We start from the raw sequence: 128,996 nt of genomic DNA, 5'->3' as shown, positions 1-128,996 counted from the left end.
CGTTACCTATACCAAAATTAATAGTCTTCATATAATTTAGTTAAAACACCGAAGAAAATGGTTATGATCCTAGGTATAATAGTCCAGGAAAATTCTGACCAGTTTCTGTTCATTTAAATGACAACTTAAACTAAATGAGAGGATCACTGATTAAACTGTTTTCTGGCCTATCCAGTCTTTGTAAATTAATTGTATCAAGTAAATATATTCCATGATATTGACACATCTGCGCAAACATAAAATTATTAAAATATTATATTTAAAATTTATACAATGATATATTTTATTTTGTAAGTAATCCATTTTTGGCTTGCTTGCATGTTTGGTGCATGTAATCTTGACATCAACAAATCACTTCTTATGTAAGATCAGTGTCTTACTTTCTTTAATTTAGAGATGATTATTAATTGTATTTTTATTGTTATATTCATGAAGATGGAATCTTTTTTTGACCTTGCTCTAGCGTTGATACAAAGTGGGAGTGAACTGCACAGCATTTTTCATGTCAGTGATCGATGATGAACTTCATGCATATTCATAAATGCCACAGGAAGCAGCACTGAAAACAGCATTGCCTGATAAAACCACAACAGTTCACAGCCACTTTTCAAAAGTTCGGATATGTGTAAATTTATCAAAAGAGAAAAATCTATTTCTACCTGCATTTTTCACTTCTGTGCTGCGTTACCAAGGTTTGACATTTGCACAATAGCACAGATTGCATAACTATTGGTCTTTTGATCAAACTAAATGCTTCTTGCACATAACAGTAATTTGCACTGTATGTCAAATTGAAAGCGGTAACAATTGGTTAAAACACATCCTGTGGAAGTTTAATGAAGTTTATAAATTTAACAAGCAAATACAAATTTAACAAGTCTACAACTGCTGATTTTTTTATTTGTTGTGTTAAACTTTTTAATGGTTTAAAAATAAAAGTGATCTTACATATTTCAAAGATCATACTAAGCTTGAACCCAAACTAAATCCTAAGTATTTCACTAACAACATGAAAATTAGATACAAGAAAATCCCATGTGGATCTTTTGAGCTTTCAGCAAGATTGTGGGTGATCTGATCTTGGCCTCAATTTCAATTTCCCCCAATTAATGCTGAATCTTCATTCTCTGAATTCAAGGAACAGCAAAGAATATGCCCACAGGTAAAAGAAGATTTTCAATGCCAAAGCTGTACACAGCAAACAAACAAGCAGACAAATGTCCAAACACGGGAAAATCTGCAGATGCAGATGCAGAAATTCAACCAATACACCCAAAATGCTGGTGGAACGCAGCAGACCAGGCAGCATCTATAGGAAGAAGTACAGTTGATGTACAGTCCTGACGAAGGGTTTCGGCCCAAAATGTTGACTCTACTTCTTCCTGTAGATGCTGCCTGGCCTGCTGTGTTCCACCAGCATCTTGTGTGTGTAAGCAGACAAAATTGCTTACTTTCAGAACAAAATTAATTATTGTACAAAAGCTATGCCAGCATTGAATACATTTGATAATTCACTCAACAATGCTTTCCAGGGCAAGGCATTCTAAAGACTAATGGAAATTATTCCACCTGGATTGGTGATCCTTATTCTGAAATTATAACACAAGCGTTCCTATTCTTCGCAAATGGGAAACGTCCCCTTGGCATTTATCTTGTCAAGCCCTTTCATAACACTAAATGTGTCAGTATGATTTCCTCTTAGTCTTCTAAACTGCAGTGTGTACAGACTATATCTGTATAATCTCTTCTTAACAGACAGTTCCTTAACTCCAGCAATTCTGTAATGAAATAGAGCTTTTGAGGATTGGCATGGAAGAAGTAGATAGATTTTTGAGAGAAAGGTTACTGCTGGTAGCTGGAATGTGGAGTTGAGGTTACAGTCAGATCTGTGAAAATCTTATATGAGATAGCAAGGTGGGAGCAAGATATGACCGAGGCTGATGTTCCCCGGACTTCATCTCCTCTTATTGTGCAAGTCCCCTGAAGTTTAAAATTCCTTCATTTTTCAAAGACCTGTCTTCTTTCTCTTCAAATACTTCCAATGAACTACCCTCCATAACCCACTAGGGTAGGGAATTGAAGAGATATCTGCAAGAAAGTTCCAGGCACCTTAATAGTAAATGAACACCTTCAAAGCACATGTATAAGATACCTCCACTCATGAAAACATCTCAGCTTCTCCCCCGTCAAGTCTCTTAAGGATTTTATATATTTCAATAGGAGCACTCTTATTCTTCTCATCTCTAAAGAGGTTTAGAAGAATGGTGGGAGAGAGGGGTGTCTCTCATTGAAACCTAACAAATATTGAAAGGCCCAAATAGAGTGAAGATGGAGTTGACATTTCCAATAGTAGGAGAGTCTAGGACCAAAGGACACAGCCTCAGAATATAAGGATGTTCCTTTAGGACAGAGATGAGGATGAATTTCTTTAGCCAGAGGATGATGAATCTGTGGAATTCATTGCCATAGATAGCTGTGGAGCCCAAGTCATAGGGTATATTTAATGGAGAGGTAGATAGGTTCTTGATTAGCATGGGTATCAAAAGTTACATAGAAAGGGCAAGAGGCTGGGGTTGAGAGGCAAATAAATCAGCCATGATTGAGTGGTGGAGCAGACTTGATGGGCCAAACAGTCTTATTCAGTTCCTATGTCTTATTGTCTAATTTTCATCCAATTTCTTCAGCTGCTTGTGTTAGCACAGTCCTCTCATCTAAGAAAATCCTAATGAATCTCTTGGAAGGGGATCAAAACTGCACTGTATTTCAGGTGTTGTCTCATCAGCACTTATTCAATTATTATAATATTTACTTATTCCAACTCGCTTGCAACATGGCTCATATCTCCCTTGACTTTCCTCACCATTTGCCTGCTTACTTTCTCCAATTTGTGCACCTCGATCCCTCAGTACATTTTCTCAATTTAGATACCAAAAGACAGAGCGTTTCTCATTTGTGCATTCACACAAACCAACCTCAGGGACCTGTGCTGAATTACAAGTGTATCCATTCTTAAATAAGACCAAAATCATCTGTGAGAATTGAGGTCACATTGATGCCCTCCGTGGTTTTAGCAAGGTTTCCCTGCTTCTCTACTCTTGCTCTTTTGACATGAACTTCCCTTTTTCCTTCCTGATGATTTGGTGCATCTGTGTGCTAACTTTTTGTGTTACAGATATAATAAAATAATTAATACTACTTTCCACACATTTTATCAAGAAAAACACACTTCAGAAGGTATCTATCCCAGTTGTTGAGTCTCTTTCAGCTCTTTGAAATAAATAGCCAGCCAGCCCCTTTCCACTTTATCCTTCACCCTGCACAGTTAGTCTTCAAATGTCCTCCAATTTTCCTCTGAATGTTACAATTAAATATGGTCCCTTCAAACTTTGAGGCATGGCAGTTCAAAATGGAACACATTCCCTGTGGGAAGGAATAGATTTATGAGTACAAAGCTGATTTATTTTATTCCCATTACAACTCGCTCAACTTCAGTGTGTTCCAAAGTGTTTTATAGGCAATGAAATAATTTGGAAGTGCTGTCATTCATGAGCTTTAAGAAGGATTGCAGCCAGTTTTCTCCCACTAGCAAACAATGCCATGGTGCTCTGATAATAAATTAGCAGATGTTGGTTGAGAGAAAAATGTTTCTAATGCTCTCACCATTGATGGGAGAGATAACGTGTGAAGAGCTGCCCTGGTCTGCTTGGAATAGTTACATGTGACTCAAAGCCAGGACCATGGACTAGATTTGAATCTAGAAGATGCTCAAGGCATTTCTGTTGTTTGAATCATCTGTTGTGAGTAACGACAAAATGAAACTTCTGCATCTATTTCCTGAATGATAGCTGCCAGCATGGACTATGATGGATTTTTTTTGTATGTTCTGATTTTATCTGTACGTGTTTAACAACAGAAATATCAGTTTTCGATGTCAATGTTCATTAGGTAGTGATGAAAGATGGTTCTATGTTTGGAAGCAGAAGAAACATAAACAACTGAGTCAAAAGGGATAGTAAAACAATTGCTGTTTATGTTGGCTACACCATTCATAAAATGACTCCTAATAGCCTTGCAGTGCATTCTGTGAAATACATTGCAGCTCAGTGAATCGCAACATCCATTTATGTGTGCCAATCTAGCTGAAAGATTTATTAAATTTGCTTCCAAAAGCAAAGGTAGTAAATGCATCCCTCTTCATAGTTTAATCCAGATATGTACACAGACTTCCTGCCATGACAAATGCTCTTTCGGAGTGCCTTGAAAGGATCTGAGAGCATTTCAGCTTTATGCTGTAATGCTGATTATTTTTACAGAAAATCTGGTGATATTCCAGATTTTCGCAGCTGTTCAATTTATCACAAGTAGTACAAGCCTACAAGCTCAGAGTATCCAAAAGCATATTATGCATTATTGATGTGAAGTCCCGGTTGTGAAGTAGGAAACTGAACAATAATCTATACAGAACAAGATTCATTCATAGCTTGTCACACCAGACAGCTAGCCACTCTAATGTTGTTTGGTTGATGTTGAGCAGGTCAGTGTCCCCTATTATATTTAATTTCTGTTTTCAACCCTCTGTTACGGATCAAGCCTTTTTGGTATGGAAAACGAAGGGTATAACATGTTCTTGTGACTTATTCTCAGATAACTGTTTCATGTCTCTTGAACATTTGTCTAATAAATATAATCTGCCCAGGTCCAATTTTTTTAGGTACTTACAAATTAGAAACTTTTTGAATAATAATATAATAATATTATTCAATAACAATATGGAATAATACTTTTCCGAATTCATATCCAACTGATATCACGGGGAAAATATGATGTTTAAACCCTTAACAGAAGGGTTTAATAGCAACTATTTATGACATGATTATGAAAATACAGCCAGGTATATCAGATAGAATCAAGAATGAATGGGAAAAGGAACTTCAACTTTCCTTACCCACAGAGAAATGGGAGAAAATTTTTCAATTAGTTAACTCCTCCTCTATATATGCTTAACATGCATTGATACAATTTAAGGTGGTGCATAGGGCCCACATGTCTAAAGACAAGTTAGCGCATTTTTACTCCCATATAAATCCTGTCTGTGATAGATGTCATTCAGAGGTAGCCTCTTTGACTCATATGGTCTGGTCTCGTCCTCTTTTGGAGAAATATTTGAAAGACATTTTTGATATTATTTCAACAGTTTTGAGTATTGATTTACATCCTCATCCTATTACTGCAATTTCTGGCTTACGAATGGAGGAATATAGTTATTTATCCTCTTCAGCTCATTGGATGATTGCATTTGTTACATTAACGCCCAGAAGATCTATTTTATTGAATTGGAAAAAGATTAATCCTCCTACTACATTCCAATGGTTTTCCCAAACTGTGTCTTGTTTAAATTTTTAAAAAAATCAGAAGTGTCGCTTTTGACCCTTCGGTTAAATTTGAAGAAACTTGGAGACCATTTATTCAACACTTTCATATGATGTAATTTGACCTTTTCTGAATCCTTTTTATTATCCTTAAATATTTGGACAGAGGAGCGGAGTCATTGACATTATTGATTGTATCCGATGTAATATAATAGCCCAGCTTTATTTAGTTTAATTTTTTTTATTTCTAATTTGGGTTTTTTTAATATGTTTTTTTCTATCACGTTTAATTACATCAAGAGTTTGGAAGGCTTAGTACATTTGTGTCAGCTATAGCTTGTACTCGTATATACTGTTTACCAACAATGTATTACTATTGTTATTATGCCTATGTATTTGAAAATTAATAAAAAGTTTTAAAAAGAAAGAAAGAGCAGGTCAGTGTTAGCTAAATCAGGTGAGAGTGGGCAGTTGTGCAGAACGTGTTCTATGTTCTGCACCCTTTTGCCACACTCACAGGATTTGCTGGTCTTTAAACTGTTTGTTGTGAGAGGTCGATCCTGGATGTTTGGGGGGATGTTCTGTGTGGTAGTTCCTCCACTGTAGCAAAGCTTTTCCTCAATTTTAGGCAGTTGGAAACTGGCATATGATAATGTAGTGGGCACCATGGATCCGAGTTCTATTTAACTTTTACAACTTTTGTTGTAGTGTATCTTTGGATCTCTGGGGAAGCAATGCCTGCAAGTCTGTAAATGATATTAGTGGGTGTGGGGCACAGTGTGCCTTTGATTATTTGGCAGGCTTCATTAAGCAACAGGTCTATTTTCTTCGCATGGGCTGATCTGCCCACACAGATGCGCAGTATTCTGCAGGTGCATAGCAGAGTGCTAGGGCATTTGATCTAAGTGTGTGAGCATTAGCTCTCCATTTCGTGTCTGCTAATTTTTTCAAGATGGAATTGCAAGAGCCAACTTTCCCTTGGAGTTTTTGGATGTGGGTGGCAAATGAGAGCGTCCTATCCAGTGTCACACCCAGGTAAATTGGAGTCGGATGGTGTTTGAACTCCTTCCCACACCAGAAGATCTTGAGTTTCTGAGCTGCTTCTCGATTCCTCAGGTGGAATGCACACACTTGAATTTTTGATGGATTTGGGTTCAGAGACTATTTTTCATTGCTTCGAGGACTGCTGTAAGTCGTACTTCAACTCACTGGCGGTGCCAGAGGGTTTTTCGTGCTGGTGTTACAGTGGGGCTGAATTATTCAGTGATGGTGCTGAGGGATTTACTGTATGGTAATACGTATTCGCAAGGCCAGACACGTGGCGTTCAAAAGTCAGTTTCAAGCATTATGTGCCTACTATAAACGCCTCTGTTGATTCACAAGCAACAGCAATTGATAGATTTAATATAAAAGTGAACTGTGACAGTGTCAACAACATTGGAGGCAACCCAGACTACACAGAGCATAAACAAACAAACCAACGGAGCATCTGACCCACAGCGCACAACATGAATTATGCACCAGTCCTACAAACAGTGTCAAATGCGTGCTTTTCAAATGAAAACACAACACTAAGTGTCCACTGCTATTCGCATTACATAGACAGACAACGCCAGAAGATACACCGTTATTAAAGTCAAATAAGGCAAACAACAGCTGCAAGGCTTTATCAGGAGTTGGACAAATAGTACTCCGAGCATGCAATACCTCGATTAATTCGGCTACTGAATTTAAAACAAAATCAACAGAATCACCGCTTAGAAGTCTATTTTGCAGGAAACATAAGTATTTGCAGGAAACATAAGGACTATGGGGTATCCACCACAAAATAATAATTATAATCAGCATTAGTCTAGACCCAAATTTTAAAGAAATCAACTGTACTCACCATTGATGTGTTCAGAGAAGCACAATCCGTCTGTTGTGATTGGTGGCGAAAGCATCAATGATTTTCTGGATGTCAAGTGCCTTGGTCCTCCAACTGTTTATGGCCAACAGGGCCAAGTTGCTGTTCCGAGCATCACTGCCACTATTCCTTAGGTAGTTTTTGAGGCATCTGAGGCAAGAGAAACTCTGTTCGCATGAGGCAGATGTCACAGGCAGAGTCAGTGATATGCAGATTAGTTTGTATAAATCTATAAATACATCACGGGAGGGTCTCATTAGAGCTAGAAATTCCACTGTGTCATTCACTGTCTGTCCTTGCTTTTGTTTTGTTTCCAGCAGACGCCAAAGCTGATGTAGATCTGCAGTCAGGTTCACTTCTGTCACTCCATAGTATTGGGCAAAGACCATTCTTGTCTAGGACGAGCTTGTGTTTGGGACTCAATGCTGAGACTCCTGTCAGAACACCCCCAGTCTCAAGTGAGAACTGTGCTTTCATTTCAGTCAGAAGTTTGTCTATAACCCGATAGAAACAGTGCTTGTGAAGGTCATCAGAGGATGTGACAGGTGTGAGTTCAGTTTGGGCCTCAACAACAAAATCATGTGGGCGGCAGGGTGGCTGGGCCTGTCTGTTTTCATGTGGTCTGTTTCCCAACCTTGACGCACAACTCCCTAGTTCTTGACTGAATTTCACTCCGTGATTTCTCTCTCCGTTTTGCTGAGAGTGCATCGATAACAGACTGAGCCAAGTCCACAGCAGATGAAAGCTCCAAACCGGGAGATGGTAGCTGGTCTGACATGAACTTGGTGACTCGGAATAAATCCTCAAACAGAGCGAAAAGTAAAGCAAACTGCTCGTCATTCAGTCCATTTACAGCTCTGGCCTCCGTTTTCCTCTGTGCATTTGGTTGACCCATAATATCCTGTAGTGTAGCTAGAATGGCAGGGAGTGATTTCCTGATAGCCCACAAATCTGTATACTGCTACGCCCAGTGTGTACCTGCCAATCTCTTCAACTCCACAGGCTGTGCAGTTGATTCCAGTTCTTTCTGTTTCTTCATGAAAAGATCATGGGCAACAGAGTTTGAAAAGAAGGCTGAGACACCACTGATTCCTCTGGATGAGGTCGTTTTCTCACTAAAAATCGATCCATTATTCACGCTGGCCAAAATAATGCATGTGCCAGGCTCACGCTAGCTTGTAAAAGCACAATGTGTGTGTGTGTGGCATCCGTTAGTCACATGAGACCATGGCTCTGCGCCTGGATCCTGCACAACGTATGTATACTATCAACCTCTCGTGTGAGTGACATCACCACCTCAAGTGATCTTAGGTCAGCTTAACTGATCCGAGTGAGGACAGCAATGACAAGACACTGACAACGAACGAATAAGCAGAAGTGTAGAGTGGATCTGACCTCAGGCCTGCACAGAGTTTATAACTTTATTGCAGCGTGGGTACTATGGTAATTGGGGGCGCTGCTTCACTAGATCAACTGGAGAAACAAGCTGTATTCAAAACTATACAGAGAAAGCAGCTGCAATTTGTATGTCAAATTTCAGTTAATTTCTTGGTGGCGCTATTGTAATTTCTGCTGCTGCTATAGCACCAGCAAGCACCACCTCAGCACCGCCATTGGTTCAGCTTCTTGGAAGGAGTTAGCTTGTGTTGCTATGCATGGGTCGTCTACATAGATAAACCTGCGTGTGTTAGGAAAGGTTAGTTGGTCATTTGTGTAAACATTAAATTAATAGCGGTGCCAAGACTGATCCTTGTGGTAGTCCGTTCTTTTGTGGATGCCACCTTCTCTTAATTCCATTAATTTCTACGTAAAATCTGCAAATTTCTAGGAGACCTCTTATTACTTTGACTGTGGTTTCGTTCTTTAACATTTTAGATAATTACAGTAGAAGGCCTCTGTGATTCACAGTGTCGTATGCTGCTGTTAAGTCAATGAATACTGCCCCTGTAATTTGTCGCATTTCAAAACCATCCTCAGTATACTGGGTCAAGTTCAGGACTTGACGGCAGAGAGAGTGGCCTGGCCTGAACCCGGCTTGGTCTGGTGTTAGAAAATCTTCGACTAAGGGGGATATTCTTTTCTGTATGAATCTCTCATAGAATTTATAGAAGGTGCAGAGCAAGGAAATCGCTCTGTAATTGTTAGGAACGTTGGGGTCTTTATTGGGTTTTAGGAGAGCAACAACTCTGGCTCTTCTCCACTTTTTAGGTATTTTTAATGATCTCAGGCAACAGTTAAAGAGGGACAGAAGCCAATGGAGTGCTTTAGGTCCAAGATGTTTAAGGAATTCATTAATAGTTCCATCCAAGCCAGCAGCTTTATTGGATTTTAGTTGTGATGCTTCATCCTTTAATTCTTCTAGGGTGAGAGGTGGGAAGTTGTTATTCCCATTTGAGAGAGCTGACTCCATCTCCTGATGTTGCTTTTTCTTTTGCCTCCATTCCTTGTTATTTGGTTGACCATTTAGTATTAGTTGGTGGGCAGCCTGATTGGGTGTTATGGCAGCAATTCTCTGAGGTGGTCTATTGTCTGAGTTGAGTTTCCAAACAGTTGCCCGTGCCTTCTTACTGTTCTTGATCATGTCTGTGTCTTCTATCAGTTCCTGCCAATTCTGTTGTCTCTCTTGGCTCAGTAGGGACAGAACTGACTCTCCCATTTCAATTGTGTCTTGACCAAACGGGTCTTGGTCATATAAGTTGACATACTCATCATAACTTTGCTTAATATCACTAGTCAATCCCTCAATCCCTGAATATATTTACTTCTGCAGCCTCTAGGTATGTTCTGCTGTGCTACTTTCCAGATTAGTTGAGCAAATTCATCATAATGATCAGGTTCTGGTGGTATGGTATCGATGAGTTGATCAAGGGATTCTGCGCCACAGAACAAGGTGTCACATGTATTTGTGATCAGATAATTTTGATGGTAAATTTAAAGGGATACATATTGAATAGGAAATCATCTTAAAATGCTTCTAAGAAGAGAGAAACAATGCCATTATTGAAGAGAAAGGGAGGGAAATGATTTGTCATGCCGTGACTAATATTTATCTCTTGTTCAATTTCTCAAAGCACAGTTGGTAATGATCACAAGACTTAATATCAAAATAATTTGACAGTGAGTAAGACACAAAAGGAAATGTTGAGGTCAGATAGTCAAATGTTACTCCCCTGCTTCTCTTAGAAAATGTGTCATGAATTTTCTCCACTCACTTGATGGGACAGGCAAGGTTTTCAAAGATGGATGGTAGAATGAAGCAAAGGACTTTGAGGAACAATTTGTAGATCAACTTTTACTTTATCATAACCATACCAAAGGATCTGCAAAAAATATCATTGCTCCCCCAAAGCTTAGACACGCCACAGACTCTCCCTCTCTCTCTAACTAACATGGGCTAGAGAGGTACCTTTCCACAAGAGAAGGCAGACCAACAAACAACTCACTGTTTTGATTTTACAAACTGCAGATCACCTTTTATTCCAAGTTTCTCTGACTTAAGAATCAGCAGCAAATTCCCCCACACCACTGAAAGAGAGGGAGGGAGAGAGGGAGAGAGAGAGAGAGAGAGAGCAATCATTCGAGTACAGAGGCCTCCAACAGTTGCACCAGCTGACTTGATGTCTCAGTCTCCCATGATGCCTGTGATGAACTACATACACCTGTCTGGACACGCCCCTGCTGACTGCTCCTGTGGCTCCTCCCACAGACCCCTGTATAAAGGCGATTGAGGCCTAAGCCCGGCCCTCAGTCTCCAGGATGTAGTATGGTGGTCAACCACCGCTTGTTCCTCTTCCAGTCAATAAAAGCCGATATCTCGCCTTTACGTCACAGAGCGAGTTACTGACGGTGCATCAATGCCTCAGTTGCTGACTCTAGCGAGGAATTGAGTCCACAGGGCCGCACTAGGCCACCCGCCGAGGTGCCTGTCTATCAAGCCGCTCCTGGAGATATTGAAAATAGTTGGTCAGCGAGCTCTGGGAATGGAAACCCTCAGCTGTAAGAACCACAGGTTGAATGCAGCTGCAGATCTCTTTTTAAACTTCTGTCTGAGCCACAGCAAGAATCTTCACTCATGTAGCTCTTCAGGGAAAATGATGGTATATTTGGATTTAATTTATTAGCCAAATATATACATTTATCTGCTTATTATTAATCCTCATTCCTGATTCCAAATTCTTCTGTAACCTCTCCTTTATATCTATTCCACAAAAGCCTCTGATATCACTATATTTTTCCAACTCTGCCTTCAGCCAATGCCCCCTGACCACCCTACACTCAATATTTGCCTTTGAATGCTTCGGCTCAGAGCTAGGAATTCCTTCTCTAAGCCAAACTATCTCTTTAACTTCCACTTCTTCTCCTTTAAGACTCCTTTGTCTTCTTTGACAAGCTTTTGATCACGTGACCCCTATTTTATGTGAGTCACTCTGTCAAATGACTGAAGGATGAATATTTGTCAAGGTATTCTTTTAGTTTTAGGGGATTCTATAGTCAGGGGGGCAGATAGGAGATTGTGTGGGGCAGATCGGGAGTCTCGGATGGTATGTTGCCTCCCTGGTGCCAGGGTCCGGGACATCTCAGATCGGGTGCAGGCTATTCTTGAGAACGAGGGCATGAACCCAGATGTAGTGGTCCATGTAGGGACCAACGATGTAGGTAAGGTGAGTGAGGGGGTCCTGCTTAGAGAGTGATGCACCATCAATAACTCACACTGAGACGTAAGGCGAGATATCGGCTTTTATTGACTGGAAGAAGGAACCAGGAGTGAGTGTCTATCATACAATGTCTTGGAGACTGAGGCCGAGCGTCAGGCCGCAGATCTCCTTTATACAGGGGCCTGTGGGAGGAACCACAGGAGCAGTCAGCAGGGGCGTGTCCCGACAGGCACATAGTTCACCACAGAGAGTTCAGGGAGTTAGGAGTGAAGCTGAAAGGCAGGACCTCCAGGGTGACAATCTCAGGATTGCTACCTGTGCCATGTGCGAGTGAGGCGAAGAATAGAATGATTATGCACATTAATACGAGGCTGAGAGCATGGTGCAGGAAGGAAGGGTTCAGGTTTTTGGATAATTGGTCTTTGTTCCAGGGACATTGGGATCTGTTTCGAAGGGACGGTCTACATCTGAACTGGAGGGGTACTAACATTCTTGCAGGAATGTTTGCCAGTGCTGCTCGGGGGGGGTTAAACTAGATGTGCAGGGGGCAGGGATCCAGAATACAAGAGAAGATGATATGATGAAGGATAAGGGACAGGTGGGGAATACAAGTTTCCCAAATATTAATTGTGTAAAGGAGAAAGGTGAGACAGAACATGTGTTGGAAAAGTTACATGTACAGAGGGTTGGTCAGAAGGAGCATGGGGTTAAATGTGTAGAAGGTTTGGGTGATCTTGAGAAGGTCTTCAAAATTCAAGGTGCAATTAGCCCGATGGAAGTTCAAGGAGCTGGGTTAGGTACAATAGACAGTGTTTTAAGCAAAGAGAGAAAGAATGGGCTAAGAATTCTATACTTGAATGGCGTAGTGTCAGAAATAAGACAGATGAGCTTGAAGCTCAGATGAAAATGGGGAACTACGATATTGTTGGGATAACGGAGACATGGCTGCAAGGGGATCAGGCCTGGGAATTGAGTGTACCAGGGTATAAGTGCTATCGTAGAGACAGGAATATGGGAAGAGGGGGTGGGGTGGCCCTGTTGGTGAGGAATGAGATTCAGTCCTTAGCAAGGGGTGACTTAGGAACAGGGGAAGTAGAGTCTGTGTGGATTGAGCTGAGGAACAGTAAGGGTAAAAAGACCCTAATGGGTGTTGTGTACAGGCCCCCAAACAGTAGCGTGGATATTGGGTACAAGTTGATTAGGGAGTTAACATTGGCATGTGCTAAAGGTAATGCAGTCGTTATGGGAGATTTCAACATGCAGGTGAACTGGGAGAATCAGGTAGGTGCTGGACCCCAGGATAGGGAGTTTGTGGAGTGTCTAAGGGATGTATTTTTGGAACAGCTTGTGCTTGAGCCAACCAGGAACGGGGCTATTTTGGGCTTGGTGATGTGTAATGCACAGGAATTGATAAGTGATCTTGAAGTAAAGGAGCCATTAGGAAGTAGTGATCATAACATGATAAGTTTTTATCTACAATTTGAGAGGGATAAGGGCAGATCAGAGGTGTCAGTGTTGCAATTAAATAAAGGAGACTACAGAGCCATGAGGGAAGAGCTGGCCAAAGTTAAATGGGCGGATGCCCTGGCAGGAAGGACAGTGGATCAGCAGTGGCAGATATTCTTGGGGATAATACAAAAGATGCAAAAGCAGTTCATTCCAATGAGAAGGAAGGATTCAAAGAGGGGGAAGGGGCCACAGTGGTTGACAAAGGAAGTCAGAGATTGTATAGCATTAAAGAAAAAGAAGTATGACAGGGCTAAGATGAGTGGGAATACAGATGATTGGGAAAGTTTTAAGGAACAGCAGATCTTAACTAAAAAAAGCAATACGGAGAGAAAAAAATCAGGTATAAGCTCAGTCTAGCCAGGAATATAAAAGGGGATAGCAAAAGTTTTTTTAGCTATGTGAAGAGAAAGAAGATAGTTAAGAACAATGTTGGCCCCTTGAAGAATGAATTGGGAGAAATTGTTATGGGAAACAGGGAAATGGCAACAGAATTTAATGCGTACTTTAGATCTGTCATCACCAGGGAGGACACAAGCAATCTCCCAGATGTATGGATGGGCCAGCGTCATAAGATATCAGAGGAATTGAAACAGATTGACATTAGGAAAGAAACTGTGATGAGTAGACTGATAGGACTGAAGGCTAATAAATCCCTGGGTCCAGATGGTCTGCATCCGAGGGTTCTAAAAGAGGTGGCTCAGGAAATTGTGGATGCATTGGTAATCATTTTCCAATGTTCCTTAGATTCAGGATCAGTTCCTGAAGATTGGAGAGTGGCTAATGTTATCCCACTTTTCAAGAAGGGAGGGAAGGAGAAAATGGAGAACTATCGCCCTGTTAGCCTAACGTCAGTCGTGGGGAAGATGCTTGAGTCCATTATTAAGGACGAAATAGTGGCATATCTTGATGGCAGTAATAGGATTAGGCCGAGCCAGCATGGATTTACCAAGGGCAAATCATGCTTGACTAATCTGTTGGAGTTTTTTGAGGGTGTAACAAGGATGTTAGAAGAGGGTAAGCTAGTGGATGTAGTGTACCTAGATTTTCAGAAGGCATTCGATAAGGTGCCACATAGGAGATTGGTGAGTAAAATCAGAGCTCATGGCATTGGGGGCAGGGTTTCAACATGGATAGAAAACTGGTTGGCAGATAGAAAGCAAAGGGTAGCAGTGAATGGGTGTTTCTCGGACTGGCTGGAGGTGACTAGTGGGGTACCACAGGGCTCTGTATTGGGACCACAGCTCTTTACGATTTATGTCAACGATTTAGATGAGGGCATTGAAAACTATATCAGCAAGTTTGCTGACAATACTAAACTGGGTGGCAGTGTGACATGCGAAGAGGATGTTAGGAGAATACAGGGAGACTTGGATAGGCTGGGTGAGTGGGCAGATACTTGGCAGATGTCATTCAATGTGAATAAATGTGAAGTTACCCACTTTGGAAGCAGGAACAAGAGGGCAGAGTATTGTCTGAACTGTGTAGAGTTAGGTAAGGGAGAAATGCAAAAAGACCTAGGAGTCCTAGTTCATCAGTCAATGAAGGTAAATGAGCAAGTGCAACAGGCAGTGAAGAGGGCAAATGGAATGTTGGCCTTTATTACAGGGGGAATTGAGTACAAGAGCAAGGATGTCCTTTTGCATTTGTACTGGGCCCTGGTGAGACCACACCTGGAATATTGTGTACAGTTTTGGTCTCCAGGTTTAAGGAAGGACATTCTGGCAATTGAGGAAGTGCAGCGTAGATTCACTAGGTTGATTCCTGGGATGGCAGGGCTGTCTTACGCAGAGAGATTGGAGAGATTGGGCTTGTACACACTGGAATTGAGGAGATTGAGAGGGGATCTGATTGAAACGTTTAAGATAATTAAAGGATTTGATAGGATTGAGGCAGGAAATATGTTCCAGATGTTGGGAGAGTCCAGCACCAGAGGGCATGGATTGAGAATAAGAGGTCAGTTATTTAAAACAGAGTTGAGGAAAAACTTCTTCTCCCAGAGAGTTGTGGAGGTGTGGAATGCACTGCCTCGGAAGACGGTGGAGGCCAATTCTCTGGATGCTTTCAAGAAGGAGCTAGATAGATATCTGATGGATAGGGGAATCAAGGGATATGGGGACGGCAGGGACTGGGTATTGATAGTGAATGATCAGCAATGATCTCAGAATGGCGGTGCAGACTCGAAGGGCCGAATGGTCTACTTCTGCACCTATTGTCTATTGTTTATTGTATTAGGGTTGAAACCCCTCCCTCCCTTTTCTGGCAAGTAGTAATTTAGTTCTTATCTATCTTAAAGCATCTTAAGATCATTTACTGCATTAAGGTTATAGAAACAGGAGTAGGGGTAGGCTACTTGTCACCTCAAATCTGCTCACCCATTCATGAAACCACTGCTGATCTTCTGTTTCAAAGCCATTTTCAAGCCTTATCCCTTGGTTCCTTGGTGTCCACAATTAGCTGGTTTATTGTTAGAATGAAATTAATGATTGGGCTCCACTCCCCTCTAGGGTAGGTACTTCCAAAGACACTCCTCATTTCAGTTTGAAATGGCCAATCTCTAACCTGCAACTATGGCCTCTAGTTATTCACTCCTCAACCAAGGGAAACATCTACCTCACATCAAGACCTCTTAAGAATTTTGCACCAGATCATTTTTTTTTTGTTTTGGTTAGTGCTGATGAACCTTTTAAAGTCAGAGTAGCATTAAGTTCTTTTCATTTCTCTTTCATGTGACACACTTCCTGTGCAGTTGATGGCTTGGTCATCTATTTTAAGATCTGTTTTTAACAGAAAGTGAGTGAATTGTTATTTCCTTACAGTATCAAACAGATATTTTCTCAAAGCTGCTGCAAACTTAAAAGGATATAGGATTGGAGGGATATACTGTTTCACTAATTCTCCAATACTGAACACCCAACGTGTCCCAGGCAGTGCCACAGTGGAGGGATCTTTATTTTCAGATTTGAAGGGACGTTCCCCTCACAAATATTGTAGCATTTGCCTAAACATCATATTTTAAGCACTTTTGTGCCCTAAACGGGTTTTGGGTGTATAATGGTTTACACCTCCATAAAAGTGTAAAAACACATTGCATTTGTTACACAGCTTGGCAGCTAACTGAGAAGCAGAGTGCTGCTACTTTATTCTCAAGTGGGTCACCACTTTTAAAATAATCTCAGCACTGCATCTGCAGATATGGGTGAGACTAATGGGGATTGTGGGTGTGTGTGATGTTGTGGTAGAAGTAAACAGGAGAAGTGAGGAAATGGGCAGAGATAAAAATATAAGAGGGGTTGAGAAAACATGGATGGACATCCGGCAGAGGCAATCACTGACCATGGAGCAAGTGCAATGGCTCGCCATAACCAAAGGTTGTATGAAGCTCCTGCAATCAGCCGAAGTCACAAGGTCACATGAAAATACAAATTAAGCTTTTAGATCATGAGATATAGGAGCAGAATTAGCCCATTTGGCCTTTCGAGTCTTCTGCGTCATTTCATCATGGCTGATTCAATGTTCCTCTCAGCCCCAATGTCCTGCCTTCTCTTCGTATCCTTTCATGTCCTGACCAATCAAGAATCTATCAACCTCTCCCTTAAATATACATAAAGACTTGGCCTCCACAGCTGGCTAAAGAAATTCCTCTTCATCTCCATTCTAAAAGGGTGCCCATGTATTCTGAGGCTGTGTCCCCTGGTCTTAGACTCACCCACCTTAGGAAACATCCTCTCCACATCCATTCTATCAAGGGCTTTCACCAACTGATAGGTGTCAGTAAGGTCACCCCTCATTATTCTGAATTCCAGTGAATAGTCCAGTAAATCTTCTCTGAACTGCTTCTAACACATTAATATCCCTCCTTGTTTAAGGAAACCACTGCTGTCCACAGCACTCCATACATGTCTTATAATTAAAACATAACCTTCCTGCCTTTATATTCAATTTTTCTACAAATAAGTGCTAATATTTTGTTTGATTTCCTAGCTACTTTCTGCAAACTGCCTTTAGGGAATTGTGCATTAGATCACTCATATTCCTTTGCATCCCAGAATCCTTCACCATTTAGATGATAATGCTTTTAAATCTCACTTTTTATCTGCCAAAATGGACAATTTCACATTTCCCTTCTTAGTATCCCATTTGCCAGATCGTTGTCCACTCACTTATCCCATCTATATTTCTTCGTAGCATTCTTATTTCCTCTTCACAATTTACTTTCCAACTATCTTATTTTATTTTATGTTGAGACATAGCAGTTACATTTATGTCTTTGCAATGTGGAGAGAAACCAGAATACCCGGAGGAAACCCATGCAGTCAAGGGGAGAACACAAAAGCTCCTTAAAGACAGCGACAGGAATCGAACCCTGGCCGTTGGTTCTGTAATAGCGTTATGCTCACCACTATGCTACTATGTTGCCTGTCATCAGCAAATTTAGAAACGATGCATTTGATCCATTCATCTAAGTTATTTGTCAAAATTGTGAAAAGTGGAGCACTCCACTCAGCACAAACATGGGTCTTAATTTTGTGGAGTAGATATAGGCATGTATTGATGTTGATATGCTCACAGAATATTAATGTATAGTTATAGTGGGAAGATACTTATATCCTTGCTTGCTTCCCCATACAAACAACTTGGTCTGGATTTAGTACACAACTGCCAACTTAAGACATGTAATAACAATAAATTCCATTTTCTTGGCACCTCTCAAGCACCAAACTATGCTGAGATGCTTCACAGAATCTTAATCAAGTAATAATTGTCACTAAACTAATTCAGAAAATTTTGGGGTAGCTGACCACAGAGTTTGTCAAAGAGTTGGGGCTCTACAAGAAAGACAAGCAGAAGGACTCCTTTCAACCAGGACAAGTACCTCAGCAATTCTAGAAAGGTGGCATGTACTTTCTGGGGATGGCACGGGCAGCGTAAAAATATTATACGGCCAGTGAGCAGAGTTCAATTCCCTCCGTTGTCTGTAAGGAGTTCGTCTGTTCTCCCCATGCCCATGTGGGTTTCCTCTGGGAGCTCCAGTTTCCTCCCACATTCCAAAGACACGTGGTTGTAATCAGGCAGCGTGGGCTCCTTGGGCCATTAGGGCCTGTTACCATGTTGAAGCTCTAAATAAATAAATTGAAAAAACATTTGTTACTATCATGCATGCTCAACTATCATATATTCTTCCACACAGACTTTAAAACAAAGTTTGTAATTGCAGTGATCGATTAAGTGTTCCAGTGAAACTTCGTGTTAAATGCACTTGTTAAAACTCTCCAGGTGCTGTCACTCTAAACAAGCACCTGTTCTACATCATCTGGCTGGTATGGAATTTTTCATTGCTCTAATTGATGACCACTTCAAGGTTAAATCAACAAGTAGTTTCTTCCCCTAATTTTACAATTAAGAAGTCTGTCTAATCATCCGATATCTCTCCATTCCTAAAGCTTTGCTCAAGCCAAATGCCAAATTTACGAATCAACAAAACACACTTTCTGATAAGTATTTCACAAATCCCTGTTTTCTCATTTGAATTGCTAAAATGAGAGTACCTGCTCCATATTTTTATTTTAATATTCTTTTAGTATGTGGAAGTCATTGACAAGAACAGTATTTACAGTACTAATTTCCTTTGAATTAAATGGCTAGTTCAGAGTGCCACCATATTTGCATTTAACAATAATAATGTATAACAGTACACTTAAGGAGCAAGGTATGGTGTTAGTTGTTTTTCAAGGGCAGGAGGTAAAGTGATGAAGATTGTGTCCCAGCACTAGTTTTCCCATCTGTTGCCATCCTTAGGTTGTGAGAGAGTGTGGGAAGGATGTTCTTGCAAGAGATAGCTCAGGGTCCTGTCAGGGATGCTGTATGTACAGTACATGGTAGCAGTGGAATGGAAAAAGCATTCCCCAAGCCTCATTTCCTTTTCATTATTCAAGAATGCTGGCCAATGAGTTTTTCTACTGGTGCTAGAGAAGGAAAATGTAAATTAGGATTACCTATCTCTTATTTCGGAAGAAAAAAAAGAGAAATCCTGTCTCTGGTTTCATTGCATCACAGATACACTTGGTAGCCTTCTAGATGGTCAGTTCATTGAACGTTACAGCTCTAACATACTGGCCCGCAGAGAAGAAAGTAAAAGAAGATAAATGCAACTTAAGTCACTATACTACATGAGTACAGATGCCAGGGAAGTGTTATCAAGAACTGCTATAAATAAAAGACCCTCTTTAAACTTCCAATAGCAGAAGGTTATGAAATACACAAAAAGCTGGAAGAGCTCAGCATCTATGGAGAAGAATTATGAGTTGAGGTTTTGGGCGGGGAACCTTCATCAGAACTCAAAGGGAAGGAGGAAGAAGCCAGAATGAGAAAGTGGGGGGGGGGGGGGGAGGGAAGGAGTACAAGTTGGAAGTTGGAAGGTGGAGCCAGGTGAGGGGAGGGTAGATAGGTGGGAGAGAACTACTCAGAATGAATGGAGGGTCACATTGACCGTTAAAGCCACCTTGAGCCAGCTGCTAAAGGGGTTATTTTTGGACTGGGCATTCTAAATAATTCAATGCAGACCTCCACTATAGTTCCAATAATGTATTATTATTACAATCACAAGTAAGTCAAAGCAACCACAACAAGACTAGGCATGTGCCAATTCTGTGAGCTGCTGTTAGATTTTTTTGTGCTATGTGGTTTAACATCAGTAAAGTCCAGCTCCAGAACGAGTCACTTGTAAAGTCAGGCTTTAGCTTTCTCGAAATAGCATCAGCATTGCAAAAAAGCTTCAGACTGTCCTAACAAGCAGTAAGTTAATCAACATGTTATCTTTAAATGTGACACTTAAGTATAAAGATAAATTTAGAATTATAAGTTGTCATGCTTGCCAAACTGCAAAGGAAAAGATTATTTATAGAAAATTGCATATTGCAGAAACTTAATTAGCATATTCAAGGATGAGAATTCTGGTATACATGACTTGACAATTTTCTCATCAGACACTTCATCAATGTGCTCAAGCTCTGTAACATTGCTCCACAGAAAAGACTAGTAATACATATAATAATCAGACAAAAAGTATCACCACTTCCTGGGGTTCAGCTCACTCTCATGCAATTCTGGATTATCAATATTGTGGCAGATAAAATCCAGTGAACAAAGTTAGCACAATTCTGTAACAGTAATACAGGAAAAAGTCTTACGATATTAGCAAGAAGATAAATGCATTCACTTATCCAGAAATGAAATGAGTGAAATGTGGCTTATCATTGATTCGAAATCAGATCTCACCCATAAATTATACTGTAAATGAGTGGTGCTCATTTACCAAAGTTATCGAAACTTATTCAGTATTTTCCCTGTAATTTTGGTGGTCAACACTAAGAGCCATGTTACTCTCAATGCCCATATAGATTGCTCCCTGTCACATTTTCAGGTTGAATTGGTAGTAGGGAAGGCAAATTATAATGTTTGCATTCATTTCAAGTGAAATTTCTAGAATATAAAAGCAAGAATGTAATGCTGAGGCTTTATAAGGCATTAATCAGATTACACTTAAAGTATTGTGAGCAATTTTGGGCCCCATCAGAGAGGGTCCAAAGGAAGTTTATGAGAATTATCTCAGGAATAAAAGGATTAATGTATGAGGAACATTCGATGGTTCTGGGCCCTGAACTCACTAGAGTTTAGAAGAATGAGGGAGATCTCATTGAAACCTATCGAATATTCAAAGACCTTGATAGAGTGGACATGAAGAGGATGTTTCTAATAGTAGAGAAGTCTAGAACCAGAGGGCCCAGCATCAGAACTCAGGGAGATCCCTTTAGAACAGAGATGAGGAGGAATCCCATTAGCTAGAAGTGCTTGGAGCACAAGTCATTGGGTATAATTAAAGCAGTGGTTGATAGGTTTTGTTTAGTAAAGGTTTCAAAGGTTACAGGAAGATGCAGGTGAATGGGGTTGGGGGGAATTAAATCAACTATGATCGAATGGTGGAGCAGACTCAATAGGCTAGTTAAGCTAATTCTATTCCTGCATCTTATGGTCATATTATTGTCACTAAGGATCATAGGAAGTGGTTAACACCTTGAAGTACTCATCACCAGGTAGCAGCAATAAATATGCAAAAAGCAGCATGGAGCAGAAGGAAACTATGGAGGGGGTGAGGGAGACCCCGCCTTCCCTGTGTACAGACACAATCCCTATTCACACCCACACATCCATGCCCATGCACAGGGGGCTCCCATGTCAATGTGAAGCATTCAATCACAATGCAGGCAGAGATCAGAACAGTGATTATTGCAGGCACTCGAGCACATCTGTTGTACCTGCAGGGTTAAATTAGTGAACAGAAACTCCATGTCCCAGTAGCCTCATCTTAATTTATATGTAATTGTTGACTTGGTGCAGGATTTGTTCCTCATCTGGAAATAAGCAAAGAAGAATGGATATGAGGAAATCTGCAGATGCTGGAAATTCAAACAACACACACAAAATGCTGGTAGAACACAGCAGGCCAGGCAGCATTTATAGGGAGAAGCACTGTCGACGTTTCGGGCCGAGACCCTTCATCAGGACTAACTGAAAGGAGAGATACTAAGGGATTTGAAAGTAGCGGGGGGAGGGGGAAATGCAAAATGATAGGAGAAGACTGGAGGGGGTGGGATGAAGCTAAGAGCTGGAAAGGTGATTGGCGAAAGTGATACAGAGCTGGGGAAGAGGAAGGATCATGGGACGGGAGGCCTCGGGAGAAAGAAAGGGGGAGGGGGGAGCACCAGAGGGAGATGGAGAACAGGCAGAGTGATGGGCAGTGAGAGAGAAAAAAAACAAACAACTAAATATGTCAAGGTTGGGGTAAGAAGGGGGGAGGGGCATTAACGGAAGTTAGAGAAGTCAATGTTCATGCCATCAGGTTGGAGGCTACCTAGCTGGTGTATAAGGTGTTGTTCCTCCAACCTGAGTGTGGCTTCATCTTGACAGTAGAGGAGGCCATGGATAGACATATCAGGATGGGAATGGAATGTGGAATTAAAATGTGTGGCCACTGGGAGATCCTGCTTTCTCTGGTGTACCGAGCGTAGGTGTTCAATGAAACGGTCTCCTGGTCTGCGTCGGGTCTCACCAATATATAAAAGGCCACACCGGCAGCACCGGACACAGTATATCACACCAGCCGACTCACAGGTGAAGTGTCGCCTCACCTGGAAGGACTGTCTGGGGCCCTGAATGGTGGTGAGGGAGGAAGTGTAAAGGCAGGTGTAGCACTTGTTCTGTTTACAAAGTTAAGTGCCAGGAGGGAGATCGGTGGGAAGGGGTGGGGGGTATGAGTGGACAAGGGAGTTCCAACTCTATACGGGTATGGGACCCCCTCTTTTCCTTTGCTACATCGACAACTGCATTGGCGCTGCCTCCTGCACACATGCTGAGCTCGTTGACTTCATTAACTTTGCCTCCAACTTTCACCCTGCCCTCAAACTTACCTGGTCCATTTCTGACACCTCCCTCCCCTTTCTTGATCTTTCTGTCTCCAGCTCTGGAGACGGCTTATCTACTGATATCTACTATAAGCCTACAGACTCTCACAGCTACCTTGACTATTCCTCTTCCCACCCTGTCTCTTGCAAAAATGCTATCCCCTTCTCACAATTCCTCCGTCTCCACCGCATCTGCTCTCAGGATGAGGCTTTTCATTCCAGGACAAAGGAGATGTCTTCCTTTTTGAAACAAAGGGGCTTCCCTTCTTCCACCATCAACTCTGCTTTCAAACGTATCTCTCCCATTTCCCACACATCTGCCCTCACCCCATCCACCCGCCACCCCACTCGGGATAGTGTTCCTCTTGTCCCCACCTACCACCCCACCAGCCTACAGGTCCAACGTATAATTCTCCGTATCTTCCGCCACCTCCAACAGGATCCCACTACCAAGCACATCTTTCACTCCCCCCCTCTTTCTGCTTTCCACAGGGATTGCTCCCTACGCGACTCCCTTGTCCACTCATCCCCCCCCCCCCATCCCTTCCCACCGATCTCCCTCCTGGCACTTATCCTTGCAAGCGGAACAAATGCTACACCTGCCCTTACACTTCCTCCCTCACCACCATTCAGGGCCCCAGACAGTCTTTCCAGGTGAGGCAACACTTCACCTGTGAGTCGGCTGGTGTGGTATACTGTGTCCGGTGCTCCCGGTGTGGCCTTTTATATATTGGTGAGACCCGACACAGACCGGGGGACTGTTTCATTGAACACTTACGCTCGGTACAACAGAGAAAGCAGGATCTCCCAGTGGCCACACATTTTAATTCCACGTCCCATTCCCATTCTGATATGTCTATCCATGGCCTCCTCTATTATCAAGATGAATTCACACTCAGGTTAGAGGAACAACACCTTATATACCGGCTGGGTAGCCTCCAACCTGATGGCATGAACATTGACTTCTCTAACTTCCGTTAATGCCCCTCCTCCCCTTCTTACCCCAACCCCTGACATATTTAGTTGTTTGTTTCTCTCTCTCTCTCTCTCTCTCTCTCTCTCTCTCTCTCTCTCTCTCTCTCTGCCCATCACCCTGCCTGTTCTCCATCTCCCTCTGGTGCTCCCCCCATCCCCCTTTCTTTCTCCCAAGGCCTCCCGTCCCATGATCCTTTCCCTTCTCCAGCTCTGTATCACTTTCACCAATCACCTTTCCGGCTCTTAGCTTCATCCCACCCACCCCGGTCTTCTCCTATCATTTCACATTTCCCCCTCCCTCCACTACTTTCAAATCTCTTACTATCTTTCCTTTCAGTTACTCCTGATGAAGAGTCTCGGCCTGAAATGTCGACAGCGCTTCTCCTTATAGATGCTGCCTGGCCTGCTGTGTTCCACCAGCAAAGAAGGCCAGATGTAGGTTTCAGTCGTCAACGAAGAAATGAAATATTGCATGCATTAATGATATAATGACGTGTAAATGACACTCATGCCAAGCTGAAATAAGCTCACAGTTTACTAATAAACAGGATGTCAAATGGAAAAGAGTGCAATCATGAGCAAATGGGTCTAAGTTTGAAATATTATCTTCTTTCTTTGCTTGAGATGCAGAGTTGTCAACCCTGCAGAAATCTGCTAAAATACAAGAACTTGGGAGAAATCTAAAGGAAGCTAGCACATAATGAATGAGATGAATGGCCTCTTTCTGAGTTACCTTGGCTTCATGAGATAGCAAGAAATCGAGGGGAAACAAAACATTGTGCTGCTTCTTAATCTTCTTCACTTTGTTATTAGTCACAGATACATTGCATGAGGGAATACAGGCCATTTCACTGACAATGCAGGACCAGTTTGCAGCATACTGATGAGGCCCGGGAATTAAAATCACCCAGGTCTAATGATGCGAAGGTTGGGCAATGCAGCATGTGACCTTTGCTCCTCCTCTACAACCTGTTTTGTTAGCAAAAATAATGAATCTCTTAATTCCTGTTATTGAGGGCAACCATTTTAAGACAGAGTAGACGAGTAATGTTTTCAGTGCGAAAGCTGTAAATATATTAGATGCTGCCAAATCTGTCGTTAGTTACATGCAAGATAAAGTTGAATTGATCTTCAGTGAAATCAGGACATTTAGAAAAGTACAGAAGTGGACTTAATGCAGATCTGCCATGATCAAAATGAATAACAGGGCAGTTATATGTTCTCTCATATTCCTTATCTTCTTAAATAAGGAAAATAGGCAGCGAGTTTCAGCGCCAGAATTCCAGACCTTGTATCTCAGAAATTGAAGGCATAGCCAGCAATAATGATAGAGTAAAAATCATATATGCAAGAATTAAAATTGGCAAAGTGAAAGTGACCCATGATATATCCAGATACTATACAAACCTATGTTGAATAGACTGGGATTTCAGGATCTTCATATTAAAAAAACTTGATATATAAGTGAAATCAAAACAGGAAACAAGGATGAACACACATACAAGATGCTGAAGGATATCAGCAATTCAGGCAGCGTTGATGTTTTAGGTCAAGGCACTTCAGCAGGACTGGAAAGAAAGGGGGAAGAAGCCAGAATAAGAAGCTGGGCAAAGGGGAGGAGTACAAGGCTAATGGGGGAAGATAATTGGGAAGGTCCTGATGAAGGGCTTATGCCATGAAATTTGTTGATTTGCGGCCACAGTACATTGCTAAATAACATTAAAAAGACTGTTAGTTACAATAAGTATATATAAGAAATTAAATTCAATCAGTAGTGCAAAATGAGTGGAAAAAGTGAGATAGTACTTGTGGATTCATTGTCAATTGAATGGAAAAAGCTGTTGCTGAAATGTTGAGTGTGTGTCTTCAGGTCCCCGTACTTCCTCCTTGAAGGTAGAAATGAGAAGAGGCTGAAGGGAGTCCTTATGTTGGATGCCGCTTTTTGATGCATCACCTTTTGAAGGTGAATGTGGTGATATCATGTGCAGTAATGTGCCAGTACTTGACTGGACAGAGCACTGAGCATGTGCAGGATTGCTAGAATGTTCCAGCATGTGGCCGGGTTAAGACATGTTTGATTATTACTGTAAATAAAAGTTCTCTAATTCTTCCAGTGTATGATTCTTCACTGTTAACCCATGGTATGTTTAAATAATATGGGAATAATATGGGAGAATCGAGAATCGAAGATAATCGAAAAAAAGAAGAAACTGTAAACGGTAAAATGGAAGGGTTACAACGCCCATCAAAACTACAGCTGACTGGCAATGTAGCTGAGAATTGGAGGATATTCAAGCAACAGCTTGAACTGTACTTATCAGCAATCGATTATGAAGAAAAATCAGAAAAAACCAAAGCTGCGCTTCTGCTCCATGTAATTGGGAATGATGCAGTAGAGGTATATAATAACTTTATCTTTGAAAATGGAGAAACTTTCAATTTAAAGTCAACAATGGACAGATTTGAAGTATTTTGTAAATTAATATATGAGCGAAATAAATTCTTAACATTTGCGCAAGAGTTGCTGAAACAATTGATCAGTATGTTACTGAAAGTGTAGTAAACATGCAAGTTTGGATTGCTCACTGACTCCCTCATTAAAGATAGAATTGTTTGTGGCATTCAAGATAATGCTCTGAGAGAAAGGCTATTGAGAGAGCAAGATTTAAATTTTGAAAAAGCTTTGGCACTTTGCAAAGCTTCTGAGACCATGATGTTGCAGGCTGAAGAGCTTTTTGTCAAAAACTGCAATGTAAATGCTGCAATAAAGCACGAATATAACAGAAAATATAATAATACATCAACAAAACCAACAGAGACTAAGACAGCAATTGAAAGAAAAATGTCATGTGATCACTGTGCGCAGAAACATCGTCCGAATCAGTGTCCCGCATATGGCAAAATTTGCTATGGCTGGGGTAAAATTAATCATTCTTCACGCTGTTGTAAAAGTAGAAAAAAGGAAAATAAAATGAAACAAGTAAATGCTGTGCTTGAAGATGAACGTGAGGAATTTTATATAGATGTGCTTTGTGAAAATAAACAAAGTAAGAATGACTGGACTCTTCCGTTGCAAGTGAATCAAAACAATATTCTGTATAAACGTGATACTGAAGCACAAGTAAATGTTCTTGCAGAATCTGAGTTTAATGCTTTAAAGCCAAGGCCAAAGTTACATCAGACAAATATAAAAGTGACTGGGTATTCTGGTGCAGACATTCCAGTTAAAGAAACATGCTTGGCAAAGGTATCACACAAAAATATTGTGCACCTGCTTTCATTTGTGGTCATGCCAAAAAATGTACAGTCAATTCTGGGTTTATTTGCCTGTGAAAGACTTAATTTGGTGAAAAGAGTTTTAGTCTTGGATAGTGACACAGAGCTGAGGTGACAGAATGTTGCATTACAGTCAGCAGAAGGTGATGTAACTCGACTGCAGGTCCAGCTCATAGAGGAAAATGCTGACACAGAGAATATAAAAGCTGTAGCTGCAGTGACTGAGACAACCAAACAGGAGGCAAGTGATGATGTGAAAAAGCAATGGCAGGAGGATGCAAGCAATAATGAAAGAGATACTGAGAGAATATGAGATTCAGTTTCATCACCGTCTAGAGCAAGAACGCTCACAGTGGGCGCAGTATAAGGAAGAAATGAAAGCACGAGTGAAGGAATTGAGAAGTTTTATTGAAATGATGAAATCTCAGCATAAAAAAGAGATTACACAGTTAATGAATGAAATAGATAAAGAAAAGAAGATTCGTATTTCATTGCAAGTGGAAGTAGAACGTGAATTGACTGATCTAAGGAGATGTTTGTCTGAAGGACAAGGAGATAAAGTGAGGATACAAGATAAAATGAACACATGGACATGGTCCAAACAGAGGAGGGAGCAGTGTTAAGAAGAAATCGCTAAGAACCAACCACAAGAATTTCAGTTATCTGATATAGATGTTTTTTGATTAACGTTGTTAATTGTATTTTCTTTTTAAGGGAAGAAAGATGTGGTGATATCATGTGCATTGATGTGCAGTTCATGATTGGACAGAGCACTGATCATGCGCAGGATTGCTAGAATGTTCCAGCATGTGGCTGGGTTAAGACATGTTTGTTTATTACTGTAAATAAAAGTTCTCTAATTCTTCCAGAATATGATTTTTCACTATTAACCTACAGTGTGGTTAAACTGAAGTAACATAACAACGTCCTCAATGCAGGGGGAACTAGTGCCCATAGTGGAGCTGGCTGAGGCTACAACATTCTTGGGCTTTTTCAACCCTGTGCTATGGCCCCTCCATACCAGATGGTGATGCTACCAGTTAGAGTGATCTCCACGGTATATATATATAATTGTATATATAATTATCTGGATAGACAGAGTCTGATTAGGAACAGTCAGCATGGATCTGTGCGTGGAAGGTCATGTTTGACAAATCTTATTGAATTTTTTGAAGTGGTTACGAAGAAAGTTGATGAGGGTAAAGCAGTGGATGTTGTCTATATGGACTTCAGTAAGGCCTTTGATAAGGTTCCGCACGGAAGGTTAGTTAGGAAGGTTCAATCGTTAGGTATTAATAATGAAGTAGTAAAGTGGATTCAACAGTGGCTGGATGGGAGATGCCAGAGAGTAGTGGTGGATAACTCTTTGTCAGGTGGGAGGCCGGTGACTAGTGGTGTGCCTCAGGGATCTGTACTGGGTCCAATGTTGTTTGTCATATACATTAATGATCTGGATGATGGGGTGGTAAATTGGATTAGTAAGTATGCAGATGATACTATGATAGGTGGATAATGAAGTTGGTTTTCAAAGCTTGCAGAGAGATTTAGCCAGTTAGAAGAGTGGCCTGAACGATAGCAGATGGAGTTTAATGCTGATAAGTGTGAGGTGCTACATTTTGGTAGGAATAATCCAAATAGGACATACATGGTAAATGGTAGGGCATTGAGGAATGCAGTAGAGCAGAGTGATCTAGGAATAATGGTGCATAGTTCCCTGAAGGTGGAATCTCATGTGAATAGGGTGGTGAAGAAAGCTTTTGGTATGCTGGCCTTTATAAATCAGAGCATTGAGTATAGGAGTTGGGATGTAATGTTAAAACTGTACAAGGCATTGGTAAGGCCGAATTTGGAGTATTGTGTACAGTTCTGGTCACTGAATTATAGGAAAGATGTCACCAAAATAGAGAGAGTACAGAGAAGATTTACTAGAACGTTACCTGGTTTTCAGCACCTAAGTTACAGGGAAAGATTGAACAAGTTAGGTCTTTATTCTTTGGAATGTAGAAGGTTGAGGGGGGACTTGATAGAGGTATTTAAAATTATGAGGGGGGATAGATAGAGTTGACGTGGATAGGCTTTTTCCATTGAGAGTAGGGGAGATTCAAACAAGAGGACGTGAGTTGAGAGTTGGGGGCAAAAGTTTAAGGGTAACACGGGGGAGATTTTTTTTACTCAGAGAGTAGTAGCTGTGTGGAACGAGCTTCCAGTAGAAGTGGTAGAGGCAGGTTTGGTATTTTCATTTAAAGTAAAATTGGATAGGTATATGGACAAGAAAGGAATGGAAGGTTATGGGCTGAGTGCAGGCTAGTGGGACTAGGTGAGAGTAAGTGTTCAGCATGGAGTAGAAGGGCTGAGATGGCTTGTTTCTATGCTGAAATTGTTATATGGTTATATGGTACACCTGCTGAAATTTGTGAGAGTCTTTGGTGGAGTACCAAGTCTTCTCAAACCCGTAATGAAATTTCAAAGGCGCTCTTGTTCCTTCTTTGTAATTGCATCAATATGCTGGGCCCAGGATAGATCTTCAGAGATATTGACACCCAGGAACTTGAAACTGCTCACTCTTTCCACAGCTGATCCCGCAATAAGGATTTGTGTGTATATTGTCTCAACTTCCCTTTCCTGAAATCCACAATCAATTCTTTAGTCTTATTGACGTTGACTGCATGTGTGTTGTTGCTGTGACAACTCTTAGCACTCAGCTGATATATTTCGCTCCTGTACGCCTCCTCATCACCATCTAACATTTTGCCAACAATAATTGTGTCATCAGCAAAATTATAGCTGATGTTTGAGCTGTGCCATTATACACAGTCATGTGTGTAGAGAGGAGAGCAGTGGACGAAGTACATCTTCTTGAGTGTGCCAGTCTTGATTGTCAACGAAGAGATGTTATTTCCGATCTGCTCTGTCTGTGGTCTCCTGGTCAAGGATACAGTTGCAGAGGGAGGTACAGAGACTCAGATTTTTTAGTTTGCTGATTATAACTGAGGATATGATGGTGTCAAATGTTGAGTTGTAACCAATAAATATCAGCCTGATATACATATCGCTATTGTCCAGATGATCCAAGGCTGAGTGGAAAACAAACGAGATTGCTTCAGCTGTAAGCATATTGTGGCGAGAGGCAAATTGCAGTGGGTGCAGGTCCTTACTTAGGCAGGAGTTGATTCTGGCCATGACCACATTCAGTTGGGCGATGGTGGTTGGGACACCACACCCTGCTTTTCTTGGGCACTAGTATGAATAAGGAACTGAAAGCCTGTGAAATGAGGATTGAGGATTTCCAAAGAAGAGTTGAGAGGCTTGCCTAATCTCAGGCCCTCTTTGAAAGAGGAGATACATCCACTCTCAGTGTCATTCATATAGAAGGTGAATGTCCCTAAAAATGAATGGATTTAGAAACATAGGAACATTGAAAATCTACAGCACAATACAGGCCCTTCGGCCCACAAAGCTGTACCAAACATGTCCTTACTTGGGCTTACCTATAGCTCTTTATTTTTCTAAGCTCCATGTACCTATCCAGGAGTCTCTTAAAAGACCCTATCGTTTCTGCCTCCACCACCGCCATCGGCAGCCCATTCCACGCACTCACCACTCTCTGCGTAAAAAACTTATTCTTGACATCTCCTCTGTACCTACTTCCAAGCACCTTAAAACTATGCCCTCTCGTGATAGCCTTCAGCCTTTGGAAAAAGTCTCTGACTATCCACACGATCAATGCCTCTCATTATCTTGTACACTTCTATCAGGTCACCTCTCATTCTCTGTCGGTCCAAGGAGAAAAGGCCAAGTTTACTCAAACTACTCTCATAAGGCATGCTCCCCAATCCAGGCAACATTCTTTTAAATCTCTTTCTATGGTTTCCATGTCCTTCCTGTAATGAGGCGACCAGAATTGAGCACAGTACTCCAAGTGGGGTCTGACCAGGGTCCTATATAGCTGCAACATTACCTCTTGGCTCTTAAACTCAATCCCACAATTGATGAAGGCCAATGCACCGTATGCCTTCTTAACCACAGAGTCAAACCTATGTAGCAGCTTTGAGTATCCTATGGTCTTGGACCCCAAGATCCTGTGGATCCTTTACACTGCCAAGAGTCTTACCATTAATACTATATTCTGCCATCATATTTGACCTACCAAAATGAACCACCTCACACTTATCTGGGTTGAACTCCATCTGGCACTTCTCAGCCCAGTTTTGCATCCTATCATTGTCCCGCTGTAACCTCTGACAGCCCTCCACACTATCCACAACACCCCCATTCTTTGTGTCATCAGCAAATTTACTAACTCATCCCTCCACTTCCTCAACCAGGTCATTTATAAAAATCACAAGCGTAGGGGTCCCAGAAAAGATCCCTGAGGCACACCACTGGTCACTGGCCTCCATGTAGAATATGACACATCTTCAACCACTCTTTGCCTTCTGTGGGCAAGCCAGTTCTGGATCCACAAAGCAATGTCCCCTTGGATCCCATGTCTCCTTACTTTCTCAATAAGCCTTGCATGGGGTACCTTATCAAATGCTTTGTCAAAATCTATATACACTACATCTATGGTTCTGCCTTCATCAATATGTTTAGTCACATCCTCAAAAAATCCAATCAAGCTCATAAGGCACAACCTGCCTTTGACAAAGCTATACTGACTATTCCTAATCATATTATGTCTCTCCAAATGTTCATAGATCCTGCCTCTCAGGATCTTCTCCATCAACTTACCAACCATGAAGTAAGACTCACTGATCTATAATTTCCTAGGCTATCCCTTCTCCCTTTCTTGAATAAGGGAACAACATCTGCAACCCTCCAATCTTCCGACACCTCCCCCATCCTCATTGATGAAGCAAAGATCATCGCCAGGGGTTCAGCAATCTCCTCCTTCGCTTCCCACAGTAGCCTGGGGTACATCCCATCTGGTTCCAGTGACTTAACCAACTTGTTGCTTTCCAAAAGCTCCAGCATATCCTCTTCCTTAATATTTACATGCTCAAGCTTTTCAGTCCGTTGCAAGTCATCCCTACAATTGCTAAGATCCTTCTCCATAGTGAATACTGAAGCAAAGTATTAAGTACCTCTGTCATCTCCTCTGGTTCCATACATACTTTTCCACTGTCACACTTGATTGGTCCTATTCTCTCATGTCTTATCCTCTTGCTCTTCACATACTTGTAGAATGTTTTGGGGTTTTCCTTAATCCAGTCCACCAAAGCCTTCTCATGGCCCTTTCTGTCTCTCCTAATTTAATTCTTAAGCTCCTTCCTGCTAGCCTTATAATCTTCTAGATCTCTATCATTACCTAGTTTTTGAACCTTTCACAAGCTCTTCTGTCCTCCTTGACTAGATTTACAACAGCCTTTGTACACCATAGTTCCTGTTCCCTACCATCTTTTTCCTGTCTCATTGGAATATATTTACGCAGAACCCCATACAAATATCCCCTGAACATTTGCCACATTTCCTCCGTACGTTTCCCTGAGAGCATCTGTTTCCAACTTATGCTTCCAAGTTCCTGCCTGATAGCCTCATATTTTCCCTTACTCCAATTAAACGTTTCCCTAACTTGTCCATTCCTATTCCTCTCCAATGCCATGGTAAAGGAGATAGAATTGTGATCAGTATCTGCAAAATGCCCTCCCACTGAGATACCTGACAGCTGACCAGATGCATTTCCCAATACCAGATCAAGTACAGCCTCACCTCTTGTAGGCTTATTGTGTCAAGAAACCTTCATGAAAACACCTAACAAACTCCATCCCATCTAAACCCTCACTCTAGGGAAATGCCAATCAATAGTTGGGAAATTAAAATCTCCCACAACAACCCTATTATTATTACTCCGTTTCAGAATCTGTCTCCCTATCTACTCCTTGATGTTCCTCTTACCATGGGGTGGTATATAAAAAACACCCAGTAGAGTTATTGACCCCTTCCTATTCCTAACTTCCATCCACAGAGACTTCATAGACAACTCCTCCATGACTTCTTCCTTTTCTGCAGCCGTGACACTATCTCTGATCAACAGTGTTATGCCTCCACCTCTTTTGCCTTCCTCCCTGTCCTTAATGAAACATCTAAAACCCGGCACTTGAAGTAGCCATTCCTGCCCCTGAGCCATCCAAGTCTCTGTAATGGCTGCAACATCATAGCTCCAAGTGCTGATCCACACTCTAAGCTCTATTCATAATACTCCTCGCATTAAAAAAGACACATCTTAAACCATCCGTCTGAGTACATCCATTCTCTATCACCTGCCTATCCTCCCTTTCGCACTGTCTCCAAGCTTTCTCTATTTGTGAGCCAACCTCCCTTTCCTCCATCACTTCAGTTCACTTCCCACCCCTCCCCCCCCAGCAATTCTAGTTTAAACTCTCTCCAGTAGCCTTTGCAAACCTCCCCGCAAGGATATTGGTCCCCCTCAGATTCAAGTCATCATTTTTGTACAGTTCACACCTGCCCTAAGAGGTCCCAATGATCCAGAAATCTGAATTCCTGTCCCCTGCTCCAATCCTTCAGCCACGCATTTATCCTCCGCCTCATTCTATTCCTATACTCACTGTCATGAATTATTTATCCTAAGATTACTACCTTTGAGGTCCTGCTTCTCAACTTCCTTCTCAACTCCCTGTAGTCTGCTTTCAGGACCTCCTCCCTTTTTCTACCTATGTCGTTGGTACCGATATGTACCACGACCTCCTTCCCACTTCAAGATATCATGGACACAATCAGAAACATCCTGGACACTGGCACCTGGGAGGCAAACTACCATCTGCATTTCCTTCCTGCATCCAAAGAATTGCCTGTCTGACCCCCTACCTATAGAGTCCCCTATCACTGCTGCCACCCTCTTCCTTTCCCTACCCTTCTGAGCCACAGGACCAGACTCTGTGCCAAAGGCACGACCACTGTTGCTTCCCCCAGGAAGTCTGTCTCCCACAACAGTATTCAAACAGAAGTATTTATTGTTAAGGGGGACTGCCACTGGGGTACTTTCTAACACCTGCTCCTTGCCCTTCCCTCTCCTGACTGTTACCCACCTATCTGTCTCCCCAGGCCCCAGAGTGACCATCTGTCTGTAACTCCTCTCTATCACCTCCTCAGTCTCCCTGACCAGATGAAGGTCAACACGCTGCATCTCCAGTTCTCTAACCTGGTCCTTAAGGAGTGGTAGCTCAATGCACCTGGTGCCGATGTGGCCATCCGGGAGGCTAGGAGTCTCCAGGACCTCTCACATCTGACACCGAGCACAGAAAGCTGGCCTCATACACATTCTTTCTGTCTGTATGCTAAACAGATAACTTACCCTGACTCAGCCTGTTATCGCCGAAGCCCCATTGAGCCAAAGCCTTCTTACTCTGTCTCCCTCTACGCTGGTGCTCGCTCTGTAAGGTGGTCTTTTTAGACTCTTCCCACGATTCTCACTGGCTGACCTCCATGCGCTTGCACAGTCGTGCCCCGTTCAAACTGCTGAAGAGAGAGTAAAAACCCAGAAGGAGTGCTCCAAATGTATCTGGAATTCTGGCAATTGGAGAAAGTATTCACAGCCTGAGATGCTGAATCCTAGCCAAAAAAAATGGTCATGGAAGTGGAAAAGAAGAGCTCAATGGAATTCATTAAAATGGAAATGTAAGAGATGAAGCTGAGCCCTCTGCTGACAAGTCATCATTTGGAGTCAGAATGGGGAAAATCAGAGAGAAAGGCAAAAGCATAGCATTGTGCAGAGAACTTAGGTTAGAAGGAAGTGAATGGGGAGAATGTTTGGGGTGTATATTGGAATTCAAGAGTTGTTTATGAGCTTCACCATCTGAAACGTAAGAGGAAAGTCTCCTGTTGCTGCACCGAATGTGGCAAAAGAGAAAGTAGAGTTGGTCAGTGTTTGCTGCAAGCAGTGATGAAGAGTATGCATGGCCCAACTTGTGGCCTGCAGGGTCATGTAATGAGCCTAGCACCTCGTGAAAAATTGGATGGTTGGAGCCAGACACACAGCTAAGGAAGTTTGTGCCAGAAATTTTGGTTAATACCTTATTGAAGACCAGAAGGGAAACAAAAAAAAAAATCCTTAAGGTGGCAAGTCAGTAGATCTAGTAATAATCAAAGAACAGAAACATATAGACTATGTCCATATAATTTGAAGTGGAATTTTTAAGCAAATTAGCATATGCCTGCTATAGTTGTCCTTCTGGCAACAGAAGATAACATTACTGTGATTCCCAGAAATGCAATTGCCATTACCACCAGAATTCCTGTTGAAGATAACCATGACCCGACTCATCACAGTTTCCTGGTGTCAAGGGAAAGTAAAATTTTGAAAGCTGGATAAACAAAAGGGGAGTTATGGAACAGAATGATATGCAGATGGGACTAAATAAAGTGGTGTCAAACACCCAGCATATATGGGATTCATCTTCGATTTGCCAGAGACTCTTATGTCCTACAATGGAAAGAAACAAAATTCCTCAGAGAGGTTATTAGGTCTTAATCATGCCACTTCTATCTCAGCCTCTCTGCCTTTGACCTCAAACAGTGGCATCTCTTTTCAGCCAAAATATGCTGTTTAGCATTAAGCATGATATTTTCCTGAAATAAGTTTCTCTAATCTGTGAGTACAGTATTACCAAATTATTGTCCAGGTCATGCATTTTACATGACTTTATAAAGCGCTGATGGGTATTGGGTTGAAAAAAAGATAAGAAATACACATTTGAAGAATTTCAGTAAACAAGTTATCATCGTCTGCAAGGAAGAACCATCTTACTGGGATGTGCATTAGAGAGCATCAGAGCTTGCAGCACACAACAGAATTGTGGCAGGTAGCCAAAGCAACACATGCCCCAACACCTGCGGCTTGAATGTCAAATTTTGTTTAATAGAGTTTCTCTCTGAGGCTGTACATAAATGCAAGAATGCAGGATGCTGTGGTGAAATAAAACAAGAGGGGGAAATCGTAATTAACACAATAAACAAGTGAAAAACTTTCTTTATTCCAACCTTACCCACGAGCCACAAATTTACAATCCATCAGATGTTAGTTTGTTGACAGTATTTACAAAGCACACTTTCAAATATCATAAGCAAAATCTGATGAGTGAATAATACCAGTCATGCTATTTAATTAGATCATTGCAAAAGTTTATGTCTGCAACATCAATAGCATATCAATTTGTTGCTGATCCCATGAATAAAGGGTTGAATACTTTAAAGTTGAGGTTAATACTGCATATTTGAATTGCCCTTGCATATTAGTGATACAATATTGTTTTAACTGTGCCTTTATTTTCCACTAGTGGCTACTTTTTTAATGACTTTAATCCATTCTGTGAGTTCTTCCCGTGTGGCAGCCTGCATCAGATAATGCACTTCACTGGCCGTGATGATTTCAAAGAGATTTCCTCTAACATCAGATTTCTTTCCTGAAAAGAAAGTTATTTGTGAGAACTTGGGTGATCAATTTTCAATGTTAAAATACAATAAGGACAAATTCAATGATAATTCATACACTAGTGGAATTCCTATCTAAGACACTTCTCAGGAAATGGTTAGGGATTTGTTGAGCCTAACATTTAAATAAATGTTTATGATTAGCAATGATTGCAAATCTACATATACCTATTTATGCCATGCTTTCCTGTCATGAAATGATCTGGGAAAAACAATGATCTCTGCTGATGCAGTGTCTAAGCAAGCACTGCAAATTCTATATATCTGAATTGCAGAAAGCAAACACATTCATGTAACAGTCTTAAAAATGGTTACATCTTTGTTCACATACTTACAGAAGATTGAAATCCTATCAGATTACAGTAAGAATTCACTGACAAAACCAGTCAGGTGGAGGACAGTGGTAAGTAACTGGGTTAATTTTTCAATTATAATTTAGGAGCAAATCCAGAGCAATATACCGGTTTATGAAATTGCATCTATTGGTCTCCACTTTCCAGACATTCCACAATCAAAAAACTACCTCTTGTCACTGGGCCCAAATCCTCTTTCTGCTATCCCCCTACCTGTTCCTCCTTCCTTCTCCCCATCTATCCCACTCTAATCTATCATTCCCCCCGCCCCATCCTCCCCTGCTTGCTTTCCCAGCCTTTCCAAGATTCGATCTTCTTTGACTTGGCTCACTTTTCCACCTCCCCAATCAAATTTTGTTCACTCAGTGGTATTCTCCAACATCTTTGGTCCCTCCTCTCAATGGTTGGTACTTCGTCCCAAACCCTTGATCTCATGAAACATTAACTCTTACTCTCTCGCACAGATGGTGTCCGAATGGTCAAGTTTCCACTGCATATTCTGTTTTTATTTCAGGTTTCTTGTGTTTTTTTTTAAGTTTCTGGCTCAAAACAGTTGATCTCACAGAACCTCTTCAAGCAATAAATCAGATAGAAAAGCAGTTTAGAACTTTAATAGCAGTACGTGCAATCGTCATTTGAGGAACAATAAAACATGACATGAAAAAGGCCAAAAATGAAGATATCTCTGAGAGTTGTAAATAGGGAAAATGTTACAAAAAAAGTGGTGAGATCTGAAGTTATTTGAAAAGATGAAGTTCTGAATTTGAGAATTTTAGATTTGAGACATTGAACTTTATGTTGAAGTTATTGACTGGAAATAACCTTAAGAAATTTTCTTTGATGAATATGTAACTTTATATGGTAAGTTCATTTCTCCAGGAACAGATCGAGAGGCATGCTTACCATCTGCAAGGTCGTCTGCTGCAGTCACCACACAGCTGCGGAGATGGATGGAACCAAGGGGATCATCCTGATCACCCTGTAGAGGGAAAGCACAAATACGTTACAGCACAAGTACCTCTTCAACTAGTCCACACTTTAAAGGTTTAGAGTCAGTGAATGAGAAGAAACTACCTCCCAAGGACAAAGGATTAGTATCCTGAAGGGAAGGATATCATAATATTGCTTAACAAAAAATTACTTTGTGTTTCTTGTTGTGATAAGTAATTCATTGTATGAAAAGGGGGCAGCATAAGTAGAAACATAGCGGTTTTCAAAAGGGCACTGTGGTGAACTACATACACCTGTCTGGACACGCCCCCCCCCCCCCCCCGCTGACTGCTCCTGTGGCTCCTCCCACAGACCCCTGTATAAAGGCGATTGGAGGCACTGCTCCTCCCTCAGTCTCCAGGATGCTGTGTGGTGGTCTCTTGCTGCTAATCGTGGTCTCTTGCAGCTAATAAGAGCCTATCATTCACCTCCCATCTCCGAGAGTTATTGATGGTGCATCAGGCATTGGATAAACATTTGAAAGACAAACCTTTCTAATATAAAGGGCAAGAGAGTGGGACTGGGGGGGATTCTCTTGCAATGAGCAATAATATTTAGGCTGAATGGTTCTATGAAGTTTTCGTAAGAGCTTCTTCCATATCTTTTTTATTTTCAATCTTATCTTTCTCTGATGACCTGGACAGTCAGAGTGAAGATATTGGATTCACCAACAATATCAAATTTAAGTGAATGGCAATAGAATTCATTTTACATTAACTAAGATAAAGGTAACACCACTGTTGCTATTTTTGCCAGTGGTATGTTGAGTATAATTCAGAAATAAACATTTTGATTTCTTAAACTGTATCTTGACAAAGGCCGGCTGGTGGTGTAGTGGCATCAGTGCCGGACTTCAGGGTGAAGGCTCCTGAGTTCGAATCCAGCCAGCTCCCAAAACCCTGGAGAGGGATGGGCTCCGCCAGGTTTCAGGTGTCCAAGACACGCCGTATGACAAGCAATTACCAAAAAGATCAGTGCAAAAAGCTTGTCATGACGGTGCCCCGACCACACACACACACACACACACACACACAAAAATTAAGCACTAGCTTTGGATGCATCTCAAGAGCTCGGACCATCAGTGTCAGATGCTAACGGCTATTTAAGGGATACTGGCACCCTTCAGGTGCCACATTCTTTTCTTGAATTTAATGCTCAAAAGCACAAATATGACAAGTAAGTTTCAGGGGAGGAATGTAACGCAAGATCTTCTGTGGAGGGTAGCTTCAGAGGTAAAGCTACTTTAAAATATTTTGGCTGAAAAGGAAGGGTTGCAGATCAGGTGCTGAAGCTACACTATGGAAGTTCTCCCAAGTTCAAGGGTAAACTTTAAGCACTGCCATACACGAGGTATATCCTGTCCCAGCTTTCAATGCACTGGCAGTATCAACCTTCAGTTGCTAAATAATAATAGTTGGGAAGAGGCTGAAAATAAAACCTTTCTTCATGTAGAAGTTTACTAGGAAAGTTGACAAGGGTAAAGCAGTCGATGTTGTCTATACGGACTTCAGTAAGGCTTCTGACAAGGTTCCACATGGAAGGTTAGTTAGGAAGGTTCAATCATTAGGTATTAATAATGAAGTAGTAAAGTGGATTCAACAGTGGCTGGATGGGAGATGCCAGAGAGTAGTGGTGGATAACTCTTTGTCAGGTGGGAGGCCGGTGACTAGTGGTGTGCCTCAGGGATCTGTACTGGGTCCAATGTTGTTTGTCATATACATTAATGATCTGGATGATGGGGTGGTAAATTGGATTAGTAAGTATGTGGATGATATGAAAATAGGTGGTGTTGTGGATAATGAAGTAGGTTTTCAAAGCTTGCAGGGAGATTTAGGCCAGTTAGAAGAGTGGGCTGAAAGATGGCAGATGGAGTTTAATGCTGATAAGTGTGAGGTGCTACATTTTGGTAAGAATAATCAAAATAGGACATATATGGTAAATGGTAGGGCATTGAAGAATGCAGTAGAACAGAGTGATCTAGGGATAATGGTGCATAGTTCCCTGAAGGTGGAATCTTATGTGGATAGGGTGGTGAAGAAAGCTTTTGGTATGCTGGCCTTTATAAATCAAAGCATTGAGTATAGGAGTTGGGATGTAATGTTAAAATTGTACAAGGCATTGGTGAGGCCAAATTTGGAGTACTGTGTACAGTTCTGGTCACTGAATTATAGGAAAGATGTCAACAAAATAGAGAGAGTACAGAGCAGATTTACTAGGATGTTACCTGGGTTTCAGCACCTAAGTTACAGAGAAAGGTTGAACAAGTTAGGTCTTTATTCTTTGGAGCGTAGAAGGTTGAGGGGGGACTTGAGGGGGATAGGTAGAGTTGACATGGATAGGCTTTTTCCATTGAGAGTAGGGGAGATTCAAACAAGAGGATATGAGTTGAGAGTTAGGGGGCAAAAGTTTAGGGGTAACATGAGGGGGAACTTCTTTACTCAGAGAGTGGTAGCTGTGTGGAACGAGCTTCCAGTAGAAGTGGTAAAGGCAGGTTCGGTATTGTCATTTAAAGGAAAATTGGATAGGTATATGGACAGGAAAGGAATGGAGGGTTATGGGCTGAGTGCAGGTTGGTGGGATGAGGTGAGAGTAAGTGTTCGGCACGGACTAGAAGGGCTGAGATGGCCTGTTTCCATGCTGTAATTGTTATATGGTTATAAGGTTATAAAATCTAAAACTTGGCTTTGGGGTAAGTGGTTGCATGTATTTCATGAGATTTGAATTAACAATCTCCTTTGCAGAAAACTAGTAATTCCATACCATGGAATAGATATTAATCCTCTGTTTTAAGCTTTATGTACGCAATAATATTTGCACATTCAGCCCCTCTACTGAAGTTTGATTCATTTACAGCACCACCTGTACACTAAGATGTCTTAAAATTCTATTCCTCAGTAACTAGATTTGTTTTTCTCTTTAGATAGTAGATTTTTTTGAGTATTGATATCTTTTCTACCGAAGTAGCAGAATTGTATTTTGATGGGATGTTAACTAATTTTTACGAGGATGGATGGAGGGAAGAGCAATGCGTGTTTTAACCCCGAAGAGAAAGAAGCATTGGTGAGTCAATAGTGTTCTTAAACCATACCGCAGCTGGGTCGTAATAGTGCAGGTAGGCAGGGTCATCACGAAGCACAAACTTCCGTACTTTCCAATTTTTTCTCCTGTGGCCCTGTTTAAAAATAAGATAATGGTGTTAACCTTTCAGATTGCAGATGTGTTTAGTGATATCTTTCCCATTGGATATGTCCCATACCTCCCACAGCACATCCAAGGTCTGACTATTCCGTATCTCAGCTGTGTCCAGTAGAACTCTCTAGTGTATATGCAGCTGTCCGGAACCTTATATTATCTATCTGTGTCTAATGGAGTTTTCCACAACACAACTAAGCAGGGCAACAATCGGCTGAAGGAACCCAGTGGCTTGAGCACCATCTGTAGGAGGAAAAGGATTTGTTGACATTTTGGATCGAAACAAGATTACTGCTCAAAACAGATGCTGCCAGATTCACTGACGCCCTGCAGCAAATTGTTTGTTGCTACAGATTCCCGCATCTGCAGTCTCTTGTGTCATCGCAGCTATAAGGAAGTCTAACCTTCTGGTGTAGTTGCAAAGCAAACACAGCCCGTCAGCTGACATCTGTGCCCAACAGTGTATTTTGTATCACAACTGTGCATAGTGAAAGATTATGAAGTAGGAAGTAGTGTCAAACATCATCAATTCAATATATTTTGGTTCAGTTACTTTGCAAGAGTTACTGATATTGGTCAAGGAAGATGAACCCTGTCCCCTGATTACAACTTCTACCCTGGTGTGGCTGTAAGATACAATTCTGGGATGAACAGAAGACATCATGGAACCCTTGGGTAATGAGTAGAAGTACTGAAGGGAACTTCACTAATTAGCATACTCAACCACGAGGACGAGCAGATTACCCCCTCAGGCCCATTAGCATACACGCAGGCAAGGGCAGGGAAAGTTTAGCAGCTCAAATGAGAAACAAGAGTCATTCTGGGCTTGTAGTGTAAGATGAATATCAGCATAAACCTTATCGGGAGCAGATAAAAGAGTCAGTTTAACTGGAGAATTAGATTATCAATTGTATAATTGAGGGACCTATTTTGTGGATTATTTGGACGGGGTTGCAATGGGATAACATCAGACAGTATTTCCAGCCATCCCTCTGTCCCTGCAGAGGTAGAGTTCTCTCCTCGCACTCAGATCCCATACTAATGAGGGAGATATACATCTGTCTGGTTGCGTGACAATACACTGAACTTGAGCTGATGTAATACAGGTGCAGAAATGATGTACATACCTGCTTCAGCAGACAACCCTGCTTTATAATAACCCCTCGAAATTCCTCCTTTAAAACATCTTCATCATCACTTGAGTTTCCTTCGCTGAAAAACCCACTGTCAGCCTGCAATTTGTTGGAAATGCACTGGAGTCAGATACTATTTATCATTTCAATTCACAGAAAATGTAAATACTCTCAACTTTCCTTGAGAAGTGTATGGTGGAAGAGGTATGAATCTATATGAAAGAAACCTGCAAGAACATCAGAATATTAGCCTATATTCTTGTACTCAGAAGATGCAGCATCTGTCCGTCATAAAGTAAACTTCTCAGAGACACTAAAGAACCAGGAGTCTACAGTGAATAGGGTTATCAGACTCAGAAAAATACAGCACTGAAACAGGCCCTTTGGCCCACCAAAACCACACTGATCATCAACCACCCACTTATACAAATCCCACATTAAAAATTCTCCCCACAATCACATCAACTCTCTCCAGATCCTACCATTCACCGATAGTTTAGGGGCGATTTTACAGCAGCTGATTAATCTAGCCATCAGCTCGTCTTTGGGATGTGGGAGGAAAATAGAGCAGCTGGAGGAAGCCCATGTGGGAAGACATGCCAACTCCACAATGAGGTACCCAGGGTCAGTATTGAACCTGGATCTCTGGCACAGAGTGACACAGCTCTGTCAGCTGCACCATTATGCCTCTCTAACTGAGAAAGAAAAATAAATTAATAGTATTTGTTAGAACTCTCTGGTCCAGCTTTCATTGGCCTGGTATGTGAACTGTAGTACAGATCTCTATTAATTAACTAATTCTAACTATGATCTAAATTCAGCAAAGATCTGTACAATCTGTTGACAATTAAACCACCACTACAACTTTACAATCTCACCAACATCAGCAATGATTTACAGCAATTTTGGATTACAGGTGGTTCTGTGTCCTAATGAAACCTGATGAGAATCTGCAATTGAAAAGGATAGTTACCCACCCCAGAGCAGAATGATCGAGGACAATCTCCGTGGTATGGTGCCAGAGAGGTCCCAAGAGTGCTGAACTAGAAAGTAACACACACAAAATGCTGGAGGAACTTGTCAGGTCGGGCAGCATCTATGGAGGGGAATAAAGAATCAATGTTCAGGCTGAGACCCTTCATCAGGTCTCATCACCAGGGTCTCAGCTCAAAACATCAGCTCTTTATTCCTCTCCTTTGACTCTTCATGTCTGAGCTGCTGAGTTCTTAAAGCATGTTTGTGTGTTGCTCTGAATTTCCAGCATCTGCAGAGTTTCAACAATATTGAAGAAGTACTTCAAGAAAAATGAACGAACCTAAAAACTGTTAAATCTCAAGGACCCGATGACTTATGACCCGGAGTTTTCAAACTGGTGACTACTGTGATAATAAATGCTTGGGTTATAATACAAAATTCTCTAGATTCTGAATCGGCTCCTGCAGATTGGAGGACAACGTACGATGCGATCCAGTAATTCAACAAAATATGGAGGGAGACAGTGGGGAACTTATCAGTGGTGGTTTGGAAAATGTAGAATCAATAGTAAATAATAACATCAAGATCATCAGAAAATAATATAACTAAGCAGAGAGTTATTTAAGCTTTTATCCAGTAGAAATAATAGGGAGAAACTAATGAATATTCATATTTTCAGATGTCTTTTGGTAGGTTCCCACACCAGAAGTTGCCAAACAAAGTTGAAGCCCATGTAATTATAAATGTGTTACTAGCATATTTGACAATTGTTTAACAGATGAAAAACTAAGTTCAAAAAATAAATGGGCAGATGTATCTAGTGGGATGCTTCAGGGATCTGTACCTGACCCCCAAGTATTCACAATTTATATCCATAATTACACTGAGGAAATCAAATATGAAAATGTGAAACTGTGAGTATGCAAATATCCACTTTGGTAGAGAGAGAAAAAAAACAGAAATTTGGGTTCTTTTTAAGATGGTGAGATTTTAGAAAATATTAATGTTCAAAAGCACCTGGTTCCCCTTGTGAACCCTAACATTCAGGTGCTGCAATCAAGAAGATAAATGGCATGTCGAGTTTTATTACAAGATTTGAGTTGAAGAATAAAAACTTGCTCCTACAATTATATGAATTGTGTGTAAAGCCAGAGTAAAGTGTTCAAATTTGGCGTCTTTTCCTGGGATCATTCTCGTGAACTTCCTCTGAACTCTCGACAATGCCAGTACATACTTCCCTAGCAAAGGGGACAAAACTGCTCATAATATTGAGTGTGGTCTGTCCAAGGCCTTATAAAGCCTCAGAATTATATCCTTGCATTTGTATTCCAGTCCTCTAGTAATCAATGCTAAACTTACATTTGCCTCCCAAGTCTCTCCGCACCTCTGATTTTGAATTTTCTTCCCACTTACAAAATAGTCCATGCCTTTATTCCTTCTGTCAAAGTACACGACCACGCACTTCCCTACATTATATTCCATCTGCCCATCTGCCACTTCTTTTCCATCCCCCCAATCTGTTTAAGTCATTGTGCCAACACTCTGCTTCCTCAACACTATCTGCCTTTCCATATACCTTTGTATGATCCGCAAACTTAGCCATAAAGCCATCAATTCCGTTATCCAAATCATTGACATACAGCATGAAAAAAAGGCAGTCCCAACACCAGCCTCTGCAACACTCCACTAGTCAGTGACAGCCAACCAGAAAAGGCCCACATTGTTCCCATTTGTTTCCTCCTACCAGTCAGCCAATCCTCTATCTATTCTGGTACCTTTCCCTTAATATCATGGGCTCTTACTTTATTAAACAGTCTCATGTGAGGTTCCTTGTCAAAGGACTTCTGAAAATCCAAATAAACAACATCCATTGACTCTCCGTTATATATCCTGCCCGTCCAACAGATTTGTCAGGCAATCATTTCTCCTTTAGAAAACCATGTTGCAGTTAGCCGATTTTATCATTAAGCTCCTCCCTGAAATCTCATCCTTAGACTCCAACAATTTTCTGATCACTAAAGTCAGGCTAACTAGCCTCTACTTTCTTTTCTTCTGCCTTCCTCCCTTCTTAAAGAGCAGAGTGGTATTTCCAGTTTTCAACACCTCAGGAAACATTCCATAATCTCATGATTCTTGAACCAATCCTATATCCATGCTAATACATCACCCTCAACTCTATACATCCTTATCTTCTGGAAGTTCAAGTAAATAATATCCATCTGTTCCCTTCTATCCACTGCGCTCGTAATATCCTCAAAGAACTCCAGTAAGTTTGTCAAACAGGACCTACCATTGCTGAATCCATGCTGTGTATGCACGATAGATCCATTTCTTTCCAGATGCCTCACTATTTCTTCTTTAATGTTAGCTTTAAGCATTTTCCCAGCTACTGGTGTTTAACTCACTGGCCTATAGTTACCTGCCTTTTGAACAGTGGCATGCCATTTGACTTCTTCCAATCTGCCAGGACCTGCCCAGAGTCTAGAGAATTTTGGCAAATTATCACCAAAGCCTCAACTATAACTTCTTCTATTTCTTTCAGTACCCTGGGACGCATTCCATCAGGACCAGGGGACTTGTCGTCTTCAGGCCCACGAGTTTGCTCAGCTCCGCCTCTTTAGTGATAGCTATTGTATCAAGGTCCTCACCTCCCATCGCATCCATATCATCTCTCTTCAGCACATTAGTTGTGTCCTCCACCATGAAGCCCGAAACAAAATAGTCATTCAAAGCCTCAGCCATTTCCTCATAACCTAATATTAATTCCCCCTTCTCATCTTCTAAGGGAACTACATTAACTTTAGCTACCCTTTTCCGCTTTATATAATTATAAAAACTTTCACTGTCCGTTTAGCACTATATTTCGTGCTAGTTTATTTTGATCATCTATCTTCACTTTCTTTATTGCTTGCTTTCTGTTTCACTGTTGCTTTTTAAAATTTCCCTAATCTTCCAATTTCCCTAATCTTCCAGTTTCCCACTACTCTTGCTGACTTTGTATGCCTTCTTTTATTTCCTTAGTTATCTGAGGCTGGCTCTCTCCACCCTTACTGTTCTTGCTTTTAACTGGATTGTACTTCTGTTGAGCACAGTAAAAAATCTCTTGAAAGTCTTTCACTGTTTCTCAGCCAAATCCCACCATATAGCCTGCGTTCCCAGTCTACCCTATTGAGCTCCTCCCTCATCCCATTGTAGTCTCACTTGTTTAAGCATAATACGCTGGTTTTAGATCGAACAATTGCACCCTCCATTTGTATGAGGAATTCAATCACATTGTGATCGCTCTTTCCAAGAGGATCCCTAACTACAAGATTGCTAATTTTACCTGTCTCATTGAACAGATCCAGATGCAAGATAGTGAGTTCCCTTGTAGGTTCAGTAACATGATGTTCAAGAAAGCTACCATGTGTGCATTCTATGAAGCCCTCCTCAAGACTGCCTCAACCAACTTGATTCACCCAATGTACGTGCAAGTTAAAGTCCCTCATGATAACTGCTGTTCCATTCTTACATGTCCCAGATATTTCTCAGTTTATTGCTGGTGCCCTAATATTATTATCCGGTGGCCCACCAGTGACTTTTTTCCTTTTACTCTTCCTAATCTTTACCCATCCCTCCTCCCTTTCTTAATCAAAGGAAAAAATCATCCTCAGACATTCTTCATAACTGAAACACTCCATCCCAGGCAACATCCTGTTGCCTTTTCTCTGAACCCTATCCGATGCTCATACATCCTTCCTATAGTGTGGTGACCAGAACTACATGTAGTCGCTCTGCTGAGGGAACTGCATGTGGCATGTTTAGGACTTACAGAAGCTCCCTGCCTGTGTGAAGAAGGCAGAGTAAAGAGATGCTGACTAGCTGTCATTAAATTATTTGATAATTAACTTCCAGTAATTGAGGGAGTGAGTGAGAGAAATGGAGCCATCTTCTGTATCCTTGTGTAATAAGGATTTTGTTGGGCCCTTTACTCAACATGTAAAACTTTTAAAGGAAAATTAAACAAATGCAGTGCCACAGGGCAGATTTTTAAGTACTTACAAAATAATAATAAGCATCAGAGTCATCCACAAAGCAGTTTTCCGCGATTCGTTCAGCTGCCTCCTTGGTCCTGTCCTCTGCTGGCTGTATGTACCCATCACAGACGAGGGCAGCTGCCAGCAGGATGCCCTCACGCCGGTTCCTTACAAAGTTAGTTGACAGCAACCAGTCAATCACAGAGCCACCTGCAATAATAATTCAAAAGCAATGAAAATAAGTCCTTGTTTTATGTACTGTATTGCCAGTTGTCTCAACATTTAAACTATACAACAAAATGTCATTTTATTGCCCTGAGATTGTGCTGGGATCAACTTTAGAATATTTATTTAATTTACAAATAACCACATAATTACCAGATTTCTTCAGTGAAGGGCTATTATAAATTGTTTAAATTAACATTTATTGAAAAATAACCTTAGGCAAGAAAATTAAACCAATAGTGCACAACCTTCTTTGTGGAGAAGACATTTCTCCAGCATTTAGTGTGCGTGTTGCTTGGATTTCCAGCATCTGCAGATATTCTCGTTTGCAAATCAATTCTGGTTGTGCATTTTTTTTACATAACCAAACGGTACCATCTTCAGTGCTTTACGCAAATGCCACTGCTTTAAGTTATTATCTGCCTTGTTTTGATTCAAATGATAACCAAACAACAAAAAGCCATTAATCATTTCCTTATTTCAATTTAATAAATTAAGTCTGTTACTTAGATGTATTTGGCATCAGGATTTGCTCCGAATAACTCCTGGAGAATCAGTAACAACCTGGATTGTTGATTCAGTCAGAATCTCATGATTGATTTAAAAAATATTCTCTGCATTTAAAAACTAAATTAAACTTTATATATTGTAACTATACAAAGTTAACAATTTCAATGATCAAATTCCAAATTACAATGCAACTTGATTTACAATCTATATTGCTCACTCCTGGGGTCCTTTGGCATCTGTGTAGTCATTATTAATATAACTAAGAAGCTCTGTTGCAATATAAGCTCCAGGCATGACTCTGGTTGGCTGATTAAAGCCCTACCCACCCCCCCCCCCCACCTCCATTCTCCTCACCTACTCCATCACCCTACTTGGTTCAACAACACTATGGCCAAACTCCAAACAATCTTTTACCAGTGTGACTAAGGAGTCAGAGCATGGGACATTGATAGATCACTTTGCCGAGAATGAACAATGCAGTTCTCCTGTTAAATTTACCTTCTAAACTCTCTTGTCTGTATGTGCTAGTGTTTAGAAAATAAATTTAACACGGTATCTGCTTTCAGCTTTTCCATCATAGAAACTCTGAGGAATCGACATGCAGTTTGTTCATCATTTTAAGCCAGCTTTTTGTTGTTGGCTCATTGACCTATCAACATCCCAGGCCTTAGTCCTTAGTCAGACCTTGGCCTCACTTGAATGGCAATTCCCTCATGGTGCCCTGCCATAACTGAAGGACTTTGCCTTTGACTATTTACCCACTGCTTTTAATTGTTATTTCAACCAGAATGAGTCTCTCCATTTCAAAGTCCACGCATGGATCAACCAAGCCTGACACGTCAGAAAGAAAAACCACTCATTTGACAACGAAGCAACTATTGATGGTGTTACAAGATGTTCATGACACTTTTTTTCCTGCCTGACATCTACCTGGTTCTTGCAGCCACATCTGAGATGTCAGGAAAAAAAAAATTGCAGCCATGCCAGATACGTCAGGAGGAACGTGCAACTGTTTCCTAGCCCTCTCGGCTGTGCTGGAAATTCCCAGGAGCATCAGGAGAACAACAACCAGAGAGCTACGTGCAGTTTCAACGTCACCAGGAGCCACATTTGCATCCTCTGTTTGTAATCATGCTTGCCTCATAGGCTGGAGTAACATTCAGATTCAGTTTATTGTCATTTAGAAACCACAAATGCAAAGCAGTTAAAAAATGAGACAACGTTCCTCCAGAATGATATCACAAAAGCATATGACAAAACAGACTACACCAGAAAATCCACATAACGTTTGGCAATCCCCAATCCAGAGTCCAGAGAGGCTGCTGTGTATTAATATCGCGCTACCGTCTTAGTGTGTTCCCCAAAAAGGAGCTCCAAATCCACCAGACAAAAAGACCAAAAACTAAAGCTACAAGACCTGCACAAAACCACATAATTACAACATATAGTTACAACAGTGCAAACGATAGCATAATTGATAAAAAAAAACAGACTATGGGCACAGTAAAAATAGTCCAAAATGTTAAAGGACTGTAAGTTCAAAAGAAATCACCACAGTTTCCACAAGTCCCCAGGGTCCCAACAGACTCGCCATCCCACACCGGCGGCAGAAGGAATACCCCCGCTATGGAATTCCAAGGTGCCACCTGACTCAGCCTCGCAGATGCAGCACACAATGGAAGCTCCGTCAAAACCAGCCTCACAGATGCAGCACACACCGAAAACAACCTGAGACCGTAGAACCTCCGAGCCGACGACCATCCCCTCCAACACAGCTTCTCCGAGCACCATCCTCTACCGAGCGTATTAAGACGGCCCCGCCAATGGCCATCCGCAACGCGACCCCGAGAACTGAGAGCCTGTTCTTCCGAGCAGAGTCCCGGACCTCACAGCAGCAGCAACGAAGAAGGTCTTCCTGGAATTTCCCCATGTTTCTCCATGCTTCCACATCCATTTTCAATCAATTATGATTGCGCGCGGCACCCCACTTCACAAATAACAGATAATCATATCCGGAGTGGCCGCTGGAAGCTGCATTGCGCCACCATCTTGGATCTTGGAACATACAATCTTAATGACATTAATATACTTATTTTTTTATTTTTGATTAATATCTCCAAAACAAATAAATCTCAAACTCTTTAACATCTCTCCATTGGCCAGATGTCTTCGCCAGACACTATTGTGACTGATTTGCCTAGCCTTGCCTCCTATAGGATATTCCTTCCATGGTTTCAGGATCAAATGGAAGTACATGTCACCTGTCAACCCTTCAAAACTTCATCTTAAAACCCATTGACTTTCTTACCATTACAATAAAATGCTCTAATGATTTCAGTAAGCTCACTTCCTTTTGTTGTGGCCTAGACCATCGCCATCTATTTCTCTTGTCCAATTTCAGTATAAATACTACTTGCTATCCATCAGCATCTTGTTATTTATACAATTCTATTTCTTTTAAGTATCTGATGACCACTCCTAATCACCCATGAACCATGTGGCTGAGGAGCCTTTTTTTTTAAAAAAAAGAGGACATTTAAGATTTAACTATGGTGTTCTTGAACATGCTTAGGTACAGAAAGCAGCTTAGTTCCTCCTAAAAACATTTCTTTCCCTAAAATACATTAATATACAAGCTTGGTCTTCATGCCAATCTATGGCCTCTACTACTGGCTTACTTCTTTGTTCAAAATTTATTCAACTCACTGCATTTAAATTGCGATGATGGGATGTAAGCTCTTATCTCAGAGCCATCAGACCAACCTATGTACCAAAACAAAGACAAGAGTGGTAAGGGCTGAATTTTAGAGTGAGCTAGATAGACTGGTGATAATGTAAATGCTGAATGCATCTGGATGCCCGAAGATATCATTTAACTTCTTCACATTAGTTTCACGAATATAGTATACTGAAAAAAAAACTACTCTACCAGAGTTCTTGGAATAAAAATCCATGAGGCAGGGGTAGTTAGTTGCATAAAAGAGAATACCCAAACTCCATATTCAAGAATATGAAATTTCAACTTCTATTTCAGACCACAAGAGTCGACACTGGTTAGAAGAATTTATCTGCATTGTGTACCACTTCCCCATGCTCCCATAAGTGCAGGCATTCAGAAACCACCTACGCATCCGTACACAACTTGTCAGAAGCTCTTATCTGTATGACTGGAAGGTCTACAGTGCTATAGGTAAGTACTTCTCAGAAGAAGTTGCCAGGGAGCACCTCCTTCAACTTCATTAGCCTTTCAGGTGCAGGTATGGTCTTTTTCCACTTCTCTGCCTTGGTAACTTCCTGGACTTCTCTGGGGATCCAAGATGAAGTGAGTCTGATGGGTCCCCAAAGAATAGGGGCAAAGTGTACTCAACATTGATGAAAAGTGTGCCCAACCCTGATGACTAAATTTGTGTGTTTCTATGTCAGGTGAACCCAATGTATATGAACACCAGGTACCATCATATACTGAGTTTCTACCTGTCCATGTGGTGTTGCGAGGATTTTTTTCGGTCCTGGTACTGTGCAATGTTTCTATCAGCTGTACATGCTGCACTGGCTGTTATTTATGGAAGAGACGAGAGCATTCCTAACAATCAGAACTTTCCTATACAGATATCATATCATTCCCAAGGCACACTGAACTGAGTGGGGAAGAGTCAGCCAACTACATCTTTGCAGACTGTGGATTTGCGAAGAGTGTGTTGAGAAGGATGCAATGGATACTCCTTGTACAATTGGAGTCTGTGTTCCAATTCATCCCCAGCAGCTGAGTAACAGAAGATTCTGATCTATGTACCATGAGATCCAAAATCTACTGAGGGTCAAATCAGAGGCATTCAAGTCTGGTGACCAAGAAGGTTACACGATGTCCAGGTACGACTCGTCTTGGGCCCAACACTTAAGTGCAATTACCTCTTCTTCCTTAGGAGTTTGTGAAGACTCAACATGACATCTAAAACTTCGGCAAGCTTCTATAGATTTGTAGTGGGGAGTATATTGACTGGCTGCAGCACAGCCTGTAATGGAAACATCAGTGCTCTTGAATAGAAAATTCTACAAAAAGCAGTGGATATGGCCCAGTCCATCACACTTAAAGCCCTCCCAGCCACTGAGCACATCTACATGAAAGAGTGTTGCAGGAAAGCAGCATCCATCATCAGGGACCTTAAACATCCAGGAATGCTCTGCTGCTATCAGGAAGAAGGTACAGGAGCCTCAGGACTTACATCACCAGTTCAGGAACAGGTGTTAACTCTCAGCCATCAGGCTCTTGAACCAAAGGGGATAATTTCACTCAAATTGGCCCATCATTAGAATGTTCCCACAACCAATGGATTCACTTTCAAAGACTCTTCATCTCATATTTGCAATATTTATTGCTTATGTATTTATTATCATTATTTCCTCTTTTTGAAATTGTAGTTTGTTTTCTTCTGCACTCTGGTTGAACGCCCTAGTTGGGCAGTTTTTCATTGATTCTGTTACGGTTATTATTTTATAGATTTATTGTGTATGCTCACAAGAAAAAGAATCTCAGGTTTGTATATGTACTTTGAACTTTATTCCCAGAGTCATACACCAAGTGCTGCTGGAAGGTCATCAACTGAGTGAAAGACTGCCTGAGGACTGCTCTGCCTGAAACAAGTTGACCTCCAGAACAGTGAGTTGTTTGTTAGAGAATGGGGCTGACTGGACATTCCAGGCTGTAGGAGTACCTGCTGTGAAATGCACTGAAGATCGGTGCAGCCAAAGCAAAGGCTCTTTGCGGAAGGGACACAGTCATTACTGCACATTGAGGGACTGAGCCTGGCAAGGAAGCCCCTCAAACAATGAAAGGGTGAAACACCCCAGCGGGCCACATGATTATGGTGCTATGTTTTTTTTAAAAAAACTTTTTTATTACTGAATAAATGGAAAAGTTTTTCACTATATGTTTTAACATGAATAAAATCTATTTTCATAATTTAAAAAAAAATCAGCCTCTCCATGTTTCCCTGTACCCCTTCAGTAAAGATTATCTTTAAATCTTTAATATTCTTTTAGTAATGTGCTGCAGTAATGGCTGCTTGCACTGTGGCTTGTTTCTTAGCAGGTGACAATGATCACAGCTACTGTTCTACACATTGAGAACTGCAAGAACCTGTGGGGAGTGCTACACGGATGCCACAATGTTAGTTTCAGTAGAGCTTTACATAAGGAAATATGGCAATACAGTCCTTTGTAACTTTGTATTAAAATTCTCTCTTTCTCAAGCAGCAGTAGAATGAATCATACTATTTCAACACAATAAAAACCCTTATGAGGCAATTTCTAGCACACATATTCACCTGCAAAACAGTGATTGAAGGTTTTCTTCTCCTTTTGTAATTTAAGTTCTTTCACTCCAGTTTCAGGGTCTTTCATAGAGAGGTATAAAGCACTAAATGGAGGGGAAACAAAGTTTCTAGAATTATAGCCTGCTTTTTTGTTGCAGCAAAATTAGAACACAAATTAGAAAACATTTTTAGAAAGATAATCGATACATTTAAAATTGCACTTGACAACTAAGCACTTGTGCTCCTTGATCCCTCTGTTCCATCACATTCCTCAGAGCTCTACCATTCACTGTATAAACCCTAAATTGTTTTGATTTCCATATATGCAATACCTCACATTTATCTAGATTGAAATCCTTTTGCCAAAGATCAGCTCACAAACCTCGTTAATCAAGATCTCCTGTAGTTTTTCCATAATCTTCTACACTATCTACACTGCCAATTATTTCCGTTCATTGTCAAGCTTCCTCATCATTGTATGCTCACATCCAAATTGTTTATATAAATTACAAATTACAAGGTTTCCAGCACTGGCATTATAACAGAGGTCCAGTGTGTTGTATGCCATCTAACGTTCCTGAGAACATTTGGAATGATGACTCCATATACCAATTTTAAACAGCCTCAACAATTGATAACTCAAAGCTAGAAACATAAGCAGATTGGCTGTAACAAGTTGGTGTTTATTTTGAAACTTTTTCAGGCTTGTTCATTCTCTCTCAATGTGTTTTACAGACTGCTTTAATACTACATCTTGCTGAATGGCCTGAGTAATTAATTTGCAGATTTAATTCTTACTTTCCTAAATTATTGTGTGGTATACGTATGTTAAGTGTAATACTGTGCTTTACACCCTGGCCCGAATAAACATTGTTTTGTTTGATGGTATGCCTGCATATAGTTAAATGACAATAAACTTGATTTGACTTAAAACCATATAACAATTACAGCACGGAAACAGGCCATCTCAGCTCTTATAATCCGTGCAGAATGCTTACTCTCACCTAGTCCCACCGACCTGCACTCAGCCCATAACCTTCCTTGATTGGACCTGACTAAACTCACTGATTGTTATTAGGAAATTTTCATTCACAAGCTACATCTAACATTGACAATGAAGGTTCCATTAAATTAACTTGGAACTTTCATCCTCAATATCAGATAAATCATGTAGTAATCTGGATGGTGCATCACATTTGAACAAAAAACAATTAAGTAATGTCAAATTCATTATATTGTTATCACTAGCTGCCCAGTGTTGTCTGTCACACAGCACCTCAGAGACTCATAGTGGCATTAGAGTTGTGCAGCGCAGAAACAGGCTCTTCGTCCTACCATACCTTGTCTATTCAAGTACCTGTCCAAATTTCCCTTCATTATAGTCATTCTACCTGGTTCTACCACCTCCTCTGGCAATGTGTTCTGGATATTGAACATTCTCAATGTAAAAATAACTTATCCCTTAAATCACATTTAAAACTAATGAGTCTCACAAACCTCTTACTTTTAAAACCCCTATCACAGGGAAAAAGATTCTGCCTTATCAATACCTCTATTAATTTTAAATACCTCTAACCAGTCACCTCCCAACCTCCTTTACTTTGGAAAAACAAGCCCAGCCTATCCAGTTTCTCCCATAATTGAAGTACTCTAATCTATAAAACATCTTGGTGAATCTCCTCTGATCTTTTTCCAGCACAACCACATCCTTCCTATACTATGGCAACCAAAAACTGCAAACAATGCTCCAAGAGAAGTCTAAACATTGTTACATTTAGTCTGCAACACAGTGTCCCAACATTTATATTGTAGATCCCAAGTGATAAAGCAAGCATGAATCTTCACCACCCAATTTTAATAAAAAAAACATTAAAATGGGGAATTAGTGTTGATGATCAAGATAGACACAGTAGGCTGAGGAGTCTATTTTCATGATGATTACCGGTAAGCCTTGATGCACCATCAGTAACTCACACTGAGACGTAGGCGAGATATCGGCTTTTATTGACTGGAAGAAGGAACCAGGAGTGAGTGTCTATCATACAATGTCTTGGAGACTGAGGCCGAGCGTCAGGCCTCAGATCTCCTTTATACAGGGGCCTGTGGGAGGAGCCACAGGAGCAGTCAGCAGGGGGCGTGTCCAGACAGGCACATAGTTCACCACAAGCCTATCTGATTATGACTTATGCATCCAGCAAGTCCACGCTGATTGTGTTTGAGATGGCATTTGCCAAAATAGTGTGCTTCCTGTATGTTTGCCCTTCAACTTGTTATTTGGTACAGAATTGCACTGTCTGCCTTGCTATAATGCTTCTTTGAAAACCAGTCCATGCAGCTTTATAAAACAGTGGACATAGTTGATGGAATTCTTCATGCTCCATAACTTTGTCAAGTAGAACTGACATAAAAAGGATTTACACAACCTCCTTTTGGAAGACTAAATGTTATACTGCTGTTTTTTTTTGCACTGATTGAACGAGGGAAGAACAATGTTCTCATTGTATATTACTGATGTTTTCCTGAACTTCTTTGTTTAACTTTTACGAAGCCTTGCGACTAATAGTAATATTGATCCCTGGACCCTGAATATTGTTGGTACTTTGGCAATTCTACTTATAATTACAGTCACAAGATGTGGGAGTTTCAAACAAGGGGTTGTTTTAACAACAAGGACCTCAGAATACAATCTGTAAATACCTGTGATGACCGCACTACATCCTTTACCCATAAGACCTATTTACATTGTCATATACAAATATAATTCAGTAACATGTCTCATGATGTACTTTCGTAGATTGAATAGCGAGTTAAAGATATTTTTCTTGGGTTATAGTAGCTGGACTTTTGAGGTCAAGAGAGTGGAACTTCCCCAGTGCAATGGCTTTTCCACTTCAAAATCCCTCCTGCACAGGCTTCCTGTCATCATTGGACATGATGACAACCACCGCCATTGGGGCAGTGATATTTTCTGTTGGACATTTACTGAGAGGATAGTGTTGAAATATGGAATGAATATCATCAATTCCACAGCAAAGTTTAAAGGAGAAGCTGGTAAGATTAAAATAAAGAAATAATGTAAGATGTCAGGAATTGAGTAGATAATTGTGTTCTTGAGAGTGGTATTAATATATCCCTAATCAATGCTTAATTCCATTTTTCTGCACAGATATGATTGTTATACTGAGTCAAATAGAATTGAAGTCATGGAAATTTTTGACAAATAGTATGATGGGGTAGCATAACACAGAAGAAGGCCATTTAACAGCTATATCGAAACTTTCAAACAGCAATCTAGTTAGTCCAAATCAGAATTAACATTTCAGGTCAAATGCTCTCTATCATAACTGGGTCTGATAAAGTCTGTCAATGAGTCATCAACCTGAGACATTCCTATGAAACTGGATTCTAGGGAAACTGCAGTTAGTGAAGAACAGTAATAACATTTCACAGACAATGACTTCAACAATGTCTGCTTAGCCCACAGTCTATATTCATGACTGTGTGGCTAAACAAAGCTCAAACATCATCTATAAAGTCACTGATGATATCGTTGCTGTTTGTAGAATCTCAGATGGTAACGATAAGGTGTACAGGAGTGAGATTGTTTGGCTGATTGTATGGTGTCAAAGCCACAACCTCCCACGTAATGTCAATGAGACCAAGAAACTGATTATGGACTTGAGGAATGAGAAATTGGGAGAACATACAATAGTCTTCTTTCAGGGGTTACTGGTGGAAAGGGTGAGCAGCTTTAAGTCCTGGAAATCAACATCTCAGAGAACAAATAGGCTCTGGCCATCTGCCTTATTCATACCCCTAATGAGTGTGTAAACTACTGTGCAGTAGCCTTCATTCTCCAGCACCCCAGAGAAGAAAGATCCAGTGTGACTAATCTTTCCCTATGCAGTACTCCTTTCACCGCCCCCCCCCCATTCCCGAAGTTAATTAAAACTCCCTTTTTTTGCTGACATTGAGAGAAAGATTGTTGTCATGGCACCCTGTAACTGGGCTCTCTATCTCCTTCCTGTACTCTGACTCAACATTATTTGAATATGGCTTATATGGTGCTATCATCTGTGAACTTCTACATGGAGTTAGAACATAATTAGGCTGTGCAATGATGAGGGTACCATGATTCAAGTTTAATGTCATTCCCAGTACACAAGTGTAAAGCAGAACAAAGCAGTTCTACTCTGGATCAGATGCAGCACAAAAAGTCACAATAAGATCAAGAACACAATAAAAAAAACACAATAAACATACATAAAACACAATAAGGAGTAGAGTAAGGGGCCGACCTTCATTGATTCAACCTCTGTCTGGTTCAGAAATTGCAAGTCATCTGACCACAGGTCCCTACAAAGGAATGTGAGGACTGCTGAGAGAATCATTGGGGTCTCTTTTCCACCCATTAGAGATATTTATCAGGAGCTCTGTGTACACAGGGCGTTTAGCATTGTCATTGATCTCTCCCATCCATCCAACAATCTCTTTGACCCCACCCCAAACTCCCCCCCCCCCCACCACAAGGCAGTACCATAGCGTTAGGATGCGAAAGCTTCTTTCTCCCAGTCTTAGGTCTACTGAACTCCCTGTCAGCAAGTAAGAATCACATCATATGGTCTCATCGTATATGAAGAGCCAGTAGTATTGTGACGCTGATTTTTAACTTGTATTATATATGAAACTTATTATTTGTGAATTTACTAGTGGTAATATTGCTTTATGTGTTAGGTACGTGAGTTATAAGTTCCTTGGCCCGATTGGTGTTATACATGTGTACATTTGAATGACAATAAACTGAACTTGAACATGATTTCTCATTATAGTGATTCAGTCTAATAATAGATCAAACGCTCTGTCTCACAAAACAGACCAAGTACATAAAAACAAAGAAAATGGATCTGCCAAATTTCTTACCCCAAATTTATATTTGTTGGCAACCTGATAGACTTTCTAGTCGACTTTCGTGCAAATTTCTGACCACCTTCAATAAACTGAATGGCCCTCTTCATGTCTTTCACCCAGGCATCACGTTCCTCAAGGTGTGAAGCTTGCAGGTAATGGTCCTGATTCTTTACTGTATGCAACTTGAAAACAAACTAAGAATAAAAGAGATATGGTTTTTAAAAATATACTGTATAAAGGGGCATAATCAATTGCAAAGCACAATACACAGACAGACAAAACTATGCCACAGAATATTTTTTTAAATTCCTATGCACGAAATATTAGCAGAAATAGATTCAATGGGAACTTGATAAACTGGCAATACATTTGAAAAAGAAAATTTTGCTGTAGGAAAAGAGGAGGAGTGAAAAAGTAAATTGAGGACCCACAAAAGATAGGTAAGTTGGGCTACCTTTTCTTTGTTATGAATGCATGACTCTATAACCTTGAGTCCTATTTACCTACATTCAATAAATTAATTAAATATTTGTGTATAAAAGAACTGTAATTGATTATGATAGAACACCTCTACATTCAGTGCCTACTTTATTTGGTACAGGGGGCACCCCATCCGGTTCAGGGTTCTAAGTGTTGTACATTTAGAAATGGCCTTCTGCACAGCACTGTCGTAATGCATGGTTATTTGAGTTACTGACCCCATCCTGTCAGCTTCAACCAGTCTGACCATTCTCTTCAGAACTCTGATTAATAAGATGTTTTTGCGGACAGGAGTCATGCTCACTGGAGGTTTCTTCACTTTAATGCACTGTTCTCTGTAAACTCAAGTGACTGTTGTGCATGAAAATCCCAGGAGATCAGCAGTTCCTGAGATACTCAAACCATCCCATCTGGCACCAACAATCATTCCACGTTCAAAATTGGTTAGTTCACGTTTCTTCCTCATTCTGCTGCTTGTTCTGTACAACAACTGAACCTCTTGACCAAATCTGCATGCTATCCTGCATTGAGTTGCTGTCATACGATTAGATATTTACATTAACAAGCAGGTGTACAAAAGTACCTAATAACGTGGCCACTAAGTGTCCCTGGGCTCACTTATTGTTAAATCTTCCTTAAAGAAAATCATTTGAAACTTAGGCTTTTTAAATATCAGTTATAACTATGTATTTTAATGATATGACATTAAGACTTAACTGTGTCACATGCAACTTAATTCCAAAACTATGCTATTCACTGACTAAGATAAATTTAGTTTCAGTTTCAGCCTGCAGCCCTTCTCTTGAACTCTAGTCTTAGCTAAGATATATTTTAAATGGAAACTTGAATCAACTTCTTGTTTCAACAATTTTTTGGCATAATTGTTGTCACTTCTACATTAAGTCTACATTTTTGTTTCCCACATTTAATACTTATTTCAGCCTTTATTGCAAATTGATCTTGAAAAGAAAAGTATAGTTCAAATGCTTTCAAAAGGCAATCAGGGCAGAGAGAAAAAGGAAAGAAAAATGAAGCAGCTAGAAGGGAAGAGTATACAACAAATGAATTTGACAAAATAGGTTTTTAATAATATTATATTGTCTACATAATTCAGTTCAATAAATATTATGCTTGAACAGCATCAGTACTTCATTAGCTTTTATTTCCAACATCTTCAAACATTGCGCTTTAAACCTAGAAGCAGTGTTACTTACCATAACAACTCTTTGTTTAAAACTATAGTCTTAAATCTTGCATGTAAGCAATGCCAAATCTTTTTAAAAATATGCAGGGTTGCAGGAAAAATAAAGTGATTTGTGGGACTAAATTGGCAAATCATTCAAAGCGTCAGCATGGTTTGATGGGTCAAACGTTTTCCTTTTGTGCTATATGATATCCCATAGCCCACACATTTAAATATATAACAGTCATAACACAAAAAAACGTGCAGGAGCCAGTTGTATATATTGAGGATGAAAGTAAATATTTTCAAAACCTAAAATCTGAAACTACATTTGATCATTGATGGTAACTCCTAATCCTCCTACAGTAACAGGAACCAAATCTCAGTTAATATATGTAAAGCCATATTCTGATTAACATTCCAGTTCCAATCCATAGGGTATATGCAATTCTTACTAATTATTTTCATTCAAACCCATGCCTTCGGTGTTTCAATGGACACCATTACAAAATTTACTAAAATATTATTACAGCCAATGATAGCTGTTCATCAATTGTTTATTGCCCTTTTCAAAAGGTTATCTTCCAGCAATAGTTTAGGACAACTATGAATCTGGTATTTTGGGCAACGAGCACCGGCTGTGGAGTTGTGAGCCTAGATTTTACCAAGAATTACAATGATGTTGAAGATTAAACCTTGAAGAGCTCTAAAGATAAAGGAGGAAATTTAAAACCAAGACATTACTTAACCCGGGCAGCAGAGGCTGATGTCAAATGGGACTTGCTGTGAGTTATTAAACAGGCTTTTGGACAACCTCAAGTCATGGAGGGTTGAATGAAAGAGTTCAGCTAGAAATGTTTGGAACTAAGTCAGTCTAGAGAGGCAAAACAGAAGTTTCACCTGCTGATGCCCTGAATTGGAGCAAAAATCATCAATGTTAACAGAGCAAAAAAATTATCAGAGTAACAATTCATCTTTTTCTGATGAAATCTCATCAAAATGAAACATTAAATCTCATCACAGATGCAGCTTAACCTGTTGAGTATTAAAAGGTTGTTCTGCTTTATTTCAGATTTCCAGCAACAGAAGTAATTTGTATTATTGATGATGCATGTATGTAGCTTGAAGCTCATCACCGAGTTGAAAACCAGATTTCAAACCATCTATTTCAGTCTCAAACAGTTGCCATGGAGTTGTTGGCGAAAGATCAGATTGCCAATGTTAATAATCTTCCTCTTTACAGCTTCCGAGACATCCAACTTATCTGCAAACTTAGTTTATAGACAGCCTGACACTTGTACTGAGATAGTCAGCGGAATTTCAACATGGATTGGAACAGGGGGCTCATCTGGAGTAATGGTCATTAACAATTCATATTGTACACTTAGCAGACCCATTCCATCTAGTCAGTAGCTCTAAACATATCAAATTGTTGTTGTAACCCGCTTCCAAAATCCACTTTCTTGCACTTTAATCGAACCATATTTTGGAATTAGAATGGTTTCATAATTGCCACATGTACCAAAATACAGCAAAAATCTTGCCTTGCGTACTGGTCATTTATGTACAATAGATCTGATCCTAATGCAGTGCATTGAGGAGCACAAGATAAAACAATAACAATGCAGAATAAATTATAACATCTACAGAGGAAGTGAAGTGCAGGTAGGCAATAAGGTGCAAGATCATAACAAGGTACATTGTGAGGTCGAGCCCATTTTATCATACTAGGAACTTATTTAATAGTCTTACAACAACAGGGTACAAGGTGCCCCTGGGGCTGGTGGTACCAGGTTTCAGGCTATTGCACCTTCTGTCCAATGAAAGAGGGAAAAGGAAGGAAGTACAGAAAAATTAGAGAAAATAATTAAGAAAATAACAAATTCTGCTGCAAAAATGAACACTTTTGGCACTGCCAATTAAAACTGAATTTTTAAACACAGAAACAGAATGAAGCATGAATTTAATTTACTCTTAAATTATACATTCTTATTCTTGTATATTAGTAACTGGCTCCTACTTACAACCAAGCACAGAATTTCAGTTAACAATTGGATTTACACACCGCTCTTTTGCTGTAGTCCTGACATGGGGATACAACTGAACTCCCCTTCAAGGGAAAGACACCCTTCGGACTCCCATCAGTTTTTTTACTGTAAATCTCAATTGAATCTTCTAAAAGAACTGCCCAAACAGCTTTCCAAGAGTTGAACACCGTCCCCTGTAATGAAAATAAAAGATGCATATTAGGAACCAATATTGCACTACACTGTCTTTCCAGTAGGATATTTAAATATCAACACTGATGAATCCTTTACATAGCATTTTGATTTATCTAAGAATTAAGTATATCTGTTGTAACATCAAAGTAGTGTAAATTACATGGAGCCACAGATTTGCGTTGGGGAAGTGATAAGTAGGAAGTGCAGCCTAAACTACCATTCCGTACCCCATCCTCATTCCAAAGGCTTTCTGGGAATGTGGACTTATTAATGTTCTACAGTACAAGTTGCATTGGCACTATCACCTCATTGCTAGGCCCAAGGATAAATGCCAACTTCACTCTGATGTGGCTTGCTGTAGCAATTGAATGCTATTTAAGGTGATGCGTAGTTTAAGCTATAATGTGTTTTGATCCATGACTCAGTGAATTTTATTTCTTCCCATCTCTGAAGGCAATGTGTTATTTCTTTAATGTAGCTAAAATGTCCCAAGGGCCTTAACAGGACCATTATCAAACTCATGTGGAGTCATGGACTCTACAACTCATGTATTATTTACCTATTTTTATTGATCAGTCTTTTTTAATTTTGCACAGTTTCAGAATCAGAACCAGAATCACTTTATTGCCAGTATGTGAAGCATACCAGAATTGTGATTCGGTGCCAAACATAAAACACAGGACAATACCATAATAGACAGCACAATAGCTGCCAAAAATTTACAAGAAAATGATGCAAGCAGCCATGAACAATCAACAATTAGTGCAAAAAACCTAAATATATGGAACATATGAACAGACTAAATAATTATCAACAAATCAAGGAAAGTAGGAAAGACCATTTAACATGCTGGGCAGGGATGCTGCGATATATGTCTTCTTTAGCATATTGGCTATTTATCAGTCTTAGTGAGTAGGTTTTCACTGACTCTGTCATCTTTCTTTGTTCTAGTATGAATGCCTGTAATAAAATTAAACCTGGGGTGGTACTTTGATAATAAATTAACTTTGAACTTTTAAGTTTGAAATCTTGACACCCAAACATGGTCAAAGATGATGGGCTTTAAGAAGCTTATTAAGTAATGGTAGAGAGTGGAGTATAGTTAAAATTTCTATCAGTTTTTCATTCAACACCAATAAAAAGTGTTATACTAAGTTACATGAAACTTACTGGCCAGGAGTCAAAATTTTGTTCCCATATTTCTGAGAAAGGTCCTCGAAGCAGAAGCATATACTGTACACATGTGCCCCTTACCTGTACACTGAGCAGTAAATGCATAATAGTATGTTCCCAAATACTCAATACATAGCCAACTACCTGATCTCAGCACCGGAGACCGGTGCATGATTATAAGATACTTAAATTATAAATGTTTTGTTCTTGCATATTAATAAGATCATGTAATATAGGAACAGTTACACCATTTAGCCCATCGAGTCTGCTCCACCATTTCATTATGGCTAATCCAATTTTCCTCTCAGTCGCAAACTCCTGCCCTCTCCCCATATCCCTTCATGCCCTGACTAATTAAGAATCTATCAACCTGTGCCTTAAATATATATAAAGACTCGGCCTTCAAAGCTACCTATGGCAAAGAATTCCACAGATTCACCACCCTCTAGCTCAAGAAATTCCTTTTCATCTCTGCTGTAAAAGGACACCCCTCTATTCTGAGGCTGTGCCCTCTGGTCCTAGACTCACCCACCATAGGAAACAACATCTCCACTTCCACTCTATCAAGGCCTTTCACTATTCGAAAGGTTTCAATGAAGTCACCTCTCATTATTCTGAATTCCAGTGAATACAAGCCCCGAGCCATCAGAAACTCTTCATATGACAAGCCATTCAATCCTGGAATCCTTTTCCTGAACCTCCTTTGAATCCTCTCCAGTTTCAGCACAACTTTTCTTAGAAAGGGGGCCCAAACCTGCTCACAAAACTCCAAATGAATCCTCTCCAGTGCTTTACAAACTGCCAACTTTACATCCTTGCTTTTATATTCTAATCCTCTTGAAATCAATGATAACATTGCATTTGCTTTCCTCACCACTGAGTCAACCTGCAAATTAACCTTTAGGAAATCATGCACAAGGGCTTCCAAATCCCTTTGCACCTCAGTTTTTTTGTACTTTCTCTCCATTTAGAAAATGGAGAGAAATTCTTCTATCAAAGTGCATGACCATACACTTCCTGACACTGTATTCTATCTTCCATTTCTTTGCCCATTCTTCTAATTTGTTCAAGTCCTCCTGAACACTCTCTACTTCCTGAGAACTACCTGCCCCCCCCCCCCAGCTCTCTTCATTTCATCTGCAAGCTTTGCAACAAAGCCATCAATTCTGTTATCCAAATTATTGGCATTTAACGTAGAGGATTGGTCCCAAACAGATCCCTGTGGAACCCCACTACTCACCGGCAGTCAGCCAGAAAAGGTTTCCATTATTCCCACTCTTTGCCTCCTGCCAATCAGCAACTGCTTTGGCCATGCTAGAATCTTTCCTGTAGTACCATGGGTTCACAGCTTGTTGAGCAGTCTCATATCTGGGTACCTTGTCAAGGATTTTCATAAAATCCAAGTACACAACATCAACAGATTCTCCTTTGACTATCCTGCTTGTTACTTCTTCAAATAATTCCAGCAGACTTGTCAGGCAAGATTTTTCCTTGAGGAAACCATGTTAACTATGGCCTATTTTATCATCTGTCTCCAGGTACCCTGAGACCTTATTCTTAATAATTGACACTGGCATCTTCTCAACCACTGAGGTCTGACCAACTGGCCTATGGTTTCCTTTCTTCAGCCTCTCTCCCTTCTTGAAGTGTGGAGTGACATTTGCAATTTTCCAGTCTTCTGGAACCATTCCAGAATCTAGTGATTCTTGAAAGATCATTACTAAGGCCTCCCCAATCACTTCAGCCAGCTCTTTCTGAACTCTGGTGTGTACACTATCTGGTCCAGGTGACTTACCTACCTTCAGATCTTTCAGTTTCCCAAGAATCTTCTCTCTAGTTATGGTAACTTCTCACACTTCATGCCCTCTGACATCTGGAACTCCCACCACACTGCTAATGTCTTCCACAATGAAGACTGATGCAAAATATTTATTTGGTTCATCTGCTATTTTGTTGTGTCCCAATACTACCTCTCCAGTATAATTTTACAGCAGTCAAATATCCACTCTTGCTTCTCTTTTACACTTTTATATATCTGAAGAAACTTTTGGTATCCTCTTTAATATTATTGGCTAGCTTATTTTCTCATTCCATCTTTACCTTCTTAATGACTTTTTTAGTTGCCTTCTGTTGGTTTTTAAAAGCTTCCCAATCCTCTAACTTCTCACTAATTTTTGCTCTATTATATGCCATCTCTTTGGCTTTTATGTTGGCTTTGACTTCTCTTATTAGTCATGGTTGTGTCATCTCTCCTTTAGAATACTTCCTCCTCTTTGGGAGGTATATCTGTTGTGTTTTCTGAATTACTTCCAGAAATTCCAGCCATTGCTGCTCGCCATCATCCCTGCCAGTGTTCTTTTCCAATCAATTCAGGCCAACTCCTTTCTCATGCTTCTTTTCTCCACTGTAATACTGGTACATCTGACTTCAGCTCCTCAGTATCCAAATTCAAGATGCAATCAATCATATTATGATCACTTACCCCCAAGGGTTCTTTTATTTTAAGCTCTCTAATCAATTCTGGCCCATTGCACAGCACCCAATCCAGAATAGCTGATTCACTGGTGGGCTCAGCCACAAGCTGCTCTAAAAAGCATCTCGTAGGCACTCTAGAAATTCTCCCTTCTGTGATCCAGCACCAACCTAATTTCCGCAATCTACTTGCATATTGATATCCCCCATGACTATTGTAACATTATCCTTTTTGCATGAATTTTCTATTTTGTAATTTGTAGGCAACATCCTTACTACTGTTTGGAGGTCTGTATACAACACACATTAGGGTCTCTTTACTGTTGTAGTTCCTTAGCTCTCTCCACAATAACTCAGTACCTTCCAACCCTATGTCATCCCTTTCTAACAATTTGATTTCATTTTTTTTAACCATGCCACCCCTTCTGCCTGTCCTTTTGATACAATGTGTATCCTTGGACATCAAGTTCCCAGCTATAATCTTTCAGCCATGATTCCATGATGCTTACAACATCATACTTACCAATCTGCAACTGTGCTGCAAGCTTATCTACCTTACTCTGTGTACTGTGCACGTTCAGATACACCTTCAGTCCTGTATTCACCATTTTTGATTTTGTCACAATGTGCTCAACCTTTCGATTCCAAACTGAGGTCTGAGGTCTTAACAACATCTGCCTCCACAACCTCTCCACGTACTGTTCTGGAACTCTGGTTCCCATCCCCCTGCAACTCTAGTTTCAACTCTACTTTGTAGCATTAACAAACCTTCCCGCTAGGATATTATTCTATTTCCAGTTCAGTATGACTGCCTCCTACTTACAATCAAGCACAGAATTTCAATAAACGATTGGATTTACACACCGCTCTTTTACTGTAGTCCACAGAAGTACAACTGAACTCCCCTCAAGTCCCATTAGACTAGATGCTTCTAGAAGTTTCTTGTTATTTTTAGCAAGATATTTTTGATTAGTCAAAAGGATATAGTTTTTTTAAAATCTCTAGTCCTGTTAAGCCACAAGTATATTATCTCAGTAGTTTATTCAGAGTAGATATCTAAACTTGACCACCAATCATCTGCACCCGACTAGTAAAAGAAATAACATTAATCACACTCTAGTTGAACGTGGAATAGTTCAACATAAATTTAACAAGCCTCTTCACATTGTATCAGTGCTTGACATTGTTATGATACTTCATCAGGTTGAACAATGTAGAAACTGCCATTTAGGATGAGTATCCAATTGTATGACTCCCAATCTTATCAAAATACAAATAAATGCAGTAACATGTGCATGTTTGCTCATTTGAATATTTAGTTTAGAGCAATTTGCATTTCAGCATCTCTCCAAATCACAAACATTCTGATAGGTAGCCACAAGATGGCCACAGTCAGGAAGTTGCATTCTCACATATTCTCGTTTCAAAAGTTTAAAGTTCAGTAGTTTCCTCAACGGCATCTTTTCTGCTTTAGATTCAGACAGCTGGATATGCATATGCTAAATTATTCACACCAAGCACCATAGTTGATGGTAACTGCTTGTTTATATGCAAAGCATTTGCTGCACAAACACAGTGCTGATTGTTCTCAAGCTTCACTCTAAATCTGTATCTTCCTGCAGCATATTCTATCTTCACCCACCTCTTGCAGTTCCCATCCTGGCTGCTTTAGACAGCAGTGATGGGGCTTCAAAGCAAATCAACCTGTATGAGGGCAGCAATTTGTTGGCTCACCAAACAAGTAAATCCAATGGACCTAAAAATGCAAAGGTATCTTGAAAGGAAATACATCACACCTGAAGATTATAAGAGGGGTTGACAGCATATTGGACCCTTCTCAGAAAGGGAAGGGTGTGTTCTTGAATAATGTTGTCAAGTTATGCAGGAGAGTCATGGAGATGAGACTGCAGATAAACTGCACAGAAGTTAGAGGTTTCACCTAAGAATGGGAATGGTTAGGTTTCTTTATTGTTAAGTATTGAAGTACACTATTGTCACAAAATAATAAATTTGACAATATATGCTAGTGAAGTTAAACCCAATTCTGAGAACGAGTGTGTTCTCATGGCAGCTAAAGGACCTTAGACAGTTGGATGTGTGGGGGGGGGTGGAAGAGTTGGTTTCTACGGCAATGGTGAATGAATAGAATTGGAGTAAATGAAAGCAGTAGAAAGTGGTCATGTTTGGCCAGCTGGGAATAGGTGGCGTGGGGTGGGTGGCAAGGAAAACATCGAACAGTAGCTTGAAGAATTACATATAATGTTAAAACAGTTTGCCCACTTCTTTAAAAGGAGCATAAAGCAACAATTCTGAAGGCTTCATTTAATTAGCAGTTTTGGAATATCAACAAGTAAATAAGCTTGTTATAAGTGACCTCAAACGTCACTCTGTCCACCACTTATGCAACTTCTGAGTTTCTGCTTCGTGTCTAGTTATTTGTACAAATTACAAGACACATTGCAATAACTCTTCAGGTTTCCAAACAGCATTTCACAAACTCACAATCCCTGAGCTGCAATTTGTAGAAGGTCATGGGTAACAGGTGCATGGGAACACCTACTGGGAATTCTCATGCATTAAAATATCTGCCTTGAAAACGTCATGTTAGTCCTTCAGTCGTTGAAGATTGAAGAACTGAAACTCCCAAAGCAACGTCACTCTTGATGAATCTAAACACGCAACAGAAATATTTCCAAAGCGTTTGTCACCCGCATCCCCTCAGGTCTACAGCAACAAACACAAGATGCTGGAGGAACTCAGCAAGTCAAGAGCTCTATGGATGGAAATAAACAATTGATGTTTTGGGCCAAGACCCTTTATCGGGACTGGAATGGAAAGGGGAAGAGGCCAGAATAATGAGGAAGGAGTACAAGCTGGAAGGTGATAGGTGAAGCCTAGAGGGAGAAGGTAGGTGGGTGAGGAAGAAGGATGAAATGAGAAGCTGGGAGGTGATAGGTAGTAAGTTCATTGGTGAGACAGTGCAAGGTATAAAAAGTGCACGGGGCCTTTCAGAACTTTTCAGCAGGCTGCAATCATATCAATCTGTTAGGCATTTGACAGAGGCCGATAAAAAGAGGCGAGGTGTAAGCAGATTGGTCATTGTTAGAGTGAACAGTGTTAGAGTTGGCAGGGTTTGGCTCAACATTAGGTGAGAACTTAAGGTTGAGAAGTTGGAGGTATAACAACTGTAAGCAGGGTGGTTTATAAAGCAGTGGGATGCTCCTCCTGTGAAATGTGGGATTTCAGGGTATATAACAGTCCCCCTGATGACTACAACAGCAAGAAGTCTGCCCAACTTAAGCTCTTAACGGAGAAGGTCAAAGAACTGGAACTGGAGCTGGATGTATTCAGGATCATCCAGGAGGCTGAAAAGCTCATAGATAAGCCTTTTACTGATGTGGTCACATCCAGAGTGCAGGCTTCAGATAGTAGATGGATGACCATCAGGTGAGGTAAGGGGAGTAAGCAGTCAGTGCAGGGATCCACTGTGGCCATCCCCCTCAGCAACAAGTATACCCCTTTGGATACTGCTGAAAGCTTGAACTATCAGGGCACAGCAGCAGCTGCCAGGCCAGTGACACTGTGCCAACACTGAGGCTTAGCAGGGAAGGGTAAAGTCAGGCAGAATGATAGTGATAGGAGACTCGATAGTTAGAGGGACGGACAAGAGAGAGATGCCAGGATGGTGTGCTGCCCCCCAGGTGACAGGATCCAGGATGTCACAGAGTGGCTGCAGAACACTCTCAACAGGGAGGGTGAGCAGCCAAAGGTTATGGTGGATTGTGTGGTGAGACTATATGAAAGGGGTGGCAGATGATAGGGCAAAATGTGTAGTCAGTTGGATTCGTTGAAGTGTTATAAGGGGTCAAAATGGAAAAGGGTGATGGATACAGAACTGAAGGTGTTATTTTTTGAATGCATGCAGTACATTAAATATGTAGATGATCTTGTAGCACAGTTAGATATTGGCAGGTATGACATTGTGGGCATCACTAAGTTCTGGCTGAAAGATCATTGTTGGGAGCTTAAGATCCAAGGATACAAATTGTAACAAACGGTTAGATGGGTAGGCAGAAGGGGTGGAGAGTCTCTGTTGGTAAATATGGAACCAAATCCTTAGAAGGAGGTGAGATAGGATCAGAAGATGTTGAATCCTCGTGGGTAGAGTTAAGAAACTGAAAGGATAAGAAGATACTGATGGGATTTATATACAGGCCTCCAAACAGTAGCCAGGAGCAGGGACATAAACTACAATGGGAAGTAGAAAATGCATGTAATAAGGGCAATGCTGTGATAGTCATGGGAAATCTCATTGTGCAGGTAGATTGGGAAAACCAGGTTGGTACTGGATCCTAAGAGAGGCAATTTGTAGAACCCGCATAAGGTGGCTTTTAAGAGCAGCTTGTGGTTGATCCCACTAGGGAAAGACAATATTGGATTGGGTATTGTGTAATAAAGCAGATTTGATTAGAGAGCTTAAGGTAAAGTAACTTTTCGGAGGCAATGATCATAATATGATAGAATTCATCCTGCAATTTGAGAGGGAGAAGCTAAAGCCAAATGTATCAGTATTACAGTGGAGTAAAGAGACTTACAGAGGTATGAGAGAGGAGCTGGCCAAAGTTGATTGGAAGTGGACACTATCAGGGATAATGGTGAAACAGTAATGGTTGGAGTATCTGGAGGGGAATTGGAAGGCAAAGGATAAATACATCACAAAGAAGTGTTCCAAAGGGTGGATGAGGAACCACGGCTAACAAGGGAAGTCGAAGACAGCATAAAATATGAGAGGGCATATAATAAAGCAAAAATTAGTGGTAAGCTAGAGAATTGGACAACTGTTGAAAACCAACAGAAGACAAATTAAAAAAAATTGTAAGAAGAGTGAAGATGAAATATGAAGGTATATTAGCCAATAATATGAAAGAGGATGCCATAAGTTTTTTTCTATTGTATAAAATGTAGAAGAGAGGCAAAATATTTATCAGACTGCTGGAAAATGACACTGGAGAGGTAGTTATGGGGAATAAAAATGGTGGATGAACTTAATAAGTATCTTGCGTCAGTCTTCACTAATAGTATGCCAAATCAACATGGTTTCCTTAAAGGAGAAATCTTGCTTGACAAATCTGCTGGAATCCTTTGAGGAAATAACAAGCGGGATAGACAAAGGAGAGTCAGTGGATGGTGTTTACTTGGATTTTCAGAAGGCCTTTGACAAAGTGAAGCACATGAGGCTGCTTAACAAGATAAGAGTCCAAGGTAACACAGGATGCTAGCAGGATAGAACAGCCAATGCTATACAGGATAGAAGATAGGCCTAATGACAGGTGGCAGAGAGTGGAAATAAAGAGGGCCTATTCTGGTTGGATGCTGGTGACCAGTGGTGTTCGGCAGGGTTCTGCATTGGGATCACTACTTTGCACGTTATATGTCAATAATTTGGATGATGGAATTGATCGTTTTGTGGCCCAGTCTGCGGGAGATACAAAGATACGTGGAGAGACAGGCAGTGTTGCGGAAGCAGGGAGTCTGCATAAGGACTTAGACAGATTGGGAGAAAGGGAAAGTAAATGGCAGATGGAATACACTGTAGTATAGCGAAGTGGATGCACTTGCACGCTGGTAGAAGAAATAAAGGTGTAGACTATTTTCTAAGCAAGAAGAAAATTCAAAAATTGGAGGTACAATGGGACTTGGGAGTCCTTGTGCAGGATTCCCTTAAGGTTAATTTGCAGGTTGAATCAGTAGTAAAGAAGACAAATGCAATGTTAGCATTCACTTTGAGAGGACTAGAATATAAGAGCAGGGATGTGATGCTGATGCTTTATAAGGCATTAGTCAGACCACACTTGGAATATTGTGAGGAACTTTGGGCCCCTGCTCTAAGAAAGTATGTGCTGGCATTGTAGAGGGTCTGGAGAATGTTCATGAAAATTATACCAGCAATGAAAGGGTTAACATTTGAGGAGTGTTTAATGACCTTGGGGCTGTACTCACAGGAGTTTAGAAGAATGTGGGGGTTCTCGTTGATTATTGAAAGGCCTGGAGAGAGTGGATGCGGAGAAGATGCATCCTCCAGTGGGTGTTTCTAAGGCCTGAGAGCATAGCCTCAGGATGGAGGGGCACCATTTAGAACACGTGGCTCCCAATTATTGGAAAGTGAATTTGAGATCTGCAAATGATTGTATGCCTTTACTAGAGAAGGAATTAATTTCAAAAATATGTCCATTGAATAAATACTGATGACTGATTCTTTTAGTACAGTTCTGGGAACTATAATGGTAACTATAACTATACTGCTTCACAAGCTCTGCAAGTGCTGCAATTAATTTCAGCATTCAAAACCAGTAGCAGAAGTGGTTTGACTAAACCTAGTAGAAAGGGGAAGAAAGCACACATTTGATCTTTCAACACAAAGGAAGTAACAGAATACCAGTACTTACACCACTAAGTGAAAACCAGCTTTGTGAAGAAACCTTTACATTATTTTCTACAGTTAGTGAGGGGATCAATGAATTGCATGGTTATAAATGGAAGGAAGAAATAGTGTAGACTGAAATCATTGTGTGTTCAGCAGCCTTCCAGTCCTTTTTGTAGTAAAGGAGGAAGCTTTGAAATAACTTTTTCCAGAGGTACACCTTCAACAATGAATATTTATATACATGGAATGTACAGCTGGAATAAATTCATACTTGAGATCTCTGACATAGACAACTCGGCCCGAAACGTTGGCTACTCTTTTCTCAAGGATGCTGGCTGACCTGCTGAGTTCTTCTAGCGTGGTGGACATAATCACCTGTTGCCCACCTTGGAAGAAAACTCAGTTTAACTTTATTATCAAAGCAGCTCTAATGCATTTGATAACCAGGCAGAATCAGGCATAATTTACCTTGTGGAGTTACCATTGATTTTACACGTCAGCTTTTTAATGGATATTTCATGAAGGGTCCCAGGTCTTAAATGTTAACTGTCCCACATTTTAAAAAAGCTAATCAGCTGAGTGCTCCCAGCTATCCTGCACTTGTTAGAGGAGCTGTGTGGAGAAGAGGAGTTGAGTAGGAATGATGCAGCCATCTTGCAATATTAATATCAAATCTTGGCTTTGTTTGAATTTATGAGAAGGCTTCACCAAACTCTGCCTTAATCTCATTTCAAAAGGTCTGAAAGAGGACACAATATAGATTTTAGAGAACAAATCACATACAAGGGAGTTTAGTTCTGAAAAGTAGCAAGGAAATGTTTCTCATGGCAAAAGGGCCAGTAACCAGAAACCAGGGTTAAAGATAGTAGGCAAAACATTCAGAGATAATATGAGGAAATGGTGTCTGTTTAGCCTAGAAGGGTGGTGAAAGCAAAAGTAGGATAAGGAAAAGAAAAGTTACAGGCTATGAAAAAAAACATAGGAATTACATTAAATGTATTGCTCAAAAAAAAAAGACTGAGATCCTAGGAAGAATCACCTCCTATTGAGCTATATTTTTTCCATAATCCTCAGTAATGTTCCATTATGCTATTTCCCATTCTTGTCCAAAACTCATGGGTGAAAGATCTTCTTCAATGATCATTTCAAAGCAAATACAGAGAATCCAAGCTGCTCCCAGGAAAACTTTTGAAATACATTTCTTCTCTTGAGAATCACAAGAATTGGTAGCAGATGAAGGTGGGATATTAGAGCCTTGATAATTCTTGACCCCCAACTCCAGTTTCCTATCCTGGAATCCAAAATTAATTAGTTCAAAATTAATCCCTCCCTATCCAAATAAAATAGGTTTTGTATATTTGTGGTGAATTAATCCTTTAATGTTTCCATTGTTTATTGTGTCCATTAATCTACTCTCGCAGTTAACCTTAGCCAATCAACTGTGCTGATAGTTTTGCTCAAAAGGAAATAAGAATGAAGAGAAAGCCATGCACATTTCTTTCCAGAATCAAATGTTTAAACAAAAGGCCGTGCTTTAAGTTGATGCATGTATATGTTAAAATTTATTCAGAGTATATTAATTCTTAAATATTATGAATCTATCTTTTGCCACAACTATGTGGCTAAAAACATTAGATCTGGAAATTATGCTGTTGGTTTTGAAAATATGTTAGTTTTAATGAGATTCAAAAGTCATTTATAATATACTATCCATAATATGCTACCTATTCTACAAGCTGTATTGGTTCAAGAAGGCTGTTCAAGACCAACCTCTCAAGAGTTCTTAGATTTGAGAAATAAATTCCTGGTGATAAATGATCCTGAAAATGAAATAAAACAGTACGTTTTCCTCTCAAAGAGGGTATATTATTGTAATTATATAAATAGCTTGGCATGGGATTTCTTTACCACATAGAAAGAAAGGAACTTGACCTTCCCCTTTACAATGGTAACTGCTGAGTACAGCATAATGATTTAACGAACAAGCTATTTTTATAGAAGATTTCAGCTGATTTTCTCTAGCAGGAAAAATGATAAAAATTCTTGAAACTGTCTGTGTGACAGGATCTGAGAGAGAGGAGATGCTGAAGCCTGACTCCTTTTTTAAGGTTTCAAGAAATTCATTCCTGCTTGACCCAGTAACCTAATTTCATACTCGGGTACAGTAGTTACGTATTGGTTTCACAAGATCTCAAGAAGGCTATTCAGTTATAAGCCTCCCAAATGCCTAAGAAAATATGAAAGATAATTTGGTAGCCATGAACTCACTGAAAATTTTCTTCCTCCTGGCCCTTTCAAAATTTTGAAAGAAATACTTACTTATTCCAGAAACAGACAGCTTATAGAATTGTTGCTTCACAACTCCAGTAACCCAAGTTCTGTCGTGATCTCTGGTGCTGTCAGTGTTCAGTTCTCTCTGTGACCACATAGTTGGTCCTCAAATGTTACATTTTCTTCCCACATGCTAAAATGTATGCATTGTTAAGGAAATTGGCCACTGTATAGTGATCATGTTGTGGATTTAAATGAGAGAATCTAGAGGGAGAGCGGAGAGAATAAAACAGGATTGGTGTGGTGTTAGTGTAAATAGATGCTTGATAGTCAGCGTGGAGTAAATCAGCCAAAGGGCCTGTTTCTGTGCTGTTATGATTCTGTGACAACTCCACACCAACTCCCTCAGCTAGTCTAATCTGCTGACCTTTGGTGTTAAAAATACTACGCGACAGAAGCATTGATCCTTTTGCTTAAATACGTTGGAATAAATGAATGTCACAGGGAGAGTAACAAGTAAATCATTCCCCACCATTGCTTCATAGCAGCAGCAGAAATGAAACCATACAATTGTCTGGAGGATCTTGACAAGGCGAATTGGACAGAATGGTTCCTCTTGCAAGAGCGTCTAGAATATGAGGGCGGGGGTCTAAAAATAAGCGGTGGCTGTTCTGAATGCAAACTGAGATCAACACTCCTATTCACCTGCTTTAACCATCCACCTTCTTGATAATATAATTCAGAGAGTGATAAGGCAAACAAAATAATTGAGTTTCTCAAAATGAAGTGAAAGTGGAACAGTTGAATAATGTCCAACAAAACTCCTGATAGGCAATGCAGGGAAAACTGACAGCAGGTGTACTGAAATGTCAAGCTGCAGTTTCAATCAGATGGGCAGACTCAATGGCTGGATGGCCTACTCCTGCTTCAAATTCTTATGTCCTACGATCATCCTGACACATTAATTTCCCATCTCTAAAACTCAGCGCAGACCAAGTCTCAACATGGTAGAACTGGTGTCAGTAATAGTCATTCAAATAGTGAAGAGGGAGGGTGTCAAAGGTTCATTTATTACCAAAGTATACAACTCTTAAATCTTTCTTCTCCAGAGAGCCACAAAACCAAGAAAGAAAAGAATGGCAACATGGTCATCAACCCCCAAATCCCTCCTCCCCACTCAAAAAAAAACACACAAAAATCGAACAGGCACTTCAACCCTCAAAATCCCCTCCCACACACACACAAAAAAAAACAAGATCAGGCAAAAAAAAACAGAATACAAAAAAAAAGACTGAAAAAAAAGTCCACAGTCCAAGTCCACATCCAAAATGCAGCAAAACGTGGGCAACATTCTCCCTCTCCATAGCCAAATGAACACACCAGTGATAAAAAGTCAGTCTCCCCTCTCCATAACAGAGCAATCTCACCAGCGATAAAATAGCAGTCTCCCCTCACCAGCAGCAGAGTGATCCCCCAGCGATAAAAAGGTAGGCATCCATCATTTCAAACCCCCTCATTGCTTTAATCGGTGAACAATGGAAGTTTTAATTGGTGAAATGGAGACAAACATTGTCTCGGCCTACAGCCTTCTCACCAAGAGGTTCCTGTGCACTGCCTCTGCCTTCCAGAATCCCCTTGGAGACAGCAAAGCACTGAAACACCCAAACGATCTCCAAACTGCAAATCACACACTGCAACAGTTCCAGAATCACATTCAAGATGAAAATCAAACGTAAAAGTCATAAAAGGAGTGAAATATATGTTTTTGTGATCTGTCCAGATGACATCGACCAAAGGAGTGTTGCATTCAGGCGCCATCTTGACTGGAACTCCTCAAAGTTCCTGCAATCACTTGTCAAAATGTTGCTTAAAAATCCAGGGTAAACGGATAATCCATGACAATTAATGACTGCAATTCTGTTATTGTTTTGAGAAATAAGACTCAGGCATTACAATACATGTTCTGACAGTGACAAACTCAACAGGAAGCAACATATGTAATTATGCATCATTCACACTATCAACTGAATTTAAACAATAATGGAAAAAAACTAATATTTCAAAGTGAGGTGACAGTAAGTATGCCCTTACTGTTACTGTAAAGAAAGATGCCCTTCTTTAAATTGGTAGTACTCACCACCAATTTAATTAATGTAGAAGTAAAAATTTACCTGTGAACAGAAATTGTAAGTGACTAAGTATTAAATCGAATCCACCTCACTCCTGGTGTGAGCCATTTCAGGAGACCGGAGATGTGGCAAAGCGCCCTGACCCCCCTGAACTATTGAGTTCAGAATCATCCCTGGGTTCAGTTTTTGTTCATTAGGTAGAGACCCCAAAGGGGGGGGGGGGGGGGGAAGAGAGAGATATAAGATATGTACAATCCTGTAAGGGGGGCGGGGGGGAGACAGAAAATTGAAAAGATAAACATCCCATTGATTATGCAGAGTATACGTGATAGGCTAATTTGCCAAGCAGGGCAATGGTCATATTTATTCTCCATACAAATTTCTTCCCACTCCATCTGCCTCGTTTTAAGCCCTTAACCTATATTATCTTTCCCGTCATGGTCCTTTTCTCAATACAGCTTTGCAATTTACCTCAACTACATTCTATGGTGGCAAGTCCCTCAGCAATTTCTATCTAAGGACATTTCTCCTTATTTGTCCAATAGATTTTTTAGTAGCTATCTTTCAGTGGCATTGTTGTTAGTTTACTAGAATAGCACGAGGTTAATACTGTTGATTCCCATGGTGTTGAATCACACACAGCAACTGGAAAGCTTAAAATAAAAAAAAAATTATGATGAGAATGATGACATTTTTACTAAAAAAAACAGCTGATGCACTATTGTCATTCAAGAAATCTGTCATTGTTGCTGATTGAGGCAGCACATAACTTTTAACAGTCTGCTTAGTTTAGGGGCCTTTAACCTTGGATGATAAATGCTCATTTTGGCAGCAATATTTACAGACCATTGAGAAATAAATTTTAAAATGATCCTTGATCTTGGATTCCTCTAACAGCTGGAAATATTTCCTCCATGTCGAGGGGCCGAATGGTCTACTTCTGCACCTATTGTTTATTGTCTATTGTCTATGTCCAAACTATTCTTAACTTTCAAAGGCTCTGTGAGAAGTCTTCCCCCTTCTAAAGTAAAAAGTTTCAAACTGTTTGTCAAAAGTTCAACAATGCTTGGGAAACTGAAAGGTCTGAAGATGGATAAGCCAGCTAGACCAGACTGTTTACACCCAGGGTTCTGAAAGAGGTAAGCTAAAGTGATTGTGGAGGCATTAGTAATGCTCTTTCAATAATAACTAGATTCTGCCATGGTTGCAGAGGGCTAGATGACTACAAATTTTGCTCCATTCTTTAAAAAGGGAAAGGTGCCAAGGAAAGGAAACTATAGGCCTCAGTGGTTGGGAAGATGATAGAATCAATTGTTAAGAATATGGGTTCAGGGTACTTGGAGGCACGTGATAAAATAAGTTGAAGTCAGCATAGCTTCCTTAAAGGAAAACCTTGCTTGACAATGTGTTGGAATCTGTTTGCATCTGAACGGAAAAGGGACTAATATTGTAGCAGAAAAGTCCGTTAATGCTGCACGGAGTGGTTTAAATCAGAGTAGCAGGGGAATGAGAACCAGAGTGCCAGAACAGTTAGTGGAGAGGTTGTGGAGGCAAATGTTGGTCAGACCTCAAAGATAGGAATCAAAAGGTGGAGCATGGTGTGACTAGAGTCCTGAGCTGCATATATTTCAATGCAATAAGTATTGTAGGAATGGTGGATAGTGATAGTGCAGAAGATGAGGTAGTTGGTTTACAAACAGTGGCAATGTGTTGTGAGGAGAAGCTATTGATAGAGCAATATTTCAGTTAACAGGATGAGATGCAATGTTAGAAAGAGGTGACATAGGGTCGGAAGGTGTTGAATCATGGTGGATAGAGCTAAGGAACTGCAAGGGTAAAAAGATCCTGATGTGAGTTATACAAACCCCCAAACAGCAGTAAGGGTGTCACTTACAAATTACAATGGGAGATAGGAAATGTAAGGGCAAAGTTACAATAATCATGGTGATTTCAATATGCAGGTAAATTGGGAAAATCAGGTTGGTGCTGGATTCCAGGAGAGAGAATTATTACAGTGCCTACGAGATGGCTTTTTAGAGCAACTCATGGTTGAGCCCACTAGAGGATCAGCTATTCTGGATTGGGTTTTGTACAATGAACCAGAATTGATCAGAAAACTTCAGGTAAAAGAGCCCTTAGGGGAAAGTCATCATAATATGATCAAATCCACCCTGAAATTTGAGAAGAAGCTAACATCAGATTATCAGTAGAGTAAAGGGAATTACAGGGCATGAAAGAGGAGGTGGCCAGAATCAATTGGAAAAGAACACTGGCAGGGATGACGGCAGAGCAGCAATGGCTGGAGTTGCTGGAAGCAATTCGGAAGGCACAGGACATATACATCCCAAAGTGGAAGAAATATTCTAAAAGCAAGTAGACACAACTGTGGCTAACGAGAGAAGTCAAAGACAACATAAATGCCAAACAGAGGGCATATAATACAGCAAAAACTTAGTTTGAAGTTAAAGGATTGGGAAGTTTTTAAAAAACAACAGAGGGCAACTAAAAAGTCATTAAGAAAGTAAAGATGGAATATGAAAGCAAGCTATCCAGTAATATTGAAGAGGATACCAAAAGTTTCTTCAGATATATAAAGTGTAAAAGAGAGGTGAGAGTGGATATCAGCCTGCTAGAAAATGATACTGGAGAGGTAATATTAGGCGAGAAGGAAATGCGGACAAACTGAGTAAGTGTTTTGCATCAGTCTTCACTGTGGAAGACACTAGCAATATGGCGGAAGTTCCAGGTATCAGAGGCCAAGAAGTTCGCGAAGTTACCATTACTAGAGAGAAAGTGCTTGGGAAACAGAAATGTCCAAAGGTAGACAAGTCACCTGGACCAGATGGTGTACATCCTAGAGTTCTGAACGAGATGGCTGAGGGGTTGAGTGGAACGAGCTTCCAGTCGAAGTGGTAGAGGCAGGTTCAGTATTGTCATTTAAAGTAAAATTGGATAGGTATATAGACAGGAAAGGAATGGAGGGTTATGGGCTGAGTGCAGGCCAGTGGGTCTAGGTGAGAGTAAGCATTCAACACGGACTAGAAGGGCTGAGATGGCCTGTTTCCCTGCTGTAATTGTTATATGGATTGTAGAGGCAGAAATAATGATCTTCTAGGAATCACTAGATTCTGGAATGGTTCCAGGAGACTGGAAAATTGCAAATGTCACTCCACTCTTTAAGAAAATAGACATGCAAAAGCAAGGACACTATAGGCCAGTTATCTGACCTCAGTGGTTGGGAAGATGTTGGAGTCAATTATTAAGAATGAGGTCTCGTGGTACTTGGGTTTCTAGCATGGATAAAGCAGAGGCTGATTGGCAGGAGTCAAAGATTGGGAATAAAGGGAGCCTTTTCTAATTGCCTGCCAATGGCTAGTGACGTTCCAGGGGGACCTGTGTTGGGAATTCTTTTTACGTTATATGTCAACGATTTGGATGATGGAATTGATAGCTTTGTTGCAAAGTTTGCAGATGATATGAAGATAGCTGGAGGGGCAGGTAGTTTTGAGGAAGTTGAGAGGCTAGAGAAGGACTTAGATTAGGAGAATTGCCAAAGAAGTGCCTGGTGGAATACAGTGTCGGGAAGCGTATGGTGATGAAAATTGGTAGAAGAACAGTTTTGGGCTCCATATCTCAGAAAGGATGTGTTGTCATTGGAGAGGGTCCAGAGGAGGTTCACGAGGATGATTCCAGGAATAAGGGGGTTAACATATGGGAGCATTTGGCAGCTTTGGGCCTGTACTCACTAGAATTTAGAAGACTGCAGAGAGATCTCTTTGAAACCTACTGAATGTTGAAAGGACTTGAGACGGTGGATGTGGGGAGGATGTTTCCTATGGTGAGGCTATCCAGAACTAGAGGGTACAGCCTCAAAATTTTCAATCTGTGGAATGCTCTGCTACAGAATGCAATGGAAGCCAAATCAGTGGGTATATTTAAGGCGGAAGTTGATTGTTTCCTGACCGGTCAGATCATCAAAGGTAATGGTGAGAATGCAGAATAGGGTTGAGTAGCTCTGGGATCAGCCATGATAGACAATAGGTGCAGAAGTAGACCATTCGGCCCTTCGAGCCTGCACCACCATTCTGAGATCATGGCTGATCATCTACTATCAATACCCGATTCCTGCCTTGTCCCCATATCCCTTGATTCCTCTATCCATAAGATACCTGCCTAGCTCCTTCTTGAAAGCATCCAGAGAATTGGCCTCTATTGCCTTCCGAGGCAGTGCATTCCAGACCCCCACAACTCTCTGGGAGAAGAAGTTTTTCCTTAACTCTCTCCTAAATGACCTACCGCTTATTCTCAAACCATGCCCTCTGGTACTGGATTCTCCCAGCATCTGGAACATATTTCCTGCCTCTATCTTGTCCAATCCCTTAATAATCTTATACGTTGCAATCAGATCCCCTCTCAATCTCCTTAATTCCAGCAAGTACAAGCCCAGTCTCTCTAATCTCTCTGCGTAAGACAGTCCAGACATCCCAGGAATTAACCTCGTGAATCTATGTTGCACTTCCTCGACAGCCAGGATGTCCTTCCTTAACCCTGGAGACCAAAACTGTACACAATACTCCAGGTGTGATCTCACCAGGGTCCTGTACAAATGCAAAAGGATTTCCTTGCTCTTGTACTCAATTCCCTTTGTAATAAAGGCCAACATTCCATTAGCCTTCTTCACTGCCTGCTGCACTTGCTCATTCACCAGTGACTGATGAACAAGGACTCCTAGAACTCTTTGTATTTCTCCCTTACCTAACTCTACACCGTTCAGATAATAATCTGCCTTCCTGTTCTTACTCCCAAAGTGGATAACCTCACACTTATTCACATTAAACGTCATCTGCCAAGTATCTGCCCACTCACTCAGTCTATCCAAGTCACCCTGAATTCTCCTAACATCCTCATCACATGTCACACTGCCACCCAGCTTAGTATCATCAGCAAACTTGCTGATGTTATTCTCAATGCCTTCATCTAAATTGTTGATGTAAATCGTAAACAGCTGTGATCCCAATACCGAGCCCTGTGGCACCCCACTAGTCACCACCTGCCATTCTGAGAAACACCCATTCACTGTTACCCTTTGCTTTCTATCTGCCAACCAGTTTTCTATCCATGTCAATATCTTCCCCCCAATGCCATGAGCTCTGATTTTACCCACCAATCTCCTACGTGGGACCTTATCAAATGCCTTCTGAAAATCGAGGTACACTACATCCACTGGATCTCCCCCGTCTAACTTCCTGGTTACATCCTCGAAAAACTCCAATAGATTAGTCAAGCATGATTTGCCCTTGGTAAATCCATACTGGCTCGGCCCAAACTTATCACTGCTATCTAGATATGCCACTATTTCATCTTTAATAATGGACTCTAGCATCTTCCCCACTACTGATGTTAGGCTGACAGGACGATAGTTCTCTGTTTTCTCCCTCCCTCCTTTCTTAAAAAGTGGGATAACATTAGCCATTCTCCAATCCTCAGGAACTGATCCTGAATCTAAGGAACATTGGAAAATGATTACCAATGCATCCGCAATTTCCAGGGCCACCTCCTTTAGTACCCTAGGGTGCAGACCATCTGGACCTGGGGATTTGTCAGCCTTCAGTCCCATCAGTCTACTCATCACCGTTTCCTTCCTAATGTCAATCTGTTTCATTTCCTCTGTTACCCTATGTCCTTGGCCCATCCATACATCTGGGAGATTGCTTGTGTCTTCCCTAGTGAAGACAGATCTAAAGTACTTATTAAATTCTTCTGCCATTTCTCTGTTTCCCATAACAATTTCACCCAATTCATTCTTCAAGGGCCCAACATTGTTCTTAACTATCTTCTTTCTCTTCACATACCTAAAAAAGCTTTTGCTATCCTCCTTTATATTCCTGGCTAGCTTGCCATTTTTTCTCCCCGTTTTGTCTTTTTAGTTAAGTTCTGTTGTTCCTTAAAAATTTCCCAATCATCTGTCCTTCCACTCACCTTAGCTCTGTCATACTACCTTTTTTTTTAATGCTATACAATCTCTGACTTCCTTTGTCAACCACCGTGGCCCCTTTGAATCCTTCCTTCTCCGAGGAATGAACTGATTTTGCACCTTGTGCATTATTCCCAAGAATACCTGCCATTCCTGTTCCACTGTCTTTTCTGCTAGGATATCCATCCAGTTAACTTTGGCCAGCTCCTCCCTCATGGCTCCATAGTCTCCTTTGTTCAACTGCAACACTGACACCTCTGATTTGCCCTTATCCTTCTCAAATTGCAGGTAAAAACTTATCATATTATGGTCACTACCTCCTAATGGCTCCCTTACCTCAAGATCGCTTATCAAATCCTGTTCATTACACATGATGGAATGGTGGAGCAGACATGATGGGCTGAATGGCCTAACTCTGCTCCTATGTGTTATGGTATAAAGAAATGAAAGGGTTGCCTATTTTTCTAAATGGAGAGAAAATACAAAAAAACTGACACAAAGGGACTTAGGGGTCCTTGTGCAGGATTCCCTGAAGGTTAATTTGTAGGTTGAGCCTATGGTGAAGGTAAATGCAATGTTAGTATTAATTTCAAGAGGTCAAGAATATAAAAGCAAGGATGTAATGTTGACACTTTATAAAGCACTGGTGAGGACTCACTTGGAGTATTATAAGCAATTTTGGGCCCTTTATCTCGGAAAGGATGTGACGAAACTGGAGAGGATTCAAAGGAGGTTCACGAAAATGATTCCAGGATTGAGTGGCTTGTCATATGAAGAGGACTGATGGCTTGGCCTGAATTCACTAGAATTTAGAAGAATGACAGGCAACCTAATTGAAACCTCTCAAATGCTGAAAAGCCTTGACACAGTGGTTGTGGAGAGGATGTTTCCTATGGTGGGTCAGTCAAAGAATAAAGGGCACAGCCTCAGAATAGAGAAGTGTCCTTTTAGAACAGAAATAAGGAGGAAGTTCTTTAACCAGAAAGTGGTGAATCTATGGAATTTGTTACCGCAGGTTGCTATTTAAGGCAGAAGTTGATTGGTCAGAGCCTAAAGGGATGTGGAGAGAAGGCAGGAGTTTGGGACTGAGAAGAAAATTGGATCAACCATGATGAAATGGTGGAGCACACACAATGGCCTAATTCTGGCTCCAATATCTAAGAGTCTAATGGAATTCTTTGAAGAATTAACAAGCAGGGTAGACAAAGAAGAATTGTTCGATTTTCAAAAGCCCTTTGACTAGCAGCCACACGAGGCTGCTTAACAAGTTAAGAGTCTATGGTATTATAGAAAAGATACTAGCATAGATAGAACATTGGCTGATTAGCAGGAGGTAAAGAATGGGAATAAACTGAACCTTTTCTGGTTGGCTGTCAGTAACTTGTGGTGTTACATGGGGTCTATGTTGGGACCACTTATTTTTACATTATATGTCAATGATTTGGTTGATGTAAATAATTGCTTTGTGGCAAAGTTTGCAGATGATACAAAGTGGAGGGGCTGGTAGTGTTGAGGAACCAGAGAGGCTACAGAAGGACTTAGACAGATTAGGCAAAGAAGTGGCAGAAGGAATACAGTGTAGGGAAATGTATGGTTATGTACTTTGGCAGAAGAAATGAAAGAGTTGACTATTTAGTAAATAGAGAGAAAATTCAAAAATCTGAGGTACAAATGACTTGGGGGTCCTCGTGCAGGATTCCCTAAAGTTAACTTACAGGTTGAATCAGTGGTGACGAAAGTAAATGCGATGTCAGCATTCACTTCAAGTAGGCTAGAATATAAAAGCAAGGACATGATGTTGAGGCTTTATCAGAAACTTTTGAGGCCTCACGGAGTATTGTGAACATTTCTGGGTCCCGTATCTAAGATGTGTTGTCATTGGAGAGGGTTCAGAGGAGGTTCAGGAAAATAATTCCAGGATTGAAAGGTTTATCATACGAGGAGCTTTGGATGGTTCTGCGCCTCGACTCACTGGAATTCAGAAGAATGAGGAGGGATCTTATTGAAACCTGTCAAATGTCGATTTTGAACAGAGAGAAAGATGTACTCCTTCAGCCAGACAGTAGTGAATCTGTGGAATTCATTGCCACAAATGTCTGTGAAGGCCAAGTCATTGGGTATATTGAAGGCAGGGGTTGACCGGTTCTTGATTAGTCATGGAGAGATGGCAGGAGACTGGGGCTGAGAGGGAAATGGATCAGACATGATGAAATGCTGAAACAGATTTGATGGGCCAAATAGCATATTTCTGTTCCTATATCTTATGGTATCATGTTTCATTTATCTCAACTGTTGTTACATCTCAGTTTGCATAATATCTGCAAAGAACTGTTTCTCAGCTTCTTCGGAGCTGTTAGGTTTACTTGATCATTTTAAAGTTCAACACAACTTTACTCTTTTTAAAATAAATCCCAATCATTGTTAATGTGCATATTACTTTGCTGGCTATATGTCTTGAGTTGACTTCCCAAATTCCATCTTCTCTCTCCCATTTAATTTTTTCATCTCTGAGATGTAAGTGATCATTCTGTTTTTCCTACAAAAATCAATCGCCTCATATTTATTGACACTGAAGTCAATTTGATATAAATACCAAATCTGAAAAAATTCTGATGTCGCTTTCTATCATTTGGTATTAGCTAAGATGTTTGGTGTAATCTGCAAATTTTGACAGCTCTTCCTGAGCCCAAATCATTTAAGTATGGGGCTTATAGATTTATAGATGTATGGGGTAAAATAAAACAAATGCAGGGTAGGTTTTGGGCAAGGCTCACTAATAATTAAGATGAATATACTTGCATTGTCGACAGACCGAGTTATTGGCCTAAACAATGAATTATCTTTTTTGAATGTTTCAGAACCACCCCCCTTAATTCTTCCCAAACAACTACTTTGCTATAAAAATGTTGATCTCCATCTCACCCTTACTATTTCAAAATTGATATCCACTTCATCCTTTCATCCATTGAGGTTAATGGCTACGTTGTGCATCTTGTTGCTATTCTCAAACTAAACAGATGTAACAAGATTAACACAATAATTGTGTGAACTTTAGATACAAACTATGCGAATCAAGCTAGCAGCAATTGAACAGAAGAGAATTCATTGTGAACATATGGGATGGTATTTACATTAATATGTGTAGGAACCAAGAAGAGAGCAGACTATTTTAGATCTGATATTGTGCACTGAGAAAGAGCAAAGTAATAATTTTGTAGTCATTGGACATTAAAAAAGACAGGCTATGAATGGGTTAAAATGTTTTGGACATTTTCAAGAGGTATTGTAGGAATTCAGGTTGGAAGTTAAAAAATAGTAATAAGTGCAGACGTTCCTGTAGTAGCCAAAATGGAGATCCATTGACCATGGACTCCAATTTATAAGTTATTCATAAATTCAAAGACCACTTCACCATGATCAGATATTTGTTTATTTATTCCCATATTCATCCCCTGTAAACCTAATTCATTTTGTGTAAAACTGATGACTAATTCAGCTTTTGATATTTAGAAAGAATGTAAATACTGATCTCTCAGTTTTATAGTGCATCATACGGGAAATAAATTCATGTTGAGGTAGTAGAATGATCCATAGTCTTTATTAATGAGAAGCCAGCTTGTGGTATGGCATAGCATTATCTGTCCACTTGCATCGATCACCTTTATCCAACAGATAAAACTGTACCTTTATATACAGTTTTAACAGTTGGATGAAACTGTGAAACGAAGACAGTTCCATGCAAAGGCATATACTGGGATTTAAATATTACTGCATTTGGAGGAGCAAAGGAAACACAAACGGTATGGTCTAAGAGGCAATGAGAAAGACCAGGAGCAGAATTAGGACTTTAGGCACATCAAGTCTGCTCTGACATTCCACCATGGTTGATTTATTATCCTTCAACTCTATTCTCCTACCTTCTCCTATAACCTTTAACACCCTGACTAAACAAGAACCTATCAACCTTTGCTTTAAATATACCCAATAACTTGGTCGCCACAGCTGTCTGTGGCAATGAATTCCACAGATTGACTACCCTCTGGCTGAAGAAATTCCTCCTCATCTCCATTCTAAATGGATGATCCTCTATTCAGATGCTGAGCCCTCTTGTCCTAGAAACATCCTTTCCACATCCACTCTATCTAAGCTTTTCAACATCTGAAAGGTTTCAATGAGATAACAGCACATCCTTTCTCAGATGCAGGGGCACAAAACTGCTCACAATACTCCAGGTGAGGCCTCACCAGTGCCTTAGAAAAATCTCGGCATTACATCCTTGCTTTTATATTCTAGTCCTCTTGAAATGAATGCTAACATTGCATTTGCCTCCCTCACCACTGACTCAACCTGCAAGTTAACCTTTAAGGAATCCTGCACAAGGACTCCAAAGTCGCTTTGCACCTTGGATTTTTGAATTTTCTCCCCATTTAGAAAATAGTCTACACTTTTATTCCTTCTACCAAAGAGAACTGCTCCTCCACCTAGCTTCGTATCTTCTGCAAACTTGGCCACAAAGCCATCAATTCCATCATCCAAATCACTGGCATACAATATAAAAAGATGCAGTCCCAACACTAACCCCTGCAGAACTCCACTGGCAGCCAATCAAAAAAGGCTCCCTTTATTCCCAATCTCTATGCATACTAGTATCTTTCCTGTAATAACATAGATTCTTATCCTGTTAAGCAGCCTCATGTGTGGCACCTTGTTAGAGACCTTCTGAAAATCTGTGATTGTCTATTTTGCTTGTTATTTCCTCAAAGAATTCTAACAGGTCTGTCAGGCTAGATTTTCTCTGAAGGAAAACATGCTGAATTTGGCCTACGTATTTTATCGTGTGTTTCCAAATACCCTGAAACCTCAACCTTAACAATTGACTTCATCATCTTCCCAACCACTGTGGTCAAGCTGACTGGCCTATAACTTCCTTTGTTCTGCCTCCTTCCCTTCTTGGAAAGTGGAGCGAGATTTTCAATTTTCTAGTTCTCTGGAACCATGCCAGAATCTAGTGATTCTTGAAAAATCATTACTGATGCCTCCACAATCTATTCAGCTACATCTTTCAGAACCTTAGGGTGCAGACCATTTGGTCCAACTGACACATCTATCTTCAAAACTTTCAGCTTCACAAGCACCTTCTCTCTAGTAATAGCAACTGCACTCACTTCTGCCTCAACACTCTCGAACTTCTGGCATACTGGTAGTATCTTCCACCGTGAAGACGGATGCAAAATACTCAGTTTATTCACCATTTCCTTGCTACCATTGCTACCTAACCGGTGTCATTTTCCAACAGTTCAATATTTACTCTCACCTCACTTTTACTCTTTGCATATCTGAAAAAACTCTTTGATGTTATTGGATAGCTTAACTTCATATCTAATCTTTGATCTCCTCATTGCTTTTTTTTTGTTGCCTCCTGTTGGCTTTTAAAAGCTTCCCAATCCTCTAACTTTCCACTAATACAAGGATGTTGCCTGGATTGGAGAGCGTACCTTATGAGAATATGTTGAGTGTACTTGGCCTTTTCTCCTTGGAGTGACGGAGGATGAGAGGTGGCCTGACAGAGGTATATAAGATGATGAGGGGCATTGATCGTGTAGACAGTCAGAGGCTTTTTCCCTGGGCTGAAATGGCTAACACGAGAGGGCACAGTTTTAAGGTGCCTGGAAATAGGTACGGAGGGGATGTCAGAGGTAAGTTTTTCCACACAGAGAGGGGGTGCATCAAATGCACTGCTGGCAGCAGTGGTGGAAGTGGATACAATAGGGTCTTTTAAGATCCTCTTGAATAGGTATTTGGAGCTGAGAAAAATAGAGGGCAATACGCTATTGAAATTCTAGGCAGTCTCCAGAGTAGGTTACATGGTTGGCACAACATTGTGGGCCGAAGGGCCTGTAATGTGCTGTGAATTTCTTTTTTTTTAAATTTTTTTTATTAGTTTTTCAAAACATTTTACAAATTAAAAACCCCAAATCCCAATGAGGACCATTAAAACAGTGCAAAATTAAGCATACAATAAGAATATACTACAAAGGAAGAGAATTTAGCAAAAAAAAAGCACCTGAATGAACGACAAGTAGGCTTAGTGTCCTCCCCAAGCCCCACAACACAAGAAAAAACAACAGCAACTCCAGACCAACCACAACACAATATAGAGAGTATAAGTCAGGACAACCAAACTCCCAGACTGTGAATACACTCAGCAACAGAGGATAATAATGCCTTCTACCAGAAAAAAAAAGGAGCTGAAAGCAAGGGACCGAAAAGAAAAAAAAACCCTAGTCAAGAGGAAGGTTATGAAAGTACTCGATAAAAGGTCCCCAGACCTTATGGAACTTCAGATCCGAATTGAGCACTGAATAATGAATTTTTTTGAGGTCCAAACAGGCCATGATGTTGTTAAGCCATTGAGCATGAGTGGGCGGGGCAACATCTCTCCATCTGAGGAGGATCAAGCGTCTAGCCAGAAGAGAGGCAAAGGATAATATTCGGCATTTGGTCAGACCCAGACATAAATCTGTCTCGCCCCAAAAACCGAACAGAGCAATTAAGGGGTTTGGTTCTAGGTGCTCATTCAGAATACACGATAACGTAGTGAAGACATCTTTCCAGAATTTCTCCAAGCTAGGACAGAACCAGTACATATGGATGAGAGAGGCCACGCCCCTCTTGCATTTATCACAGAGTGGACTAATGCTAGGGTAGAATCGAGATAGTTTAAATTTAGACAAATGGGCTCTATGAACAATCTTAAACTGTAAAAGGCACTGGTGAGCACAAAGAGAGTTTGAGTTAACCGATTTGAGAACTGAATCCCAGCTCTCCTCAGATAAGGAGATATTTAAATCCTGCTCCCAGACCATTTTGATTTTATCCATGGGGGCCCGTCGTAAGGCTGCTAGTTTATCTCGGATGATTGATATTAAGCCTTTACCTAGTGGATTCATGGAAAGAAATAGGTCCATAGCATTTTTCGCAGGCATTTCAGGAAAGTTAGGAATTAAAGGAGCAATAAAGTGTCGGATTTGGAGATATCTGAAAAAATGAGCATTGGGCAGATTGAACTTAACAGAGAGCTGCTGAAAAGAAGCGAAGCGATTATCAATGAAAAGATCTTCAAAATGTCTAATGCCCTTCCTATACCAAACCTGGAATGCTGAATCGTATGTAGTAGGTAAAAAAAGGTGATTATGAGCAATAGGGCTGGAAACGGAAAACCCCTGGAAACCATAGCATTTCCTGATCTGAGCCCATTTTCGCAAAATGTGTCTAACAAGAGGATTAGCTATTGATCTGGGCAGACTACTAGGGAGTGCAGAGCCAATAAGTGCAGAGATAGATAATTCTTTAGTGGAGCTCAGCTCCATCGCCACCCAGTTAGGGCACTCGGGTTGGCCATGGAAGAAAGACCAGAAGGTAGCACAACGTATATTAGCTGCCCAATAATAGAAACGAAAGTTAGGTAAAGCCATGCCACCCTCTTTAGATTTTTGGAGATGGATTTTATTAATTCTAGAGTGCTTATTCTGCCACAGATGTGACAAAATAATAGAGTCTAAGGAATCAAAAAAAGATTTAGGAATAAAAATTGGGATAGATTGAAATAGGTATAAAAATTTGGGGAGAACATACATTTTAACAACATTAATATGACCTACCAAAGACATAGATAGAGGTGACCATTGTACCAGACTCTGTTTTATAGCATATGAAAGATTGGCAAAGTTTTCAGGAAAGAGATCTTTAAACTTCCTTGTGACTGTAATTCCAAGATAAGTAAATTGGTGCTGTGAATTTCTATGTTCTAATATTTGTTTTTATTATATCCCCTCTCTTTTGCTTTTATGTTGACTTTGACTTCACTTATCAGCCTCGGTTGCATTATCCTGCCTTTAGAACACTTCTTCTTTGAGATGTATCTGTCTTGTGCCTTCCCAATTGCTTCCAGAAATTCCAGCCATTGCTGCTTGGCCATCATCCCTTCTAGTGTCCTCTTCCAATCAACTTTGGCCACCTCCTCTCTCATGCCTCTGTAATACCCTTTACTCCACAGCAATACTGATATATTTGACTTTAGCTTCTCCCTCTCAAATTACGGGGTGAATTATTTCATATTAAGATCACTTCCTTTCTAAGCATTCTTTTACCTTAAGCTCCCTAATCAAATCCTATTCATTACACTCAATCCAGCATACCTGATCCCCTGGTAGGCTCAACCACAACCTGCTCTAAAAAGCCATCTTGTGGGCATTTTACAAAATCTCTCTTTTGGGATCCAGCACCAACCTGATTTTCCCAATCTACCTGCATATGGAAATCCCCCGTGTCTATCAAACCAATTCCTCAGCCAGGCATTCATCTGCCAATTCATTCTCTTCTTATTCTCACTGACACATGGCACAGGCTACCCTGGAGGCCCCGCTTTTAAGCTTTCTACTTGCCTCACTAAATTCCCTATTCAGGACCTCCTCCCTTTTCCTACCTATGTCGTTGGTGCCAAGAACTCTTGCTGCTCACCCTCCCCCTTTAGAATGCCATGGACCTGATCCTGGCACCTGGGCGGCAACATATAATCCAGGGGTCTCTGTCGCGTCCACAGGATCTCATGTTTACTCCTCTAACTATGGAATCCCCTGTTCCTACTGCAGTCCTCTTCTCCCCACTTCCCTTCTGAGCTGCTATGGTTCCTCTCTGGTAGGCTGTCTCCCTGTCCTACTGCAACTTCAGGGTAAATACCTCCCTGTAGCTCATTCTCTCATATGAGCCTATGGTTTCGAGGTGCAGCTCCAGCTCCTTAACACATTCTCCGAGGAGCTGAAGCTCTGTGTACCCAGAGCACATGTGGCTATCTGGGAGGCTGGAGGTCTCCCAACATTCCCACATCTCACACAAAGAACACAATACAGTCCTTGGAGCCTTTCTCACTACTCTAACAATGTACTAACAAATTAAAGACAAAAAAATTTACCATCTATTACCTCACTCAAGCCTAATGAACCAAAGCCACCCCACCCTGAAACTGAGGCTGGAATCCATTTCCAATTCTCTTCTACACTTTATATATTTGAAAAAAACATCTATTGGTATCCTCTTTTATATTATTGGCTAGCTTGCCTTCACATTTCATCTTTTCTCTCCTTATCACTTTTTTAGTTGCCTTCTGTTGCTTTTTAAAAACTTCCCACCAAATGTTGCTATATTGTATGCCCTCTATTTTGCTTTTATGCTGTGTTGGTGTGCTGCAGTCGTGTCATGCTCCCTTTAGACTGCTTCTTTATAATTGTCCACATTAATAAATGTGCCTACAATTATAGGTCATATACTGTAAACATGTGACTACTGTAACAACTCAGAAGCCATATATCTCGGGCAAGTGATCCATCTGATCGTACCTTCCTTCCACCCACGAGGTACAAGTGAGAAACCGCACAATCCTTGCCTGGATGCGTGCAGCGGCAATAGATGGCAAGAAGCCCAGCACTGTCCAGGACACAAGAACCTGCTTATCTGGCACCGTGGCACCAGCCCTAAACCTCCACCACGAAAGCTCCACAGCAGCTCAATGTTCCATTTACAAAATTCAGTCCGGTTACTCCCAAACATACCGAATCGATCACGAAGGACAAGTGCTTGGGAACGCCTCCGCCCGCAGTTCCCTTTCAAGCCACACACTGCTGTGACTGGTACCCATATTTCTACTTCTTCGCCATCTTTGGTTCTAAGTTCAGGGATTCCCTCCCAGGAGCGCAGTGGAAGGACTGCCACGGTAGAAGGCGGCAGCCAATCAACACCTTCACAAGGATACTTAAAGATGGGCAATAAATGTTGTAATGTAGGAAATGTATTAGTCAATATACACTTGTTTCAGCAAAGAGCAATGTGGTAATGATGGGACCATCTGCTATAGTAAAGAAAACCGCTTTATTCTTCCTCAAGACTTCACCTTGGGAAGTTTTACGCTCAAGGGTGTACGGGCTTTAAGTTTGACATCGGATTTAAAAGGCAGGACCATTTAACACTGTTATCTGAACATTCACCCGAGTTAAATGGTTTGTGTTCAGATTTCTTGAAGTTAGTAACTCGCCGAACGAAGTAAAGTTGCGGTGAGCTGTTTCAGGGTGGATGGTGAGGGAGCGGGGTGGTTACTCTCAGTGTAGTGATTCTTTTTAGTTGTAAAGGGGTTTTTCTCGTTCCCTCTCTGCACGAATAAACTCGGAACCGCGACTTGGACTGTCTGAGAAGTCCAAGTTGAAGATTTCCTGCTTCGAGTCTGGGCACTGCTCCCATTTGGGCCAACAACTTCTAACTGGTTCATTGGCAACTTGCAAACGCAAGTGGAACAATGATGTATGAACCTCCAGCAAACCGAAAAGTTGGCTGTCCCTGCACAGAGATACATTTCAATGTACTAGGATCCAGTTATGGTGTACTGTATTACCCTGCGCACACATTCATACGTTTTGAAAAACTACGGTTCCATGTTTATTTCTACTGGCAGGTGAAAACTTGAAAAAAAAAACTAGAGATTGCAAAAGTACGGGTAAATACTTCTGCAACACGCTTTCACTTACAAACGGCACTATATACCCCATGGTATCCAAATCTTTCAGGAGAATATGCGCGATGATTTTGGTCCCTCTGAAACATTATAATCACGATGTGACAACCGGATTTAAAGAAACGTTAGCAAAACCTAAACCGAAACGCCACCATCCTTTGCCTCCACAGATGCTGTCTGATCTGCAGAGATCCTCCAGCAGTTTGCTATCTTTTCTCTTTCTCTCCCTCTCTCCAAACTTCAGCAACAACTGTTTCTTGTGTCTCTAAGAAACATCGATTTTTTTTGTGGGGGTATAAACGTCTTGTTAATAGTAGTGATCGGTGTCGCCGGAACATAACAAAAGAAAAGTAACAGGTAAACTTAACACAACTCTACCTTTTTGACAAGGTAACCCTCTCGAATAATTTTCGCCTCCTCCTCCATGCTAGGCTCCAGTACCAACTGTTCAGTTCGGAAATGGATTGCGGTTCCTCACTGACACGTCGTACAGTGACGCCCAGGAAAGGGACACGTTTCCGCAGGCAAAGCCGCTGAATTTACATTTCACCCCGGTCGTCAGTTGGAGAGCGTCCTCTCGCTGCTGCAGGGATGGAGATCTTCGTGCAGCTGGAAATCTGCTTTCCGCCGTCACGTTGCGCTGATAGCACCATCCAGCCAGCTGCAAGAACCATTTTTAACATGTTGCCTTTTGTTCGAAGAAAGGACTCGGCCTTGTAAAGTGGCTTTGATCTCAGTTCTTCTATCAAGCACTGAAGTGTGTTTTATTCTGCAGACATAGTTGTAAGAAACGTGGCAGCCACTTTATAAGATACCACAAATATAAACCTGGTTATGGCCAGATAGTTTGTTTTGTAATGCCAATTAACGGGTGAATATTAGCCGCAGTCAGTGCTTTGAGTTGGGACGGTTAAAATAAGCATTGCAAGGGCCGAGAAAGACCCTCAGGTTAGAGATTCATCCGTCCTTTTGTTGGAAGGCCTACCGTGTGCTCTGGCGTCTGGGTATGGCATTGCTGTCCTGGACCTCTGACCCTGGAGAAGGGGAAGCACCCACTGAGCCACAGATGACTTGAATTCCTGGATCTAGGAATTTACAATAGGAAACAATGGCCCAAAGCCTCTGTGTCATTGAAACTTAATTTTTGAACCCATCCAAGAAATTCTTTTAAATATTATATTAATGGTAAAACTCTTGACAGTGTGGAGAATCAGTGAGATCTTGGGGTCCACGTCAATAGGACACTCAAAGCTGCTGCGCAAGTTGACTCTGTGTTCATATGGCCTTCATCAATCGTAGAATTGAGTTCAAGAGCCGTGAGGTAATGTTACAGCTATACAAGACCTTAGTTAGACCCCACTTGGAATACTATGTTCAGTTCTGGTCACCTCATTACAGGAAGGGTGTGGATGCTAAAGAGAGAGTACAGCGGAGATTTACAAGGATGTTGGCTGGATTGGGGAGCATGCCTTATGAGAAAACATTGAGTGAACTCGGCCTTTTCTCCTTGGAGTGATGGAGATGAAAGGTGACCTGAAAGGGAGATGATGAGAGGCATTGATCGTGTGGATAGTCAGAGGATTTTTTTCCCCAAGGGCTGAGATGGCTAGCACAAGGGGGCATAGTTTTAAGGTTCTTGGAAGTAGGTGCAGAGGGGATGTCAGGGCTAAGTTTTTCACACAGGGAGTGGTGGGTGTGTGGAATCCACTACCAGTCTAGGTGGTGGAAGTGGATACAATAAGATCTTTCAAGAGCCTAGAAAAGAGAGAGCTATGAAGTAGGTAAATTCTAGGCAGCTTCTAGAGTGGGTTACATGGTCGGCACAACATTGCTGTAGATGTCTATGTTTCCATGTTTAGGATCGACTTACACTGTTATCAAAGATGTAAAATTAAAAAATTCTCATGTTATGATGCAGGTAAGGTTATTATTCACAGCACTGGAGGCCATGATCCACACTCACCTCACCATCCACTTACCTTCTCCAACTAATAATTACTTGGCCTACTCCAGCTGAAGTGGGTGTTGACAACAACTGACAATTTGGACATGGGGCAAGGCATATAATCTGAACTCAGGACAAAAACTGATGGTTCCGCTAATAATGTCCATTGACTTAGAAAGCTGTGAATTTAAAGGGCAGAGGAAACATAACTTTATGAAGGAAACCAGGGGAACTCCTCGCAACCTAAGCAGTAAACCTGGTGTTCACTGTGCTCATTTCATCAAATAGATCTTGTGGTAATATCATATCCCTGCACATGTTTTTTTTTTTTGCAAATGGTAAAATGCAAAAGAGAATGCTAGATAACAGTAGATTCTGCTGATGCTTTCTAAAAATCCAGAGTCTGAGCAACAGCCTGCCTATCTCTGTTATCTTTGACTGTGATTTCCCCCAAAGTTTTAAACACACAAATATAAACTCATGTTGAGCGTCCCTCTTCATCCTTTAAGATTTCATCTCAGCATCGGGGACTGACTGAACTCATCCCATCATTTATGTTTCCTAATCAGGAGAACACATTGAGCCCACATCAATCTCGTTAATTTTCTTGAATCAAAAATCTGACAAACTGTTGAATCATTAGGGATAATGGAAGATTCTCTACATTTGTTGATAAATGCTATATAAATTTAAATGTAAATATTAGGAAGTTTAGGCCATTGATATCCTCAGTTATTGTCTTAAGCTTTTTAACTTCTGCAGGGAGCAGGAGAGTGTTGGGCTCTGAGGTTTTTAGAGCACCTGAATTGGATACTTGGTTAATGAGGGTCATTAATCACTTAGAGTTCCTTGTGCTTTTACTCAAGCAATTAACTCTTTATGATGTTGTTCACTCCTGGTGCTTTTTGAACTTGTTTAAGATTATTTTGATTGGCTCAGGGAGTCAATGTTTCTTTAATTATTTAAGTGGACACCCAATTAGCTTTAATCACGGGATCCCAGCTTTGAGAATGGTCACTCGACTAAGCCACTGATGTTCTATTGGAATCCTGAAGCATAAACTCTGGTTGCCTTCTCTACGTTGGAGTCTGTCTTTCCTCTATATTTGTGTTCTAACATTGCTAGCGCACATTGTGACAGAAGTAATCTGCCAAGTAGTGGACGAGTGGAGGTTGAACTGAAGTGTTTTTGACATGAGGCGGGTTTAGGTGAGAATCCCATCTATTCTCAAGTCCATGTTCCAAGTGCGTTTAGTCTATGTTCAAGGCTTTTTTTTAATCTCAAGTATTTTTCTTGAGGCTTCTTCTGGTTCTAAGCAAATCCCAAACTAAGCGTCACTGGTCTATGCGACCCCAGTCTCAAGGTCATCAAAGTTCTCAAGGTTATCAAAGTTTCCCATGGTTTGTTCAATGTTTCTGTGGGTTTTCCAATGTCGCCTCAAGGTTCTTGAATTTCTCTCGTGCTTCCCAAGGTCTCACTTGAGATTTCCCAGGCCTCTTTTGAGGTTTCCCTAGTCTTTCTCGACTTCCCCCGTCCCTCTCAACTTTTCAGTATCCCCTGGACCGTCAAGGGCCAGCCATGGGGGGGGGGGGGAGAAGAGTGCTGTAATGAGCTCTTTGGGGAGCCAGAGAGCATTGAGCTCCAAAGCATCTGTTGATTAATTAATGAGAGACATTAATCGTTTAGAGCCTTTGTCGTTTTTCTTGAGCAACCGACTTTTTGTAATGCAGTCTCCTGGTGCACTCCGTTTAAACTTGTTAAGTTTATTTTGATAGGCTCAGGGATTTCATGGTACTTGTATTATTTTAACAGATGCCTGATTAGCACTAATCACGGGGTCCTAATTTTGAGAATGTTGCACTTCATGGTGATATTCAGCTGAGCCACCAATGTTCTATTGGAATTTATTAATTGAGATACAGTGTGAAGTAAGACCTCACAGCCCTTTGAGCCACACCGCACAGCAACCCACCAATTTAACCCCAGCCTAATCATAGGACAATTTACAATGATCAATTAACCTACCAGCCAGTATGTCTTTGGGCTGTGGGAGGAAACCCACATGGTCACAGGGAGAATCTACAAACTCTCTGCAGGTAGTATTGGGAATTGAACAGGGAACACCTTGTACTGTAAAGCATTGTGGTAACCACCGCTACTGTGCTGCCCATTCTTATGAATAGACTCTGGCCACCATCTCTACATTGGATTCTGTCTTTCCTCCACACTTGCCAGTGCACAGTTATGCATAGTTTTTTTTTAGATATGCTATGGAGAAGTCTGCTTTCAAACTAATTAGTCCATGAGCTCCCTACATCCCAGTTCAGCCTTCAACATATTAATATTTCCTTTTACGTCATGTACAAATCTAGTCTGCCCCCAAAAGCATTTTAGTCATTTGTCTTAGTAGTAAGTTCTAACCACCTCTGATTAAAGAAAATTGCATTTAATTCCCTTTTGGGCTCATTTAGTAACTGCCTACATCTACCACTCTTTGAATTTTCAAGTGGAATTTTTTGCTGCAAATCCTCCTGCACGCATGCTGAGCTCGTTGACTTCATTAACTTTGCCTCCAACTCTCACCCTACCCTCAAATTTACCTGGTCTATTTCTGACACCTCCCTCCCCTTTCTTGATCTTTCTGTCTCCATCTCTGGAGATGGCCTATCTACTATAAGCCTACAGACTCTCACAGCTACCTGGACTATTCCTCTTCCCACCCTGTCTCCTGCAAAAATGCTATCCCCTTCTCACAATTCCTCCATCTCTGCTGCAGGATGAGGGTTTTCATTCCAGGACGAAGGAGATGTCTTCCTTTTTTAAACAAAGGGGCTTCCCTTCTTCCACCATCAACTCTGTCTCAAACGCATCTCACCCATTTCCCACACATCTGCCCTCACCCCATCTGCCCACCACCCTACTCGGGATAGGGTTCCCCTAGTCCTCACCTACCACCCCACCAGCCTCCGGATCCAACGTATAATTCTCTGTAACTTCCGCCACCTCCAACGGGATCTCATTATCAAGCACATCTTTCCCTCCCCCCCCCCTCTTTCTGCAGGGATTGCTCCCTACATGACTCCCTTGTCCATTCATCCCACCCCATCCCTTCCCACTGATCTCCCTCCTGGCACTTATCCTTGCAAGCGGAACAAATGCTACACCTGCCCTTACACTTCCTCCCTCACCACCATTCAGGGCCCCAGACAGTCTTTCCAGGTGAGGCAACACTTCACCTGTGAGTCGGCTGGTGTGGTATACTGCGTCCGGTGCTCCTGGTGTGGCCTTTTATATATTGGTGAGACCTGACGCAGACAGGGAGACCGTTTTGCTGAACACTTACGCTCGGTACACCAGAGAAAGCAGGATCTCCCAGTGGCCACACATTTTAATTCCACGTCCCATTCCCGTTCTGATATGTCTATCCATGGCCTCCTCTACTGTCAAGATGAATCCACATTCAGGTTGGAGGAACAACACCTTATATACCGGCTGGGTAGCCTCCAACCTGATGGCATGAACATTGACTTCTCTAACTTCCATTAATACCCCTCCTCCTTACCCCATCCCTGATATATTTAGTTTTTTCCCCCCTCTCCCCTTTTTTTCCCTCTCTCTGCCCGTCACTCTGCCTGTTCTCCATCTCCCTCTGGTGCTCCCCTCCCCCTTCTTTCTGCAACTTTCTGAAGGGTTTTTCTGATCCTGTACAGTGCCCCTCCATACCAGACATTGAATGTTCTCCACAGTACATCTGTAACAACTTGCAAGTCTCTTTGGTGACATACCAAGTCTCTTCAAACTCCTATTGAAATATAGCAACTGTCATACTTTCTTTGTAATTGCATCAATATGTAGGGCCCAGGATAGACTTTAAGAGATGGTGACATCCAGGAACTTGAAACTGCTCACCCTTCTGATCTCTTGATGAGGACTGCTGGGTGTTCCCTCAACTTCCACTTTCTGAAGTTCACTGTGAATTCCTTGGTCTTACTGCCATTGAATGTAAGGTTGCTGTGTGATACCACTAACCAGCTGATCCATCTTGCTCCTGTACACCTTATCACCATCTGAAAATTTGCCAACAATAGTTCTATCATCAGTAAATTTATAAACAGTGTTTGAGCTATGCCTAGCTACATACTCACAAGAGAGAGTAGAACTGAGTGCCATTGGGCATATTAAGTACATATTTTATCAATGTAATTCTATTTTCATTAGAAATGTATTTTTGTATATTTGTTACTTTATTGTAAATAATAATTCCAGTAATTAGCCATTGCCAGTGTTTGCACTAATGCAGGTTTAATATAGCATTAAATAGATATTCTTATTAATATTTCCCTTATGGTGACTGACTGAGGACCTAGAGGTAAACTGATCTTAACTTTAAAGAGGGCATCCATTTGTCTATGAACTTAGTTTGTAAACTGATTTATATAGAAATTATTCCATCTAAACAATAATGTATAGGATTGTGATTTATATTACACATCAGATTCTATATTATCTTTACAATAGCTACATTACCTCATTTTCCGATGTGAGCTTTTCTAGCAGGTAGAGCATTTCTATCTATTGCCACTGTCAGGATGTGGTATGCCGTGGAGGGGTATGGCATGTGGTGAACTGCAGATGGCAATTCATTTGTCATGCTTTCTGAAGCCAGTATGTATAATGTTTGCTTGCAAGGTAATAGTAAAATGATTCAATTTTGCTTTGGGTGTCATTATTGAGGCAGTGCTCTCCTGTATCAACCACTTAAGTATTTGCTGAATTCATGAACAAGCCTATGTATGTATGTATTGCAATGCATTTGCCCCATTGATCAATGCAGGAAGCAAGTAACAAACACAGGTCTCTGTGGAGTGCCATGGAGTATTTAACTATGTTAAAAATTCACATTGTGTCACACTCTATGATCTTGATAGTTTATAGGAATAACAGTTTAATAGGTACTGTAATAAGCCCAGTGAGCAGAGCAATGTTGGCAGGTGGAAAGAACAATATATTTGTTTTTAATTTTGTAACAGTCAGTTAAATTATGTTGCACCCAACTAATGTTTATGAAGACTGTGGTCGCCCACTACAAACAAAGTTAAGTGTCATCCTGCTCATACCGTATATAGACCCTTGAATTTGGAAATCTAGTGGTATTATGCCTGGAATTGAAAAAGTCATGAAACACAGTGATTATGGGCTGATAGGATGCATCATATCTGATTTAAAAATCAATTACAGCTGCAGGCGCATGTGCCTTTCTTAATCCACCTTGATTTTGGCAGCAAATTAAATTCACTAGCCATTGGTATTTCAAAAGATGTGGCATTGTACATTATATATAGAGAGAGCTAGGGAGATTTTAGAACAAGAAATATTCCAGACACAAGAGTTCAGTATTTTATGTAACAGTTCGTGCTATGCGTTGCAACTGTTCCCCCTGGTATGTGAGCAACTGTGATTAGAGAATTAGCTCTAATCAAAACACGTTAAACTAAAACACAAATATATTGTTAAAAAGTGTGAAGACAAGAGTTTTAGTTTTGGGGAATTAACTGCTAAATTATCTTCCATCAGAAAATAATGCATTAGAGAAGAGCCATTCGGCCTATCTGCTAGCTTTTCTTGTTTAACCCTTAAGTATTTTCTACATTCCGTGTGTAATGCAACAGATTTTAATGTTGCAGTTAGTAAAAAAAAATTTAGACAGAAGCACTTTCCATCAGAAACCTATATTAAAAGACACTATAAACCTTTGAAACGAATGGATTGATATGCGTTCACGAATAAGGTAATTGAACATTCATTCACAACATTTTTCTATCCCATGGCGCATTCTATTTTCGAGTGGGTGAGGACATTACATGCCATGCCATCTTGACTGCTTACAGGAACAGCAGTTCATTAGGCAGTGTCCCACACCGGCAGCGCAGTGCTGACGTCTGTGCATTGTAGCCTCGGATTATGTGTGCAATCAAAGTGGATTTAGCCCGTGCAGGTTGATGCTTGCAGTCTTGGTAGTGCCGTGCGCTTACACCCGAGATTTCCACGGGCTCTGAATGACCAGGCTATAGTATACCTTACGCCCCGGCTCATCAGCATCATTGAGACGCCCTCATTGCCCATCATGGACGAAGTGCCCAGTTTGGTGAAAATCGGCGTCTCTTTGAAAATCCAACCCGGTGACGGGCCGGTGTATTTCAAAGTCGACGGACAGCGATTCGGGCAAAACCGGACCATCAAGCTGTTAACAGGAGCGAAGTACAAGATCGATATTGTGCTAAAGCCTGGGATTGTATCAGCAAAGTGAGTATAAAAGGTTACACTGGCGAGAGCTTTTCATCACTCTGGGTGAGGGGGTGTAACAAGGTAAACCCGCTGTTTTTTTTCATCTCCATGGTATTATTGCCTTTATGATCTGCTGCGGTTGACAACAGCTGTTCCCTGCCCTGCCTTGCTCCAGGTGTAAAGATCCTTGGGACCATCCTGTGGGCGTTTAGCGGCTGAGCTTCTGAAAGGAGGCGACGCCAGTTGTCATTTGATCCCCTCCTGTCAATTAGTGTTTCTTAAAATCTGACCAGCCGGTGCTTATCTGCGCGCAGATGCCTGCATCTAAATAAATGACCCTTTCGGAATTTCACGCTGCAATGAATTTTCTTTTAATTCCCGCGCACCCAAATCTAAAGGCCGGAATTTCAAATTTCAAATAGCGGCGTAAGGTGCACATGAGACTGCAGAACAGGTTATGGCTGATACAAGACCCAGCCCCATTGTCATCAAAAGATCCGCTGCCCCTCCCCACGCCAGCAGCACGTAGCAAAAACGGAGTGGTTATACTGCAATTACATATTTGTTATTCCTATTGAATGTGTAAGTTATCTCTTCACGTCCATGACATTTCTTGCATTATTAATAAAATAGTGCAAACGGCACGATCAGCTTTGATAGACGGCCTATGGCATTCACTTTCGTTCGGAGCATTGTCTATGACAAATCATAATGCACCCAAGATGTTGAGATAACTGAAGGAGGATCCTGTGTGATTGCAGGTCGATGATGATTGGGGCTGTACTTATCCCCCTAGAAGAGAAATCGAGGAACCCACAAGTGGTGAATTATACTGGGATCTATGACACTGAAGGAGTGGCTCACACGAAAAGTGGGGAACGCCAGCCTCTACAAGTCAACATTCAGGTTAAAAAAAAATAAAATGTCATTCCAAGTCAGTAGCTTATAATGCCATTCCTACACTGTGTAGCAGGACTCTAAACTTGCAGAGATTAGCAGTTCAACAGTAAGTGATTTTAATTATTAGCTACTAAATCTGACTTGAACCAGAGCAAGAAATAAAATAGGAGGATCAAATGCTAAAGTAGGGAAAGACATCAATGATAATTGAGAGTTTCACTTTCATGTCAATGTTTAATTCTCAAATTTGGGGAGGGGGGATATCCTCATGATTTGGAAAAGTAACTTAATAATTAATCGATTTTATAGGATGCCAATGTTTTTCATGGATAGTTTTACCATGTTGTGCACTACTAAAATAAAAATCCCACTCTATGTAAAGTCATCTAATTCAGAGAATTGCAATAGTAGAGATTTGAAAGATAAAATCTGACAACAAATTGGAAAGCGTGTGAGAAAATTTGAAATACAAATAGTCCTGTAGCCCTATGATTTAAAGAAATTGCTTTTTCATTCTTGTTGTTTCCATGACATAATCTGAAAGCCAGAAATGAATGATCTTCATACATAAGATCATAGGAAAAAAGAAATATGAGTAGGAGTAAACCACAAGGTCTGTGTTTTCAATAAAATCATGGCTAATCTGACCTTTGCACACAACTCAGACTGATCCTTCTTGCCCTCGATTTCACTGTACAGGCATTCCCGTGATTTATGAAAGGGCTATGTTCTTGGGAAAATATAATCTAGCTCACCCAAATTAGGAAAGTTGGAGAGATGCATTTTGAGTATTTTTGCATACTATTTTTGATGGAAGGTGGCACATTAGTCATTATACCAGCCAGAAAATTTATATATCAAGGACGCCTATCATTAAGAATCTGACATACAACAAAAATTGTTAAAGAGAGCATACATAAATCGAGGAGAACTTGGATTCCAAAAGAATTTCTCATCCTTGAATTATGCTTAACGAATCATTAGCACAGTGTCCTAGGGTAGAAAATACCAAATATTCACAACGCTCTGAGTGTGCACAATGTCTGCCTCACGACTGATGTTTCATTTTCACATTGCCTGTTGGTAACAGATTCCCTCAATGGTGGAAACATTCTCACCCATATCCTGTCAAGCCCTTCAAAATGTAATATATTTCAATAAGATTCTCCATCATTCTTCTCAATTTTCAACTCCCCATCCAGGAATCAAATTAGTTGATGCCTATCAGGTATGGGAAACAATGATAACTTATCTCATAATTGACCAAAGAATATGATCAGAGAATGGAGGATCAAGGGGCATGTAGCAGAATATATTGTTAGCTGGATTCAAGGCAAAAAGCAAATGTGAAAAGGTAGACAGCGGTTTTCTGCACAGATCAAGTTCAAGTTCCACTTTAATTGTCATTCAACCATAAACAAGAATAGAGCCAAACAAAACAGCGTTCCTCCAGAGCCAAGGTACAAAACACAGTACCAACAATCACACACAGTACACAGCACATAAAATTATGATAGCCCAAAATACATACAAAAATATAGATTAAAAACCATATAGCCCAAGTCTCTGAGTGTCATGGCCTGTAGATTGAAGGTGCATGGATGTTATCCTGGAGCTATGTTTCTGCAAGAACAAATCTGAAACAGTTCCACCTTTCCTGTGAGTTCAGCTGCAGATGAATGCAACCCAACTTGTTCTTCCAGCAAGCAAACACCGGAGAGCAGAACCGACAGAAAAGGCCAGCACCCAACCTGGCACACAGCCAGCTCCAGCGTCTCCTTCCCCAGTGTCTGCAACAGGCAAGTCCCAAGGCACAAGGGCATGATCTGTGCAACAACCAAGGCTATGCACCTCTACTTTTCTGAGTTTAGATTAAGGATTTAATGAATTTTATAAATTTGAAGATGACAACAGATTATGTATGTGCTGGGCCAGAGAGGATTGCAGTTGGAGAATAAATGAAAGTGAAGTCAAAAGTCAAAGTAAGTTAAAGAGAAATTTATTACCAGTGTACATACATGACAGCACGTACAACCCTGGGTTTATTTTTCTGTGGGCACACTTACCAAATCTATAGAACACTGTAAACAGGATCAATGGACAACAAACTGTGCAAATGCAGATATAAATAAATAGCAATAAATAACAAGCATGAAATAAGATAGGAGAGATAACAAGATAAAAGTGGAGTTACAGCCTTTTGTTCAAGAGCTTGATTGTTGAGGTTGAGTAACTGTTCTTGAACCTGGTAGTTCGAGTCCTGGGGCACTTTTTTCTTCTACCTGGCGGCTGCAGTGAGAAAAGAGCATGACCTGGGTGATGAGATCTTTGATAATGGACGCTGCTTTCCCACAGCAACATTTCATGTAGATGTGCTCAGTGGTTGGGGGGAGGAGAGGTTTACCCATGAGGTACTGGGCTGAATCCATTACTTTTTGTAGGATTTTCCACTCAGAGGCATTGTTGTTCCCGTCCCAGGCTGTAATGCAGCCAGTCAGCACACTTTCCACCACACCTCTATAGAAGTTTGCAAGGTTTTTAGTGACATGCCGAACCTCCGCAGACTCCTGAGGAAGCAGAGGCGCTGTCGTGCTTTCTTTGCAATGCTATTTATATGGAGGCTCCAGGACACGTCATCTGAGATAGGGATACCCAAGAATTTAAAGATACTGACCCTCTACACCTCTGTTTCTTCAATGATTATTGGCTCATAGACCTCTGGTTTCCCTCTCCTGAAGTCTACAATTGGTTTCTTGGTCTTATTGACATTGAGTGAGAGGTTGTTGTTATTACACCACTCAACCAAATTTTCAGTCTCCCTCCTGTGTGCTGATTCATTGCCATCTTTGATACAGCCCACAACAGTGGTGTCATCAACAAACTTGTACACGGTGTTGGAGCTGTACTTAGACACACAGTCTAAGGGGAAGTCTGGAGAAAATTCTGAGAAGGCTTTTAATAGGTTACAAAATTAGCAAACAAGTGGCAACTGAGGTTCAACATTGATAATGTGAGCTGATATATTTTGATAGGAACAGAAAGAATGGAGGGTAATTACCCCTTATTTAGGCAGAGTAGAGGAACAATATGATTTTGTTTGCAAATATACCACTCACTAAAAATTGTACAGCTGGTTAGTAAGGCCATAAACCAAAGCACCAACAGTTGCTGTATGAGGAATTGAATAACAAAGTAGGGAACCACAGAAGTATCAGACCTTGGTGAATTACCATCTGGTATACTGCATGTCCTTGTGGTTCCCATTTCTAAAAAAAGAATATAGATATACTGGAGAGGCCACAGTGAAGCAAGGATGATGCAAGAACTACAAAGCTATGCATTACTAGGAAGAAATGAACAAATCATGCCCCATTGCTCTTTGGACTGAGGTGCAGACTAACAGAGGTCTTTAAAATGAAAATAAAACATTTGTGTTAAAGTGGATACAGAGCCAATTTTCAACTTTTGGGGAAAACAGTCAGTAGACACAATCAGTATAAGATAGTCAGCAAGATATGCAAAGGAAGAAAGTTGTTTTGCTAAAGAATAGTGAGAGTGGGCAATTTGCTCTGACAATGTTAGTTGAAGTGAACTTATTGATATATTGGAAGCAACACTGGACAAGCAGATGAGTGAGAAGGACATCTTGGGGAAGAATGGGAAAGATCTAAAATCAGCGTAAATGCCAGTGCAGACAGGTTGAGCAAAGGGTTTATGTCTGTGCTATACAACCTATGCAATAACATGCACAGTATACCTCCGTTACAAATCCTATAAATCAAGTAAATTCAATCAAAGCTGTATATCATAGGCCAGATGTGCTTCTACATTGGAATGAGATTTCCTTATTCCTGGGGGGGGGGGGGGGGGAAGCAGAACATTCTGAAAGCATTCTGGCAAGTTAACCAGCAGAACCTAAGCAGAGAGACACAGAATTGATATTGCAGTTCAAAGACCTTTCATCAGAACTAGAAAAAGAAGACAAAGTTGTCTTAAATTGCAGAGAAAAGGAAAAGCTGGAGCTGGATTGTTTATTGTGTGGTGAATAGAAATGGAGATTGATGTTGCATTGTGATGGTGGTGCACTTCCTTCATCCACTATGTCTTTCATAGAGTAATGATAGAATTCTTCTTGTCCTTGCCTTCTACTGTACCAGCCTCCACGTTCAGTCGACCATCCTGTGTAATTTCTATCTCCTTCAATGTGATGCTACTTCCAGACATTCTCTATCTGCCCTTGAAGCATTCCACAGAAACTGTTTTCTCAAAGTCACTGGTCCACAATACCTACTCTCTTGCAACTATGGGAGATGCAGATATATGTCAATAGTTAATTGATTGAGGAGATTTGGTATGTCACCAAAGATTCTAGCAAATTTCTATGGACGTTGGCTGGAGAACATGCTAACTGTTGCAGTATTGCCTGGTATAGAGCCTCCAATGTGCAGGATCAAAAGAGGTTGCTGAAGGTTGTGAACTCAGCCATTTCCATCACAGGTACAACCCTCCCTACCATTAAGAGCATCTTCAAAAGGCGGTACCTCAAGAAGGCCACATCCATCATTAAGAACCCCCACCACTAGGGCAGGCCTTCTTCTCAGTACTACCATCAGGAAGGAAGTTCAGGAAGCTGAGGACCCACACTCATTTGTTTTAGGAACAGCCTCTTCCCCTCTGCTGTAAGATTTCTGAATGTTCCATGAACCTATGAACATTACTTTGCTATTCCTCTTCTGCACTGTTTATTTATTTATTGTGGACTCCAATTCATTGGGCCATCAGTTAATTGGGGCAACTGTTTACTGGTGATAACTCTTAAAAAAAACAAAAACAAATTGAGAAAATAGCTAGAATTCCCTTCATTTATTTGGGACTCTATGCCAGTCAATTAGTGCAGAAGACTTGCACAGCCTTTAGACACTACACTGTGCTTCCAGTGAACAGTTTTTAGAATAGTGTCAGTTGTATGTGTTTGTGTTCAAAAAAACTGTGATATTTCTGTAACTTTGATGAGAAATGAACAGTAAGACAATTTCAAACTGTTTTGCTCACTGTGGTTTCAAGCATCCAGCCTTGGGGATGTCAGAAATGGTCAATGGGAAAATGAAACAATTTCACTACTTCAGTAAGTTAGGAACTAGAAAGAATTTGAAGGTATTGGCAATCATCTTGAATGTTACAATGAAAACGTAGATTTGGAAGATGCAATCATCGATAGCATTGTATGAAGGCAGTCCATCATTTGCACTGAGTATTTGTGCTGATTTTGTTCACTTACAGTCAAAAGAATGTGACTAAACAAATTCCTCCATCGATAATTGTTAGGAATTAATACACAGGTTTATAAAACTGTAGTAGTATTGGTAGTGGTCAAATTTGTCCTGTATTTCATTTAAATACATAATTGCCTTTTTTATACCTTTTTTAAGTTTTCCATGAGACTTCAGATAATTGGGGCAGCCAGTTAATTGGGCCAAAATGTACTGGTCCCAATTTGTCTCAATTAACTGAGATCCACTGTAGTTATTTATTGTAAATCACACTGATTTATATGTCTTATACTGTACTACTACTGCAGAACAATACACTTCACAACATATGTCAGTGATAATAAACCTGATTCAGATACTACCCTGTTACTTCTTCCCTGCTCAACATCCAGCTGGCCAAACACTCCTTCCAGGTGTAGCTCATCGACTGGAGAAATAAAATACAGATCAAGTGACCACTTTGTAAATATCACAGTTAGTCAGCAAGGATGATCTTGAATTTTTAATTACCTGTCACCTTAATTCTCCATCCCTATCCCACTCTGATTTTTCAGCCTTTGGCCTTTTGCATTGTTTAAATGAAGCCCCACATAACATTGAGAAACAACATTTCATCCAGGTGCCCTACAGCTCACAGAACCCAGTAGTGAATCAATAGTTCCAGATGACCAGTTTTTCCAATTTGTATGAAAACACTTATTGATCCAGAAGTTTAACTCAGCTTTCTGTCTCCATCGATGCTGTGTAACCTGCTGAGTATTTGCAGCAGTTTCTGACTTTTATTTCAGGCTTTCAACATCAACCGATTTTTCTTCTATTTCTTTCTTTTCTCCTTTGTCAATAAAGATCATTTTCCATTTCCCTTCATTATTATTATTATCTGTAGTTTCATGACAACTTTCCATGTTCCCTGGGCAAGGGCACACAGATCGATCTGAAGAACGTAATTTAATATCCTCATGCCATTTAATCATTCATCCATTCTATTCAAGTCAAGTTTGTTGTCATTTCGACCATAAACTGCTGGTACAGTACACTGTAAAAATGAAACAACGTTCCTCCAGGACCCTGGTGCTACATGAAACAACACAAAGCTACACTAGACTATGTGAGACAGCACAAGGCTACACTAGACTATGTAAAACAATATAAAAACTGCACTAGGCTACAGACCTGCACAGGACTATATAAAGTGCACAAAACAGTGCAGTTCTTCATACTTATTGCTATTTATGGACTAGGCCTTATTTGACACAAAGGGTGGTTAATCTTTTTGTTACTGAGATGATGTGCACTTCCACCTCATGAAAGCCACATCATTTTTATTTCTGGGTTTTACATGGCCTTCAGCACCATGTTAATGAAAATCCTGAGATCATAACTGAAATCAGCCAACACCTACAATGCACTGTTCAAGAGGGGGATGACTTGCTTGATAAAAAACACTTTATTCTATCTCATCCTCTTTCAATGATTCTTTTAATCATCTCTTGTTTTTACTGTGCGTAGCAATATTGGAGATGGTAGACTCAGAATAAAGGGAAATAATCTGAAAATTAGGGTGATGCTTCAATGATTTTTGTCAGGAAGTAAAATGGAATCCTTAAACACTTTTTCCCAAAAATCTACTGACACTGAGCCTTTCTTCCTATGTAAGCATAGAGTAGCAAGGTTAACAATATCAGATTACCTAGATCAAAGTTCAAAGTAAATCTTATTATCAAAGTACATATATGTCACCATATACAACCCTGGGATTTATTTTTTGTGGGCATACTCAGCAAATCTATCGAATAGTAACTACAACAGGATGAATAACGAATTGACCAGAGTGCAGAAGGCAAGTCGTGCAAATGCAAATATAAATAAATAGCAAAAAAAATAACAAGAACATGAGATAATGAGATGAAAGGGAGATCGTAGTTTGTCAGAACATTTCAATGACGGGGCAAGTGAGAGTAGTCATCTGCTTTTATTCAAGACCCTGATGGTCAATGGGTAGTAACTGTTCTTGAAGCTGGTGGTGCGAATCCTGAAACTCTTATGCCTTCTACCTGAAGGCAGCAGCGAGAAGAGAGCATGACCTGGGCGGTGGGGATCTCTGATGATGAATACTGCTTTCCTATGACAGTGTTTCATGTAGATGTGCTCAATAGATGGGAGGGCTTTACTTTTGATGTACTGGGCTGAATCCACAATCTTTGATAAGATTTTCTGTTCAAAGGTATTGGTGTTTCCATACCAAGCTGTGATGCAGCCAGTCAATATACTCTCCACTACGTACCTATAGAAGCTTGTTAAAGTTTTAGATGTCACGCCAAATCTCCGTAGACTCCTTAGGAAGTAGAGGTGCTGCTGTGCTTCCATTGCAATTGCACTCACATGCTGCTATATCTATTTCAGATGACCTGTACTAGATACAGCAGCATGTGAGTGCAATGCCTCTCCACCTCTGCCTCTGTTAAGGGCTGGCTTATAGACACTGGTTTCCCTCTCTTGGTCTATAATCAGTTCCTTGGTCTTGCTGACAGTGAGTCAGAGGTTGGTGTTATGACACCACTAAGCCAGATTTTCAAGCTTGCTCTTGTAAGCTGATTCATCACCGCCTTTGACTGGGCCCACAGTAGTGGTGTTACCAGCAAACTTGAATATAGCATTGTGCTTAACCACAGAGTCAGTGGTGTAGAGTGAGTAGAGCAGGGCACTAAGCACACAGCCCTGTGGAGCACCTGTGCTGGTGGAGGTCATGAAGGAGATGTTGTTGCCAATCTGAACTGACTGAGGTCTGCAAGTGAGAAAATAACAAGTAAGGTGACATTAAGATGCAGAGCAAAACAATGTATGGTTGAAAAGTGGATTGGACTTGAGAACCTGATTAGCTTACTTTTGCATAAGACTATAATAAATCAATTTGATTTAAATTTGAACCATGAATAAATCAAATTCCAATGCAATTGTTTTACTATGGTCACATGTACCAAGGTAGAGTGAGAAACTTTGTATTTTGTTGCCACCCATACAGATCATTTCCTTATTACAGAGGTAGCATAAGGGAAAACAATAACAGAAAGTGCATTGCAGGTAGATAATAAGGTGCAAGATCATAATGAAGTAAATTGTGAGATCTTATTGCACTAAGGGACTTTTCAATAGTCTTATAACTATGAGACAGAAGTTGTTCTTGAGCCTAGTGATACGGTTTCCAGTATTTGTATCCTCTGCCTGATGGGATAGAGTGGGGTCTTCAATTATGTTGGATGCATACACAATTTTATTAGTCCTTGTTGGAGATAAATAGCAAAGCATAAGCTTTCAATGTATATAATTGTATACTTTCCATTTGAATCCAAAAGGCAATTGAACAAAGATATCAAAATATTATCATCTGCTAGAGAAGCAATACTCCACAGGCGATGTGCAACACAACTAGTAGAGCTGTGTCCTCACAATGACAGAGACTCAGGTTGAATACTGACATCAAGTGTTGTCTGTATGGATTTTGCATGTTCTCCCTATGACTGCATGTTTTCCCCAGGTTTCTTTGGTTCCTCCCATCCTAAGGACTGATGGATAGGTTAACTACCCCTAATGCCTGTAGAATCCAGGGGTTTTGATGGAAATGTGGGTGTTCGTGTATGTAATGTCCTGGTTAACATATCTACTGTTATGCTGTAATATTTCATTTCAGCAATTTTGGGGTAGAATGTTTTGGTTTCAGCTAGAGATAAGATGCCATGTTGTTCAACTTGGGAATGTTGTGTCAGCCAATCAGCATGGTGGGGATTGGGAGAAAGTTCTAGAGAGAGCAGGGTGGAGAGATTTTTGTGATGGACATTCTTTTTGGGTTTTCTTTTTGGCGGGAGCTGCGGAATGGGACAGAAGGGAAGATGCCGCAGGATGGTGTGGGAAGGAGAAACCCCGTTGCACAAGGTGCTTTGTGCAGATGAATGGCTCCAAGGGGGAAGGGCCTGTGCCCCTGAGGGAGTGCCAGTTTGCTTGAGATTGACTTTGAGGGAAGTTCGGAATGTGGTGTGTGCTTTCACACAGGCGTGAATACGAGACAACTCCCGTATGGGATCCAACGGTCATTGTGCATGTTGGACTCCTTTTATTTATTTTTCTTTTCCTTTTCCTATTAACTGTTCGATAAAGCTGAAATTTGTAAATATGATTTCTTTATAATTTTATGCAGTGTACAATCTGTTATTCCTTGCCAACTGACAGTCGTGTATTGGCAGCATTTACACAGCATTTACTCAGCTTGAAGTTTCTTTGATCGGAACATCACAATGTTCCTGGTTGGTTTAACCCCAAATCATACCGGCCCTAGACGTATATTGTTTATGAAAGGTGGCCTTCTCACCGCTGAGTCACGAGGCTGTTAGCAGAGCTAGCTAACAAACCAAGTTTATATATGAGCCCGGTGAGAGGATTATATGTACGTGTTCATGTATGTCTGTGATGTATGTACGTGTATATACAAGTGTGTGTGTTTGTGTATATCTGTGCATATGCCCATGTATCTGTGTGTGTGTGTGTGTGTGTGTGTGTGTGTGTGTGTGTGTATGATTGAAGGTTGTTCCATCAAAGAAAATGTGATCAACTGAGAAAAGGAGAGGAGTGTGACCAAGGGATGATCACAAAAATACATCTGGTCCTACATGAACCCTTTGCAGCAACTTCAACATTTATAGCTGTCCAGTAACATGGTACATGGGTGAATTAATGTAGGATTACGTTTACTGAATGGTTGATGGTCAGCAGCTTCTTGGTATGCCAAGGGAGCTGTTCCATCACACCATGAGTAAATTGAATGGACAAGGAATATACTAATGTAAAGTTAGCCACATGTTGGCGTATGGCCTAGTGGATAAGGCGTCGGTCTAGTGATCTGAAGGTCACTGGTTCGAGCCTCAGCTGAGGCAGCGTGTTGCATCCTTGAGCAAGGCACTTAACAACACATTGCTCTGTGACGACACCGGTGCCAAGCTGCTTGGGTCCTAGTGCCCTTCCCTTGGACAACATCGGTGGCGTGGAGAGGGTAAGGCTTGCAGCTTGGGCAACTGCCAGTCTCCCAAACAGCCCTGCCCAGGCCTGCGCCCTGGAAACCTTCCAAGGCACAAATCCATGGTCTTATGAGACTAAAAAAAAGTTGCCTGAAAAAAAATTAGCCAATTTGTTTTCTACAGGTAACATTCTTGATGTCATGTTAACACCTTTTTTTCATACACTTGTTCTCTTACTTTGTGTTCAAAGCACAATGCTTTTAGTTCCACTTTCATTATACAAGCCACAAATAGAATGACATCTGTTCTTGACATCTGTTTCTGTGACAGAACTGTTATGATTCCTGTCATTAATTCTGTTCTATTTTGTCTTTTACTGGTCTTTGCTTTAATGTTATAATAAATAGAAATAACGGTGTGGAACACTGAATAAATTTCCACAGGATGAGAAAATTCTAAATCAGAAGTAATGTTATGGATGGTGAATCCCTCAAAATAAATCAAGATGAAATAGGTGAGAGCCTTGCTGGTCTGTGCAGGTTGGAGGCTTATATATTGGAAACAGCAGCCGGAAATATTAAAGCATTGATATTGGAAACAGTCAAAAAATCAGTATTAATATATTGTATGTTCTTTAATATGCAACAATTACAGAGGCAAGATTTCCACCCCTGAGGTTAATTGGTTTGTTTGAAATAGCCAATTCCATATTTTATGAAATTGCATTAGCATTCCAGAATATGAGACATTTGTTAGTTGTTTGTTAAGCTGCCAAAAAGCTTGGGTACTGAGTTTAAGGGGCTGCTCCAACATTAGCAAACAAGTTTTGGACAATATACTAGTCAAATAATACTGAGACACCAGGGAGAGAGGGAGATGCAAAAGCCTCAACAGAAGAAAAAAAGAAATTAAAAACAGAAAATGTTGGGAATATTCAGAGGTCAAGCTGAATCTGTGGAAAGAGAAACATAGCTAATGTTTCAGGTTGAAGTCTTCCAGCGTTTCCTGCTTTTATTTTAGATTTCCAGCATCTGCAGTCTTTTTCTTTATTTTTGAAGAAAGCAAGGATCTACTTTGTGTAGGTAGAGCTCTAGGCAACCCACCAGAGCCCTCTCCAGGAGGATCTGGGAAATGATGGCAAGAGGACTCTTTGCATGCAAAGTCATGGATCAGTATAATCTAAACGTCACCACAGGGCCAGATATGAAAACGTGAGTAAAAGTTTGTGATTAAACCAGTTTAGCAGACTAAACACCAGTTTAAACCTTCACATAGTCAGATCAGAATCAGAATCAGGTTTATTATCACCAGCATGTGCTGTGAAATCTACTAACTTAGCAGCAACGGTTCAATGCAATACATAATATAGTGGAGAAATAAATTATAAATAAAATAAAAATAATTATAATAATAAATAAACAAGTAAATCAGTTACATATATTGAATAGAATTTTTTTAATGTGCGAAAACAGAAATACTGTATATTTTTTAAAAAGTGAGGTAGTGTCCACAGCTTCAATGTCCATTTAGGAATTTGATGGCAGAGGGGAAGAAGCTGTTCCTGAATCACTGAGTGTGTGCCTTCAGGCTTCTGTACCTCCTACTTGATGGTAACAGTGAGAAAAGGGCATGCCCTGGGTGCTGGAGGTCCTTAATAATGGACGCTGCCTTTCTGAATCACCGCTCCCTGAAAATGTCCTGAGTACTTTGTAGGCTAGTACCCAAGATAGAGCTGACTAGATTTACAACCTTCTGCAGCTTCTTTCGGTCCTGTGCAGTAGCCCCCACCCCCATAGCAGACAGTGATGTAGCCAGTCAGCATACTCTCCATTGTACATTTATAGAAGTTCATGAGTGTATTTGTTGACATGCAAATCTCTTCAAACTTCAAATGAAATATAGTCGCTGTCTTGCTTTCTTTATAACTATATTGATATGTTGGGACCAGGTTAGATCCTCAGAGATATTCACACCCAGGAACTTTAAGCTGCTCACTCTCTCCACTTCTGATCCCTCTATGAGGATTGTTATGTGTTCCTTCGTCTTATCCTTCCTGAAGTTCAGCTCTTTTTTCTTACTCACATTGAGTGCCAGGTTGATAATGTGGCAACCCACTAGATGGCACATTTTCACTAGTTGGCATTGTGGTGAACTATGTGCCTGTCGGGACACGCCCCTGCTGACTGCTCCTGTGGCTCCTCCCACAGGCCCCTGTATAAAGGAGATCTGCGGCCTGACGCTCGGCCTCAGTCTCCAAGACCTTGTATGATAGACACTCACTCCTGGTTCCTTCTTCCAGTCAATAAAAGCCGAAATCTCGCCTACGTCTCAGTGTGAGTTATTGATGGTGCATCAGGCATATCTCACTCCTGTACGCCCTCTCGTCACCACCTGAGATTCTACCAACAATGGTTGTATCATCAGCATATTTATAGATGGTATTTGAGCTACGCCTAGCCACACAATCATGTGTATATAGAGTAGAGCAGTGGACTAAGCACACACCCCTGAGGTGCGCCAGTGTTGATTGTCAGCGAGGAGGAGATGTTATCACCAATCCACACAGATTGCGGTCTTCCGGTTAGGAAGTCGAGGATCCAATTGCGGAGGGAGGTACAGAGGCCCAGATTCTACAGCGACTCATTCAGGATTGTGGGAATGATGGTGTTAAATGCTGAACTATGTTTGATGAACAGCATCCTGACCTAGGTTTTGTGTTGTCCACTGTCTAAAGCCGTGTGGAGAGCCATTGAGATTTCATCTGCTGTTGACCTATTGTGGCGATAGGCAAATTGCAATGGGTCCAGGTCCTTGTTGAGGTCTGCACATACTTAGCCGAACGATATAGCAGCAGGTGATTATTAATGGGTTCACAAAGGTCTAACACAGCCTATCTGATATAACCACAAAAACATTCAAAGATTCAAAGTACACTTATTGTCAAAGAATGTTTAAATTATACACCTTGAGATTTGTTTGCTTACAGGCAGCCACAAAGCAAGAAACTTGAAGAACAAAATTTTAAGAAGAGAATGAACATCACAGGAGAGTGACCAAATTCAGGCAGACCCTCAGCACCAGTCCTGGTACTTGGGCTTTCCAGTCTATCAGGACTGGTGCTTAAATTGCCCAAGCACCAGGTAGTGCCCCGCTCTGGGACCTGGATCCCAGCACAGTGACACACATGGGCCGCACAGCCTGAAGCTGTTCTCGATTTCACTAAGCGATCCAAATTTGCACCCGGGTTAGGTGGACGGCCATTGAAACTCTTCCACATCAACTCCTCTCCAAATCACTCGCTCCAACTACAACAGTGATATCGACTCCGTCTGCGACCTTGTCTTGAACACGTTGTACCTCAGCTTTGCGATGCTCCTGCATGGCCCATTCTCCAAATCAGCTTCATCCCTGCTTGCTTCATTATTGTTTGTGGTGAAAGTTTACCACAATTAATAGTCAAATTACCAACTCAAGTAATCCGGACAAAAGGATTAAAGACACAAAAGGTGAACAATGTTGAGGATGAACAGAAGGAATTTATATTTGGTGTTAATGAGACAGGGTCATTTGAAAAAATTACTTTTTGTGTAGGGGGTGTAAATCTGTGCATGTTAGTAGATTCAGGAGCCAATATGAGGGTGAAAATATGTGGGGAAAAACTTAAGTCAGAGAAGATAAAGTGCCATTCATTTATTCGTAAGCAGAAGAGAAAGCTGTACCCATAGTCAGCTATGGGTTGGAGGGGGTGTTTGAATGTGAAATAAGTATTGGAAACAGAACGAACCAGGCAGAGTTCATTGTGATAAAAGGCAATGGTGAACCAGTCCTGGGTCGAGAAACTGCTACAAAACTGGGTGTGATGAAGACTGGAGAAAAAGTGTTGGTAGTGACAGACGTTAAAGAGTCACTTCGGCTGCAAGTGACCCCGAAGTGTTTGAAGGGGTAGGAAAGCTGAACACTAGGCAGATCAGTCTGTACATTGGTCCAAGCCAGTGGCCCAGTCGCTGAGACACTTACCTTACAACTTTAGGCTGTTCAGAAAAAAATTGAACAGCCAATGAAAATGGACATTATTGAGAAAGTTGAAGGCTCAACTACTTGGGTTAACCTGTTAGTAATTTTACCCATACCCAATAAGGACATAAGAATGTGCCTAGATATAAGAAGGGCAAATGAAGCAATTGTGAGGGAGAGATATCCCATTCCAACTGCTGATGAGATACTACAGGGTATGGATGGAGCTGCAGTGTTTAGCAGACTAGAATTGAAATGGGGCTATCACCAGCTAGTACTAACACCAGAATCTAGAGTCCATATCCCTCCATTTTCCTCACATTCATGTGTCTATCTAACTCCCAAATGTATCTGCCTGTACAACCGCTACAGGCAGCGTATTCTAGATAACCACTACTCTCTGTAAAAGTCTTGCTTCTCATATCTTCTTTAAAATTGCCCCTTCTCACTTTACATGCATGCCCTGGGGGAATGCATTTCAACCTTGGGGAAAATATACTTTCTGTCTACTTATGCTTCTCATAATCTTATAAACCTCTATTAGATTTCACCCCCCCCCCCCACTAAGCCTTCAGCTCTCTACAGAAAACAATCCAAGTTTGTCCAACCCTTGTTATATCACATGCCCTTTAATCCAGGCAGCATCCTGGTAAACCTCTTCTCCATCATCTCCAAAGCCTCAACAAACTTTCTGCAGTAAGATGAATATGCAAACTCCAGATGTGGCTTTACTAGAATTTTACAAAGCTGCAACATAACTTTTGAATTCAATGCCTCGACTAATAAAGGCAAGTACACCTTTACCACCTCATCAACCTATGTAGCTTTCAGTGAGATCCCAATCTATCATCACTCATGTAATATTCTATTTTTATACTTCTCCTATCACACTCATATTTATCCATCTTCATTGCGTCTGCCTACTGTATTTGCCTACTCAATCAACCTGATTTAATTGCTTGAAGCCTCTCTGCTCACAACTGCTTAGTTCTGTGTCGTCAGCAAATTTGGAAATACTACATTGTGCTCCGAAAAGGGCCCGAAGGATCATTGGGGACCCAAGGACAAACTGTTCCAGCTGCTACCATCCGGGAAATGGTATCAAGTATAAAAGCCAGGACCAACAGGCTCCAGGACAGCTTCTTCCACCAGGCCATCAGAATGATTAATTCACATTGATACAATTGTATATTGACTGTCCTGTTGTACATACTATTTATTACAAAATACTATAAATTGCACATTGCACATTAGACAGGAACATAACATAAAGATTTTTACTCCTCATGCATGTGATGGATGTAAGTAATAAAGTGAATTCAATTCAATTAACCAAACTATTGATATGTAATGAGACTATTTGGGGTCCAAGCACTGAGCTCAGCCATACCACACAGGTTAACGCCCACCGCTCCAAGGAAGGCCCATTTAATCCTTGTCTGTCATTCCTATCGATCAACTAATTTTGAAACCTGGCCAAATGGTCTCATGGTCCATGTAGTATAATTTGCACACAATATCTTGCATGGGATTTTCTCAAATGCCTTCAGAAAATACAAGTGCATACCAACTACTGACTCTATTCCTGTACTTATGTCCTCTTAAAAACTCCAGTGAGTTTATTAAACATGATTTCCTTTTCACTGATCTGTGCTGCTTTTATTTATCCTAATGATTATATTGTCCTGTTATCTCATACTTTATAATAGACTCAAGTGCTTTCTGTATGACAGATACTGAGCTAACCAGTCTGCAATTCTCTGTGTTTCTTCTCATTTTAAAATGGTAGGGTTATATTTGCTACACTCCAATCTGCAGGAAGTATTCCAAAATTTATAGAATTTTGGAAGATGAAAATAATGTATCCACTATTTCCATGGCTACCTTTTTGGTACTCCAGTATGCAAATGTATTGGTTTTCTGATCCTTCAATTTCGCCAACACTTTTTCACTAACATAGTTTCCTTGAATTCTTCTGTTCATTAGACTCTCCATTCTTTAGAATCTCCATGAATCATTTTGTGTATAATCTCTTCTTTTAGATTGTGAAGATACATTTGACTTACTTTAAATCCTCCACTGTCAATATCCTGGGAAATACCTCTGCCCACAAATTGAACTGGACCAGCCATATAAATACAAGAACAGGTCAGAGACTACAGATCCTGCAATGATCAGCCCTCCTCCTGACACCCAGTGTCCTTCTACAAGCCACAAACCAGGAGTGTAATGGAATACTCTCCTCTTGCCTGGTAGAGTTTAGTGCCAATCACACTCAAGAAACTCCTCACTGCCATCTTCTTAAGGACAACTAGGGATGAGCAATAGATGTTGCTGTTACCAGTGGTAGCTGGATCATAAAAATCAATCAATCAATAAATAAATAAATAATCATTCTGTCATTTCTTTGTTCCCTATTATAGATTCTCTTGTTTCTGCCTGTAAAGAACCTACATTTTTCTTCACTAATCATTTCCTTTTCAGCATGCTTGTATCCTTAGTAGTTTGCCTTATAATCTATTTTTGTTGTCATAATCAATTTGTTGGTCCTTTTTTGCTGAATTCTAAACTGCTGACAATCCTCAAGTTTGATTTTTTATTGCAACTTAATTAACTATTCATTGGATCTAATACTACCATTAACTTCTTTTAATTAGCCATTGGTAGGTCACATGCCTCTTTGTGTTTTTGCAGCAGAAAGGAATACATTGCTGTTGCAGTTTCTGCATTGGTTTTGTTGTGTATTCACCACCATGCCTTTCAGTGAAGTTCTATCCGTCAGCCCACTTCTCACACTTTCCTTTGTTTAGATTTGTGACTTTGACTTCACATCAATTTATTTAACTTCCATCTTAATGAAGACTTCTGTCATGGCTATTTTTACCTAAAGGATCCTACAAAACAAGATTATCAATAAAACTTTGTCCTTCCATAGAACAAGATCTAATGTAGCCTTTTTGCATTGTTTGCTGAACATGTTGATCTGGTAAACCTCCTATACATTCCACAACTTTATCCTCCTCCTCCATACTGATAACTTCGCTTATTGTATACATAGATTAAAATACCCCATGATTATCATATTATCTCATTACACACACCTAGAATTTCCTGGTTTATGCTACGCCCGATATTACAACTACTCTTTGGTGGTCTTTAACTCTTACCAGCATTCCTGCCCCTTCCTTTTTCTTAGCACATCCCCAAATCGATACTCACTCCAAACAGCTCAGCACATCTTTGAAAACAGCTTCTGCTCCATGGACTCTGTCTACACTTCTCGCTGCCTTGGGTAAAGCACCCAGCATAATCAAAGACCTCAAACACCCCAGACATTCTGCTTTTGCTCCCTGTGATCAAGCAGAAAATACAGAAGTCAGACAGCATGTACCACTAGGCTGAAGGACAGCTTCTATCCAACTGCTATAAGAATATTGAATTACCTGCTAGTATGTTAAAGTTAAGCCAGCTGGTGGGGCACCTGTACTGGGCTTTGAGGCAACTGGTCCCAGGTTTGAATCTGGCCAGCTCTTTGCATGTTTTCCACTTGTGCTGGGTTTTGAGCATTGAGCTAGCAACTTGGCCTCATTAAAAAAAACAGACAAAAATGCTAAAGAAACAGCAATGTTGTCTCCCGAAGTACCACAAGGTGCAAAGAGGAACGACGACGACGTTAAGATGGACTCTTAACCTCACAATCTACCTCATCATGGCCTTGCACCTTACTGCCTGCCTGTGCTGTACTCCCTCTGTAACATTTTATTCTGCATTCTGTTACTACTTTGCCTCCTGCTTTCCCTCAGTTGACTAATGTAATGAAATGATCTGTAAGTATGTCATGTAAAACAGAGTTTTTCACTATGTCTTGGTACATAAGACAATAATAAACCATTTTACTAATTTACCAATTTTCCTATATAATGATTTACTGAGCCAAAACCACCTATTACTACTATACTGGTCTCCTCCCTTATTACTGTTTACACTATCTCCTTCACAAATCACTTATTCCTCCTAAATGTCAAATATCCTTAAACATTCATTTCCAGGTTTTGTTCAACCAGCAGCCATGATTATATTGTAAAAACTTAGATCATACTGTTTATTTTGACGTGTGCCTTATTGAAAAAGCTGAACCTGATCACCACAGGACCTTACCTCAGCCCTGTATGATGTGGTGACCGCAGAAGCCACAGGGCCAATCAAACTTAAGCCCTGGACAGGGGATTCTGATGAGCTGCTATTGGCAGCCTATGCCCCAGTAGGGGTGATGGGTTTATGAAGAAGACGATATCTAAAAAAGGATTTAATTTGCCTGGGCTTATTGATGCATACTGTTGGTAGTATCTGCATGAGGTACTAACGCAAGAAGGCAACATCTATCATCAAAAATTCCCATCATCCAGGCCATGCTACCTTTTTATGGAAGGAGATATTGAGGCCTGAAGTCCCACATCATGAGGTTGAAGAACAGATGCTTCCCTCAACCAATTTTTGAACCATAACCATAATCATTACCTCAGTAGAATGAACGTTGACCACTTCCCACTACAATAAGTTTTTTCTTTGGTTCTTTTGGGTTTCTTTCATATAATAGTTTTATTGTGAATGTTGCACATCTATTACTAAGTGCATGTGATGCTGCTGCACTCAGGTTTTCATTGTAACTCTGCATACATGTACTTGTGGATGTGACAACAAGCTTGACTTCGAGTAACTAAAGTAATTCTACTCACAGTCTAGTAACATTTCCTTCTTAGGTTTGGGTTTTTAGATTTGGCTTCGAAATGTATTATCCCAATGAACCACGTGTTACTAAAACATTATTTTCTCTCCTCTCCAGTTCAATGACATTGGCACCTTTGAGACTCTGTGGCAAGTGAAGTTCTACAATTATCACAAACGGGATCACTGCCAGTGGGGGAACAGCTTTGGCAGCATCGAGTATGAGTGTAAACCCAACGAGACTCGCAGCCTGATGTGGATCAACAAGGAAATGTTTACCTAAGATGCAGTATTAGGAAAAATCACTTTAAACACTGGCCTAGACAAATTATCATTGTCTACATATTAAATGAAAAACCCAAGCCTTAACAGAGACACATTTGGGTTGAATTTGCACAATGTGCTATTGGTATTGAAAACGTTAGTACTCGTGTGTAATTGATTTACTTACCATTTATGATGGGAGTTTATCCAAGTATTTTAAATGGATGAGGAATTTGATACACATGTATTTGATATAAACATTATCAGATTTATGCTAATATCACTCAGCAGAATTTAAACTCCAGTATCTCAATTCTGTTACTAACATTTACATTATAAAACAATAGTTAGGAGAGTAAATCATTGAAAAATATCTTTGGGTAAGTTAGTGTACAATGTTTTTTGTCTATTATCCTAACCAGCTATTCAGAACATATATTTATTTGAGGTAGCAGTTAGTGATTTTAAATTTGTTCCTAACATTATATAATATGATCTCCTCTGCACTGTAAAAGAGAGTAAATAATTCTGTAACAACATTCCTTTCATGTTATTCTCAGAAATAGACTGAATGGGATGCTACATTTTGTTACTTTGCTCTGTGCTGAATATTTTTTGGTCTACCTCTGGTTGGTGCTAGTGATCTGGTGATGAACTGTGGGAGTAAGCAATGTCTGTGTTAGCCGAGTTATCACTTGAATAAAAAAAATTAGCTTAAAATATTCATGATATGCAATGATTTTTTTGTGTATTTACTATTCAATATATTTTGTAACGTAAGATTTAATGATTTATGTTGTGTTGCTATGTAAAGTCACAGAGTTTGTAATGTTTCCTGGTTGGTTTGGTCGGTAATGGGAGGGAAATGTAATATGTATTGTTTGTTGATAATATACTGTAAGAACAATTCTGTATGCATCAATAAGCCCAGGCAAATTAAATCTTTTTTTAGCTATGTTCTTCTTCTTCTTCTTCTTAAACCCATGACCCCTACTGGGGCATAGGCTGCTAACAGCAGCTCATCAGAGTCCCCTGTCCTGAACTTAAGTTTGAATGGCCCTGTGGCACCTACTGTCACCACATGACTTCATGAATTTGCAAAGCAAAGATCCTTCCTCTTCCAGAGATGAGGTCTTTGGAGTTTGTGTAGCTCTGAGTCTTTATGGGATGGGGTTGTTAGCCCCATGCCCACCTCTCCTCCTTTTACAGCCGGGCTTGAGACTGTGCTGGAGGTTTTTTAGATACCTAGTACCAGTAATTAAAATATTGTTATGTAGAAACACTACTTTATTAACTTTGCTGGTATTGAAATGGAAAATAAACAGATTTCCAGAGACAACAATCTTTGGTTATCTTGCCACTTCTTGTGTTTTGATTAAGAATTCTGAGTTCGTTACATACTGGGCTGTCATAAAACAAGTACCCAGGCACAAAACAATAGAAAACCTACTGTGAGAACAACAGCTTTTGCCTGTGTAGTTTCTTTAAGGGTGAGTAAATACATCAAAAAAATTAAGAACACAAAAAATAGAGGCAGAAGTAGGTCTTCCAACCTCACTCCTGATGCACAACTCAATAAAATCATAGCTGATCCTTTACTTCAGTGTCACCTTTTGGCATTATTTTGTTGGCTCCCTTCATATCAAAATTTCTTTGAATCTCTTCATTGGATAATCAACCTTCAAGAGCTTTTGAGCCAAGAATTCCAAAATTCACTCCCCTCTGGATGAAGGAGATTCCTTGCATTTCAATCATGTAAATTATGCTTCAGTTTCTTGGTACCAAACAAAGGTATATTGGAAACTAGGAAATTATAGTGAAGGTTAATGGGCCCATTATTATCCTACAACTTTGTTAAAGTCACATAAAGAGTGAAAGAGGTATTTACAGTGTGCGCACAACAATGACACTTAGTTTCCTCTGCAGTGCATGCTGAAACTGACCGTTCATTTCAGTAAGTCATTCCCTACTGTTATGTTGCAAGCTTTTGAAATTCATTGAGACATAGCACAACACAGACTAGAAACAGGCCCTTCGGCCCACCAAATCCTTGGTTAAACATCAAGCACCCACGTACATTAACTCTCCATTTTGCTTACTATATTATCAACTTTCTCCATATTCTAATACTCAGGTGCATGGTAAGGGACTGCCTGAACATCCTTGCGATACGTAAGGAAATCAAAGCCCTCAGAATGTGCAAACTCCACGCAGATGGCGCCAGAGTTCAGGATTGAACTTAGGTCACTGGAGACCTGAGGGTGCTCCCCAACCAGCTGTGGTACGGAGCAATTACTGGAGCTGGTCTTTAACAGGATATACCAGAATGCCAACAATGTTCTACCAGCTGCTGGGGTTATTGGCCCTGAATAAATGGATGTTGCAATGATTGAGTCTTGTTGGGGTGAGGGGAGGTGTTAAGAATTGCTGTGCATGGGGGTAGAAATGTATCTGGAGCAAGATGACTATACCTGGGAGCCAAGCCTATAATGAGGCACTCCTGGGGATGGAGATCCCCACTGGCACTCAGAGAGTGCCTGCACCTTGGAAAACCCACTCCCATGGGCATAAGTGAAATCTCTTGTCTTTAAATTAAGAGTCTGAATGTTCTCCCTAATGCATTAGTGAGTGCCATAGTCTAAGATGAGGCAGGGATTAACAGCTGAGAAAAGTAGTCACGAGACTGGGAAGCTGAGATTTGACTGCAAATCCGAACTCCATCTCCAAAAGAAAGCAAAATACACATGGAATTATATTTTCAGTAAGAAGAGCTTAGAGAACTCGATGAGGATAAAGAACGTAGTTTGAATGTTGACCATTTATAAAGCACAGGAAAACAGCTTTTGTATAACCTAGTTGTCTGTGAATAAATATACCACTTTTCAGCTAATTGAGTTTGGAGCTCTCATTGTAAATATATTTTAAATGTTGAATTACTGTTATTTGGGGGATGTTTATGCTGGAGAAAAAAATCAAGGAAAACAAAACATCTCAATGAGAAACAAAGAAATAGATTTGAAATTGCTGTACTTTGGTTTGTGATAGGTATTCACTTCCTGGGGCAAAAGGCTCTTGATGTTTTGCAAAGCTTGCTTTCTAAACACAGCAGGTGCCATTTGTAAGATCAAACAGTTGGAAGTAAACTTCCAACTAACATTGTTTAGCTTCTGGTCATAAATGGGAGTCTGTCTTCAGTTTTTAAAATGTAAATAGAAAGAAATAATCAGTTTGAAGTTTAAGCAATGTATTGTCTATAGAGCAGCTCAGAAGATGCTCTGTCTGTAGTAACTATACCTGTTTCATTGCTGCTCATGGATGCAGTATAAGACGATAGGTTATTTAATTCAGCATGTTTCAAAGCAGCTAAGCTGACTCAGTTGCTTAGTTCAAGGAAGCTTGCAAACCAGATAGATAATATCATCTAGCATATCAGTAACTGGTCTATTAATGTTGAGAACTTTATATACTCAAGGAAGTTAGCTTTACAGCAATAATTGTAAACTGAGAGCATTAAGCTGAGATCTATGTCTCTAAAATGCTGTTGTGTTAAAAAGGATATCTGAGGAAATATATTTTTCTGAAGTCAGACAGGTGGAGATAAACAGTATAAAAGTAGAGAGCACTTCAGCCTTATTGGGAATGGGATAAAGGACATCAGGAAATATGAAAGAAACACATGGTGAAATAGAATCCTGCAGTGGATGAATTGTTCATCTGAAACTCATTGGTATGCCTTACCGGTTTATAAAAATTGCACCTTTGTTTTAGGAATCTTTTGTCCTTTGAGTTTCAAAATGTTTATGTTTTAGAAATAGTTCATAATTTGGATATATTTAAGTTAGAAATCTCTGAGTTTTAAATGTGTTTTAAGAACATTGTTTGGATTTAAATGTATCACTGAAAATAAATGAACTGTGTTCTAAACTACTTTGCTAGCTGGAAGTATGTTCTACTTGGTAGAGAGGAGGGACACATTGCTTGAGTAATGGGCATTGGCAAGTAAACCTTCCATGGAGAATAAACAGGGCAGTGAACTAGTCCTTGAAGATTGGGTAGTTACAGTAAAAGCAAAAGACACTGAAGGATAGTGTATTGCCTCCTAGGTGCTAGGGTCCATGATGTATTGCAGCAGCTACAGGATATTCTCAAGGGGGTGGTGGATCAGCCAGTGGTTGTAATGCATACTGGCACCAATGACATAGACAGAAAAGGGGAAGAAGACCCACACAATGAAGATATATAGTTAGGAAACAAGCTGAAGAGAAGGACCTCCAAGGTAGTAATCTCCAGATTACTGCCTGTGCCGTGGGCTAATGCAGGTAGGAATGGGGTGATAACACAAAAGAATGAGTAGCTGAGGGGATGATGCCGGGGACAGGGTTTCAATTTCTTCAATCATTGAAGCCTTTTCTGGGGAAAGGGAGACCTGTACAAGAGGGACAGGTTGCACCTGAACTGGAGGGGAACCAGTACCCTGGCTGGGAGGTTTGCTGGTGCTACTCAGAAGAGTTTAAACTAGATTTGCAGGGAGCTGGGGACCAGAGCCCGAGGACAGTGAGGGAAGGATTGGTCCTGAAGGTAGATGTTAGGGAAAGTATTGAAAGGCAAAAATGAAATTACAGGTATGATGGGTCGAATAGTTGAAAGAGTGTATATTTTAATGCAAGGAGCATTATGGGTAAGGGTGATGAACTCAGAGCATGGATCAGCAGATGGAACTACGATGCAGCCATTACTGAAACTTGGTTGAGAGAGGGGCAGGAATGGGTGATTAATGTAATAGGTTTTCAAAGTTTTAGAAAAAATAGATGAGAATGTAAAAGGGGAGGAGGAGGAGTGGTGCACTACTAATGAGGGACAATATCACAGCTGTACTCAGGGGAGACATAATGGAGGGCTCAGATACTGAATCCATCAGGAATAGGAAGGGTACAATTACACTGATAGAATTATACAACAGACCCCCTTATCGATACTGGGACATTGAGGAACAGATATGTAATCACATTAAGGAAATATGTAAAAGTAATACGGTTGTTGTCAGGGGGGATTTCAGCTTCCATAATATAAACTGGGACCTTCTTAGTGCAAGGGGTTTAGATGGGGCTAGAATTACAAGAGCATTAGGCAGGAACGAAGAAACTTTAATTGGGAACACCTTTTCTCTGGCAAGTCCACATCAGACATGTGGAAGGTGTTTAAAAAGCAATTGCACAGTGTCCAGGAGATATATGTTCCAGTTAGAAAGAAGGATGGGGATGGAAAGTTAAGGGAACCTTGGATATCCAGAGAGTTGATGAATTTAGTCGAGAAGGAAAAGAAAAAGAATGTAAAGCTTTGGAAATTAGGATCAAATGAAACACATGAGGAATATAGGGAAGTCAGGAAAGAATTAAAGAAGGGAATCAGGAAAGCCAGGAGGGGACATGAAAGCTCCTTTGCAAGTCAGATCAAGATGAATCCCAAGGCATTCGCTACACACATCATGAGCAAGAGAATAACTAGGGAGAGGGTGGGACCACCCAAGGATAAAGGAGGGAAACAGTTGCTTGGATGCAGAGAATGTGAGTGAGGTATTTAATGAGCACTTTGCTTCAGTATTTACCAAGGGAAAGGATATAGAAGACCAGGAGATCAGTGCTGAGTGTATAAATATATTTGGGCATCTAGAGGTCAGGGACAAGGAAGTGCTAGGCCTTCTAATAAGTATTAAGGTGGATAAGTCCCCAAGGCCTGATGGGATTTACCATTGGTTATTGAAGGAGGCAAGAAATGAGATTGCTGGGTCCTTGACCAGTATCTTCATGTCCTTTCTATCCAACATTGAGGTTCCAGAGAACTGGAGAGTACCTCTATTTAAAAGGGGAAGAAGGGAAAAATCCTGGCAACAATAGACTGGTAAATCTCACATCAGTTGTAGGGAAATTGCTGGAGAAAATTCTTAGGCTGTCAGTATCTCCAGTCGAACTTGGTCTTTTTGTGTGTTTTCCCCCTAGCCGTCAGTCTGTGGTTTTGTATTGCCAAGTGTTCCTGCTCTACTCCGGCCTCCGTATTACTGAGTACTGTTTCTCATTATTACCTGTTTTGCTGCCACTTCTGTCTCATTGTGCTCCACCTATTATCTGCCTCTGTTTATTGCTCAGTGTATGTTAGTCCTGTGCTTTCACCTGTTTGTTGCTAGATTGTGTAAGTGAGTTTTCCTGAGCCTTTCCAGCATTTGTATCTGATGCACCATCAATAACTCACACTGAGACGTAAGGTGAGATATCGGCTTTTATTGACTGGAAGAAGGAACCAGGAGTGAGTGTCCATCATACTATGTCCTGGAGACTGAGGCCGAGCGTCAGGCCTCAGATCGCCTTTATACAGAGGCCTGTGGGAGGAGCCACAGGAGCAGTCAGCAGGGGGCGTGTCCAGACAGGCACATAGTTCACCACAGTATCTGAACTCTGTCTGACCAAATATTGACTATGCCTGTTTCCTGACCCTGGTTTTTGGATTTCTCTGGAATTTTTGATCTCTGCCTGAGCTTTGATGCCGACTTTGTTGCCTCTCTGGATTTGCTACTCAGTAAATATCACAGTGTGCACAGTACTTGGTCTGTGATTGGGTCCCTGCTTCAGAGTCCTGACACAGGGATAGGATATATGAGTACTTGGAAACCCATGGCATAACTAGGGGAGCCAGCATAGCTTTGTGCGTAGCAGGTAGTACCTTACCAACTTGATGGAGTTTTTTGACAAGGTGATGAGAGAGATTGAGGGTAGGGCAGTGAATGTTGTCTACATGGATTTTAGCAAGACATTTGGCAAAGTCCCTCATTGGAGGCTAATCCAGAAGATTAGGATGCAAAGGGTCCATGGTGAATTGTTTGTTATTTTTTCTATTCCTAACTGGCTTGCGCATAGAAGACAGAGTAGTGATGAAGGGATTTATTCGAGCTGGAGGTCTGTAAAGAGTGGTGTTCCACAGGGACCAGTGCTGGGATCTCTGCTGTTTGTGTTGTATATACGTAAATGATCTGGATGAAAATATAGATGGGTGGGTTAGTAAGTTTGCTGATGATACCAAGATTGGTGGCGTTATGAATAGTGTAGCAGACTAGCAAAGAATACAGTGTGATATAGATCAGTTGCAGATATAGGCAGAGAAATGGCAGGTGGAGTTTAACCCAGAGTAATGTGAGGTGTTGCACCTTGGTAGGGCAAATGCAGGGAGCCTACACTGTTAAGGGCAAGATCCTTAACAGCATTACTGAGCAGATAGATCTTAGAATCCAAATTCATACTCCTTGAAAGTGGCTACACAGGTTGAGAAGGCTTATGGAATGTTTGCTTTTATTAGTCAAAGCATTTGAGTTCAAATGTCAAGAGCTTATGTTGCAACTTCATAAAACTCAGTTTAGGCCACATCTGGAGTATTGGAGTATCATCACAAATACACTGTGATGATGTATGCTCTAGTATCAATTGTTTGGTGACAATAAAGT

At 40.6% G+C, this 128,996-nt stretch overlaps 2 protein-coding genes across 2 annotated transcripts; one reads left to right on the top strand and one right to left on the bottom strand.

The window, feature by feature from the left end:
* Nucleotides 1-36,117: 36,117 nt before the first annotated feature.
* plek (pleckstrin) lies at nucleotides 36,118-93,605 on the bottom strand. The gene is made up of 9 exons (XM_059986179.1): nucleotides 93,477-93,605; nucleotides 61,938-62,093; nucleotides 58,222-58,403; nucleotides 53,314-53,405; nucleotides 47,280-47,464; nucleotides 42,258-42,362; nucleotides 41,027-41,110; nucleotides 37,852-37,927; nucleotides 36,118-36,567 (listed from the first exon to the last, which is right to left on the bottom strand). The coding sequence occupies exons 1-9, from the start codon at nucleotides 93,522-93,524 to the stop codon at nucleotides 36,428-36,430; spliced, it is 1,068 nt and encodes a 355-aa protein (XP_059842162.1). The 5' UTR covers nucleotides 93,525-93,605; the 3' UTR covers nucleotides 36,118-36,427.
* A 7,562-nt stretch (nucleotides 93,606-101,167) lies between these two features.
* On the top strand, nucleotides 101,168-121,526 carry cnrip1b (cannabinoid receptor interacting protein 1b). The gene is made up of 3 exons (XM_059985358.1): nucleotides 101,168-101,346; nucleotides 102,090-102,234; nucleotides 121,362-121,526. Exons 1-3 carry the CDS (start codon nucleotides 101,168-101,170, stop codon nucleotides 121,524-121,526), a joined length of 489 nt encoding a protein of 162 aa, XP_059841341.1.
* The last annotated feature ends 7,470 nt before the right edge of the window (nucleotides 121,527-128,996 follow it).

The sequence above is a fragment of the Hypanus sabinus genome, chromosome 12 (assembly GCF_030144855.1).
Source record: "Hypanus sabinus isolate sHypSab1 chromosome 12, sHypSab1.hap1, whole genome shotgun sequence".
NCBI lineage: Eukaryota > Metazoa > Chordata > Chondrichthyes > Myliobatiformes > Dasyatidae > Hypanus > Hypanus sabinus.
The sequence above is the reverse complement of the archived record's forward strand: the minus strand, read 5'-3'. Positions and strand labels throughout refer to the sequence as shown.

Coding starts and splice junctions, on each gene's coding strand:
- plek (XM_059986179.1), bottom strand. CDS start 93,524: ATGGAGGAGGAGGCGAAAATTATTCGAGAGGGTTACCTTGTCAAAAAG. Junction 58,404..61,937: donor AGGACTACAGCAAAAGAGCG/GTGTGTAAATCC, acceptor TTTTATTCTTAG/TTTGTTTTCAAGTTGCATAC. Junction 41,111..42,257: donor AGGGTTGTCTGCTGAAGCAG/GTATGTACATCA, acceptor ATTTTTAAACAG/GGCCACAGGAGAAAAAATTG.
- cnrip1b (XM_059985358.1), top strand. CDS start 101,168: ATGGACGAAGTGCCCAGTTTGGTGAAAATCGGCGTCTCTTTGAAAATC. Junction 101,347..102,089: donor CCTGGGATTGTATCAGCAAA/GTGAGTATAAAA, acceptor GTGTGATTGCAG/GTCGATGATGATTGGGGCTG. Junction 102,235..121,361: donor CTCTACAAGTCAACATTCAG/GTTAAAAAAAAA, acceptor TCTCCTCTCCAG/TTCAATGACATTGGCACCTT.